Source organism: Tamandua tetradactyla, chromosome 22 (genome assembly GCF_023851605.1).
Source record: "Tamandua tetradactyla isolate mTamTet1 chromosome 22, mTamTet1.pri, whole genome shotgun sequence".
Lineage (NCBI taxonomy): Eukaryota > Metazoa > Chordata > Mammalia > Pilosa > Myrmecophagidae > Tamandua > Tamandua tetradactyla.
This window is the reverse complement of record NC_135348.1, coordinates 3533604-3669076: the sequence shown is the minus strand read 5'-3', so window position 1 is coordinate 3669076 and position 135473 is coordinate 3533604. Positions and strand designations below refer to the sequence as shown.

The 135473-nt window shown below is 36.3% G+C and overlaps 1 long non-coding RNA gene across 8 annotated transcripts; it reads right to left on the bottom strand.

Annotated features, from left to right (window-relative positions):
• Nucleotides 1-19035: 19035 nt before the first annotated feature.
• LOC143666019 (uncharacterized) lies at nucleotides 19036-93131 on the bottom strand. Of its 8 annotated transcripts, none has more exons than XR_013167306.1 (4): nucleotides 93020-93131; nucleotides 91124-91417; nucleotides 50190-50283; nucleotides 19036-19192 (listed from the first exon to the last, which is right to left on the bottom strand). It is a non-coding gene; the product is annotated as an uncharacterized LOC143666019 (long non-coding RNA). The 8 variants fall into 8 exon arrangements; XR_013167307.1 differs by lacking the exons at nucleotides 19036-19192; nucleotides 50190-50283 and adding exons at nucleotides 81963-82133; nucleotides 90165-90284; XR_013167308.1 differs by lacking the exons at nucleotides 19036-19192; nucleotides 50190-50283 and adding exons at nucleotides 84406-85145; nucleotides 90165-90284.
• Nucleotides 93132-135473: the final 42342 nt, after the last annotated feature.

Below are 135473 nucleotides of genomic sequence, written 5' to 3'. Positions count from 1 at the left end.
ACCAATAAAATAACAGAAGAGAATATATCACAAGTGAATAGAGGGAAAATGGTAGTAATAAAATATGTTAATGTATTCAAAAGCAATTTAAAGAGCAAAAAGAACATTAAAAGAGAGTTTAAGTGGAAAATAAATAGTAAAATGTTATACATACACCCAGTATTATTAATTTCATTAAATGTAAATGAGCCAACTAAAAAGATAACATTGAACCAACTAGAAAGATAACATTCTCAGATTGCATAAAGAATCTAGGTACAAAAAGGAATACTTAAATATGGTAAAGACATCAACCCAACAGAACATATCATAATTGTCCAGCTGCATAAAAACAATAATAAAGTTTCAAAATATGAACACCACATGTCATGATATAGTAAACTTTTTTGTTGTTGTTTGTTTATTTATTTTTGGATTTTTTTTGCCTGTGCAGGCATGGGGAATCGAACCCGGGTCTCTGGCTGTATTAACCTTTTTATATAGTGTGGATTCAGTTTGCTATGTTTCGTTTAAAACAATTGTTCATAGGGAACAATGGTCTGTTATTTTCTTCCATTGTTATAATGACTTTCTCAGTTTTGGTTTTAGAATTAGTCTAGCTACATAAAGTGTTCACTCCTCTTGAATTTTCTGAGTTTGTGTAATATTTGTATTATACCTTTTTGAATGTTGGATAGAATTCTCCAGTGAAATCATCTGTGCCCTCAGTTTTCTAAAGGAAGGTTTTTGAAAGTGAATACAATTTTTATTAGCTACATAGCTACGTCGATTTGTTTCATGTAGTATAAAATATGTGCTTTATTCTTCAGGTTATCCATTTCATCTAAATTGTCAAATTATAGATAGATATAAAGTTTTCTAGAATATTATCTGCCATTTAACATCTATTTTAAGATATGCATTATTTCGTTTTTCTTGATCATTCTACTTAAGTTTTAACAATTTTGCAAACTTTTTCAAATTGTTATATTTTAGATTTGATAAATATTTTCAAAATAAAACAGATTCTTTGTTTTCTATTTTACTGATGTTCTAGTTTGCTAGCTGCCAGAATGCAACACGCCAGAGACAGATTGGCTGTTAATAAAAGGAGATTTATTTTGTTAGTTCTTAAAAGACAGCCAGCTTTCCACTGAGGTTCTTTCTTACGTGGGAAGGCACAGGATGGTCTCTGCTGGCCTTCTCTCCAGGTCTCTGGGTTCCAACAACTTTCCCTGGGGTGATTTCTTTCTACATCTCCAAAGGCCTGGACTGAGCTGCGAGTGCTGAGATGAGGTATGCTGAGCTGCTTGGGCTGTGCTACGTTGCGCTTTCTCATTTAAGCACCAGCCCATTAAGTCAAGCATCATTCATTGCAGCAGGCACGCCTCCTAGCTGACTGCAGATGTAATCAGCAACAGATGAGGTTCACGCACCATTGGTTCATGTCCACAGCAACAGAACTAGGTGCCTTCACATGGCCAAGTTGACAACTGAATCTAACTACCACAGCTGATTTCCGCTCTGTTCAGCTTTCTTTTATGTAATATTTCCAAGACACATCTTTTATCCATACATTTAATTTTGACCTATGTATCCTTATACTAAGGTATATTTATTATTACAGTATTATAATATTATTATATATTATCTTATGTAGGAAGTATATATTTAGGTCTTGTTTATACAGTCTGGAAATCTCTTACCGTTTTTTTAAATCTCTTACTTTTATTTCAATTGTTTAGTCCATTATTACTTAGTGAGCTTAATATTCTACAATATTTTTGATATTGTAGAATTAAACTCTTTTTTTAAAATCTGTTTTCTATTTTCCTTTTATGTTTTTGTTTTCTTGTTGTATTTTCTTGCCTTCTTAAGGATTGTTTGAATGTTTTTTTGAATTTTATTTTATATATTTAACTGTATCTCTTTTCAATAATTTAACTGATTGCACTCACAATTAAAGTACACGTCTGTAATTTTTCAGTGTCATTTTTGAATTCCATAAAAGGCAAAAAGTCCTTACAAACATATTGGTTCATGTACCCTACCCACCACTTTTTTGTTTTAATTAAAAATGTATTATTCTTACCTGCCATGCTGGAGAACTGGTGTCTGCCCATGCAAAAAAAAAGAAAACAATAATATATATATACACACACACAAACACACACATTGTAAACCCCATAGTAGACATATGACTTTTGCCTTAACTGACCATATATATTTTTAAATAATTGAGAGACAGAATACACACACACACACACACATAAATAAATACATTTACCCAGATATTTACAATGTATAATATGCTTTGTTCATTCTTAAAGATCAGAATTTCCTTCTGGAATGATTAACGCCCCTTCAGTATGAAGAATTTTATTCAATGTTATGATGTGGAGATGATGGCCAGAGATTCTCATAGGTTTTATTTACTAGACTATTTCACATTTATTATTTCTTTTCAGTGCTTTCAATATGCTTTCTTGGGGAGGGGTGCTAAGAAATTACTTTATTTGAAGACATAAATGAAAGAACTTCGTGGATGTTTCGATACAACTTATAGAAAAAGTAAGCCTGTGTGCACTGCATGATGACGTGGAAATCACCGCTGTTCCCAAAGGGAAACCAGCCTAAGGCTGAGCTTTTATCCTCAGTGTTCACCAGGATGTGCTTTTTAAGGAGATATTCTGCCAACACAGATTCCAGGGTCTTGCCTTGTGCAAGTTGGTTACATGGTCACTCAATTCTTTGGTAGATTTCTCCTGCTCGTTCAGGTGAATTTCCATGAAGTTGTACAAGTATGGGTCATTTATTTCACTTGCCAGTTTGTGCAGTTCCAGCAGTGACAGCTGTACTACTGTCCAGTAGTAACATTAGGAAGAAAGCATGACCCCTATTCCCAGCGTTATGCACACTTCATTGCATACAGCCTGTTCTCCCTGTTGCAGGAGGGCACTTCCCAAATCTGGGTTCATCACCCGGTGTGGCTAACAGAGGTCACGCACAATGGGCGCTGAGAGGGAAAAAGAGATTTATTTATACCAGGAGAAGAACTGGGGAGATTTCCCAAATCAGCCTCCCAAAAGGGACTGTTCATTTGGCTTTTATACCCACCAGAGATGAAGAGAGTAATCATCTTAGGTAACAAGTAACAGAGTTCTGGAGAATTTCAGCTGTTTAACTTCGTTGTGTCCTATTTCCTTCAGGCTTGACATGCTGTGACACCTGGGAAAGGTGCCTCCCAGTTTAGGGAGACAGATGAAAGGCTTGTTCATTATTGGGAGGTCTGGGGCAATAAAGCTCACTCAGGTCTGGGTTCAGACTTTCCATTCACATATAGCTGCTTGGTGAGACTAAGATCTCCCGTTGTCAACAGCTCACTTCCAGCCTTCACCTTATACGCTGTTTTAAAGGTTACATCTTAAGGCTACTTTACAATTTCCAGCTAACTCACAGTTTTGAGATTATATTTAAAATCTACTGTTACACTGTCATCTCCTTCTAGTTTTGAAATGAAGAAAGAGTTGGCCACCGCGTTGACTCTGCAGCTTCATAAGGTTCTCACCATGGTCCAACGTCTGATGAAATTGTTAAAAGAAATACTTGGCAAAGTTCTTCAAAGCCACATCATCACAATCAAAGCGGTAAGAGATGGACAGTTAGATATGAGGCATGGAGCTCCAGGGGGGGATCTGGCATTTGTGGCAGCCTCTAAGTCCTGGTGGTGGCTCTGGAGAACCTGCAAGGGAGTCTGCCCCCGAGGAGAGCCAGCGGATGCTGCCCAGCGCTGGAGCAGCAGATGGGGCCTGGGGATCATCCGAGGGCACTGCGAGGAGTTGGGGAGGGTTGGCCCTACAAGGCTGGATGGTGGTGGGGGGGGGGTGAGCCGGGGCTCCCTTCAAGCCCTGTTGAAGCAGGAATCTCTGCAATGACTATTTATGTAAACTCCAACATGTTTTCCCGTTCTTCTGCCCCCCAGCATTTCTGCAGAAAAGTCAGAAATTCCTAGAATCTTTCTTCCTTTATATTAAATGTGTGTTTTTTTCTCTGGCTGATTTCAAGACTTGCTCTTAATGTTGATGTTTAGTTGTTTGATTTTCATGTGCTTTGTGTGTGTGTGCATGGGTGCATGCGTGTGTGTTTCTAATTTATCTTGTTTGGAGTTTATAGAGCTCCTTGAATCTATAAATTATGCTTTCTCCAAATTTGCGGAAATTCAGACATAATTTGTGCAAATAATTTATTTTCTCCATTCTCCCACTTCTTTTCTTTTGGGACATCAATCACTTATATGTCAAAGAAGGAATGAAAACAATGTTCAAGGTCTAAGGGGAAAAAAATCCCACAGGTACCAGGAGCTCTTTCCATTTATTCAGTTATTTGCTTTCTTCTTGAGATTGGATAATATCTACTGAAACATCTTCAAAAATCACTGAAACTTTTCCTTTGGCATCTCCTTTCCACACCACCATATATTTTATTTCATATACCATGTTTTCCCATTCTAAATTTTCCATTTAAAAAATTCTTATTAATTAAAATTTGTTATATTTAATTCACTTGTTTCCAAAAGCAAATTATAAACTCTGTTTTAAAGTTCTTCTCTGTTCATACCAACATCTGAACATCATTTTGGTGATTGAGAATGATTTCCTTGAAAATGCTTCCATTTACCTGATGTTTTATGTTAAATAGTTTTGGATTTTATCTTGGACATTGTTAATGTTGGCTTGTGAAGGCACTGACTTATTTTATATTGTCCGAAGGGGTGGTGATGTGCAAAGCCTACCGTGCATGTGCAAAGAACCTGGGCAAACTCATACACAGAATTTGGAGAGTCTCTCTCTGGTTCTCTCTTTTACATGTTCTCTGGTCACTTTTGAATGGCTGAATCCCCTAGGTTTATAATTGTAATATTTTAAAATGTCAGAGTCATACACAAGCATTTTGGACAATATAGTTAAAGCATAAAATGTCATAAATAATCATTAACTTCTTAACAACCAGAAAGAAACTTTATTTCAAAATCAGTGTCCTTGTTTAATAAGTCCTAAGAAATGTTGGCAGTGACAAAATACTAGCTATGAAATTCCCACCTTCATATGTCTCAATTAAATAAAGCCTGATTCTTGTGTGCATGTTTTATTTATTTTTTCACTCAAAAGTCACACAGACTATCATCTCCCTTCAGAGTTTTAGACTACCTTGCATTTTGTGGTCTAAATGTATTTTTTGTTGAAATAGCAAAGCCATTTATTAGTGATCCTTAGAATTTATTATGGGGTACATATTAGATTATGCAAATTAACTATATGAATTCCACTGAATACAATTAACAATTCAGTTGTAAATTAAATGTGCATCTACTTTATTTTGAGATTTCTAAATCAGCATCAAAATAATGTCTTAGTAGAAAATATATAATATATATCAAATGGTATAAGTACGTCATTTTTATTTTTAAGACTTTATTTTGAAAGCAAATAATAATATGAACTTGCCCCATTTATTGTACTTTAGGTTAATTTAGAGAGAGGCCTTTACTTTTGCTATTGATATTGCTTCTAAATGGTGCCCTCATTTCCATAGCCTGTGATATTTTCTTGTAGCTTTTAAATATATAACTATTGTGAAATATCAAACTGTTAACCACCTCTTCAGTGGTTACAGTAAAACTCTTTTCCTAATTCCTTAAGCTGTTGCTGCATATCCTTATCTTGCTTCTCTGCATCTAGTGGTAATTTCCAAACATACAAATATCAGGTGGTTGGATTTACTAGCTGGGAGGGCTTTTCATCTTACTGTGGGTGGTATTTTGTCCATTACTAGGTATGCTTCTTTTTATGGGCAAGTTAATGCTATTCATTGGAAACTGTTAGAGAACCAGGCTGCACATTGCAGCAAATCTGCATCACAATGCACACTGCCCTCTTTTCTAACAATGTGAGATAGGAGTACAGCTTTAAGGGCATTTTTTATGACCTTCACTGTGTAGTTCACATAGAAAATTGGTTTGGGATCTGATTATTTAGGAGGATATCTCACAAGAATATTGATCAAGTAATAGCATGCAGAATCTATAATATGCTTTTTTTTATTTCTTCTCAACTCTACATCTTCTTTTCTTCTTTTTAAACAAAATATTTCCATTTCAAAAGTTAAATAGAAGACATGGATCGGATATGGAATGATAATTTTGTCAGAGACATATTTAGATAAAGGGGGCAAAGCAGTGATTTTAGAAAGAAGAAATGGGAGAGGAAAGAGAAAAGCATTTGATTATATTCTGACCGAGTGAAATCCTGGATTAGTAATCTAATCATGATCATCATTTTGGTTCTCTGGGACTCCAATCCCACAATTTCAGAACGACAGTCGTGAATTTTATGGATACCATGTTATATGAGTAGTTTGAATGGGAACCAAACCAAGGGGACTTTCAGAGACATTTTTTAGGCAACATTTTTACTTTGAGTGACCCTGTACTTATTGATTTCCAGGCAATACAGTGTTGAGAAAAACATATATGATTCTGAGCCAAATGAAACTTAGAACCACGTGTGGTGAACACACAGCAATTAAATAATGCCAAGTTGTAAACTGTAAACTGTGGTAATTACACAGAGGGTCTGCTTTAATTCTAGGCTTAATAAAGACTTCATTGAGCAAGTAGCACTTCAGCTGTGAACTACAAGTCAAGTAGTCACAGGCATCCAGAGAGAAGATCGTTTTAGATGGCTGTGATGTAGGGTAGGCTACAGGCTTTTTGAGAAACTTATAAAATAAATAACTAAAAAACTAAAATAAATAGAGCACTTATTTTAGTGCTCTAAAATAAGGAGAGCACTTGGAAAATAACCCCCAAAATGATCAAGTGATATAGGACTTAAAAGCCTTATTAAGGTCTGAATCTTTATTCTATGAGGCATGAAAACATTTGAAGGATTAAAAATAATGACATATTGAGATTAGAATTTTTATGCGATCCCTGTGACATGAATGCTATAAAAATATTAGATGGGACAGATATAGATACGGGAAAACTAATTAGGCTATTAGCATTAGGAGAAGATCTGCCTTGAAGAAAGCTTGGGGGTTAGTGTAGTGGTGCTATAGATGGAAAGAATTTGATTAGTTTGAGAGATATTTAGTAGGTTAAAATAGAGTGGACTTGATGATGGACTGCTCATTCTAAAAGCAGTCTATCCTGAAGATGATAAGGTTGGAACAACAGATGTTCAAAGATACCTTCATTGAGATGAGAAATACTGTCTCCACATTTCTAATTCTTTTGCATATTTTTGGCTATGGTGAATGTGAGGTGGCATTTTGATATTGCAGATATGAGGGAGAGGATTCCATGGATTCTGTGATTCTGGAACTCAGAAGAAAAATCCCGGGTGGATTATAAATGTGAGAGTCGTTGATGTATAATGTATAGTTTAGTAAATGAAGCCATGAATATGAATGCAATCTGTTTTAAATGTCTCAGCTTCTAAATTAACCAAAGGTTGAAAGGAATTTAAAGACACAGATCAGTGGAGAGTAATACATCCCATAATACATGTCATGGTGAGGTTCATGTTTGTCTGGTTGGGCACGTGCTGGCCTGTCTGTTGGGATGAGGACATTTCATAGAATTAAATCATGATCATGTCAGCTGCATCCACAGCTGATTCCATTTGTAATCAGCCAAAGGAGAGTGTCTTCTGCAATGAGTGATGCTTAATCTAATCAAGGGAAGCCTTTTAAGGAGAATTCAGAAGAGACAGGCTCTCTTCCTGCTTCGGCTGGTGAGTGTCTCCTGTGGAGTTCTTCCAGACCCTCCATCGGAATCATTGACTTCACAGTCTGCCCTGCGGATTTTGGACTCTGCATTCCCACGGTTAAGTGAGACACTTTCATAAATTTTAGATTTGCTAGTGTTCCCTGTTGATTCTGTTTCTCTAAAGAACCCTAACTAATACAATACATAATAATTACTTTTATTTTTTTACAACTCTATACAATGCCTGCATAAGCCGGTATTTGGAATTTAAACCTCAGTAACAATTCTTCCCCTCAAAAACATTTCAATCTAGTGTATTATATATACAGTTATGTGTATAAATGATTTTTCAGAGTTATCTCTTCCATTTTTACACATTTGCTTTTGAAATGTTGCACATATTTAAAAATTTGTAAACCTATTTTATGACTGAGAAATTAGAATATAAGGAATGATTTTGATTACTGAATCATTATAAAGATATTCTTTTTTGCTTTCTGGTATATTGGAGCAGACAGAAGGAAATACCTGAAATCTCTAAATTGCAATCCACCTGCCTTGATCTCTGATGATTATCTTCTGCCCCTGTTATTGTAAAAACCTTATGACTAACTTTTATTTGAGTCTTGTAATCACTAAAGACAGCCCTGAATGTTTAGTAATGAAGGGTCTTGGGTTAGCCCAGAACTAACCCACCTCGAGTCCAAAGATATCTGATAACTAAGACTGAGTCTAACCAAAGTGGGCCCTCTAAAAATGCACAGTAGCTTAAACTTTAACCTACAAGTCACCTGTACCTCATTATAAAACTAAAAATCACACCCATCATCATATTAAGTCTGCCGTTTTCTTACATATGTTCTGTGACTAAGCATGTCATCCATCTGTGCATGCTCAATAACTAGATCCCCTCTAATGACATCATCTGGGGGCATTTTACTCATTATCCTAAACCCTGCCCATCTTCTTCTCTAATAAAGCTATCAGAATTACTGCCGTTTGGGGAGACAGATTATGAGCCGACAGGTCATGTGCTCTCCTATTACACTCCTGTTTTTGAAACCCGTGTATCAGGAATTTGTAATTGAGCTCACCAGGCAGAAGAATCCATTGCCCTTGTCTGGTAACAATTTCATCCTGAGATCTTTTTCAAAGGATATGTTTACAGCAACAACAAAATGTGAATCTTCTTAGAGCCATTTGTTAGAGGTTTAATAAGTTACTTATACATATCCTTAAAGAAGATTTAGGTATAAACTATACTTTTTCTAAATAATCACAAATTTCCAAAAGGAAAATAGCTGATATTTTCTAGAAATCCAGGAAACACCTAAAATAGAGCAGTGTCAAGTCGATATGTGAACCAGGCTACATTATGCATTGCATTTGGTGTCTTATCCGTGACCTCTATACTTGCAAATTATGGTTGTCTCTGATGTCAGAAATATGTATGTTACTGGGTCACCATAAAGGTTTATAAATCTTAAAAATCCAAAATTAACACTTCAAGTGAATGCCAAGCCGGAATTTAAGCTGTTGTATACATTTCATGAGAAAAAAAAAGAAAACAATTTGTCAAAATAAAATCAGTTGACAGTTTTTGGGATTGTGCACCACACTGTTAAGAACAAACAAACAAATATGACATTCTTGTGAATACAATGGATAAGATTTTAATCAAGTTAGCTTCTTCCTCAGGGAGGAATAAAATATGCAGCTCAAATGGTCTTTAGAGCTCACACCACAAAATAACACCAACTAGAGAATAAGGGACAGTGTCTTCCCCTAGGCACAAATAAATAAATAGATAAAATGTTGATGTACCTAGCCCTTCCAGAATAATTGTAAGATTATTTGAATTGAAGGGCTGAATCCCTGTGATGCCTTGATATATTCAGTGGGCTGTTAAACACGGGATGGCTATTTGTAAATTAAAATGCATAACTTTGTAGTTGGCAAAAATAATTTTCCCTTTTACTCAAAGTTTTCATTAGCTCATTACTTTGTATTTCTTTTTGGCTTAGAAATGACTAGGATCCTTAAAAAATGAGAAAAGAATTGGATGATAAATGAGTAAATCAATACTTGGGCATTAAATTCTCTTGACATTCATTTTATTTGCCAAAGAAATGCCCTACTATTCCCACTATATGAGAATTAGTAAACATCAACTCTGATAAGTATTTTAAAAATTCAGTATGGCCTAGATAGATCATCTAGGTTAAGTTTTTAAATAGATCTGTGGTTTGCCACATAAAATCAAGGGAAAAGTACAATTTGATTATTTTCTTAAGGTTATTTAATTAACTTCAGGAATAAGGCAAACTTACTTCTAGGTTGTGAACATAAATACTTTAAGACTATGTTTAAAGATTCAGAAATGTTTGCCATAAATATTTGACTTGATTACAAGGAAAGAACAATGGTCAAGCTGGCCAAATAGTTCACATTTGCCAAGTTGTCAAATGTTTATCATCCAAAAGCATCACTGTCTTCTTTGGCCATCCAAAATCAGATACAGGGTCATTTCCTTTATTAATCTAAAATTGCTTTCTCAATTTGGCATTTTTTCCAAGTACAGGTAAATGCCTTAATGTCAATAATGTGCTCCTGAGAACAAAATGTCCTGTACAAAACAATAATCCAAAACCATTTGCCATTATTTTAAGTTGGGGAGATCATAACGAGTTATAGGTCAGTTTAAAACTCTCAGGCAATTTACAAAAACCTGAGTAAAACTCAGGAAAGGCATACACTTCACATGCTTTATTCCTAGGATGCAAAACACTTCAGAAGGATTTCTGTACACCCACCATTTGGTGTGGTTGTTAACAAAAAAATTGCTTCTTATGCAGGAACACTCCAATGCTTTCCTTAGAGCCAATAATGCCAGGCAATAAGCAAGCAAATTATACAAAGTACATAAGGAGTAAAAGTCCTATTAGAGTTCAGAATTGGTCCGTGAATGAAGAAAAATTAAGACACAACTGAAATACTAGGAGAGAAGTTGCAATTTAATCAGTACACTTTAGGCCTTTAATCAGAAATACCCTCTAAGCTTTGCAGAATAGCTTTACACATGTTATCTTATTTAGGTTACAAAACATTAGGTGAAAGAACATTTTTTAACAGGTGAGAACATTGAGGCATGGAGATATTATGAGGCAGTAGTAGAAGGGAAATGTGGAGTTCTCTCTGATCTCAAAAGACAAGTTTATTGTGGATAAGATATTGAAATTTCTGACAGGAAACAATAATGGCCAGAGTATAACTTTTGGACCTTTTCAACCAAAGGAGGTTGGAAATAAAAATTTTTAACATTGAAAAAGATCAGTACATACTATATGGGTTTCAAGGGATTATCCCATATATTCTAAAATTTATTTTATTATGGCATGAGTTTCTTTTAAGAAGAAGGTAGTGAAAAATACAACTAAATATTAAATAAATATTGGAAATAAAAAAAGTCATAGGACAAGGGAAGAAAATACATCGGCTAATTATCATAAGTGTGGGCTCTTGATTCATATCTTGAATTCATCAACTATTCATTTGACCATATTACTTGATGTATACCTCAGCTTCTTCATGCCTGAAATGGAGACAATAGTCATAATATTTCCAAGGATTAAGTGAATTAGTATGTGCTAAACGCTTAGTATTTTACCTAGATTCACATTAGGTACAAAATATTATTATGATTATTACTTTTCTGGTTTGCTAGCTGCCAGAATGCAATATTTCAGAAACGGAATGGCTTCTAAAAAAGGGGAATTTAATGAGTTGCTAGTACAGTTCTAAGGCCGAGAAAATGTCCCAATTAAAACAAGTCTATAGAAATGTCCAATCAAAGGCATTTAGGGAGATACCGTGGCTCAAGAAGGCTGATGAAGTTCAGGGTTTCTCTCTCATCTGGAAGGGCACATGGCAAACACGGTGTCATCTGTTAGCTTTCTCTCTTGGCTTCTGATTTCATGAAGCTCCCGGGAGGCATTTTCCTTCTTCATCTCCAAAGGTTACTGGCTCGTGGACTCTCTGCCTCTTGGTGCTAGAGCATTCTCTGCTCTCTCCAAATCTCCCATTCTCCAAAATATTTCCTCTTTTATAGGATTCCAATAAACCACTCAAGACCCACCCAAATGGGTGGAGACGTTATCACCTAATCCAGTTTAACAACCACTCTTGACTAAATCACATCATCCAGGGAGACGATCTGATTACAGTTTCAAACATACAGTATTGAATAGGGATTATTTTACCTTCATGAAATGGGCTATTGATTAAAGTATGGCTTTTCTAGAGGGCACACATCCTTTCAAACCAGTGCAATTACCATCGCTACTACTACATTGGCAAAGTTGGATCGGTTCCAGGAGATGGGCTTTCAATTGCTTATAAGATATGTGCTTGGAAGGCAAGTTGGAAATACAGATGAATGAAAATTTTTCTCCTGGCTCCATAGCATCTGAAAAACGTAAGAATGAATAAAGCCTCCTACTGCCATATGCTTAAGGGGAAGTGGGTTCTCCAAGCACCAGCTAGGAATGCTCAAATCTCTTAAGAAACTATTGAGAACATATTTCAGTCAATGCTTTAAATGACAGCAGAACATATAAAGAAGTAAGTGGAATTCCCAGGGGACAAAAACAAAGAGGATGCTGAAATGTATAGTGCTGAGTCCCTGCCGAATACTTCAGCTGCCTCTTGGGGATTTTCTGATTGTTTTAAAGGCTATGCAGGCATACAGGACAATACTGTGAAACCACTTGAACCAGATCTGTTATCCTGAGCAGCTGTACTACAGGTGAATGGGGAACTAGAAGTTAAACCTGTCTACAGGAAAAGGAAGATCAAATTAAAGCAAGTATATCTTGACTGAGATGCAAGTGAGAAAATAAGGTTTTCCCTAAGAATTAAAAATCACAGGCCTAGGGCCACGGTGGCTCAGCGGCAGAGTTCTTGCATGCCATGAAGGAGACACGGGTTCAGTTCCTGGTGTCTGCCCATGCGAAAAATAAAATCACAGCCCTGTTAGGCTGCTGTTTGACCACACATATAAGAAGTTAGGAAATTAGCCTCAAAATGTGGTATCCAGTTGGTTAATCCCTAGGTTACCTAGGAGAAGCAAGCATGCATCTAGCTTGCCAAAATATACCCTTCAAACTGAATCTCACAGCACTTATATAGATTTCAGCAACAAATGCTAGAAAACAATTTTTTTTAAAACATAGCAACATACAAACATGAACATTCTTACCGTATGATCATTCCATTCTTGGTATATAATCAATAACTCACAATATCATCACATAGTTGTATGTTCATCACCACGATTACCTCTCAGAACATTTGCATCAATTCAGAAAAAGAAATTTTAAAAAAAGGGAGAAAATGTGTATATACCATCCCCCTCCCCCAAACCATCACCAGCATTTCAATCTACTAAATTTATTTTAACATTTGTTCCCCTATTGTTTATTTATTTTTAATCCATATATTTTACTCATCTGTCAGTAAGGTAGATAAAAGGAGCATCAGACAGAAGGTTTTCACAAAAACACAGTCACATTGTGAAAACTGTACTATACCATCATCTTCAAGAAACATGGCTACTGGAACACAGCTCTACAGTTTCAGGCAGTTCCCTCCAGCCTCCCCAATATACCATAACTAAAAAGCTGATATCTATATAATGCATAAGAATAATCTCCAGGGTAATCTCTCGATTCTTTCTGAAGTCTCTCAGCCATTGACACTTTATTTTGTTTCATTTCTCTCTTACCCCTTTTGGTCGAGAAGGTTTTCTCAATCCCTTGATGCTGAGTCAAGGATTTCTGTCCCATGTTGCCAGGAAGATCCACACCCCTGGGAGTCATGCCCCACATAGAGAGGGGGAGGGTAGTGAGTTTGATTGTTGTGCTGGCTGAGAGAGAGAGACCACATGTGAGCAACAGAGGAGGTTCTCCTGGGGGTAACTCTTAGGGCTAATTTTAAGTACGCTTAGCCTATCCTTTCTGGGGTTAAGTTTCATATGAACAAACCCCAAGATTGAGGGCTCAGCCTATTACTTTGGTTGTTCACACTGCTTGTGAGAAGAAAACAATTCTTAATTACAAAATGCATAATAAGATAAACCACCAAGAGAAAGAACCAGGGGAAATAGCAAATAGATGGATTAGAACCATGTTGAAGTCCAGAAAATAATGGACTATAGATGATAGATAAAAATGTAAAAATTAATGTCAAAATATTAAAGAACATTTAAAATATAATAAAGTAACTACCATAATTGATGGAATTTAAAATAAGTAAGATTTCTAGAAATGAAGCATAATCATTGAAATTTAAAGAACTGAAACACCTCTTTGGATCTAATTGTGGAGAAAATTTATTCTTTTGAAAACGTTTCCAGAAAAACGTTTAAAAATAGATCATAGAGAAAAAAGAATTGGAAAATATGTAAGGGAGCTTAAAACGAAAGTAAAGTCAAATGGGAGAAATAGAAAGTTCAGAAGAAAAGGAGTAAAACAATGGGCAGGACAAATATTTAAGAGACAATGACACATCACTAATTCCAAGCACAACAAATTCCAAGTATGTAAAACTAAAAAAAAAAAAAAAAAAAAAAAGCTATATATAAACACATTGAAATTAAATTGATGAACACCAGAGCAAAGAAATGATTTAAAATAAATTTAGAGGCTAGGATAAAAATAATTGTGATTATAATGGGCAAAAGAATTTAAAGAGGAAAACATCAAAGCTAGAGTCAACTTGAGAAAAATTTTCAAAATTCTAAGTTGAGGTGCCAACTTAGAACTTTGAATTTGATAAAATATTATTCAAGAGCAATAGATTCACTGAAATAAGTATTTCAGACAAATAAGACTTAAAGAGTTTGTCACCAATTGATTTTCAGTGACATAACTTCTAAAGAATGTTCTCCTAGAAAGAGGAAAGTACGTATAGTCAAAATGAAATATAATAATGATGATTAAATCAGAAAAGTTAAAAAGTGTGGAATTAAAATACTAGAAAACAAGAACGCTTAAAATGACAGCCAGTTTAAATTATTCAAAGATATCTTTGCTATGTTATATAGATTGAAGAAAGACATTGTGATTAACTTTGGATTATGTTATTAAAGAAATTCTATTTATGTTTTAATGTTAACATTTGAGAGAGAGGGAGGGAGGAAGAATGCACCATTTTACAAAAAGCTGAAGCAGGTAAATAAAAAGCATAAAATAAATCCAGGCATTAACATGAGTGACACAATATAGAAATGGTCTAAACTCATGTCTTGCAAACAAAAAATCATCAGCATTGGATAAATAAAGAGAGAGGAAATATTAGCTATATGCATTTACTAAGCATTCACCCAAGACAAAAGGAAGTTATAGCAGGCAAAAATCAACCAAGGAAGGGCAAAAAGAGCTATATTAGGCAAAAATAGACGTTAAGGAAAAGTGAACATGATTAGACATAGCACGCTTCATATGATGATCAATTGAATTAAGCAATATTTGTAGTTCAAAGTATATAAAGGAACAGTGGAAGGATTATCATGGGAAAAAAGTAACAAATTCTCCTTCACAATTGGGCATATTAACACACTATTTTCTTTAAGTGGTAGTTCAAATAAACCATAATGTAAACTGAATAAAGAAATAGTTAAACAAAATCAAGCAAACTTGATGGATCTTTGAAAGGTTAAATTACACTTCCAAATTAGAGAATACAGAGGCTTTTCAAACAGAGGTGACTTTAACAAATATTGATCATATTACTAGGCAGTGAAAATATTAAAGAATAGATTTTAAGACTAAGTTTTTATATAATATTATGCAGTTAAATTAAGTAGAAATTAAATGTAGTTCATATCACTCATTCTGTTCAATGTTGTACTGGCTATGTAAGGAAAACAGAAAGAAAATTGGAAAGGAATAAGCAAAAAAGATTATAATATGCATCTGATTTGATTGTTTATAAAAAAAGCCCAGGAAAATATAGGTAGAAGATATTACGGTTGCTTTATTTACTATTTATTGTAATATATATCATAGAGAAACTTAATTGTGGGAGTAAAGAGACTATGTTTATTGCATCAATGTTTTTATTAAAGGGAAACTTTGGAAACATTCTATACAACCTATACGCTTGTTAGAAGGAGAATAGATGATGTGTATCCATACAGTGAAATACAGCAATTAAATAGACTGAACTCCTCATAGAGACAACCAGATGGGAAAAATCTCAAAATTATGACTGGGAAGAGACCCAATTTGCAAGGACATTCAAAACAGTGCTCCAAATTGTGTTTAGTCAGCATGCACAGACATTGTAAGTGCGAAGTATGCGGAGGAAAGGTTACGTCTTGTTGGAAGCTGACTGGCGCATGTAGAGGGATGATGGAATGCTGTGGGGAGAACGGAATACATCTGAAAGGGCACGTCTCAGGATGTGAGTTTTCCACGTGCAGATCTGGCAAAAATGGGAGAGAAGTCCCTTGAGTAATACAGGCTCGGCAGGGGCTCTTCTGCAGCTGAACTTAATCATAAGAACATATTCCTGTTCATTCCTGAAGTAGGAGGAATGCAGGTCCTCAGAAGAGTTAGGAGTTTTTCTACCAATTGAATAATTGTGCGCTAAAAATGTTATATACTTTACATATCTCCAGAGTATCTAACCAAATTTAGAATAAGTTACATATTCCCTTTGATCACCATTCATCTGTTTTCTAGTGCTACTTCTTGTCATGTTTTCAGTCTATAATATTTTTACTGTTTTGATTTTCATACAAATAGAAAAAGAAAGCATGTTGGGTATACTATTCAACGAAAGTTTCCTATTACCTTGATAACACGCTGTCTAACACAGAAGGTATATTTTTAGCAGCAGACAAGATTTATAGCAGGAATTTATATTTGGTAGAAATAAGACAGACATATAATAATCAGAGCATCAAAGAAAATAGCCCGGTTTTACTGCAAATATTATTATGGCCCAACTCTCCTGGATCATTCAGTCATGTGTCATTCCCTAAAATGCACCCCCAAAACAAACATAAAATCTCACTCCTGGGTTCATGCAGCACATCTAAGTTAGACTTCCTTTGAAATATTTAAACTCAAAGCACAGCACATCAGTTGTACAAGTTTAGATTCACCATAAATTGTATCTAAGACTTAGACTATGTTCTAGCACTTGAAAACCAACTTATTTTGCATCTATTTTAGGCTGAAAATTGGCTGAGATCTGTTGTTTGCAATGTGACAATGATAAATTCAAAAGTACACAATTCAAATCTTTCCACATTATATAAGGTATAAATTAACTTATTTTTATCAATAAAGACAAAATATTACATATATTGAATTTATCTGAGAAATTTAAACTTCATTTTAATTGCCCAATTTATAATTATATCCATAAACTTTAGCTTTTTGGAAGTGTATGGTTGGGCTTTTACTGCAAAATCAAAATCAATGTTACACAAACTGATTTTAAATATTTAAAATATTGTAAATAATTAGGGTTTGATAAAGCTATTAATCCTTTACATTAACATTTTCCAAACAATAGCTTCTTTAAAATAACTCACTAGAAAAGAAACAAACAACTATGTGCTTTGGGTTTGGGATGGGGGTACTAAGTAAAGAAGTACTTATCATCAATACTGAAAAAATATTTATAATTTAGTGACTTTTTTCCTTGAAAATATCAGTACATTGTTTGGAGAAGCAGCAAAGCCAAACAGTTAGGAAATGGGGTCTTCCAGTCCTGACATTATATATATTAATACTGTTATCTGTGAAATATAGATAATAATAGTATCTACCTGAGCAGTCCTTACAAGGATTGAAAGTGTTAGTATTTGAAAAGCACTAACGTGGTCTCTAAAAAGTGGTAAATACCTATGGGAATGTCAAATGTAATGCAAAGATTATTGTTCTGTTTGTGTCAATTAATTCATCTTTAAAATATAGCCTCCCCCTATAAAGAGATAACACCAAGGGGTTCTCATGTAGTGCTTGAATAGTTCTGTACCCTGATTGTGTTGTGGTGACATGAATCTTGGGTGGCAAAATTGCCTAGAACTACACACACACACATACACAATTGAGTGGATGTAAAAATTGGTGAAATCTGAATAAGCTTTGTTAATTGTACCAAGGTCAGTTTTTGTTTTAATACCACATTACAGTTATGTAAGATGTTAAAATTGGGGGCAGCTGGATGAAGAGTACACACAGGACTTCTCTGTTCGATTTTTGCAATCTCCTGTGAGTCTATATTCCAAAATAAGAAGTTAAAAACATACTGGCTCTAAAAAAATTAAAAGTGCTCTTCTATGACCAGTTCCATAAATTCATTTTCATTGTCTGGATCGTCACAAGTGGCATTTTGAAGGTGTGACCAGGATCAGTAGCATAATTTGGAAGACCCAGTGAAAAAAAAAATGCAGGGCCCCTTGCTCAAAACTGTTAAGAAATCATTTATTATCTTGAGAGTAATACACTGAAACAAGGGTGGGGTCTTTCAAACTCGGAGTCCTGTGAGATTGCCTGCACAAGTCGCATGTTTTTGAAGCTGCCACTGAGAATGAGGGACGTTTCAATTCCCAAATCAGTTTTGTTAAACAGGAATATCAAAAAGCAAGTTCATCTGGATTCGCGGATGAAATGAAAATGAAATGGACAATGATGTTTTGTCAACAGTCAACCAGAGGGACCCACAGCCGTGCCACTGCAGCTCGGGGCATGTAAAAGATAAGGAGACATGATAGTTGCAGCTCCTTTGAACATTTTGAATAGCTTAATTTAGAGCAGATACAGGTAGCAAACATTCGATAATATCAAAATATTAGTAATTAAATAATTTTTCCTATACTTGTAGTTTTCACTGGGCCTTTTCCCTCTCTTTGCTTTTTCTTCAGTCATGAAAAAGGCAAGTCTCAGATGGTTCTGATCTTACATCTCTTTTATACTTGACAAGTCCTCTTATAAAGCTTGCTTGGTTATCTGATATGACAACCAAATTTAGATGTTGTGAGATGATAATAACATAAAACCTTTTACTGATAATTACTAGATATGTAAAACTAGGCCAGATTCTGTCTGATTCTGAGGCACACAAGCAAAGTAATACGATGGATAAATATTTTCAAGTGTCAGTAATAGCAAAAGAAGACTGAAGCAAGGTGAGAAACAACTCCCATTTATTTAATTTTTTGCTAAGTAGCAATTAATTATTAAAAAAAAAACAGAAAACCTCTTCTTAAAGTCATAAAATTTACTCCAACTTAACGGATCCAATGAAATGTCAGAAGGCATACAAATGGGCATATAATCACTTAATTAATTTACACAAGTTCAACTCACTGTGAAATTTACTAGAATGCTAACTCATCTTGAATTTCATCCAACAGACAAGCAGTTTCTGAAACAACAGAAAAAGCTTGTTTTGAGGCAAGTTCAAAAACAACTTTTAATAGGCTAATGTTTATGAAGGTTAGTACCTAAAAGTGCACATCTAGGCAATACATAATGCGTATTAGAAAATAGTCAATATTTTAAAAATCTTCATTTTGTTTAATTGACTGACAATGGGTCCAAATTATAAATGTTTTATTAAATCACATAAATTTAAATAAATAACTTGTTTCTTCATATCATGTATTAATTCCTTTAAAAATGACCTATCATAACCATTTCTATGATCATTGCTAATTTGTGTCATTACATAGAAACATTTTAAGCCACTTACATTACTTGTTAAAAAAAAGACAGAAGACCTATGTTTCTATTTTTGTACATGTATTTTTATACATAGCCACATATATGTATGTATAATCACTAATGGATTAATGCATATCCACATATATGTATATATAATCACTAATAGATTTCTCTGAAAGTGTTACTTACAACAATATTACTTAAGGGAAAATAAGTGGATCTGGATTTAAGCTCACTAAAAGTACAGATAACAAATTACATTTTAAAAGTAAAAATGAAAAATATATTGTACGCATCTTTGCCTATCAATGGATATACAGATTCATCGTAATCCTTTTGGTCAATAGATCTTCCCTTTTAATACTAAACCATGATTAATTATCTAGTCTCCTATCAAAGACATTTACATTGCATCCAATTTTTCACTAACAATGCATCAATACATTCCCTCAATCACACCTTTACACACACTTGCCTGTTATTAGCTCACAATACATTTTTGGAAGTAGATTGCTGGACAAAGGCCATGAACTTTAAAAGACTTTTATGATAAATGAGCCGAAAGAAAGACAATGGTTTTCCAGCTTAATCTGGGATGATACAGGATAGTATCACACATCATTTATAATCAGGATTTTGCAGCTAAAATTACATTGCATGCTTTCCTTTAATTTGTATTTCTTTATTTACAAGCGTAACCAAGTATGTTTGCATCTGTTTATCCGTCTTTTATAAATTTCTTTTGTAATTCGTCTTTTTAATTTCTATGATATTTTTCTCTTATTCATATAAACTTTTCATATTGATTTACATAATCTCATTACATGTTAAAGATACTAAACTAATTCTTCATATGTGATACTGGCTACCAGTTGTTTTCTTTAGTTTCTGCTTTTTTAGCATTTTGATGATAGTGCTGTTTTCAGTCAAATCTATATACCAAATTTTTTTTTCTTTTGTGTGTGTGTGTGTGTGTGTGTGTGTGTGTGTGTGTGTTTTGTCAAGGAAATAATTCTACACTACACTGCTAATAATAGAAATACTGCAGACATTTTTCTGATGATCATAAAAATTATTTTGTATTTCATAAATATTCTGATTTGACTTCGATTCATATTGAAGTCATTTATGCCACTTTTTATAAAAAACAACAAACACCATTTTTTATTCAAGTGTCTAATGACCTTCCCTGCTTGCAATTTATAAGTATTTAATTATTTTCCCACTAATATTAGACTTGTTTTGATTTGTAGGCTCTCACTTTTGTTTCTTTTATATCAGTTTTTATTCAAGGGCCAATATCATACTGGTTTAATCACTAATAATGTGTGTTAGGGCAAACTCTGTCCCATTGCTGTACTCATATCCAATATGCTGGGCTTCTCCCATCCATTTATTCTTCCAAACCACATTGGCAGAAAGTTTTTACCTGTTTAACATAGCTTGTAAGAGGTGAAGATATCAGTTTCTAAGAGACACGTTTTGCCAATGTAATTTTAGACTCCATTCATATAGGACTCAATGTATAATGAAATAAATTATTCTTAAGTTAATTTCTAATTTTAAACACACTTCAAATCATATCACATAGACAAATTTACAAATAAACAATAAGTCAAATATTCATATGAAAAATTATATGAGTGTTTATGACATATTCTACCAAAACATGTTGAATTTTGTGCAGGGTAAAAAAAAAAAAGTTAATTGTAGGGGACACGACATTTAGAAAAATGCTTTGAATTCTAATCGCATATGACAGTAAATTATCTCAAGTAGTTCAGACTCTAATTATGAAAACCTCAGTGGTAAACTTAGCCAACAGTAAGGATTTAATTTGTGATTTTTATCTAACTTCAGCTATATCACTTGGAATCAGCATTACATCTATTGAGGCTTTTATTCCCTCTAAGGATAAATTAAAAATCTTTAGAGCTGAAATTACTATTAGAGATAAATTATCAGATGAGGACTCAGAGGTCGAGAGAATTTAAGTGACTTTCCCAAGGGTGCAACATTATTTAAGTGCTCAATGGGGAGTAGAAACCAATCCTCTAAACCCAGGTGCAATTACTATTGCACTTCCCAGGCCCTTTCCACTTGATCTTTTATATTGCCTTCTTTTCACTAGTTTTACGGCAACCCTGCTGAGAATAACTATTTTTTTTCTCACCAAGATAATTCAGATAGAGTTGGGCAAAAAGCAAGAGAACCACGTGTGATAAAGTGCCTCAGGTTCTATGATAGTGTTATTATAATTGCTAGCTAGATGTTAAGACATTTCCAAGTGAGAAATAGAACCTTGGGGAGCTAGAAGGCCAATCTTGAAGAAATCTGATGAATTCTCTTGAGGACTATATTAGCAAGACATCCCGTTACACTCATATATCAACATCACGAATTCTTTAAAATATTTTCTCAGTGGGTTCAATATGATTCATTTTCATCAACTATACTTTCAACAATAGGAAAATAATTAAATAAAGTCTAATGTGCCCATTTTTGAGAATACTGTATGATTTTTTAATTATATTTTAAATGATACAGGGAAATTTTTAAAATTAACAAACAAAGTGGAATAACCATACAGTGTGTTCATATATATTCGTGTGTGTGTGTTTACATACTTATGGATACATCCAGAAACATATAGAAGATTGTTAAACTTGGTAATATATAGGTATTTTCCTGATGAACCCTTCTTTTAGGTTTTCTGAACTCTATAATGAACATATAGTTTCTAATTATAAGAAAAATATTGTCACATTTTGTGTCACAGCAGGTCTGGAGTAACATCTTGTTGAGGTTTAATATTTGAATAATATTTTATTTTAAAGTTTGTGAAAATTTTCATATGTGCTATCTATTCTAAAACTGAAGAAAGACAAATCTTTTTACCAATGGCACTGGTGTTGCTTTAGGTAAATCAGCTGAGGTTTATTCAAGGAATTGAAAATCGTAGGAAACACAAGTCTATATATGGAAAATTAAATCTGAACTAAGAGAGATGCGTTAATAACACAGTTTTTAAAAAGCTAGAAAAGTATTTTCTCCCTTTATTATATAATTTTTTCATAATTATTTTATTTTTAACCTCCTGAAATGTGGAAAATCAGTTTTAAAGAGGCATGAGAGACTTAGTGAATGCAAAAAGTTACATAAAACTTAATAATAACAATCAGTAGACTTTGAATGTTTAAACAGTGTTTTGACAAGTAAATAGAAAATAGTTAGAAAACTCAGTGTTTGCATAAAATTCAGGGGAATTGGATTCATCAAAGTGTATTAACATAGTCCAGAAAGGAATTCTCCTAAGGAAAATAATGACTACCTTGCTGCATCAACCTTATGTGATCATGGGGATAATTAAATAAGATAATGCCTATAAATTTGTTATTAGAGTTCCTAGAACATATGTAGGAAACTCAATACATTAGGCTACATCTAGTATTGTCATATTTGTTATTATTATCCTTCTGTATTGGTGCTCCTGGTATTCTTTTTGCTCAAACCATGATAATCTTTACTGTTTCACTGTTCATATGTAACTTGTGGGAGACGTGCATCATGTAAGATAGATCCTATGAAAAATACATTATTTATTCCAACAGACTTCGCTTATTTTTTTTTGCTTTGGTTTTTAAACATAATTTTCTCTGTGTTTTATAAAAGTAAAACTCCACAAAACCATTACTCTCTTATTCATGAAGTGGCTGAGCATAAAGAAGTATCTAAGAAAAAGAAAATTTATGCTTTGCACCACATGGAGTTGAATATTTCCCCAAAGAAGAAAGCTAAAATGATCTCAGGGTTTTGAAATCCTTTTAAGGACTTAAATTTTTTAAAAAACAATAAATTTTCATTTTATCATGTCCAATTTAAATGCATTCCACAGAACTGGCTGATGTTTCCAAGGTTCTATATATAAATATGTCACCTCCTGATCTAAGTAAAGTCTTATCTATATGGTTATCTTAACATACCCAGTTATATTGCTGACATTCTGTCAGGGCACTTAATTTGTTCACTAAATATGAAAAACTACATCTTGTGCCTCTTGGGTGTCTTCAGTTTTGTTCACAAATTATTTGGCACTCCCCCCTTTAAGAGGTATAGCTTAAATTCCCTCCATGAGTGTGGACTGGACTCTGAGACTTGCTTTCTAATGAATAAAACATAGGGGAAGCCATCGTGTGTCACTCCTGAGTTTGAGGCATGGAGACCATGGACGTTTCTTTCACCCTGTCTCTTGGATCACTTACTCTGTGGGAAGCTGGCTTCCATGTCGTGAGAGAACCAGTCAGTCCTGGAGAAAGGCCTGCGAGATGAGGAAATGAGGGTCTGGCAAGCAACCCACAAGGAACTGGGGTGCATTGCTAACAACCTTTGAATGAGATTGGAAGAGGATTCTTCAGACCAAGTCAAGCTTTCACAGGATTGCAGCTCTGCTAACAGTTTACTTACAACCAGATAAATCCTGAACCAAAATGACTCAGCCTGAGTGCTTGTGAATTATTGACCTATAGAAAATATTAATTAATGAATGCTTTCGTTTTAAGACACAGGTTTTGGGGTACTGGAGTAGGTTGCTGCCATAACAATAACCTGAAATGTTGCAATGGTTTTAGAAGCTGAAAGGATTTTGAGACAGTATCAAAAGCCTGGAATAGACTGTTTATAAAATTTGATAAACTTTGAGGATGGTGTAGGTTAGGGTTATAAAGAAAGTATGTAAAATGTTACTGGAGACTGGAGGAAGGGGATCTTTGGTAAGATGTAACAAAATCTTAGCAACACTGTCAACTGCAATAATGTGGAAAGTAGAAAACTTACCTACTGGACTGCATGACCTAGCTAAGGAGATTTCTAGGCAAGATGTTGATGGTGCCAGTCGTGTGTATGTTTTTTTAATTGCTGCTTATTATAAAATGTGAAAGACAGTTCAACTGAAGAACAGGAATCAAATATAGACTTCAGTAATACAATCACACATGCATGGTGCCTTGATTTTTGAAAAATGTGCCAAAGCAATTTGGTGATAAAGGAAAAAAATTTCTAAAAATGTTGCTGAAAAAAGTGGACATCCATATAAAAAATAGTGAAACTCCACCATACCATACATTTGCTCCAAAAGTTAAATGGATCACTGTCCTAAATGTAAAACCCCCCCCCCACATATATATATATATTCATATATATATGAATAATTTTGCAACTTCTGGCCAGGCAAAAAGTTCTTAGATAGTACACTAAAATATGAATCATAAAAGAAAAACTGCAGGTGGCAGCCAATAGCTGCCATTCAGAGAGAACGATTTACTGTTTTTACCCTAATTTATCATCCTCTTTTTCTCTCTCTTCCCTGGATGCTGCTGGCATCTGCAGTTTCAAAAGAGTTGTTTCAGACAGTTTCCTGCCTGTTTAATGGTCTTTCTGGTGGAAGGACTGAGTCCTGGAGCTCCATACTCCGCCCTCTTCCCACAATCTAGCTCTTTCTTCATTTCTTTAAGGTCTAATGATATGCCAGGTTATGTCACAGACTGATTGTTCCACATAAATGTTCCATGATATACTCTAGGTGTGCACAATTAGGAGTTTCAGTCTTTTGTAGAAATTTTCTCGGATCATAATTTTAAATGTTAGTATTTAGCATTATTTTGTCTTCCTTTTTCTGGGATTGTAAAAATGCCCATGGCAGAATTTATTATGTTCCATCTCTATATCTTCTGATTATTTCACTTCATTATTTCTGTTTTCTTGGCTGTTTTCAATCCTCTTCTTAATGTCTCTTACCATAATACAGCCAATTCCTTTCTCCTTTGGTCATTCTAATTTAATCACAATTTTAAAACATCATCTTTCACTTATCACTGTTTACTAAGCTCAGTCAATTTTTATTTCCATCTTTCATTTCCTGTCCATTTTCATACCAAGATTTTGACTTAAGGGATTATTTGATTTATGCAAATGCTGCTCGATGATGTTTAATTCATATTGAGTACACTAAATTACACACTGTTCTTCTCTGCTTCATGCTTGATTTATTGTGAGCATTTAATTAGACATAACATTTTGATTCCATGCTTCTATTCCGTTTTTATAGAAGATATTTTTGGATATTTCCTGATGTTTCTGTGTGTTTTAAGATTGTTTGAATTTTCCTGGACTGATGATGACATATGCATCTCTGCTGCAGGAGGCGTGAAGAATCTGAGTGGCTTTCTAGACTTCTTTATTCAAAAGGACCATCTATTGTTAGCAGAGTGAAATGAAGTTTCATTAAGAGAAGGTGCCTTTGTTTGAAAAGGAAGGGTGATTTCTGACTCTGTTGCTCTTTCTTATTTCTGAATGACCCATTTCCTCTGCTTGCTTTCTCCTTTCCTTGTAGGTAGCAGCTTCAAGGGATTTCTCCCATTCCAAATGCTTTCCTGCTCCTAGAAGCCATGTCTTCCAAAGGTGTTTGCCTCTTGTCATGCACCATTTCAAACCTCTTTCTATAGCACTCCCCTGGCTCTAAAAATTTGGACCCCTGTTTGGGAATTTTATTTACATGAAAATTAAAATTTGCATATTCTCTATATCCTGGTTACCTTTCAGCCATGACTTATTTTGTTTTTTCTCCATCTCCCTCCCTTGTTTATCAATATGAGTTTTGGAAAACACGTACATATTCTTTTATCTAGTTTGCCCTTCATTTTCCTGTTTCTTTAGATTTAATTGGTTAGATTTCCTAATTACTTTAATACTAATTTAATTTCACTCTTTACACCATGAGAATTTTTATGTCCATAACATTCTCCCAGAGCATTTTTTTTTTTCTGAGAAATATAAACTAGGGTATTTGGCTGATTTGAAAGAATTTATGTATCCTAGAAAATCTATGTTTTAATCCTAATCAACCCTGTGGGAGCAACGATTTCTTCTAATCCCTATTCAGCACTATAGGCTGGAAGCTTGATTGGGTTATCTCCGTGGACATGTGACTCAATCAATTATGGATATTAAACTTGATTAGATGGAGATGTGTCTCCACCCATTCTACATGGATCCTGACTCGTTTACTGGAATCTTATAAAAGGGGAGACATTTCTGAGAGAGTTCCCTTTTGAGAATGACAAGAAAGCCACAGCAGCCACGAGGCCGAGAGAAACACAGAGTCCACCAGCCAGCAATTTTTGGAGATTCTGAGAGAGCAGAGAAGAATGACAGAATTGGGCAGGCCACGGTGGCTCAGCGGGCAGGAACGCTTGTCTGCCATGCCAGAGGACCTGGGTTCAATTCCCAGTGCCTACCCATGTAAAAAAAAAGAATGGCAGAATTCCAAGAGCCACAAAGACCAGACCACCAGCCAGTGACCTTTGGAGATGAGGATAATGACCCTGGGGGAGCTTCATGAAGCAAGAAACCTGGAGAGGAAGCTAGCAGATGACCCCGTGTTCACCATGTGCCCTTCCAGATGAGAGAGGAACCCTGACTGTGTACACCATGTGCCCTTCCACTTGGGAGAGAAACCCTGAACTTCATCAGCCTTCTTGAATCAAAGCATTTTTTCCTGGATGCCTTAGATTGGACATTTCTATAGACTTGCTTTAATTGGGACATTTTCATGGCTTTAGAACCATAAACATGTAACTTATTAAATTCCCCTTTTTAAAAAGCCATTCCATTTCTGGTATATTGGATTCCAGCAACTAGCAAACTGAACAGGTATAATCTGCTGTGCTTTTTTTTCCTTTAATTTTCATTCATAAGGGGATGGTTTAAAAATATTCAATCAATTTTTCTACTTACTGTCAGTTGAAGAATTGACTTGAGTTGTCTAGGAAATGAACTATGGAAACAAAATCTTAAGCTAAAAGTTCTCTTAATGCTTTATTGTAGAATTTTTAATATGACCAGAACAATATTGTAACTATATTATATGCAGCTTGCCATGTTTTATTCGTTCTATTTATTGTCTTCAAAAAGTGGTGATTTTATACAAACATCTTAAGGTGAGATGCTTTAAATAGGAGTACATTGCTTACTTTCTCCTTTAACTTTTTATTTGGAAATAACTTCTAACTTACAGGACAGTTGCAAAAATAACACAAAACCCATTCAGAGAATTTCAATATACACCCTAGACACCCACAGCCACCCAAGTTGCCACATTTGCTATAGTGCTCTATCTATCCATCTACCTGTCCATCTGTCTGTCTGTCTGTCTATCTATCTATATTAGTTTGTTAAAGCTGCCAGAATGCAATAGACCAGAAACGGAACAGCTTTTAAAATATAAAAATATTAAGCTGCAAGTTCACATTTCTAAGGCTGTGAAAATGTCCAAATTAAGGCACCAATAAGAGGTTACCTTCACTTGAGAAAGACTGATGCCATCCGGAACAGTTCTCTCACTTGGGAAGGCACATGGCTGTCATCTACAGGAGCCTTTGGCTTCTGGATACCTTTTTCAGCTGGGAAAGCACATGGCGATGCCTGCCAGCTTTCTCTCCCTACTTCTCATTTCATAAGCCTTCCTCAGGGGTGTTTTCCTTCTGCATTTTCAAAGGTCTCTAGCTATGTAGGCTCTGCCCATGTCTAGGCATCTGCACTCTGGGTTGGCACTCCAGGCATCTCCAAACATCTACCTCTCTGTCAGCACTGAAGTAGCTGTTCTCCAGGTGCCCGCATCTATGTCAGCTCTGACCTCTCTCCAAAACGCTTCCTCTTTTAAAAGATTCCAGTAAACTAATCAAGTTCCACCTGGGATGGATGAAGTCACATATTCATCTAATAAAAAGTCACACCCGAAATTGGGAATGCCACATATTCTTGGAGATAATCTAATCAAACATTTCCACCTTAAAGTACTGAATGAGGATTAAAAGAACCGACTGCCCCACAAGATTGGATAAGGATTAATATATGGCTTTTCTGGGTCTATTATAGCTTCAAACTGGCACGCTATCTATTTTCTAAATATTTTAGAGTATGTGGTATTCATCATGCTCTGTAAACACATAATACTTCCTTGTACATTTCCTAAACATAAGAACATTTACTTATATAAGCACCTTAAGAATAGTTATCAAGTTCAAGAAAATAAACATTGATATAAACTATGCAGACTATATTCCAATTTTTCATACGTCCCATTAATTTGTTTTGAGCCTTTTTTCCTCCATTATTAGATCAAGCCCTGAACCTTGCATTTCATTTAATTGGCATTGTCTCTTTAGTTATTTTTTTTTCATTAGTGGAAACATATATGCAAGATAAATTTCCTGATCTCAAGCACTCCCAAGCATACCATTTGGTGGGCTTGATCAGATTCACAATATTGCACCATATTCACCCACATCCATTACCAGAAATTTCCCATCATCCCAAATGGAAATCCTATACCCATTATGTAGTAGCTCTCTATTTCCCTTCTACCCGCTCCTGGTTACCTGTACTCCACTTTCCATATCTATGAGCTTGCAAATTCTAGCTATTTCATATAAGTGGAATCTACAATATCCATCCCTGCCTGATTTATTTCACTCAACATGATATGTTTAAGGTCCATTTATTTAGTGGTATTTATTAGCACTTAATTCCTTTTTTGAGATTGAGTAATATACCATTGTATGCATATACTTATTTTATTTATCCATTCATCTTCTAATGGACATTTGGGTTGCTTCCAAATTTTAGTTATTGTGAAAAATGTCACTATAAATATTGATGTACAAACTTGCCTACATTTATGTTCAAAATATCTAGCCTACAGTTCATTACTCAAAAGAAGTATACACTAGTGCTGTATTTCCCAATATGAATTCTGTGTAGTCAAAGCATCAGAATAAGGAATGTTTAGCTGTACATTCATAGCATCTCCCTTATTCTGGGTCATAATATCTAGGGTGAAGTATAGGCATTATATTGACATTTATATGGAAATATCATGTGTATTAGAAGTGAAAGACCAAAGTGTACCACTTTATGGAAGAGAAATAAGATAACATGAAAAAAAAGTGCAAAATAGGCGGTAGACAGATTAATATTCTTCTCTTTTATCCTATCTCTCAACAATATCTGTTCCAACCTCTGTATAAGCTTCCTCCAAGGCACCATGTCCAGACATGCATCAGAAAACTCTCCCATTATCACTTCTTCATCTATGTGCCATCAAATAAAGATGTGTTTGGCACACATCAGATCTAAATTGTGTTGTAGGCAAACCTAGACCTCAAATAGCGTTTTGACGTTGTTCAGCATGCATACTTGTATATTATTTAGGCAACTCTCCATTAGGAACTATACTGGAGAACTTTAATGCAAACTTTGAAAGTAGCAGAGCAACAATTCAAACCCTTGATGTACTTTTAGTCTTGATGGTGGCATTGGCAAAATTTACATCTTTGGAACTATACTGCTATAGTGCCATGGTCAGCAAGTCAAATATTTGCTGTAGCAAAGGTTGGAAATTATTGCCTGGTTTGTTGGCCCAAAGCAGTGTTTGTGGTCTGTAGTCTGGAGTCTGTGCTGCACTTAACTGCTCATTATAGGTTTCTTAAGCAGATATGACCAGAAATTATAAGGCCACAGGGAAATGCTACAATGATAAGGCATCAGGTTAGTCTGGAATACTCTCAGATTAATATTCAAGGAAACTTCTTGCTCTTGATGCATTAAAATTAGTGTAGACTGGATGGTACATATGGGAAGATGGCCCTATTTTCTACAAAGAAGAAAAGTCCAATTTCTCCAGGGTAGTGTGAGAAGTGAATATTGAATTGTAAATTGGAACCCTGGAGTGCTGGTTTGTAACTGTTGTGTACCCCAGAAAAGCCATGCTCTCTATTCCTATTTCAATATTGCTGGGAGGGATCTTTTTATTAAGACGTTTCTATGGATATGTGACCCACCCAATTATAGGTGGGACCTTTTGATGGAGTGGTTTCCATGGAGTTGCGTCTCCACCCATTCAAGGTGTGGCTATTTACTGGAGTGCTTTAAGAGAGAACCGTTTTGGAAAAAGCTTCAGAGCCCACACAGCTAAAGACCTCTGGAGATGCTAAAGGAAAATGTTTCCGTGGAAGTCCTTTGAAAAGAGAAGCCAGGTGAAAAGGCTAGCACACATTGCCAGGTGCCTTCCCAGAAAACAGATGTTCTGGACCCATCAGCCTTTCTTGAGTCAATTATCTTTCTCTAGATGACTTAGTTGTTTGGAGAGTATAAAAGCCTTAGAACTATAAACTTCCAACTTAATAAGTTCCCTTTTTAAAAGTTATTCCATTTCTGGTATATTGCATTCCAGAAGCATTAGTAAACCAAAATACTTGGGAAGCTGGATAATAAAAATATTTAGCTTGGGGATCTTGCCATAATCAAAAGTGCTATCATTCTACCAACAGAGAAGCAAAGTTTGAATCATTTTCCCCATCAAAGGTATTTAAAACCAAGAAGCCCTGAAAGCCTGATCATTGATTCAACAGATAGGGATTTTTTTCCAAGAGTAAGTCAAAGTTTTCACTGCCAATGGTGTGATTCCTAAGGGGAAATAATAAATGGTTCAATTCAATAGGAAGACATGATCATCCTAAATAGGTATGCATTTAGGATGCATATCCTCAACAGAGCCTCAAACTACATAAAGCAAAAACTGATAGATAACTTATAATCAGGAACTTTGTAACACTTACCTTGCAGCAACTGACAGGAGTGCTAGGCAGAAATTCAGAAAGGATATAGAAAGATCTAAACATTACAATCATCCAACAAGATCTAATTGGAAAGTAAAAAAAAAAAAAAAAAAAAAAACCCACAATAACAGAATACATTTGTTTCAAGTGCTCATGAAATATTCCTCAAGATATACTATATCTTTGGCCACAAAAAAATCTTAACACATTTAAAAGAGCTTAAACCACAGAATGTAATCTTTGAACATAAAGGAATAAAATTAAAAATCAGTGATGAAAGACAGTAGGAAAATCTCTAAGCACTTGAATATTGAACAACAGACATAAATAATTCAAGGGTCAAAGAGAAAGCATTGAAAGAAATAAATTAAGGTGGGCCACGGTGGCTTGGCAGGCAGAGTCTTGCCTGCCATGCCAGAAACCTGGGTTCAATTCCTGGTGCCTGCCCATGCAAAAAAAAAAAAGATATATATAATATATATATGTGTGTGTGTGTGTGTGTGTGTGTGTGTGTGTGTGTGTGTGTGATGCTAAAGTGGGCTTCAGAGGGAAATTTGTAGCACTAAATACTTCCATTAGAAACAAGGGAAGAAATAACCTAATCTGTCACCTTAAGACACTGGAGAAACAAAAGCAAAATAGTCTGGAACTACAAGTAAAATGAAGGCAAAGAAACTGAGAATAGGAAAATAATAGCGAAAATGCAATGAAATAAATGCTGATTTAAAAAAAATCAATAATTTATTTTTATTTTTTTCTCTATATTATCATTTTATTTCTTTTTCTGTTGTCTTACTATTTCTTTTTCTAAATCGATGCAAATGTACTAAGAAATGATGATCATACATCTATGTGATGATATTAAGAATTACTGATTGCATATGTAGAATGGAATGATTTCTAAATGTTGTGTTAGTTAATTTTTTTATTAATAAAAAAAGAAAAAAAATCAATAAAATTCATCATTCTCTTAAACTAACAAAAATAAAGGAAGAAGACTCAAATCACAATGCCATAGTATATGGGTCATAATAGATGCTGCAGCCATTAAATAAAAATCAATAATATAAGGGAATACTATGAACAACCTTATGCCCATCAATTTGACAACTTAGAAGAAATGGACCTATTCCCTGAAATAACAAAGTAAAAAAAATCCAAATAAGATGAAATATATTATCCAAATAGCTCTATAACCATTAAATAAATTAAATTCATTATTTAAAGCTCTTGACAAAATCTTAAAAGCCCAGATTATTACACTGGGGAATTCTAATCAACCTCTGTGGAAGAATTTGTACTAATCATATACAATCTCTTCCAGAAAATTAAAGAAGTAGGAGCCATTTTCTACCTATTATATGACACCAGTAATATCCTGATACTCTTATTTACCAGTTTTGGAATTTTGAGCTACTGCAATAATGCCAGAAATAGAAAGAAAAGGCACAGAGATTGGAAGGGGACAAAAAACTGTCTATATATGCAGATGAATAAATGTCTATGTAGAAAAACCCAAAGAATCTACTAATACTTCACACACACACACACACACACACACACGCACACACACACACACAAACTCCTATGAGTAATAAACAAATTCATCAAGGTCACAGGATTCAAGATTGACAAATAGGAATCAATCATGTTCCTATACACTAACAACGGGTATGCAGAAACTAAAATTAAAAACACAATACCATTTACAATCGATCCAAAGAAAATGAAGAATTTAGGAATGCACTTAGTAAAACATATACCAAATCAATATGCTGATAAATGTGAAATGCCTATACAATGTTAGAAGACCTAAATAAATGGGGAGACATGCAGTGTTCATGAATTGGGAGACTCAACATGGTAAAAATGTCAATTTGATCTATTGTTTGGATGTGATTCTTAGCAATATCCCCACAAGGTTTTTTATAGACATAAACAAGCTTATTCTAAAATTGATATGTAAAGCCACAGGTTCTAAAGTAGTTTTAAAAATCTATTTGAAAAAAATAGATTGGGAGATATCACTTTACCTGACATATTGTCTTAACTATATAGCAGCACTGAAAATGACTTTATGGTCTTTATAGATTGTAAGTTTTCATTTTCATCTTCAATTTCAAGTTTTTCATTTATAGATCAATGAAACAGAATAGAGAACCCAGAAATAAGCTCAAATAAATATACTCAACTGATTTTTGACAAATGTGCAGAAACAATTAGATGGAGAAAAGACAGCTTTTCAATGAATGGAGCTAGAGCAAAAGCAAAAAATATACCTCAAATTAAATCTCATACTTTATATAAAATTAATCTAAAATGGATCTTGAACTGAAATGTAAAATATAAATCTATAAAACTTTTAGGAAAAAACACAGGAAAATATCTTCAAGATCTAGAGGTCTCCAAGTGTTCTCACACTTGATAAGAAAAGTATGATTCATAAAAGGAAAAACTGATGATGGATCTAAAGTAAAACTGGGGAAATCTGAATAAGATCAGCTGAGTTTATCAGTGTCAATAACCTACACAATGATATTGCAAACTATTTTATCACTTAAAAAGTGTACATGGTTTTTGTGCACAGCTTGCAAGTTTGCAAGTTTGTACAATTTCCTACAACTGCAGGTGGATCTACAATTATCTGAATAGAGATTTCTATTAAATTGCATATATTATTTCCTTAATATATCAAAAAGATTCAATGAAACTAATCATTTGTCCAAAAAATCGACACCTATTAATAAAAGTCCAGAACTGATTAATTTCTTTCCAGAGTTACCTAAGCAAACCACTTTTTCATAGACAAGGAAAAGGTAGAAGCAGATATTTATGTTAATGGAAAAATACAGCTACTTTGAGCATTCAACCTAGGGAAAATCTTCTCCCATTATAGTTCCATAAGTAAATGAAATTTGACTATTAGGGCTACAAAAGAGGAAGCTCATGACTGGTCTTTGCTACAGTCTGTTTTAGTAGTGGGAAAATATCCTAACAACTGTTTCTATTAAACCACTTCTCCTTACCTATGCAATAAGTTAGAGAAACTCCTTTAAGAGAAGGAACTCAGTCTGGATTGAAAGGCAAGGAATCTGATTTCTAGTTTTTCATCCAAATTAAGCTGTGTGATCATGTTGCTTTTGTCATATGCTTTTGGACATTTCCTCAACCGCCCTTTGTTATTTTTCTTGCTTGCCCCATAACCGATAACCAACCCTTACTGCCTCAGACAGGATCTATGTGTTGACCTGGTTATTTCCAATGCACTTGAAAGCATAAAGAAAGAAAACAAAGACTTCAAAGTGGAAGGAGGAGGTGCCTTTAACTTCTCTAAAAGTTAATTTTTTCTCCTACCGGCTCAGGACGCTTATAGTCAAATATCAAATAATCCAGTTCTACAGTTCACTAAATTTAAAAACTCTGCCCTGTGAATAATGGAGTGAATATTCTGATTAGTAAATTAGGGGGTAAGGAATACTATACAATCAGATCACTTTCTAATAAAATTCCTTTTAGAGTGAAACTACTTTCACAGAATAAGAGTTCATTTTTCTCCTCAAGGCAAGGCTCCTAAAGTGGGGAGACTGGTTGTCTGTCACACTAACAATAAGAGCCAATATTTGCAATCCTAATTGGCTCAAATTTAGTCTTTCACAGTTAAAAAAGAAGCATTTTGCTCCTGTGTAACTTATTCACTATTTTAATTCACAAGAGGTTCAAAATTCAAGAAAAGAGGAAGCATTCTATTTATTCGCCAAACTACCAAAAAACAACAAAAGATGGCAAGGTGTTTCCTCTCTCTATATATGAAGAATATGTGAAGAATATAATTGGGGGTGCATTCTGAGAGTATTAGACATGCCATACTAGTGGAAATAAACAGCCAAAAAATAAATCTTGGATTCTTAAATGTTCTGATATTTACTTGGTTGGACTAGAACTTGTACTTAATGATAGCTTATGGTAAAGTTGAAGTTTGGTTACCAAAAATTAATTAATTAGAATTAAAGGGCATGGAAGTATTAGTCGAGCTGTACCATGTGACTCTTAGTCACATGGATCATTATACCTATGGGGTCATTATGATTGAATAAGGTTCATGACACCTGAATCTTATTGAACCATAATCTACCAAGTCCCGTGAGAATCTTTTAAGATATTACTTTGAGTACTACATTGATGAGTGAATAGTAATATCCACTAAACATGTCTCTAGTAACTGCTATGTATATTCTGAGGTTGTAGAAAGGAAATCACGGCACTGAAAAGGGCTTCCTGATTTCAATGAAAATGGCAAGATTCTCAGGCGGCAGAAACATTTCACAAGAGGAAATGTCAATAAGAATAATTTGACCATGGGAAACTACTAGTAAATTGTGAATAGTATCCCTAGGACAATTACCACTAGATTTTAAACTAGATAACGATAGCTCTGTGGACCAGAGCTTGACTTGGGCCACTACGATTGTTGAGTCTGTTATTCTTTTGCCAAATATGAACCACAGTGTTCTCTGAGGCAAGTGGAGTCTGCATACCCTTGAGGAAGGAGCCTGCCAGTGTCCTATGTACAGGCTCTGGTATGTTAATAAATGGACTTAGTGTCTGAATATCTCCAAACAATACAATGGGATCCTAACTTCATAAAATTCTTAATTGTCAGTGTCTTAGCATAGAGCTGGAATAGATATTTCCAGCAAATGCAGAATCTATACATCGGTTCTTAATCTATGGTGTAAAGACACTTTTTTTTTCCACAAAGGGCTGGGTGGATGTGCTTAGAGACCCTTTCCCATACCGAAATAACAAAATGCTATTCCAATAACCTGGAGCAACCACAGTGTAAGAACCACATCAAAAAATGGAAAATTTTAGAGATATTTATATATGTAGATATCACCATTTAACCTGTGTATTTGGATTCTGAAGAATACTGATGGGTATTAAAAAGTAAAAGTGGATTATAAGAATTTTAATAAAGTGGTATGTCCAATTGCAAATCCTGTGGTGTGGTTTCTTTTTTGGACCATTGAACACATGCCCCATTGCATGATATACAGTTATTTATGTGCCATCCCTAAGCAACAAACAAAAGAAGCAGTTTACTTTCTCCTAGAAGGAACAGCAGTACACTCTTGATAACTTGCCTCAGGACTAAATCGATTCTCTATTTGTACCATAATTCAATCTAGGAGAGATACCAATATCATCCTCCCACAGAATATCTCACTGACTCCATAAAGGGCTCAGCAAAACACTGTTGGAGATACTGACATACTGTATCATAGGATGAAAGTGGTAGAAAAAAGAATGATCTCCAAGTCAGTTTTAAAGAAACATGTAAGTTACATATATTGCTGGTAAGCCTCATTCCTACCACAACAATAGACCTCCTTCCTTTCACTTCAAGGTCTTGTGAAGAAATTACTTATGATCAGATGACTGAAGGAGAATAACACAGATAATGATTTACAAGTGGCTCTGCACAATATTTTGGCAGCAGCCAGAGGGGGCTACTGGAGCCTCTTAACCCCATTCAAAGATGGCTTGATGAGAAATGGAAAAAAATGAATTCTTGCAAGGACTTTAGTTGCATTTCAGGAGCACCTGAAGTAGTTTAGACACTTAACCACTTTCCTATAAAGGATTTTCCTAAAAAATGTTGATATGACCATCTCATCTACAAAAAAGTGTAAGTGAAAATCATACTAAATGTGGTTCGTTTAAGTATTGTGTGGACACTATAAATCAAATTAGAGACAATGCACACTTGTAATACCTGATTTTATTTACTCTTTATGGATCCAGAGGCTATTTAATTATAATATTTACTACAATATCAAATTAGGTTTAAACTTAACAATTTTGGAAGCTATTTAATTATAATATTTACTATATCAAATTAGATTTAAACTTAGCAATTTCTTCTAGCACATGTGAATGTAATGGCATTTTAAAATATTTTCCTGAACCAACAACATTAAAGGAACATAAAACATACTAAATACATTCATATGTTCATTTTCATGTTTGATATTAGTTATAGCATGAAGTACAAGAAACAGATAATGAGGGTTGACAAGAGTACAATTGTATCTGAAAAAAATACTGTACATTTAAAAGAGAATAATTTTTTAAAAGGTGATTCAACATTATAATCATTAAATATATCAATTTATTCCTTCAGATTTACTACTATTTGCTCTTGTTCAATATTAAGGACCATTTTTAGAACATTATACTAAAGATCATTCTCTCAGTTTCTCAATATGAGAAATAACAATTTGTTCTTACTAAACTCTGGCTGTTAAGTCAGAATTATTCAGAGAACATTATCACGAGGCATCTTGGGGCATCTCTGACATACAAGCAATAGGATAAACTTATTTTGATTGCTTCTAGCTTCTCTGTTTAATTCCCATAAAAGCAAGTAAAAAGGTTTTGAATTTTTTTTTCAGAATTTATTCGGCCTACTTTCATAAGCTGCATGTAAGAGGCTAGATATTTTTAAACCTATAAAGCAAAATCCTTTCATAGGCTTGTATAGAGACCAATAGGAAGCCACTCTATTTATGCCCTCTGCAAACAATTGTTTTATGCTTTTTACATAACTTTACTTTTACACTCATGGCAAGCAATAAGTTATAGAGCTATGTATAAGTTTCGGTTACTGACACACCTAACAATGGCCTCATATACAAGTTCTACTTTTGGTCAAGGCATACCCTTAATTTAAAACATTTTCCTGAACAAACAACATTAAGGGAACATAAAACATACTAAATGCATTCATATGTTGGTTTTCATGTTTGATATTACTTATAGCATGAAGTACAAGAACCAAATAATGAGGATTAATTTAAGAAATGAATAGAGGAAATCCCTGGGAAACAGTAGTATATCATAGTTTTTACATGAATTCCTGATGTTCATTCTGTCATCTTTATCAACTAGCATCATTAACTAAGGCAAGTTATTTATCATTTCAGCCTTAAACTGCTCATCTGTAAAGTGGGAAAATTAATAGCCTCTACCTTAAGGGGTTGTTGGGAGGATTAAACAAGATAATGTATATCAAGAAATTGAAACAGAGGTCAATAAATACTAGAAATCTGTTTGGCTTTCCCTTACGTTTTGTAAAATAAGATAAAAAGAAGAAACTGCATTATCATTTTTAAAAATCAGTAAATATGCCAGTGTGTTTATTGAGGATCTTGATGTAAATATAATAAATGCCTGTTCTCTTAATCATGAAATTTTCTGCAAAAGCTAATATTTAAAGCCCTTGTACTATTTGTGAATGTGGTTATTTAAAATGTTGGCTTATTCATGATAATTGAAATTGATATTTTGCTAAAATTCTAATACATCATAAGTTTAAAATAATAAATAGTTGTGTTACTTATAAATCAGACTGTAAATGACAACATTTCAGCCTGATTTAGCACCCAGGAGTAAGAACATTGACTCTTAAAGTACACATATGCTTAATTTCACTAAATAGTGTCAGTTTTTTGTGTTTTTTTTGTTTGTTTGTTTTTTAACATGCACTCTCCGAGAATTGAACTTGGGTCTCTGGCATGGCAGGAGAGAACGCTATCACCGAGCCACCGTCGCACCGCCCCCGGATTGTTTTGATAATAATAGTTCATGTTCCAAGAAGGAATGTTCAAGGGTCCACTTTCCTCATGGATTTTTCACCACTGTGACCATACTGTCCATACTGAATACAAGAGCAATAGAGCAAATTGAAAATAAGAAATAAAATAATAAAAACAGGTGTAAAACTAATGATAGAGAAAATGAGGCCATATAAATAAGACTTAGAAACTGATGTCAGGTTTTTGAAAAAATCAACAAGAAAGTCAAACTTCTGGTAATGCTGACCAAGAAGAAAAGAAACAGGGAATATATTAATGAAAAGTGTTAAATATGTTTTAACGTATTAAGGATGTAAGATAATTGCAGAATATGATGAATGCGTACATGCTAATTAATTTCATAACACAGCAAAATAGATAAATTTCTAGGAAAAATGTACTAAATTTGGGAAATGAAGTAGTAGGATACTTGAATAGACAATGTCTGCTAAAGAAATTGAAGTGAAATAAAAGATCCTTCTCTTTATGTTCGTTAAACACATTTGACATGTTACTTGTGGTGGGCTGAAAAATGCCCCCTGAAGATGTCCAAGTACTTTGAGCATGTCACCTTACATAGCAAAATGGAATTAAGGTTGCATTCACAATTAATGTTGTTAATCAGCAGACCTGAAGAAAAGAGAGTACCCTGGATTAGGTAGGAGCAGTGTAATTTTCAGAGCTGGACGGAGCAGAAGAGGCAGAAAAGTCAATCAGAGAGATGTGCCAACGGTAGAGGCAGAAGCAATTCCAACCATGATTTGACCCGTGATTGTTGGGATTGAAGATGGAACAAGAGGGTCATGAGCCAGGGAATGTGCCAACCTGTTTTAGCTGGGAACAGTTCTCAGCTGACAGCCAGCAGTGAAGACACGATCTCAGTCCTACAACTGTAAGGAACTAACTTCTGACTACAATCCAAATGAGCAAGGGACTGGATTCTTTGCCTAGAGCCTCCATAAAGGAACAGTCCTGTCAACACCTTGAATTTAGCCCATTAAAACCTATGCCTGACTTTTGAGCTACAGAATACTGAGATAATACATCAGTGTTTCAAGAGATAAATTTGTGATAATACGTTAAAATAAAAAAACTATTACATATTTATTTCCTGACTTCCCCTCAAAATCCTTTGCTCCAACCATATAATTTACTCACATTTTCATAGATATTTCATAGACCATGAATTTTCAAGCTTGGAAACTTTTTTTCCCTAGAATTGGCTTCCCTTTCTATTTCTAATTAATCCTTCTTATTTATCAAGAGTGGAAATTAAAAAAAAAAAACTGACTCTCTTCTGTAAAGAATCCCCTTTAAGTTTACTCTCTCCTCTCTTCAATCTTTGGTAAACATAGTAAGAATATGAGTTCCATAAGGATAAGGGCTTCCTTTTACTTCACTGCGAATTCCTGGCCCAGCACTCACACAAAGGAAGAAATGTCAAATACTTGTTTTATGAATGAATAGCACATTGGCAGGGAATCATCTGACTTCATAAAATTTAGAGTCAATCTACAAACAAAATAGTAAATGAATTCCAGAGTACACAGAGACAGAAAGAAATAGAGAAATAAAGCTTAGGAAACATAGTCTCATTATCCAGAACTGGGGGGAAAAAGCAGGAAAGAAGGATAATGATTGGATGTGCTTTTTCCCATACGAAATTTGTTTTTCTGTTGATCTATGCTTCAGTCAGTTTACTTTGACTAATAGCCTACTATATCAATAGTGACATATCACTAAACTCTGGTGCACGTTTTGAGCCAGAGGAAACATCTTTGAAATTATTTCCAGGATTGCCTGACTGCCTACATGTCCTCATTTTTTAAATATTTCATTTTTGGTGTCTGCACAAAGGTTATGTATCTTATAAAGGAAAATTTTCAAGGGTAAAGACCAGGTCTATATTTGATTTACCTCTTGACACTTCTTTTCCTTATAGCATATAGTGGTGCATTGTGCAGCATGTATACAATCAAATCATCTAAATCTCTAAAAAAATCTGGAAAGTGAAATAAATATGATTTCACTCTTCACTAGGTATTCCATGATCAGCTGAGTGGGTCAACCTGCTTTCCCCCGTGCTGTGCTCCTGTACATGGACGAGCAGTGATTGTTCAGTGCTCAGCACGCTCCAAGTGGCTCTCCTATTCCAGAAGATAGTGTTGAGCTTATCTCTGAGTTTCATTTGGTTCTGGGCTTTTGAGATAATCAAGTGCTTCCTGTTGTACAAATGTACCTCCATACAGAGCCTGTGCTTCCTTTTAGATAATTCTGTACTGTTTGTTGAAAATAAATCCTTGATGGCAATACAATGGAATTAGTATTAAGTTGAAAATGGTCTTAATTTGTTCCTCCAAGAATTTTTTCCTGGTCACTAAAAAAGACTGCAAGAAATGGTGGTTTGCCTGAATTTGATAAATCACTAAATAATGAATTGACAAATATGAAAATCTATATTTTGACTCTGTCAAATATGCCACAGTGAATTGAAATAAAAAGTTACTGATTTCAAGCAAAACTGGCTATCTTAAGCAATTTCTTACATTAAAAAATAATCATTATATTTGGGTGCCTTACAAAATAAGACCAGATACAAACTCAGAATTCGGCTCAATACTGATTAATCTTTGATAGCTTCCTAAGTATATAAAAATCAAGAACCTAAAAAAATACCACCATTTGCATATCATGCAAATCTCTATTTTGAGTATGTAGAACAGTATTATGAAGAAGTTGTAGTATTTTCGCTAAATCCCTTGCTTAATAGAAATTTCAGGAGTCCACAGAGACATCTGACAAATTTAACAGTTCTACAGGAAAATTTATGAGTATGAAGATCCACTTTTAGGAAAGCTTTACAGTTGACACTCATGAAGGATAGTTTTAAAAACTGTAATAGCTTGTTCAAAAAGATTATAAAGAATACATTAGTGGGCCCTATATTTATTATGACAAATATGTAAATGTGTTATCTCATTTCATTCATTATACATTTTAACTAGATGATATTATTAGTTTTCATTTGGAAGCAGGAAAACTGTACAGAGGTTAAATGTTTTAAAATAAACTATTTCAGAGTAAGGATTCAAATCCATGTCCACTTACTCCAAAGCCAGACAAAGTTGCCAGTATTTTGTACTTCTCTCTCCTCAAATGAAATAAAATAAACGTGGCTGTGTTTTATTTAGCCGTTTAAGTATCACACTGTAGCAAATATTTTGGATATAAAATTTTCTTCATTCTCACAACCCTGTAAGTAATTATCACCTACAGAAAATAGATAGTGATTAAGGAGATTTGAAGCAGATTGACCCATTTTGCAAACAATGAAAAATCTAGTGAGGAGTGAAATCACATTCGTTTCACTTTCCAGATTACAATTAACTCTCAATTTTAGCATCTCTCACTACTGGTATTTTTGTTACTGTTGTTAGTATCTTTGTTTTAGAGATTTAAAAAAATAATTGGCCTTAAAGAGTTGAGTAGTTTCCCCAAGGTCACTCAGCTTCTGGCTGAATTAGAAATAGAAAGCAAGTCAGCTTCTTGCTGAAGTGTGCGAGTCCAGAAGGAGTGCATCCTGAAACATTCTTGTTTGTCAGACCTTCAGCATCCTGATAGAGACACGGGAAGTCATTCTAAAAATATTTTAACCTCCCTCTTAAAAGAGGAAATCTCCTTGATATGATTTAAAAGAGGCCTCCCTCTTTTTCTTATTAGGTTGTACAATTAATCCATTAACTTCATCAACTTTGTTCCTGGATGTATGATTTTTACCTTTGTGTCATGTCACCAAGTATAAACAGCATTAAAATGATAGTATTAATTTCCATTATTACAAAACACCTGTTTGTCTTTCAAAATATGTCGATGCATTCACAGAAATTCTCATTAGACGTGTACAGCAATGATGTGGAAAATCCTGCAAGACAAGACACTATTTTATTTTAATTCTTTTTGTCAATTGAATAAAAAAGTTTAGAGAAGGTGGATTATATGCAAAATCACATGGCTAGGAAGTACCAAAGCAGCAGTTAGAATACCAGGCCTTCCACCTGCGATTCCCCTGGGCTTCTTAAATCACCACATTCTCCTATTCCTCATTAATTCCATTTCACTCCTTGCACTTAGGTTAGAGCTTTCAGAGGCAATAAATGTACCCCAAGTCATCAAACACTGATAGTGGAGCTCTAATGAAATTTAATATTGTACTCATATTTCATTGTTTTTTTCATAGGAGACCTCGTAAAACATAGGGGAGAGAAAATAAGAAATTTTCAAGATTTCTTTTTGCTGTTAGTCATTTCCTATTCATCACAGAATGAAAAGTTGGTAAAACGTGTTTACATTTTGATGGGGAAAATCTGTTTTATGAAGTAATATTTGCAACTATATATACTGTTACATTTTTTATGTATATCTTTTTTATGTATATCCTTTTTTATTTTTAACGTATATCCTTTTCCACTTAAATGTCAAATATGGGACCACAAAGTACTGTTCATTTCAAAGTTGTATTAAAAGTGAAGGAACTAACAAAAATGCATCTAATTGTCAAGTTCTAACTGTGGTCTATAATTTCTTTCCCACCATCATTCAATGTAATACTCTGACTTTCAGAAGTACTGACATTTTACCTCACTTTAAATAGATTGGCAGTCTTATCTTCAAATAAAGAACATACAGTTTCAATTTGGTACAATGCCATTGGACTTTTATACTGATCCTCAAACGGCATTTGTGTGGAGATGGAAAGAAGTAGTGCATGTATCAATGGCTACTGTTTTATTAATATCCACTCATTTAAAATGTCAAAAGCAAAAGAAGTAATTAATCTAAAGCATGGAATTAAATTTAAAAACCTAATGACATGTAATACACTATTATTTAGAAAAAAATTATTTTATATATATATATATATAATATATATATATATATTATATATATATATATGTATGTATGTATATAAAAGTTTCTGCCATAATTCCAGAAACTATAAGCTCCAGTTGGGTCCCAGACCAGATAAGTCCTGAAACCTAAAGGACCTAGCCTCTCCAGAACATCAGATAGTTCCATCTCCCTACCCCGTATTAGTGACAGCCCCTTCCAACATGAAAAAGTTAGTATGGGCATAGCCCAAATACCCCCAAAGAGAAGGGTGGAAAGATCAAAGGTGATGGTGGAGTTATACAGTGAAGACAGGGTTTATCAAATGAATACAAATGCTGAATCATTAAATTGATATCTCTTTTAGTCTCCAGCATCTTAGAGCAGCTAGAAGTAAACACCTAAAATTGTGGAATTGAAACTCACACCAAACCCTGAAATATGTTCTACAACTAATTGTGAAATTTATTGAAATGTATTGCTTTTTTTGTATATATGTTATTTTTCACAAAAAGAAAGAAAAAAGTTGATTGTGGTGATAAAAAATATTTAAGCCTTCTAGCCTCCTATGTTCTGGAGCAGCTAGAAGGAAAAATATGAGAGGATGGTATGGTAGCCCATGACAAACTCTGGGATCTGTCCTGTGATCACTTGTTGAAGAGTGCTTTGAAAACTATTGCTTTTTTATTTCTTTGCTTTGTAAATATGTTATACTATATAATAAAAAAGGTTTTTAAAAAGTTTCTGCCATATATTAGAACATTTATTTTAAAATTTATAATGCTTTAATTTCATTAATTCATGGGTAATAAATATAAAAAGGAACCAAATAATTTCTAATAATAGTAAAAGGATTTTCTATTTTGCTTCAATATTTTCTTTTGCCCCACTCTATAAGATAAACTCTCTAAGAATGTAGATAAGCTCATATAGATTGACTGCATGCTCTTTACCTTTTGGAATATCTGTTTATTCAGAACTTGTTATAATTTCTCTAGGTCTGAGCACGTATTTGATTCCTCAGTTCCTCATTACTTTTGATTCAAGATTAAGTAAAATTTTTGTGGGATGCTGATTGGGGCATACCATTTTTGGGGGGCGGTATACCATTTTTAAAAGAATTTTTACTGTGATGGTGGTAGTTTATTTCTCTTTATATATATATATATGTGTGTGTGTGTATCTTAAGGTTTATATACATATAATTATTTTTTGTCATGGGTAGGCACTGGGAATTAAACCCGGGTCTCCGGCATGGCAGGCAAGAATTCTGCCACTGAGCCACTGTTGCACCGCCCTTCCCTTCAAATATTTTAAAATTTATTTGACCCATGCATAAAATGAAATAGTATAATAAAGCCCCATGTACTAATATTCAGGTTTATTGAATGTTAACATTTTCCATATTTCCCCAGAAATTTTTTTAAGAATAAAATATTACAGACACAATTGAAATCTTATGTGGTACTCCACAATGATTTCATTTTCATTAAAATTCATTTCCAGTAATGAATTCTACCAAGAAGATGGTCTGTTTTCTTCCTTCCAATGTATTTAACAATTATTCTGTAAATGCGTTCTTCTGTTCCTCTTTGATCTCAAGCATTGTTTGAGATTTATTCACTTGGTATATTTAGCACTAGTGAATTCTTAGTCAATTTTCTATATATTTAATCATGTAAATATTTATGGTCAAATATTCTCATTCTTCTATTATAGTTGTTTCCAATTTTTCACTCTTGCAAATAATTCTGGAATGAACAGCTAGAGTAGTTGCTGATATAAAGAATATGTCTATCTTCCTTGTTCGCAGATATTTTTAAAATGTTCTCTGAAGTATTTATACCACATTACACTCTCACCAACAGGGAAGATTTCTTTAGCTACTTCTTAACCAACACTTGATATTGGCAGATTTTACATTTTCCACAATCTGTTGTATGTTAAATTACATCTTCCTGTTATTTAATGTTCATTTCCCTGCTTACTCAAAAGGCTAAACGTGGTTTCTTACGTTAGCCACTCTGTGAATTGCTTGTTAATTTTTTGCATATTTTCTATTTAATTGACACTTTCTTATAGATTTGTTAGAGATTTTATGAAAACATGTTTGGGACAATTATCTTTTGTCAAATATGTTCATCATAAGTTTATTTTTGCAAGCTGTGATTTGACTTTGCAGATGGTATATGTCTTTGGGTAGATGTTTTGTATTTTTAATCTCGTCAAGTTTATTATTCCCAAATGTTTGGTCGTTTTATCAGACTATGCTAGTCAAAGACTTCTATCCTTAATTCTAAATTACAAAAAAATTTATTTTGGTTTTTTTCAAATATAGACGGATTCAATACACCCTCAATGGGTATTACTATATAGAGTGAAGCAATGATCCAATTTCATATATATTTTACATAAGAGTATGAAATTTCCCAAGCATCATCTCTTCTTTCTCTGCGTGTATCAATTTCATTGACCTCATTATCTTTCCCTGAAATATATATTTATAAAGTGCTTGAGATTTCTCCAATCAGTCATCCCCAATGACAACCACTATTCTGATTTTTGTTACCATAGATTAGATTTATATATTCTTGGATATCACACAAAAGGAATAAAATAATATAGACACAACCTTTGGAGATGCAATAATGTCATTCAGTGTAGGTCAAGGTGGATTTGATCACGTCGACTTAGCAAAGCCAGAACTATGGTTTCAAGAAGTTTTCAAACCATCCACTGCAGGTTTCTACAAGATGTGTACCAAAGACACATTTTGGCTAACATTTAGAAGGAGTTATTTCCCACCTCTGGCTTACATGTGTCGCTCCAAAGCTTTCATTATTAATCATTGTTACAAAACTACCTCTTTGTTAATGTAAGCAAAGGCATGGATCCCAGGTGATTGTTACCATAGTCAAATGACATTCTCATTTCTCGTTTCAAATATTACTTTGCTATTGATGTTTGGTTGTAAACACACTGCATATTAATGGGATTAACTGAATATTGCTTACCATCAATCCTTCTTAAAGTGTAAATTTTAATTCATCTCTCAACTGTTGTGTGTGCTGATATATGTCTATATACAATTTGCTTGCCTTTTTTTAAAAATAAGTTTAAGCATATTTGATAAATTATGTGGATCATTACTTATCTGCATACATATTTATACATTAAAAATGAAAAAACTTAAAAACTTTTGTTTGATGTAAAATTCTCTGACCCAAATTTCTTTTTTCTAAAATTCTGTATTGAATTTTTTTTTTTTTTAACATGGACAAGAGCTGGGAATTGAACCCGGGTCTCCAGCATGGTAGGCGAGAACTCTGCTGTTGAACCACCGCTGCCTGCCCTCTGTGTTGATTTTTGATCACTTATGGAAAAGACTTTATATGTTTGCGTTTCTTAGTGTTTGTTCTTCTGAAGGCTTAGTGATTGCATATTTTTTTTATGATTATTTATTTATATTTATTTAGTTAGTTAGTTACCTACTTACTTATTTATTTGATTGGGCAAGCACCGAGAACTGAACCCAGGTCTCTGGCATGGAAAGCAAGAATTCTGCCACTGAGCCATCATCGCACTGCCCACCATCACATCACAATACACAAGTATTGATTTTTTCACAAAATTTTTCTGTGTGGTTAAATGGCAATTTTATACCTTGTTTAAGGTCAAGGAACTTTGGCACATCCTTGTTCTTTCTTCTAAACTCATACTCCATATCCAATAATCAACAAATTCTGACAAGTTTATTTTTAAAATATATACAGGGTGTGTTAGTCAGGATTCCCTATAGAAACAGAATCAACAGGAAATATCCATAAATATAAAATTTATAAAAGTGTTTCACTTAACTGTGGGAACGTAGACCCCAAAATCCGCAGGGCTGGCTGTGAAGCTGAGGACTCCAAAGGAGGTTCTGGATGAACTCCACAGGAGAGACTCGCAGTCCAAAGCAGAAAGAGAGCTTGTCTCTTCCAAATCCTCCTTAAAAGGCTTCCCATGATTAGATTGGCATCACTCATTGCAGAAGACACTCCCCTTGGCTGATTACAAATGGAATCAGCTGTGGATGTAGCCAACATGATCATGATTTAAGTCAATGAAATGTCTATGTTGAAATGGCCTCATTGCAACAAACAGGCCAGAACTTGCCCAACCAAATGGGCACCATCCCCTGCCCAAGTTGACATATGAACCTGACCGTGACACAGGGCCTTCCATTACTCTTTATTTTCAGTGCAACTGCTTTCTGCCCAGTCACCATCATCTTTCACATAAATTAATGTACTAATCTCCTAATCAGTCCCCCTTACAGACGTGGAGTTTCCTCACCATCAGGAAGCCTGAGACATAGAGATGTGTGTTGTTTTTTTTAATGAGAACCATAACACATCATTTCTTTGATGATGCTGTCCAATTATTTTCCATCTCATTCAATATAAAATATAAAGTCCATGTCATGAGCTAAGAGTCATATGAACTGGCACCGCTAAGACCTCTAACATCATCTCTTAACTATTTTCCTCTCATTTACTCTTTACTGTCCTGAAAGACTTCTTTGCAATTGCTTAAGCACACAAAGCATGCTCCAGTTTGGGGGTCTTTGAATCATTGTTTCTTCTTCCTTGAGATGACTTCCTCATAGAGCTTCAGAAATTGCTCCCACATTTTTTAAAATCATCGCCTTATCAGATAGGCCATTATGGTGACTCAGTATAAAAATACCTATCCTTGTTAATCCCATTTCCTTTGCCATGTTTTATTTTTCTCATACCACATCATCTTTTTATATAATGTATAATTATTAATCATATATTTTTGTCCTACTAGAATGTAGATTCCATAAGGGAAGGGACTTGGCCTGCTTTGGTTCTTAATATATCAGAAACATTTAGAACAGTACTTGGCATGTAGTAGGTGTTAAATTAATATTAATTGAATGATTCATAAATTCACATTAGAGTCAATGTTTTGAATTTTTGGCTTTTTTTGTTGTCTTCCTGGTTATTTCAAATTTCAAGGTAGATTAAACAACTACGTATTTAAATATGCCAAATCTTATAGTGTGTGCACCTTCTCTTCTTTGGTCAAGTAAAATTTCTAAATATTATAGCTTATGCTACCCTTATATTTTCTTATTTAAAAATTCTGACTTTGGAAGCTCACTGCTGTAATTTGAAGCTGTATGTGCCCCATAAAAGCATGTCCTTAAATCTAATCCACACTTGTGGGTATGAGCCCATTTACGTAGGAACTTCTGATGACGTTACTGCAGTTGAGGCATGGCCTAGGATGGGTTTTCATTCTATTGTTGGAACCCGTGGTAAGAGAAAGCCGTAGGGGTCATGAAGCTGAAATGGAAAACAGAAGAGAAGAAAGAAACCAGGAGATAGCACCATGTGAAAGAGAAGTCAAGTGTCGCTGGCAACAGGTCTTTGGGAAGGAAGCATCACCTTGATGATGCCTTAATTTGCATATTTTCTTGGTCTCAAAACCATAAGCTAATAAATTCTCATTGTTCAAACCAAATCATTTCATGGTATTTGCCGGCACAGCCTAGGAAACCAAAGCACTAAGAATATTTTCTAATGTGTTCTGTTATAAAGTCTGCACACATATTTATGTAACTCATGATCTAAATTTCATTTAATTACTTTTTATGTTTATAATATTTTGCTATTTAACAATGTTTTAGACCTATATCTAAATTTCTTGCTTTCATAAAGTTTCTGGATCTCTCCACTTCTGAGAAATGTTTTATGTGGGTACAAGTATAGGCATAAATAATTTTTGAACTTTAAATTTCTCTTTAACTTGAGGATAAGATATTTTAAATAATCTTAGTATCTGGATTACTGATTAAGGAAATATGTTCTCTTATTAAAATAGATTAGATCACCCCCCAAAATAATAGATTAGATAAAAGGAAAGAAATGCTTACATGAAAAAGTAGTCAGTGACCATCATTTCTAAAAAGATCCCACAATGAAAAAATTCCTTAGAGAGTGATGTCATCAATATAGCAACCTGAGACATCCTCTGAAAAAACCTTCCCAGAGATTCTTCAGATAAAAGAACTCCTAGAACTGCTGAGGGGGGTAGAGACAAGGAAAAACACTACAAATTCTGAATCCAAGAAGGAGAAAAATTTTAAGTAGGAAACTTCCATGCCAGATCTACTGGTCCACTCCAGTTGTTCTCACCATCATTTGGTCCCATGAAGCTTGGGAGTTTCTCAGAGACAGCAGCCTAAAACCGTCCCACCTCCCCCTGGGGACAGAGACAAAAAACACCCACTCACTGAGGTGAATTAGAGCTCTATGCATACCAAGGCAACAGAGACTCAGGGCAGAAAAAAGCTGCAAAGGAGTACTACATACAAAAAGGCCCATAAGGAAAAAAAAAGTGGGGGGGGGGGGGGGAGAGAGAGAGAAAAAGAGAGAGACAGAGAGAGAGAGGCCATGATAAAATGGCACAGGCCAAGTGGTGCACTCACTCATTCAATCCAATTACCGTCAGCTAGCCCATCGAAATGTCTGGAATGACCCATCCTTCTCTATCGAACCCATCTGGCTCCCCAGGGCAAGATCCTAATGGTAAAAAAGAAGATCAAAGTTGAAAAAATCACACTTGCTGACATATTAAAAAGCTACAGTCATCAAAACTGCAAGGTATTGGCATAAGGATAGATTTATTGATAAATGGAATCAAATTGAGAGTTCAGAAACAGACCCTCACATCTATGGCTAACTGATTTTTGACAAGGCTGCCAAGTTCAATAAACTGGGAAAGAATAGTCTCAACAAATGTTGCTGGAATAATTGGCTATCGATATGCAAAAGAAGGAAGAAGGACAACTGTTTTAGTTTGTGAAAGTTCTTGAAATGCAATATATGAGAAATGGGCTGACTTTAAACAATGAGGATTTATTATGTTACAAGCTTATAGTTCTGAGACTCTGAAAATGTCCAAATCAAGGCATCATCAAAATGATACTGAACTCTGAAGACAGGCTACTGGTGATTCTCAGCTCTTCTGTCACATGACAAGTCACATGGCGGGTCTGCCGGTGTCTCCCTTCTCTACTGGGTTTTGCTGGTTTCAGCTTCTGGCTTCTCTGTCTCTGACTTTATTCCTCAGATTCTGTTTCCTTTTCTGGCTCAGCTTCTGTGTTCTTCTTCTATGGAGGACTCCGGTAAGAGGATTAAAATCCACCCAGGGCATGCCACAACTGAAACACGGTAATAAAAAAGTTCTGCACACTATAGGCTACACCCACAGGAAAGCATTAACCTTAAGAAATGATCTTTCCAGGGAACATACAGCTTCAACCAATTACTAACCCCATCTCATATTATATATAAAAATTAATTTAAAATGGATCAAATGCCTATATATGAAAACATAAAAATAAAACTCCCAGAAGAAAACATAGAGAAGCAACTTTAGGATATTGTGTTAGGAAATGCTTTTTTAGATGTTATACCCAAAGCATAAGCTTTAAAAGAAAAAATAGATAAATGGGACCCTGTGATGTTTTAGGTTCTATTGATAACTTGTCCAGATTATGGTGCCCAATTGCCTGATCAGGCAAGCACTGGCCTAACCATTACTTAGGAAGAATATTTCATAGCTGGTTTATTCTTCTAAATAAAACAGGCTTCTGGTTTATTAAATCATCAGCATGTTGATGCAGCAGTGGCTGATTACGTCTATGATCAACTAAGGGTATGTCCCCTTCAAATAAGAAATCCAGTCAGATGCATCTGATCCAATCATTTGAAGATTTTAAAGGAGTAGAGAGAATTTTCACTGTTTATTCAGCCAGTGAGCCTCTCCTGTGGAGTTCATCAATATCCATCAATGAAATCATCAGCCTTGCAGTCTGCCTAAGGATTTGGGAATCTTGCATTCCCATGATTGCATGAGACACTTTTATAAATCCTATATTTACAGATACCTCTTTTGGATCTATTCCTCTAGAGAACCCCAAGATAGCTACAGCTTGGTACCAGGAATGGTTCTGGAGAAACAGAATTTTAAAAATGGGCTTTTACAATTGGTTTAAGACTCAAAGGCATTAATGACTATGTTTCCAATAATCAAGAACAAACTTACAGTCCATGGCATGAATTTGCAATGCAGATTCGCAAAATATCACCATTTGATCCTGCTAATTGTATGCTTACTTGAGGCAAGGCTCTGGGTGACCGTGTTTTTGATAGTTTAATGGAGTTTTGTTGAGTTAAGAGGTATAATCTTGTTGACTGGTTGTTCTTTTTCTTAGGTATGCTGGATACAGTTATGAAGGAAAGGGATGAGCTTAAGGCCTCAAATTTGTAGGTTTCTTTACATAGAAAGATGCAAAAAATTTTACATGTGCTCTGAAAGAAAATCTTATTTCCTGTGGTCATAGGCATGAGATCTCTGAAAACCAAATACAGAGTCTCGTTGTATGAGTAGCAGATTTATAGCATAAAGTAAATTCTCACCCTTGCAAGGTGTCTGCTGCTAAAGGAAGGACCTTGGTTGGAAAAATATGGGATCTGAAATCTTGGGACGGGAACATCTGGGTTGATAATAATGGCAGTGGGGAAATGAAAACCCTGTATACTTCTGGGTCTTTGCTAGATGGACCTGTGGTGGTCTGTCCTGGCAAAACAACCACTGAACACCAGCCTGCCCTGAGGGAAGAGCTTCTAGACCTCCAGACTGCCTTAGGAAAACAGCCTCCTAGCCTCCAGTCTACCTGAGGAGTCAGCCACCCAATCCCCACCTAAAGAGACTAACCCTTCAGTGCCTGCCAAACCTGTAACCACCTCCTCTGGGGAAACAGACTTCATTCCTCTTTCTGGAGCAATTAATCCTGTTCACCAGAAGTAACTGCAATGGAATGCTCCCAAGTAATTGACTTGAAAGACACTTCTATATATTTTTTCATGACCCACTCCTACTACCCTGCTTTACTTCAAGACCTATAATGAGACTGAAATCCCAACAGGCTCTTAAAGGTGAGGTACAAAGTGTGACCCACAAGGAGGTGTGCTATACTCCCAAAGAAATGAATGAGTTTTCCAATCTATACAGACAGAAATCAGAGGAATATGCGTGAGGATGTATATTAAGGATGTGGGATAATGGTGGAAGGAATATAAAGTTTGATCAAGTTGAATTCATTGATATGGGCCCGCTAAACAGAGATTCTGTATTCATTGTTGTACCTTAAGGGGTTAGAAAGGAAATGAAAAGCTTGTTTAGGTGGTTGGTTGAAACATGGATCAAAAGGTGGCCAACATTATCTGAGGTCAAAATTCCAGAACTGCCCTGGTATAATATAGATGAGGGGATCCAAAGGCTTAGAAAGATTTGAGCATTAGAGCGAATTTATCATGGGAGACCTGCTCATACACCCCAGGAATGTCTGGAGGACACATCTTTTACCAGAACTTTGAGAAATAAATTTGTGACATTATCTTCATAGTCCCTGAAGAGCTTTAAGGTTGCCCTTCTCTGTAGGTCAGATATTACTATTGGAACTGCTATCATTGAGCAGGAATCCTTCAGCACTTCAGCACTGACAGAAGCCATGTGGCAACAATTAATCATCATAGAGAAGGTGGGCATCCCCACCATAATGGGTAACAAACTCAAAGCAGCAGTCAAAATAATCTGATTTGCTGAGACTTATGGCGTTGGCCGGTAGATCATGGGGTAGCTAGAAGTAAAATAGATAGGCAGTCTGCTAAATTCTTGTTTGAGCTGTGTTAGCAAAAGAATTATAGGTCAAGTGAACAGAAGTCTAACTTGAGTTACAAAAATAGAGAGTCATGGCCCCTTAATCAATTCCCAGACTTGAGACAGTTTACAGACCCAGAGCCCTATCAATGAGGGGAGAGGTGGTTACCCTTTGGGAAGAACCTTTTTACACTGCCCAAAATTTACACTGTTTGCCTTCTTTCCAACCTTCCCCAAGACCTATGACCTTTTCCAGAATAACTGTGCATTGGGCCAAAGGAAATGATCAGATATTTTGTGTATTATTAGACACTGTCTCAGAAGCGACTTTAATTCCAGGAGACAAAAAATGGCATTCTGGTCCATCAGTCAGAGTAGGGGCTTATGGAAATCAGGTATTCGATGGGGTTTTAGCTGAAGTCTGTCTCACAGTGGGTCCAGTGGGTCCCCAGAACCCCTCTGTGGTTATTCACCCAGTTCCAGAATGAAAAATTAGGATCAACATACTCAGCAAATGGCAGAATCCTCACACTGGCTCTCTAACTCATGGATTGAGGGATATTATGGTAAGAAAACCCAAGTGGAAACCATTAGAATGCCACTACCCAGCAAAACAGTGGATCAGAAGCAATACTATATTTCTGGAGGAATTGCAGAGATAAGTGCAACTCTTAAAGACTTGAAGGATGCAGGGGTCCCCAACATATCCCTATTCAACACTCCCATTTGGTCTGTGCAGAAAACAGATGGGTCTTGGAGCATGATAGTGGTCTCTAACTTAACCAGGTGGTTACGTTAATTGCAGCTGCTGTTCCAGATGTGATATCACTACTTGAACAAATCAACACATCCTCTGGTACCTGTTGTGAAGCTATTGACTTAGCAAATGCTTTCTTCTCAATAGCTGTCAGAGAGGACAACCAGAAACAGTTTGTATTCAGCTGGCTGTATATCTTCACTGTCTTACCTCAGGGCTGTATCAACTCTGCAGTCCTATGTCATAATTTTGTCTGCAGGGAACTTGATCATTTTTCCCTCCCACAAGACATCACATTGATCTATTATATTCATGATATCATGTTGATTGGACCTAGTAAACAGGAAATAGTAACTACTCTAGACTTATTGGTAAGGCATTTGTGTATCTGGGGATGGGAGATAAATTCAATAAAAATACAGGGGCCTTGCACCTCAGTGAAATTTCTAGGTGTCCAATAGTGTGGTATATGTCTAGATATTCCTTCTAAGGTGAAGGATAAGCTGTTGCATCTAGCTTTTCTGACCATGCTACTCTGACTCATTTACCAAGTCACCACAAAGCTGCTGGTTTTGAGTGAGGACCAGAGCAAGAGGAGGCTCTGTGACAGATCCAGGCCACTGTGTAAGCTGTTCTGCCACTTGAACCACAGGATCCAGCAGATCTGATGGTACTGGCAGTGTCAGTGACAAATAGAGTTCCTGTCTGGAGCCTTTGGCAGGCTCCTATAGGGGTATCATAACACAGACCCTTAGGGTTTTGGAGTAAAGCCTTACCATCTGCTGCAGGTGAACACTCTCTCTTTGAGAAATAGCTTTTAGCCAGCTAATGGGCTTTAGTAGAGACTGAATGCTTAACAGAGGGCCACCAAAATACTGTGAGATTTGAGTTGCCTATCCTGAGATGGGTGTTGTCAGACCCACCAATCCATAAACTTGAACATGCACAGCAGCACTCCATCATAAAATGAAAATGGTATATAAAAGATAGGGCTCGAACAGATCCTGAAGGCACAAGTAAGTTACATGAGGAAGTGTCCCAAATATCTGTTGCCCCCATTCCTGCCACATTAATTTCTCTTCCCCAGACTAGAGCCATGTTTTCTCGGGAAGCTCCTTGTAATCAGTTGACTGAGGACGAGAAAACTCGGGCCTGGTTTACAGATGGTTGTGCATAGTATTCAGGTACCACCCGAAAGTGGACAGTTGCATCACCATTGTTCCTTTCTAGGATGTCCCTGAAGGGCAGTAGTCAGGAGACATCCTCGCAGTGAGTGGAACTTTGAGCAGTGTCCCTGCTTGTTCATTTTGCCTTGGAGGAGAACTGGCCAGACCTGCATTTGTATACTGACTCATGGTCTTTTGCTAATGATTTGGCTGGCTAGTCAAGGACTTGGAAGGAGCATGATTGGGAAATTAACAACAAAGAGGTTTGGAGAAGAGGAATGTGGATAGACCTTTCTGAATGGGAAAAAAACATGAAGATATGTGTGCCCCGTGTGAATACTCACCAGGGGGTGACTTCAGCAGAGGAAGATTTTAATATTCATACGATAAGATGACCTGTCCTGTGGATACAAGTCATCCTCTTTCTTCAGCCACTCCTGCCATTGCCCAAGTGATCATGGTGGTAGGATGGAGGCTATGCATGTGCTCAGAATCTTGGATTCTGCTCACCAAGGCTGACCTGGCTATGGCCTGCTGAGTGTCCAGTCTGCCTGCGGCAGAGACCCCCACTCAGTCCCCAGTATGGCACCATTCCCTGAGGTGATCTGCCCGCTACCAGGAAGCAGGTTGATTGCACAGGACCACCTCCATTATGGAAGGGCAGCAATTTGTCTGACTGGAATAGATGCATAATCCAGATGTGGGTTTGTCTTCCCCATGGACTTCTGGAATGCCTTGTCTGCTGTCATGGTATTCCACAAAGCATTGCTTCTTGTCAAGGAACACACTTGATGGCACTTAAAGTTTGGGAATGGGTATATGCTTATGGAATTCTCTGGTCTTACCGTGCTCCCCATTATCCAGTACTGATAGATGGGTGAAATGACTTTTCAAAGACCCAATTACAGCACCCACCAGCTGGTAATACTTTGCAAGGCTGAGGTAAAGTTCTCCAGGAGGCTGTGTATGCTCTGAATCAGTGTCCAATCTATGTGGCTATTTCTCCCATATCCAGGATTCAGGGTTCCAGCGACAAGGGGTAGAAACAAGAGTGGCATCACTCACTGTCACACCTATTCATCCACTAGGAAAAATGTTTACTTCCTGTCCCTGAAACCTTAAGCTCTATGGGTCTACAGATCTTAGTTCCGAAAGGAGAGATGCTCTTAACAGGAGACAAAGCAATGATTCTACTGAGCTGGAAATTAAGACTGCCACTTGGCCACTTTGGCCTTCTCATGCCTCTGACTCAACAGGCAGGGAAGGGATTACTGTACTGACTGGGGTGATTGATCCTGATTATCAAGAGGAAATAGGACTGCAACTACGCAATGAAGATGAAGTTTTCCTACAATACAGGAGATCCCCTAGTGTCTCTACTAACATGGCTGTGATTAAATTCAATGCAAAACTGCAACAAACTAGTCCAGGCAGAAATGCCAATGGCTCAGAAACTTCAGGAATGAAGATTTTAGAAACCCCATCAGGCAAAGAACCATGGACAGCTGAAGGGCTTGCTTTGGGTAAACGGACCATGGAATGGGTAGTGGAAGTAGTAGCGGTAAATATGAACCGACCATGTGATCAGTTACAGAAATGTGGACTGTGATAGTATGAATATTTCTTCCTTGATTTGTTATGAGTATGCTTGTATTAGTACAAAAGCAGATATCTTGTATATAAGAAAATTAAGGTTAGCTTTCACAGAAGATGGAGCAGGAAAGGGCTGCAGATTAACTGAAATTGGTTTTGCAGGCACGGAAGGAGAGCATCTCTGACGTAAGCTTAGAATTGGCACCAAACAGGTAGAAACAAGTGCAAATAAGTAACAGCCAGGGTCATTGAAATAGAAAGCATAATTAAAAGTGGGAACCATCTGCTGGCAATTTGAATTGGTTATATTGTCCAAATAGGCTGTAACTTCTGGACTATCCAATCAGTAGAGAAGCAGAGGTGAGCCTGTGAGGGAGGCGCAGGTATAATCATTTAGGTGTTCTATCATTTGGTGTGATTTAATAAACCAGCCACCATTTTTCAGTTAGACACCCGTTCTTGCAAGATCGTGAATAAATTATTTTCTCCTCCACAATCAGATAAGCATTTGCTCTCCTTCAGGTACTGCGTTCTTTCTATCATTGTTTTCTTCTTATCATGTGAAATGTTTACTGTTCATGTCATAGTATTTAAACTACAGGGTATCAAGTTAAGAGAAAATATTACCTAAGGACTTGTACCTTATTCTGGAGAGATGTAGTGCATTTCCGGTTGTACACAGCACAGATAAGTATTGTTAGGCAAAGCATATGTCTGCTAGTGTGTTCTATTTGGAAATTAAGCATGCTTCAAAGTGATGTGTATAGCTGCCAAGTAAGAGGTAGACTCTGATGGTTGGGTTCTGGTGTCAGTGTGGCCAGGTAATGATGCCCAGTTTTCTGGTCAGGCAAGCACTTGCTTAAGAGTTACTGCAAGGCTATTTTGTGACTGGTTTATTAAATTGTGAGTAAGATAATTGCAGCACTGGCTGATTACATCTATGATTAACTATGAGTGTGTCTCCTGCAAATGAGATAATACAGTTTCTTGCATTTGATCCAATGAGCTGAAGATTTTTAAGAGGTGAGAGAGAACTTTTACTGTTTCTTCAGCCTGTGGAAGTCATCAAGACCCTTCTTTGGAGTTGCCAGCCTCGCAGGCTGCCCCAGTGATTTGGGACTCTTTCATTCCCACAATTGTGTGAGACATTTTTTATGTCTTATATTTACTTATCACCTGTTGGTTCTGTTTATCTGGAGAACCTTGACTAATCCGGCCCCCCTCAAAATTAAAAACTTTTATGTATAAAAAAAAGTCAAGTAAGTGAACAAACAACCTCCTTAATGGGAGAATATATTTGAAAATCACATATCAGATAATGGTTGAATATCCAGAATATATAAAGAATACTTACAACTCAACAATAAAAAGGCAAAGAAAAATATTTTAAAATGGACAAAAGACTCGAATTGACATCTCTCCAAAGAGTTACAAATGGCTAAAAAGCACATGAGAAGATGTTTAACTAGAATTGGTGTGTGTCTACTTTTCTTTTCAACTCTGTCAGTTTGGCATGAAATAGTTTTCACTCTTTTTATGTGAGATGAATTTACGATTGCTATGTCTTCCTGACATATTGATTTTTATCACTTTGAAACATCCACTTTGTCTCTAGTTTATTACTTGTCTGGTTCTCTTACGTGTGGCATAATTTTTTTTCTGCTTACTTTCAATCTATTTGCATTTTGGAATCTAAAGTTTGCCGTGTCTTTTGTATGATGGATATTATTGGATCTTGCCTTATTTTTCCTAGACTGACATTCCCTGCCTTTTCATATGAGTATTCAGTTCATTCATAATTTCATATAACATCTCTGGATATATATGTCATTTTTCTATTTGTTTTCTTTATGGCATTCATTTCTCTGTTCTTGTCTTACTGCTGCCTTCTTCTGGTTTAACAAATCATTTTAGGGTACATTTTAATTCCTGTGCTTCCTATTTTGGGGAAGAGATGATGTAAAAGAGATGCTGATTATTCAAATATTTGGTAAAAGTCTCCTACTATCTGGTTCTGGAGATTTCTTTTTTAGGGGCCTTTTATTTATGAATTCAATTTCTGCAATAGTTATAGGGTTATTGTAATTATCTATTTCATGTTTGTTGACTTTCCATAGTTTGTGGCTTTTGTAGAATTGGCCCATGTCTTCCAAGGCGTCACCCGGTGGACAACATAAAGTGGTTCATCATATTCCTTTATTATCTTTCTAATGCCCGCAGGATCTGAAGTGATAAACCTTATCACATTGCTGATATTGGCAATATCTCTCTTCTGTCTTTTAATTTTTGCTAGTTTAAGAGGTTTATCAATTTTATTTTCTTTTAAGGACAAGCTTATTATTTCACTGATTTTCTCTATTATTTTCCTCCGTCTTCCTTATCTTTGCTTTGGGTATATTTTGCTCTTTCTTCTCTAATTTCTAGATGTAGGAACTTAGATTATTGCTTTTATGCATTTCTTCTTTACTTATGTAAGCATTTAGTACTATACGTTTCCTTGTTAGCATTGCTTTCATTTTTCTCCCCACATTATGATATACTGTGATTTCAATTTCTTTCAGGTTTCTAAATTTTTGTTTCTAACTCCCTTTGAGATTTCCTCTGGGAACCTTGAATTCTTTAGAAATGTGTTATTTAATTTCCAAGCGTTTGGAGATTTTCTTGTTGTCTTCTTGTTCTTGAGCTCTAATTTGACTACGTTACAGTCAGATTGTTATTGAGCTCTAATTTGACCATGTTATAGTCAGAGAACACATTGTATACAGTCTCAATTTTCTTAAAAATGTGTGGAGCTTTCTTTCATGGTTTATGGTCTGTGTCATGGTCAAGTTCATGTGTCAACTTGGCCAAGTGGTGGTACCTGTTTGTCTGGTTGGGCAAGTGCTGGCCTGTCTGTTGCAATGAGGACATTTCATAGAATTAAATCATGATCACATCAGCTGCATCCACAGCTGATTCCATTTGTAATCAGCCAAGGGAAGTGTCTTCTGCAATGAATGATGCTTAATCTGATTACTGGAAGCCTTTTAAGGAGGATTCAGAAGAGACAGGCTCTATTCCTGCTTCAGCTGGTGGGTTTCTCCTGTGGAGTTCATCCAGACCCTCCATCAGAATCGTCACCTTCACATCCTGCCCTGCAGATTTTGAGCTCTGCGTTCCCACGGTCACATAAGACACGTTTATAAATTTTATATTTGTGAGTGTTCCCTGTTGATTTTGTTTCTCTAGAGAACCCTAATTAATACAATCTGTCATATTGTCTATCTTGGTGAATGTTCCATAGCACTTAAAAATTTGTTTAGTAGAGTCTTCTATATATGTCTATTAAATCTCATTGGTTCATTTTATTGTTCCAGTCATCTACATCCTAGTTGATAGCTGTTCTCTCAGTTGATGAGAATAGGGTGCTGATGTTTCCACCTATAACCATGACTGTTTCCATTTCTTTTTCTGTTTTATTAGTTTTTGGTTCAAGTACTTTGAGGGTCTCTTGTTTGCTGTGTATACTTTACACAGCAATACTTTACACACAAATAAAACATTATTTTCAATTAATGTTTGCATAGTATATCTTTTTTCCATTTTTTATTTTTAATGTACATATGATATTTCTTATAAGGGACAAAGAGTGGAGTTCTGCTTTTATTTACTCTTCTAATGTCTATTTTTCGATTGATGTATTTAGAGCATTTATATTTAAGATAATTATGATAACTTTGAGCTTATGTCTGTAGTTTTAATTTTTTGGTTCGTTTCTTCTGACTTTTATTATTCTCTTGCTTTTCTTGTGTTAATGTGGTTATTTGAACATTGATTAAAGTTCAATTATAATAAATGAATTGGCTTATTGGGTAACTTCCTTGATGTAGCTTTTGTAGTCAGTGCTCTGAATATTATAACATACATATGTGGCTTATCATCATCTACTGGAACCAGCATTTCAACATTGATCGAAGCAGGAAACAGCACTTCCAGTTAGGTCTCTAAACCTTCTGTAATTTTAAGTGTCATTATCTCAAAGACTAGATAGGATTATAATTTTTATTTCAGTAATCAAATGCGATTTATAAATCACATATTTATAAATAATCATATATAACACATAATCAGTATTTATATAAGCATTCATATGACTACTCATAAGGAAAAAAAAAAGTAGTCTGTTGTATGCTTTGCCTTCTCCATTGTTCATTCTTCTTCAAACTCCAGATTTCTTCTTTCATCATTTCTTTTCTGTTTGAGGAACTTCCTACAGCTGCTTTTTAAGGATAGGTCCACCGCTGACTAATTCCTTTAATTTTCCTTTGTATGGGAATGTTTTTCTTTTGCCTTTATTCCTGAAAGATAATTTCACTGAATATAGAATTTGTGGTTAGCAGTTCTTTGATTATTTACAAAATGTCATGCCACATCCTTCTGGCTCCTCTGGTTTCAGGCAGCTATTGGGTCAGTTCACTCTGACTGCTTTCAACTTGTTTTCTTTGGTTTTAGTCTACAAAAGTGTAATTATCATGTATTTTGGTATTGATTTCTTATATTTATCCTCTTGGTTTTTTATATGATGAAGATGCTACCTGCCCGGGAACTATCAGGTAGATAGCAATAGAGTAAAGTACAGATAATCTAGAACAGGTAATAGATTCACAAAAAGGATCTATTAGAGATAGCTTCATAGTAGGACAATTTAATAAATTGCACATGAATTAGATAATTTATCACAGAGCAGACATCCTTCAGAATTGCTGAGAAAAAGAAAAGTTTGGGAAAGAAAGGCTAAATAAAAGAAATAGGTGACAATAACACGTTTCTAACAAATACTTTGGACAATGCTATTTTTGCCACTGTTATTAGAACAAGTTCTGAGATTAGATTTTTCCATATGCTTTTTCAGAAGATGAAGAATGATTTCTCAATACATAATCATTTTTAGTTTATTTCACATTTACAGCATAGTGGTTCTTTTTTCTGTTTTTAAGGTATAGTGATTTGGAGCTGAATTGACCCCCAGAAAAATGTGTTTTCAAATTCACTCCATTACTGTAGTGTGAGCCCATTATAAGGAGGACCTTTTGCTACTGTACTTGAGAAGGTGTGGCATATCTCAGTCAGGATGGTGCTTAATCCTATTACTGGAGTCCTTTACTAGTGGAGTGAAATTCAGAGAGAGAAAGTCGCAGGTAGCAAAAGGCTAGGTATTGATGAAACTCAGAAGAGAGGGGAGAGACAAGAAGACACTGTCATGTACCTTGCCATGTGACAGAGTCAAGAATATATGGTGGCCAGTCCCAAAAAATGTACCAGTCTCCTGGAAGAGCATATCACCTTGATGGCACCTTGATTTGAACTTTCTTTTAGTCTCAAAGCCATAAGCAAATAAACTGCCATTGTTTAAACGACCATTGCATTGGTATTTGCTTGAGTAGCCGAGGAAACAAAAACATACAGTAATTTGTAGAACTTAGAGATACTGATTCTGAGTATAGCAATCAATGAATAAACTGTAGAATGTTGAGATCATTGCAACTCATTTTGTAATTTGTATACTGTATAATTTTCTATTTTCAAATAAACCAAGCATTTATAGTAGGGTCAAAATTACTGTGTTGGAAGGTATACAAACATTTGTTTTTATCATGTACCATGTTTCATAGTATATATAATATTTTGTCCTAATTTTTTTCTTTATAACTATAGCCTCTTGGGATATGTCATGATTCAAGAAATAGTATCATTCATGAACAAGTTAGGCTCCAAGCTAAGTGACCTTATATGAGTAAATGAAGAATATTCATAAGCAAAGTCCTTTACCAGGAAATGTTTCACTTTACTTGAACATGAAGCAATCAACAGGATTTAGGTGGGTGAAAAGAAGGCAAGCTCATTTTAGATTGAGGATAAAAGGCCAAATAGAACAAGCATGTTGAAAAACTGTAAAATTTTCAGTATGCCTGAAGGAATGAGCTGAGCGAGATACTTACAAGTACAACTGAAAAACAGAATGGAATTTGAACAGGAAGTGTCCTTCTGGGAAATTCTGCTAAATTTACAGTTATGGGCTGTTTAGTTTGCTAAAACTGCTTAAATGCAAAATACCAGAAATAGGCTATTTTTTAATAGTGGCAATTTATTAGTTTATACACTTACAGTTCTGAGGCCACAAATATGTCCATATGTCCAAATCTAGGCGTCATCAAGATGATACCTTCTTCCTGAAGAAAGGTTGATGGTGATCCAGTGCTCTTCTTTCACATAGCCAGGCACATGGCAATTTCTGCTGGTCTCTCCTTTCTCTTCCAGTTTTCCATGGTTCCAGTTTACAGCTTCAGTGGCTTCCTCTTCTTCTCTGCGTGTGCTCAGCTTCTTCTCTCTCAGCTTCTTTTTCTTTGTCTTCTGTGTGTTTCTCTTTGTACTTCATCCTCTTTGAAAGGACTCCCCTAAGAGGATTAAGACCCACTGGGGCAGGCCTCAACTGAAATAACCTAATAAGAAAGTCCCACCCATAATGGGAATGGACACACACAGGAATGGATAGCTTTAAGAATTTTATCAAATCATCACATGGGTTATTATTGAACTTACTGAGTAGTTTCAACACAATATTGGGGTAAAAGACATTGCAAAAATTGAGGAGTTAATGGAGATGAGATAGTAGAAAGAAAAAACACAACTGTCTCAAGAATCCTTAATGCGAATGGAGGAAGAGAAGTGGAGTTCTAGGTTTACATGATGCACATGGAAAAATGAAAATATATGTTGGAAATACAGGAAATAGGACATTTTGGAATGATTTCTCCAGATTAGAAGAGATAAAAATCCAGTATTTTTGTGCCAGAATTTGAAATAAAATAGAGCTTTCTAAAATTTTATTCTTTCTGTGAATTCATGGCCATTGGGGTGGGGATAGAATGCAAGCACTGATTGAATAAAAGTAGGATTTGTATATTTGGTATCGTCTAGTAGCGCTGTGCTGGTTTGAAAGGAAGTACGTCCCCTAGAAAAGCCATGTTTTAATCTAAATCCCATTTCATAAAGGCAAAATAATCCCTATTCAATACTATATGTTTGAAACTGTAATCAGATCATCTCCCTGGAGATGTGATTTAATCAAAAGTGGTTGTTAAACTGAATTAGGGGACGACATGTCTCCACCCATTTGGGCAGATCTTGATAAGTTTCTGGAGTCTTATAAAAGAGGAAACATTTTGGAGAATAAAAGGGATTCGGAGAGAGCAGAGAATGCTGCAGCACCACAAAGCAGAGAGTCCATGAGCCAGCGACCTTTGGAGATGAAGAAGGAAAACGTCTCCCGGGGAGCTTCATGAAACCGGAAACCAAGAGAGAAAGCTAGCAGATGACACCATGTTCGCTGTGTGCCTTTCCAGATGAAAAAGGAACCCTGAACTTCATCGGCTTTCTTAAACCAAGGTATCTTTCCCTGGATTCCTTTGATTGGACATTTCTACAAACTTGTTTTAATTGGGACATTTTCTCAGCCTTAGAACTGTAAATTAGCAACTTATTAAAAGCCATTCCATTTCTGGTATATTGCATTCTAGTAGCTAGCAAACTAAAACAAGCACCAAAAGCTTTTTACATTTAGAGCACAAGAAAAACATTCATTATTTGTCAGAAAAGCTGGGATTTACATCATAGGACAATTCCTAATAGATTCATGCTTGAAAACTATGGAAAATAGTTAGATAAAATAAAAATTTTAAATACAGGCAAAAAAAAAAAAATCACCTAAAACTGTGCTATGCAAAATTCAGCAGTACTTCTTATGAATCCTTCTAAGTCAAGGCACTTCTGCCTGTGTGGAGGGGGTATAACAGCTGCAGCAGCATGTGAGACACCAGGTACTAATTACAATGATGATAACTCCTGTCAAAATCTACACTACTTATGTACCATCAATAATACTTAACAGCACAGTGGAGATGTTGATTAGGACAAAAACACTTGAGAGGGCCCCAGTTTTGCCAAGTAAAACAATGCAGTGTCTGTTGAGGGGCAGTGAAACTGCCAGAGACCTGGCAGAATAGCAACTAGCAGGGTGTATTCAACCTGTAAAAAAACTAGTGGGACACCTCTTGGAGCCAAAATATCCTTGATCAAGAAAAGTAAAGAAATATTGGGAGGGAGCTATAAAAGTTCCCAATGACCTTTATGATAAGATGCAGGTAAAAACACATGGATTTCATGTTAAAATTGATAATGTGAGCCACAGGAATCTGAGGTCTGGAAAAATTCAGGTTAAGTGTAGGTGACAAATTTTTAATTACATTTTAACCACTATATAGTAAACTTATCATTGCAAAAGAATAGATGGTTTAATGCACAATATATATTTAAGTAGTTCAATAATTCTCTGGGTAGATGTTATTGCTGGCTCATAAATGCTGAAGCAAATTAAAAAATACATAGGTGGAAATATTTTTTTTAATTATGTTATGGAAATAAAGCAAAACCTTAGCCATTACCTTATAATCTTCGCATTGCCCAGTAAATGTGATGAATAATTTTATTGCTGGAGTAAATCCAACAATTTTCTGTGATGTATATAAAGCAGTATTTTATGAAAATATCCTTTGAAAGAGAAGATATTTTCTTTGCTTTTTATTGAAAGACAGATGGGTTTGAGATATAAATACCGAAAAATATTGTCAAAGGAGTTGCCTCTGACATACGCAGTCCTCAGTTTGTGAATGAGTTGTAGAGCAAAAGATCTTGTGTATTCAATATGCCTGAGCCACGAAGTGCATGCTACTATGAATCAGTATCATAAAATGTGTTAATGTCCTCAGCACAGATCAACTCTCCTGCCCTGCCCGTGTTTCACAATCCTCTAATAGGAGACCACAACTAATTAATGGTAATATATCAGCGGCAAGGTCAAGGGGAAGAAGAAATGAGAATAATTACCACTTTATTATCTTCCTTCATTAACGCTATGGACTTACCATATTGCTTATCATTTGTACTCCATGATATTCACTACATTTAGCCTCTTTCTTTAAGTCTCTCATGCCCTTCCAGAGGAGCACATGAGCCCTGTTTCAGGGTCCAGGAATCTACGGTTCTGTGACTTGGAACTTTGGAAAGATTCTCTACTACTTCTTGGCAAGTAAGGAGGAAAGTGATGAAAAGAGATTCCTTGGCCTTCCTTTCAGAGCTGGAATGAAGCCCTGATGTGGGAGTAGGTGCATCTTTCATCTCAAGGTGGAACTTAATAGGTGATGTGTTTATTCAATAAAAATGTGTTGATTGCCACTATATGGAAGTGTTGGGAATAAAGTGATAAACCCATCCCTGACCACATAGAATTAACAGTCTAATAATACTGGTGTGTTAATTGGGAAAGGTGCATGTACTATGAGAGCTACGTTGGGACCATAGAAATGGCTTGCTTCTGTGTGTGACAATTGAACTAAGACCTTAGAGTAAATAGCAGCTAATTAGAAGTGGTGGTTGGCAGACAGCATTGTAAATAGAGAGACTGGCAGAAACAAAATCCTGTGGAAAGTACCAGGCCTAAGTTCTGCGTAAAACCCTTGAAATTATTTGAATGTGAAAGAATTTGGGAACGACGGTGGGGAACTCACAGAACTGCATTTATATTTCAAAAATAACATTTGTTTACTAATGGGTGGATGCAGGTTAAAGTTGGTACAGGAAAACAACTTGTTTAAAGGGCTACTGAAAAAGATAATCATAGCTTGGGCTAAGATGTCGACATGAAGGGTGGAAGGAAGAGGGTGAATTCTGGAGATTTCAGAAGATATATGAATCAGTCTTGTGGTCAATCAGAGAGAATGAGAAAGTTGTGAAAAGTTACTAGCGTTTTTAAAACTGTCAAGGTCTGCAAAGGACCATTGACACATATGGGAAAGGGCAGAGAAAACTTTCTTGAATTTCTGATGACTCACTTGTGGCACGGAACTTATCAAAATGACACCACATCCCCCATAGAAAAGAAGAAATTCCATGAAGGTTGAACGAGAGTGCCTGTCAATTGCTCAAAAGCCACAGAGTGCAGTACACATGCAGTCAAAGTCTAGGACAATGAAAAGACACAGATGAAATATCAGGAGATTTACAACACCACAGGGTAGGTTGAGACCAAGAATGTAGAGCTTCTGGTAAGCTAGTCCATTATCAAATATGCTTAGTGACTTCAACTGTGAGTCAGACATAATTAACATAACTAACCCAGAGGCATGGAACACTCAGGTTGCGTATCCTGGTGAACAACTTGTAAGTATTATTCAACTCTATTATGCTTCTGAATTTCCAAAATAGAAACTTCAATTTGCCTAAGTTGTTTTTAACTTCTTTTTAGTTTATCAAATACATTTAATTACCCTGGGAAATGTTGACTCAAGCAAACAGAACTGTTAAATATTGGTTAGGTTTTTAAGAAAATCTGTGTAGGTTAGGGCATGTAATTTTTTAAAAACATATAGTATATTGGGAAATCTAATAAATTAACTTAATATATTTGTTTGGAAATTCATAATTGGCGTTCTGTTTGTTTTAACCTAAAATATGTCTAGTTTTCAAATCACTATTATGTAAGAGAATTAAAAGTTCATTATATTTTATTTTTATTTTCAAGAATTTGAAACTTCTGACTATGAACGTTAAACTTCTAACTCTCCAGTGGCCAGGGTAAGACCTTAAGCAAGGAGATGTGGAATTTAAGGTAGAAAGTAATGTGTATTGGAGCTGTCCTCCAAAGCTTCATTTGACTCGAAAGTAGACTGAGGAGATGTGGCTTGCTCACCAACAGCATCTACTACAGTCCATGCTTTGCACAACTCAGATCTATTCCTGGCCCAAGTTAGGTTCAATCTGTCCTTTCATAAGAAGCCCAAAATGACCAGTGGAAGGTCATAGCTTTACAATAAGTGGAAATTTCATTGTTTCCAGTACATTTATAGCAATTTTTACTGTACATTTCCAGTAAATTTTACTGCTTTACAATAGTGGAAATTTTGCTTACTGTAGTAAGAAAAATTGTGCAGAATTACAGCAACATGGAATGATCCTCTGCAATGCAGATCTTCCTATTATCACACAAGTTTTCATCTATCGCGACCATTCTGGTATAGAACCATATGTCAGTAGGGGTTAGGCAGTCACCAGGGAAGATATTGTCTACACAGGACCTGATCTTCACAAGCAGAACAGAAATGTGATCTCACGAAAGAATCAGCAGCATTATCTACTGAAGCACTCATGACTTTTCCTTTCACAGTCTTCCACATAGCACTGCTCTGATTAATTTAACAATGAAAACAAGTAATGAACCATAGGGCCTCTTGGACCTAGTATGTGCTACATCTTCCAGAATTTAGTGTTGTAGAACAGTAGAATGACATATCAAAGACTCAGTTATGAGTCAACTCTGTGATATTTTTTGAAGTTAGAACATATTCTTACAGAATGAAATACACAATCTCACAAAAATCTCTCTTATGCTCAAAATACGGATTCAGAGACCAAAAAGTAGAAGTGAAAATGGCATACCTCACTGTCATACTGATTGACTCATCCCAACTGGATTTCATTCAAGTCCTTTCAAGAACTGCACTCAGGTATTAACTTAGCATCCTAGAGATAAATGCTATACCGGGGAACGTAAAATGGTTCAATTAAATAGGAAGTGGATTCTGCTTTTCGGACACTTCAGGGTTATCAAAAATGCCTGTTGGCTCAGCTAACTGGTGCTAACTATCACAGTGAAACCTAATTGATGCTTCACAGTGTTCCTACAGCTGAAGCTATCCTCTGAACATCTCCTAGTATTGCCATGTTCACTAATAAAAGTTAAAAGATTAATACTGGAAACCTATAGATGGAAGTTGGCCAAAAATTCAGATCTCTCAGTGAGACAATTTACTTTTGCTGACTTTAGAAAAGATGTCTGTTTAAGGACTTTTCCATGCATTCATTGCCTAAAAAGCTTATCACTTAACCAACTCTAGCTCTAAGACAGGCTGTAATTCAAATCTTTGATTTTGTAACCCTCTAATAGAAGCAGTCAAGGGAAAAAATGTTGGAAAATGAAGAATGGGTGAGTCAACCTAAAGAGTCTGCCACAGTTGGTCAGGAAAGATACAAAATACAAAACTGAACCAAAAGTAATATTTTATAAAGATGCTCTTTGTTTTATAATATAATTTAGACAACCGAACAGATTTCATTCACTATCAGCTACTTCTTAAATATTATCATTAGGTCAAGCCTATTTAAAATTTAGGCCTAAGAGTCACCCCCAAGAGAGCCCAAGCAAACTCATCACCCTCCCCCTGTCTACGTGGGACATGACACCCAAGGGTGTGGACCTTCCTGGTAACATGGAACAGAAATCCTAGAATGAGCTGTAAGACTCAACATTAAGGGACTGAGAAAAACCCTAGAATGAGCTAAGACTCATCATCAAGGGATTGAGAAAACCTTCTCAACCAAAAGGGGGAAGAGTGAAATGAGACAAAGTGTCAATGGCTGAGAGATTCCAAACAGAGTTGAGAGGTTATCCTGGAGGTTATTCTTACCCATTAAGTAGATATCACCTTGTTATTCAAGATGTAATGGAGAGGCTGGAGGGAACTGCCTGAAAATGTAGAGCTGTGTTCCAGTAACCATGTTTCTTGATAATTGTATAATGATATAGCTTTCACAATGTGACTGTGTGATTGTGAAAACCTTGTGTCTGATGTTCCTTTTATCTACCTTGTCAACAGACAAGTAGCACATATAGAATAAAAATAAATAATGGGGGAACAAATCTTAAAATAAATTTGGTTTGAAATGCTAGTGACCAATGAAAGGGAAGGGTAAGAGGTGTGGTATGTAGAATCTCTTTTTTTCCTGTTTTCGTTTTGTTTCTTTTTCTGTTGTCTTTTTATTTCTGTTTCTGAATTAATGCAAATGTTCTAAGAAATGATCATGATGATGAATATGCAACTATGTGATGAAACTGTGAATTATTGATTATATATGTAGAACAGAATGATCATATGTTAAGAGGGTTTTTGCTCATTTGTTGTTAATTCTTTTCAATTTAATAAATAAATAATTAAAATTAAATATTATCATTATATGTTGTTTGAATAAGTGTGATTTTAAAATATTTAACCATCATTACAGCAGAGACACTAAACCACCAGCATGGATGCAAGCTGTAGACAACAGGTAAAGCCACACGGGCGCCTTGACTCAACATCAACTTTATGTATGAATACGTACTACATTAAGTAACACCCGCATCAAGAAAGAACAGTTTGAGAAATCAACTTATTCATAACAAGTAATATATGATTATTATATAATTTTGTAGATATATATGCCATACACTAGACATTGTATTAAACAGAAAAGCCAATATATCTATGCAAGCCTGTCAGCCTGTGAGGTTCACATTTTTTTTTCACCATAGGTATCGTATGCCAAAATATCTTTCATTTGAATACAGACTATTTATTTATTAAGAATTGGTAAAAGTTATGCCGTTCACTTCTTGGGACTTTATTAATGTATTATAATTTGCTGATAAAACATTTTTGTCTTAATTTGTGTTAAATGGATTTTAATGTAAAAATTCTCACATAGTCATTAATTTCCTTTTGACTCAGGAATCTTAGTTACCTGCTACAGCAAACCATCTTTCCAGGATCATGGAAGAAATAGTTGTAAAAGTAGATTTGGTTGGTTCACATGAGGTTGGGGCTACACAGACAGGAACCACACACACAAATTTGTTCCGTGATTAGTCAGGAGGACATAACTGTCACTGCTGATGCTGTGATGGTCAGGCCTATGTGTTAACTTGTTGGGGACAAGAGGCTAACCTAAGATGGCGACTGGGCTAACATGGCCACCCTGGCTGATGCAGCAGCACCTACCTATTACAACAGGGTTCTTCACGGAAATAGGTCCCCTCCGGGACCTTCCCGCCGGCACGAACTCCCCACCAATTATCTAACCAGTCTTTCCCGCCGGCTCGAACTCCCTCCTATCATAATGCTCCACATACCCTACTCCCTCCCCAAGCCGGTATATATACACCCGGCTTGCTTAATAAAATTTGCAGCTTGATCAGAATCCTGTCTTGCTGTCCTTCTTGCGTCTCTCTGTCCCATAGCCATTCTTCCCTCAGCAGGTGGCGGACCCTGTTGACTCTCCTGCGGGTCAGGACAATTGGCACCCAGCATGAGGCTCAACCGCTGGCTGAGAGGTGGAAGCGTCGCGCGCCGAAAAATGAGGAGGGCCCTCCCATAACCCCGGACTGCCACAGAAGTAACTCACCTGTGAACGCAGCCCCGGCGACACTGCCTCGCGCCGACGGACGAACGAAGAGAAGAGCGAAGGATCACGCAGTAAGTCACTTTCATTTTCATTTAAAAAATTCACTATGGGACAGGAATCTAGTACACATGAGCTTTACGTGAGACAATTAAAAGAAACCCTCAAGACGCAAGGAGCGAGAGTTAAGAAAAAGGACCTTAGAAATTTCTTTCAGTTTGTCTATCAAACCTGCCCGTAGTTCCCTGCCGACGGGACCATAAACCAGAAATGCTGGTCAAGAGTAGGAGATTGTTTACAAGACTATTATAAAACGTTTGGGCCAGAAAAAGTACCAGTTACAGCGTTCAGCTATTGGAACTTAATCAATGAGGCCATAAAAACTTCCCCTTCAGACCCCGAAATACTAGAGCTTTGCAAAGATGGAGAAAATGCTTTAAAAAATACAGACCCTGAATTACTAAAATTTTATACAGAGGGAGACAGTACTTTAAAAAATGTACATCCCCCCTCCCGATCTCATTCAGAATGCAGTTCTGTCGCTATAGATATACCAGATGACCCTGACCTCCAGCCAGATAAAGGGTCTCAGGCCAAAAAACCCCTCTCAGGTTTTAATGACCTCCCGGCCTTTCGACCCCCCCCCCCATGTGCCTTGTGCACCACAACCTCCTCACCATTACCATCCCATAATGCCCCAGTTACCGCAATTTACAGCCTTAGAGGAAGCGGCCATCACGCTCAAAAACAGTGCCCATGCTTTTAGTGAACTCCTTACCCAAGAACAGACCAAAGTTAACCAACAACTGCAAAGTAATCCCCTCCTTAACTCCCTGCAAGCCGCCAGCCAAGCTCTCTCCTCTCTCTCTCTAATGACTAACCAAAATAAACCCTCTAAACCCCGCCGTGCTCGCTACGGTTTTCCAGTCCTCCGTAGTCAGCACACAACTCAGCCAAAAACTCCCGATCCCCAGTCTGAGCAGGAAAGTAGTGAGGAAGAAAGGGGGGGGAGCGAGAATGCTGATGATGAGGACGAAGTAAAATCAGAATGTAGCCGCAAGGGCGGCCGCGAGCCGAATGAAGTTCCCCAACCCAATAAATACAAAAGGATTAATCTAAAATATTTAAAGGAGCTAAAAAAAGCCGTGCATGATTATGGAGCAACTGCCCCCTTCACCCTAGCTTTGCTAGATAGTATTAGTGAAAGGGAACTCACTCCAAATGATTGGTCTCAGCTCGCAAGAGCCACCCTATCGGGTGGCGATTTCCTGTTGTGGAAATCAGATTATGAAGAACGGTGTAAGAAATATGCTGAAAGTAACATTTCAAAAAACAGCACGAAATCTTGGTCATTAAGGAAACTTCTGGGGTCGAGTCCCTATCATCTTAATTCTACTCAGGCACAATACCCCCGAGGACTCAGTCTCCAAGTACAGTCTGCTGCCATTAAAGCCTGGCGGCTCCTTCCCCAAAAGGGGGCTCTCACTTCCTCTTTATCAAAAATAGTCCAGGGCCCCAATGAGCCATATACTGATTTCCTCAGTCGGCTACAGACCGCGGCTCAATGCATTTTGGGTGATCAAGAAAGCGAAAGCGATTTTATCAAGCACCTCGCTTATGAAAATGCTAACCCCACCTGCCAGGCAGCAATCCGCCCCTTTCGTTCCACTGACCTCTCCAATTATATTAAACTTTGTAACGGGATAAATCCTAATACTCAGGCAATATTAGCAGTGTTACAAAATTGTTCTCAAAACAACAGCCCTGTCTGTTTTAACTGTAACGGATCTGGTCATTTTTCAAAAAATTGTCCTCTGCGCTCAGGTCCTCCTCCCACGCATCCGCTGGCATCTAACTTCCCCAATCCGAGACCTCCCCCTCGCACCATCTGTCCTCGGTGCAAAAAAGGGTTTCACTGGTCCTCTGATTGTCACTCTAAAACTGACATCACGGGTCAGCCTTTAATGCCTAAGCAGCAGGGAAACTCCTATCGGGGCCGGCCCCAGGCCCCTCAGAGGACAAACACCGGGGCAGTACGGTTTGTCCCCCAGCAGCAACCCCTCCCTTCCATTCCGACGCTACCCACCATTCAAAATGCCTCCGTGTCTCAGAACTCTGGAGGGCCACAGCAGGGAGTGCGGGAATGGACCTCTGTGCCTCCTCCAACTCGGTATTAACCCCAGAAACATCACCTTTACTTATTCCTACGGGAGTCTATGGGCCATTGCCTCCTAACACTTTTGGGCTAGTACTAGGAAGAGCTAGCGCCGCCCTGCAAGGCCTCCAAATCACCCCGGGAATAATTGACAGTGATTATACAGGGGAAATTCATATTATTGCTGCCACTAACTATGACCTCGCTCCCATCCATGTTGGTGATAGGATAGCACAGCTCATCTTGCTCCCCCTTCAACATATCAATACCAACTTTAAAAAGCCCTATCGCTCAAAAAACTGTTTTGGGTCATCAAATGTTTATTGGACCCAACCTATTACTAAAGAGAAACCAACCTTATGTTTAAAACTTAATGGGAAATCCTTTACAGGCCTTATTGATACTGGGGCTGACGCTACTGTCATCTCCTCAAAACACTGGCCTAAAGTTTGGCCCCTCACTTCCACTCATACTGTAATCGAAGGTATAGGTGGCCAAAATGAACCCCTCGTGAGCGCTCAGCTATTGAAATGGGAAGATCAGGAGGGCAACACAGGAAATGTCTTACCATATGTCGTGCCCGATTTACCAATAAACTTGTGGGGCCGAGACATTTTAAGCCAAATGAGAATTATCATGCATAGCCCAAACGATGCTGTCACTGCACAAATGCTAAACATGCAGCATCTCCCTGGGCAAGGGCTAGGAAAAAATAATCAGGGCTTGAAGCAACCCATAATGACATCCCCACGAAGTGACCGGACAGGACTTGGTTATAACCCAAATTTACCCTAATGGTCGTTGACATTCCTGTACCCCACGCAACAAAAATTTCGTGGAAAACCACTGAACCTGTGTGGGTTGATCAATGGCCATTAACCTTAGATAAAACCCTGGCAGCCATACAGTTAGTACAGGAACAACTTCATGCCGGGCATATTGAACCTACCCACTCGCCCTGGAACACCCCGATTTTCGTTGTTAAGAAAAAATCTGGCAAATGGCGACTAATACAAGACTTACGTGCCATTAATAAAGTAATGGTCCCCATGGGGGCGCTTCAACCTGGCCTTCCCTCGCCAGTTGCTATCCCTGCAAATTGGCATAAAATAATTATTGACCTCAAAGACTGTTTCTTTTCTATACCCCTCCATCCGGAGGACAGACAGTACTTTGCTTTTAGCGTCCCTCAAACTAATTTTCAAGCCCCCATGCCTCGCTTCCAATGGAAAGTTCTTCCGCAAGGCATGGCTAACAGCCCAACACTGTGCCAAAAATTTGTCTCCAATGCCATCCATCCTGTTAGAACTCAGTGGCCATGCAATTATATCCTCCATTACATGGATGATATCCTAATTGCCAGCGAAACAGTTACTAACTTACATGCCTGCTTTCTAATGCTCTTAAAACATCTGAAGGCAATGGGCCTCTCAATAGCCCCAGACAAAATACAAGTTTCAAATCCGTTCTCGTATTTAGGTTTTGAGCTCCACCAAGAGCGAGTCCTAACACCAAGAATCCGTCTACAAACTAGTCACTTAACAACCCTAAATGACTTTCAAAAACTCTTAGGTGATATCCAGTGGCTCCGCCCTTACTTGAAATTAACAACTGAGCAACTAGCACCCCTTATAGACTTACTAAAAGGTGACCCCAGTCCCTCCTCCCCTCGAACTATGACAGAGGAGGCCGCTCGAACACTAACCATTGTAGAATCGGCTATCCAACATCAAACCTGTCATCAAATACATTATGACCAACCATTATATTTTATCATTCTTCCCACGCCTCGTGCGCCCACAGGTGTTTTTTGGCAACTTAATCCAAAGTCTCCCACAAATAAAGGCTCACCTTTATACTGGGTACACCTTCCCTCCACACCGAGTAAAGTTCTCTTCCCCTATCCATCTTTAACTGTCTCCCTCCTAATAAAAGGTCGAGGAACGAGCCTCCAGTTATTCGGAAGGGACCCTGATACCATCATTCTCCCATATACGCTAGAACAAATACAATGGTTATCTCAAACAAATGACGAATGGGGAATCGCTCTCATTTCCTTCTCAGGCAATTTAGAAAATCATTATCCAAGTGATCCCATAATCCAGTTTGCAAAAACTCATCAGTTTGTTTTCCCTCGGGTCACATCACAAACACCTATTGCCCCAGCGCTCACAGTTTTCACCGATGGCTCTGCCAATGGCACCGCCGCCTATGTAATTCAGGGCAAAGCCACTCCCCTTCCATCCCCTTTTACATCGGCTCAACTTGTTGAGCTTTTTGCAGTCTTACACGTCTTTCAAACACTCCAGACCCAGCCATTTAATCTATACACTGATAGTGCCTACATTGCACAGTCCATCCCCCTCTTAGAAACAACACCTTTTATCAAACCCTCCACCAGCACTACTCAGTTATTCTCGACATTACAAAGGCTTATCCACCAGCGCCACCTTCCTTTCTACATTGGACACCTCAGAGCACACTCGAACCTACCTAGCCCACTTACCGAGGGCAATGCTCTAGCAGATGCAGCCACTCGCTCAGTTCATTTCGCCGTCCTCAACCCACTCGAAGCAGCCACAAAAGCCCATGCTCAACACCATTTAAATGCAACCACCCTTCGTCACAAATATCACCTCTCTAGGGAACAGGCAAGATCCATAGTTAAGGCCTGCAAAAACTGTGTCACTGAATTGCCGGTCCCACACTTGGGAGTTAACCCCAGAGGACTAATCCCTAATGAACTGTGGCAAATGGATGTCACGCACTTACCAGAGTTTGGCAGGTTAAAATATGTGCATGTTAGTATAGATACCTTCAGTGGATTCGTTGTGGCCAGTCTCCATACTGGAGAAGCCTCAAAGGATGTTCAATCCCATCTACTACACTGTTTTTCCATTTTGGGTCAGCCAAAAACCATCAAAACAGATAATGGGCCTGGCTATACGGGAAAAAACTTCCAAAACTTTTGCCTGCAACTTAATATTAAACATGTTACAGGAATCCCTTATAATCCTCAGGGACAGGGAATAATTGAGCGAGCACATCGTACCCTGAAAAATACCCTGAGACGCCTGAAAGATAGCACCCTCTCGCTCATGAGGCAGCGCCCTCGTGACCTTCTTCGCCATGCGCTTTTTGTTCTTAATTTTCTATCAGTTGACACCAATGGGCGTTCCGCAGCTGATCGACATTGGCACCCAGAGACCTCCACAAATCAAGCCACTGTTATGTGGCGTGACCCCTTAACATCGAAATGGAACGGACCTGACCCCGTGATAATTTGGGGCCGAGGCTCTGCTTGCATATATGATCAGGAAAAAGAGGGCCCTCGCTGGCTCCCAGAAAGACTGATAAAACATGTTGATTCACCCCTACCAAAATTCACCTCTGAGGCGCCTTCTCTTGAGCCAAAAGAAAGTCCCCAAGAAGCTGGGAAATGTTAAAATCAGCCTCCAGGGTTTTGCGCCCTGAGAAAATTTCATTTTATGTTTTGCAGGAGACGTATGGACCGTGTGAAGAAAGCACAGCTCTGCCGTTGGATTTTCCTTGCCGTTTTTCTCCTCCTGTTTACCTTTGTCCTGCACCTTGCCATTTTGGCCTTGGCAGAAGAGGTTCGCCTCCACTATTTTTGTAACACAAACTATTCCTTTATTTGGTGGCATTCCGGTACATGGAACACCACGTGTAGGACAAAACAGTCTTTATTAGAATGGCTTTATTAATATCTCCCTCTAGACTTGTCATCTTATGCTCGCTCCTAAAATATACTTCTGGTGGCTGGGGTGACCCACAAGCCATCCAAAAACTAAGGGAACACCTCCGTGCTGGTGCATGTGGTTGTGGAGAGTTAATTACCAGCCCCCCCATGAAAGGGACATACTCATTGCAGCAGAGTTGTGGGAAAAGGACAGCCTACCTACTAAATGGCCAGTCCGCTGGAGTAGGAACCCAAAGATGGGTCTGTCTTACAATCCCTGATCTAGCACGCCCCATTAATGGGGTATTGCCAAAGTGTAATTGCACCACGATATATTCCTCTCTTCATGCCCAGTGTTATACGGCGTATTCGCAGTGCATGTTTGAGAACAAAAATTACTATTTTACAAAATTATCTCGTACAGATTTAGCGTTTAAGCCGCCTGAAGGAATAAGCAACTCTAAGCTCCAACTCAGTAACTGTGGCGGAAGTGACGCCAAGATAGGGAAGGAGGTGTGCTGGTCACCTACACCCCCAATACACATGTCAGATGGAGGGGGACCCCAAGATCAAGCTAGAGAGCTCGTAGCTAAAAAACAAATACAAGCAATCATTGATCATTTGTATCCTCAACTCCATTATCACCCCCTAGCGAAAATAAAAGTCCAAGATTTGGATCTGGACCCCCAAACATTTGATATTTTGACTGCCACCTGGAAATTTCTCAATATATCCAAGCCAGGTCTGGCATCTGATTGCTGGCTTTGCCTGCGGATGGGAGGCCCCCTGCCCCTTGCCTTGGCACCATCCAATAATACCTATAGCAACTCTTCTAGTTCTTGCACTGTCTCCATACCTTTCCGAGTGCTGATAGAGTTCGAAAACAGCACTCTTTGCTTCTCCTCGCCATCCACTAATGATAGTTATGAAATAGATCTCGGTGTAATCACCGTTAGTTGTCTGGAAACAATCAATGTCTCTTACCCCCTCTGTCCCACTAACGGCACTGTATTTGTATGTGGAGGTAGCCTTGCTTATACTGCACTCCCACAAAATTGGACTGGATTATGTGTCCTAAGTATACTCCTTCCTAATATCGATATCATCGATGGGAATGAGCCAGTACCTATTCCTAGTTTAGACCTTATTGCTGGCCGCCAAAAAAGGGCCGTACAAATGCTCCCCCTCCTGGCTACAATGGGTATTGTAGGAGCTTTAGGTACGGGAACTGCTGGTATAGGAGTTTCACTCACACAATATACTAAATTATCTAAACAATTAATTGGGGATGTACAAGCTTTATCAAGTACTATTCAGGACGTTCAAGACCAGTTAGATTCTCTTGCCGAAGTAGTCCTACAAAATCGTAGAGGGCTAGATTTATTAACCGCAGAAAAAGGGGGGATATGTTTGGCTTTACAGGAACACTGCTGCTTCTATGCGAATAAATCCGGCATCGTCAGAGACAAAATTAAGAAGCTGCAGGAAGAATTGGAGAAAAGAAGACGAGACCTGGCTGACTCTCCTCTATGGAGCGCCTTTAATGGACTATTGCCTTACCTCCTCCCTATATTAGGCCCTCTACTCACTCTGCTCCTTGTAATATCTGTTGCACCCGCTGTTATTAGGAAAACACTTCAACTTGTAAGGGATCAAGTTAACTCAGCCCTAGGGAGACCCATTCAGGTGCATTACCAAAGGCTTGCTCTCCAGGACCAGGGCGTTACCCTGGGAGGCTACAAAACCGCCCACCCTCTGTAAGTTCCCCCTCCTACGGGAGCAGCATACCACTCGAAAGTATGCTTCTAGCTTATGCTATGATTGGTACCGCTGGGTGCAAGGCGAAGCACTGCAAAGGAGGGCCAAAACAATCGAAGGCCGCTTTCGAGCTCCTTGAGAAGTATGCCTCATTTGCATAGAGGTTTGCTCTGTGAAAACTCCTCTCCCTAGAAAAACAGAGCCACCAACAACTTGGGGAATGAGGCCTCTACTTCCCCCAGTAAAGGTTAATGCCAAGAGAGTGCTTGATCAGCATTCTTCCTCCGTCCTTTTGAAAAACAAAGGGAGGAGATGTTGGGGACAAGAGGCTAACCTAAGATGGCGACTGGGTTAACATGGCCACCCTGGCTGATGCAGCAGCACCTACCTATTACAACAGGGTTCTTCACGGAAATAGGTCCCCTCCGGGACCTTCCCGCCGGCACGAATTCCCCACCAATTATCTAACCAGTCTTTCCCGCCGGCTCGAACTCCCTCCTATCATAATGCTCCACATACCCTACTCCCTCCCCAAGCCGGTATATATACACCCGGCTTGCTTAATAAAATTTGCAGCTTGATCAGAATCCTGTCTTGCTGTCCTTCTTGCGTCTCTCTGTCCCATCGCCATTCTTCCCTCAGCAGGTGGCGGACCCCCGTTGACTGTCCTGCGGGTCGGGACATTAACTTGGCCAGGTGGTAGTGCCCGGTTGTCTAGTGAGGCAAGCAGTGACCTATCTGTTGCTATGAGGACATTTCATGGACTTAAATCATGACCAAGTTGGCTGCATCCCAAAGCAATCAGCTTAAGGGAGTGTCTTCTGCAATGAGTGATCTTTAATCTAATCACATGAAAGCTCATAAGGAGGATTCAGAAGAGGCAACCACTCTTCCTGCCAGCCAGCCTCTCCTGAGAGTTCATTAAGGACCTTCGTTGGAGCTGCCAGATCGCAGCCTGCCCTACAGACCTTGGATTCTATATCCCCACGGTTGTGTGAGACACTTTTATACATTTTATATTCACAAATTTCTCCTGCAGCTTCTGTTTTTCTAGAGAACCCTAGCTAATACAGCTTGGTAACGGGAATGGTTCTTGAGAAACAGAATCTTAAAAATGAGTTTTTACAATTGGTTTTCTACTCCAACTATACTCAAAGGCACTAATGATTCTGTTTCCCGTGATCAGGATGGCGCCGATAGTCTATGGGGTGAGCTAGCAAAAGAGACAGTCAAAGTATCACCATTCAATTCTGGTAATTGTACACTTATATGAGGCAAGGCTCTGATAAAGTTTTTGACATCTTTATGGAATTATATGGAATTAAGAGGTATAAAGATGATGGCTAGTTGTTGTTAAATATGTTGGATACATTGATGAGGGAACGGGATGAGCTGAAGGCTTCAAATGAGAAGCCGAGCTAATACAGGTGCTTAATTAGATAAACTGGCATGGCCAGTTATTCTACCATCAGTGGAAACCAATGCTGCCTCTGATGCCCAGGAAAGTTTACTCTCTAGAGAGGTTACCCATGTCCAAGTATGTGTGTACAACTTGAGTCCCACTTTAATTCTGGATGAATGAGTTTCCCTGTCACAGCTGAGACTGTCTCCTCGTGTCTTATTTGTAAAAAAAAGGTTGGGAAAATGAGCTTCATATCATTCTCAACTTCTCTAGTAACCATCAAGATCTGTCAAACATATGGCGGGGAATGCCCCAAATGTCAGAAAAAAGTTCAGATAATTTACCCCCAAAAAGTATGACAAAAAGCACCACAGCTATGTTATTTACATATTAAATAATATCTGGCCTTTCCAAATTTTTGTACATTTTTTCTTCAACAACTTTATTATGGGAAACTGTAACTAGTTTGGTTTAAATGTCATTTGTAAATGAGTTTCTTGTTCTTTTCATGTATTTGTAAGATGCATTTTTAACATGATAAAAGCTCTTCCTTGTGTTAAAAATAGAATATTTTCTTTCTTTTCAAATTTTTTTTCAAGCTATAGAAGCCTGAAAAAGCATTTAACTGTAAGAATGCTATTCTCACAAATACACTGTTAGTAACAGAGAACTGAGTCCTGTTTTGCTTCAAAAATTCTGGGAACTTAATCCTATACTGTTGGCTGCTTTTGTATTTTCACATTTGGCAAAGCAACATCAAGTCGAATGGACCACACTGCTAATTAGATTATTTTGGATTTATAGAAGATAGTAAGTGACTAGTTGTAGTTGCTTTAGAGGAAAGCACATTGTAATCAACTTAATTAAAAAAAATAAACTACTTCATATTTATGAAGCACCTCTGATTCAGCTAGACAAAACATTAAGGTTTGTATCTCATGAACTCTTGTAGTACTCCTTAAGTTCCTTAAGGAACACCCTGTTCCTTTTACAACTGACAAATGTGAAATATAGAAAAGGTAAGTTTAAAAAGTTTGTTTTTACCCCATAAATATCAATCTGGGGGTGGGGTCGGCTGACAGTGTGATCCGATTTTCACTGGATTTTCTTTCATTGAAATGGTTTTGGAGAATGATTTGCCCCACATTAGTTAATAAAATAAAACCCAAAGAAATGTCATGAACTTATAAATTCTAATTTTTTTGTAGCATAGCATCAGAGCTATAGCTGAGGCACAGCCATTCTTTACAGGATGTATAATTTTTAATTTTAAACTTTTTTTTTTTTTTAACATGGGCAGGCACCAGGAATCGAACCGGGTCCTCTGGCATGGCAGGCAATCATTCTTGCCTGCTGAGCCACTGTGGCCTGCCCTATAGGATGTATAATTTAATGAGTCGTTACATGTTAAGGAGAAAACCATTTCCTAGTATTGGGAAAGACTCAAATCATGGAAATGTAATTGGTGAGGCGTCACCAATCCCTGTCTTCATCCAAAATACAAGAGGTGGAAACAGGTGTGTTCGTTCATGCACATCTGGTGATCCAAATTAGCAATGGTCAAAGTTGAGGTACCAAACTCAAATGCCTAAAAGGAGTGGGAAGTAAATCAATGGGAAAAGGCCAACTGACATAGCAACCATAGTCCTATAACATGGAAAAGCATAACAGTTTCTGTTTTTTTTTGTTTGGGTTTTTTTGTTTATTTGTTTTTTACTTTTAATGTAGGCAAATAAAGTATTTTCATAGGTTAAAAGGACATCATTTTTAATCTCCAGATGTGAATCCACTACCATGTGGACAGTAAGCTGTGACAAAATGCTTCGGATGATTACCGGAGATAATCTTATGTTCATTTCCTTTGTTTCTGTAACAGAAAGAATATTTATATTTTCTTCCCCTATGCTACAGAAAGAATATTTACATTTTCCCCATACATGAAAATTCATTTTTAAATAATTGCTAAAATTACAAATATAAATACAACACATAGATAAGGGATTATGCTCATTGTGATCATTCTTTCAAACTTTAATAGTGGTGCATAAGTTTAAATAATGCTTAATAGTTACATTGCTTTACTCTAGAGAGCTTAGATATTTCAAGATGAATCGCTGTTCTCAAAAAATAAGTAAATTTATTAATTTTAATTGTGAGGGTAAAAATTCCTCATAGAAAATTTTGACTGATATGTACTTGAGAATGAAGTAGAACAAATGATGACAGATCCAAATTTCAAACAAATAATAATAATTCCAGTACTATTCAACCTTTTCATAGAGGAATTTTGCATTTCATCCAACAGTTTTATTTTTCCTTTTGTCCATGCCATGGTTCTGATGCTATTGATTAGTAAGATGGCCAAGAGGCAGCCAGAAAAAGGGAGGAGCGGGGAGGGTATGACAAATCATAAAATGGATATTTAGCCCTTGAATTAATCGAAACTTGACAGCTGTGAATAAATAATAGTACCTTGTTACAGTCAGAGACCCTAAACACTTCAAATGTTCAATAAATAATTTAGATTCATTTTTCTTGCATAATATTTCAGGAATAATTTCAAGCACAATGTAGGTGGTATTTGATGCAAGTAAAATATTCATATCTATTCAATGGTGACTTAATAATTGCACACACTTTAATATTGTAATTAGAAAAGAAGCAATTCACCTTCTATACTTAAAAGACTAATTCTGCTACCAGACACACAGCATGCATTTGATTTGCCCATTCTCAAGGAAATTTTTCATTTATTTAAATTGTAAGATTGGCATTCTGCCCACTAGAATGTCAAGGGGAAATTCAGAAAGGAATGTAATTTCCTTTGATAAAAATTGCACAAAGATAGATGGTGAAAAAAATGGAATGAAATCGTGCCGTGGTGCTCACATATTTTAAATTCAAAAAGTATAAAATTATCCTCTCTAACCATGGTATATTTCATTATATATATTTTGTATGCATAGTAGTGTAGTTTATAGGGAATTCCCAAGCTGGGAAATTATCTTTATTGAATGCCTTATATCAATTAAGTTGAGGTGGTTAAAGTACAATGTTTTACCTTCTAAGTGACTCAACTGTGACAGGCTAAGCAAAATTGAAGAAACATAGATTTCAAAATAGAATATGACAGTACAGCAATAGATGGAGTCATTACGCAATGTAGATTATAGAAAATTAATGATCATGTGGTGAAATAATACTTTAAGGACACTGGTAAGGTGGTCTTCTCCCCAGAGTCTCTTCCTATTCAGATTATTAGAGACAAGTCAGTAGATGCACTCTACAGGGAGTTATCAGAGAAAACATAAAACTCAGATGCCAAATTATTTGTTTCCAAGTTAAAAAAACACAAAAACCAAACATTTGACATATCACTGACATGAGATACAAACTGCAGAATGATTTTTCTCCACCTCCTCTTATATCCCTTGAAGTGGTTTGGAAATGTATGCACTCCAGAAAATCACATTCTGAAAGTTAATCCATTCTTGTGGGCATTAATCTATTGTAAGTAGGATATTTTGATGAGGTTACTTTAGTTAAGGTGTGGCTCATGGTGAGTTTCAATGCTTTTACTGGAGTCCTTTATAAATGGTATGAAGTGAGAGAGAAAGAGTGAGAGTGAGAGAGAGAGAACCATGAAAGCCAGAGGCTGAAAGGATGGAAATCTGGAAGACAAGGGAGAGGTAAGCAGACATCACCATGTGCTTTGCAATGTGGCAGGGGAGCCAAGGATCACTGGCAGCAGGAAAAAAAGCACTGCCTTGTTGATTCCTTGCTTTGGACATTTTTCTCAGCTTCAAAACTGTAAGCTAATAAATTCCCATTGTTAAAAGCCAACCCATTTTATGGTATCTGCTTTCAGGAAGCTAACAAACTAAAACATACCCTACCCCTAATTAAAAAAATATGTACCTACTGAAAAATTTTCATAGGCAGAGAAGACCTGATGGAACACTGTAACATTAAGGGAAATCTGGAAGCATGTAATTAGGTTTTCAGGGGAGGTAAGTTATCTCGAAGATTTCCCTGCCTCTCATGTGGGATTCTCATGTGGGAGCACGGAAGGAAACATCCAAAACTATTATGAGAAGAACATAATAATCTATTTACATTTTTATTAAGGTTCTTTCAAAGTTCTCAACTTCTCTTGTATCTTAAATGTATGGATGGTCAATTCAGAACAAAGAGTATGATTTTCAGCCATACTTGGATGTTGTAAGAGACATGCCTATCCAGAAAAAAGCAGAAGTAGCCATTTTTCCACTACTGATGGCAGGATGAAGGAATAGTAACAAAATGAGTTGAGATGACAGATTCTTGATTTCACTGTCAGGTTCAACATCCTAATAGACATGGAGGAAAGTTGAGAAAGGAGGAACTCTTCCTTGCATCTTGCTTGGGATTCTTGGAGGAAACTGCTGTCCAAGTCCCACACATACCAATACGAGGTATCAGCAGCCACCGAAGAAATGGCAAGGTGAGCCAGGTTGGGGGTAGGTCCCCTTGAATCCAGTAATGGTGATACAGTAAGAGAACAGGACAAGACACAATGCGCAGGTGTGAATCTAGGGTAGACCCCAGAAAAGCCAAGTTTTTAAATCCTCAGTCAATACTGCTGTGTGGGAGCTTTATGATTGTTTCCATGAAGATGTGACCTACCCAATTGTGGATGGTAACTTTTGATGAGATGATTTCCATGGAGATATGTCTCTCTTCCTGTTCAAGGTGGGGCTGCTTACTGGAGTTCTTTTTGGAAAGAGCCAACAGAGTCCATGCAGCCAGAGACCTTTGGAGGTACAGAGAGGAAATGTCCCCGGGGGAGCCTTGTGAAATGAGCAGAGGAACTAGCAGTCATCTCTATGTGCCTTTCTGCCTGAGAGAGAAATCCTGAATGTCATGGTTTTTTCCTTGGAGTTAAACTATCTTTCTCTGGATGCCTTGATTTGGACATTTTCATGGCTTTAGAGCTGTAAACTTGCAACTTAATAAATTCCTTTTTCAAAAGCCATTCTGTTTCTGATAAATTGCATTCTGGCATCTTACAAATTAAAACACGGTTTTACTTGCTTCACATTAAAGCAGCCTTTGTATGCCCAGGTAGATAAAATGGAATCACCAATGCTTAGCTAGGCCCAGAGAATATAACAGAACAGAGCAAATACTAACCACATGGACCCTCACCCCCAGCTGCTCCCTCCAATTGTCTTCTGAAATAAGAGCAACAAGAGAGAAATTCTATCAGACAGCATTTTTCCAAAAGAGGCTAAGCTGTACTGAAATGAGATTAATTATGTTAAACTTGTTAGGTTTAACCTTTGTTTTGTTCAGTCCCGGTTCCACTCTCCTCCAAATGCTCCCTAAAATAAATAACACGGTAAAGCATTACAATGAATAAAATAATGGGATCTGGGGTTTCCTACTATACGTGGAAGATGATCCATGTGTATTTACCTTTCTCCTTCCAAGACTTCAATAAAATTACAACATAGAAATTAAAAGTTATAAATCTACAAGTTCAAATGAAATGGGAGAAGTAACTTCAGTGGACAAGAGTTGTTAGGTGTATTTTGGAAGAAAAGAAGGAGGCTGAGTATGGTGAGAAGGTATGCAGAGGCTAGGGGCCCTGGGAGAGCAAGGCCTCCACTGCCCCATGGGAGCCCCAGCCTGGATTTCACCACTTTCCCCAACCTGGAGGTAAAGACCAGAGGCAACAAGACCTGGCCAAGGGAGATGCTGGGGAGTATGGAAAGGTGGGGAGTGGGGACCACCTGCAAACGGCAGCTGCAAAGAGAAGTGGTGCAGGTACTGGGCTCTCACCAACAGACCACCTGGGGGCCACTCACCCACCCCCTGCCTCAAAAGTTGTACCTTGGAGTTCAAGTTTCCACATGGATGACTGGTGATTGGCTGAGAAACTGTGAAGAGAGCTAATGTTTATTGCACCACAGGTGACAGGATAGCAGTCTAGAAGCAGTAATGGGAAAGAAAAAAATAACAACCCCATCTCTGTTAAAGGTTATTTTTCAAAGTAAATAAATTTATATATATATATATATATATATATATATATATATATATATATATATAATTATATACATAAATTGAAATCTAGCATTTTCCCCCAACCCCCTAATAGACCATCATGCATACCCTGGATGTCCCATCCCATCTCACTCTGGGGACCACTGCATTAGAAGATGGAGTAGCTTGGGACCATTCACACTTCACTACTGAGGTGATTATAGAAGTAGGCAATGGCCATGCCCTATGTGACTACAGAACTTTAACCCACAACTTTTTCAACAACCAACCTGGGCAGCCAAACCACAGCCTCTGCAGCACATCCAGCCCAGAAAGGTTTGTGCTTGTCCAATGAGTGCCAGCTCCACTATTTCTTTGTCCCCCGTTACAGAACTGGCCCAACCAGAGAATACCAAACCAATCACAGAAGAAGCTCTTCTAGTTAGCTCACATCCAGTTTCCCCATGTCACTGATCTCCAATCAGAGCCTGCCTGAAACCTTCCCCTTTTCACTGTAAAACTTTCCCACTCCCCTGCTTGCCTTTGAGTCTCTGCCAGACACCAAATGATGATGGCTGACTCTTTATTAAAAACTAGAACAGCTCCTAACACATAGATTCTGTTGAAAGAGAAAAAAAAAAGATATGCAGAGAAGGAAAGCAAGCACCTAAGGTTTTTAAACTATTTACCAAATGAGATTTCCAAATTGCAAGTGATAGGGCACTGTAGGAATCTGGGCTAAAGTGCCCCACCTCTCAGCATGAAACTAGTAGTTTATTCCCCAGAGAAACTGAACAATAGAGGCTCCCCTTTTTGGCACATAAGACAGGGCTGATAGAACTAGTGGGCTATGGAGTAAAAAACAGGGAGATAAATGAAACATGTGCATTTTACTTTTGGAACCCCAGGCTTCTCCTTTCTGCCTTGTGACTATTTACAACAAAATATTGGCTCCTGGAAGAGAATGGAAAATTATTCCTCACAAAGCAGAATTCACAGGAAGGATCTCTAGATATGGGCATTTAAGAATCTTTTAAAAATTGGTCAACGTTTCGAGCAACTATAGTCAAATACATCCATTCATCTGTGTCAGCAACGCAACCTCCACCGAACCACATAGTAATTCACGGTTAAATAGATCACCAAGCTTTTGTGGAATGCCTCTAATACTATAAACATGAAAACAATATAAAATAGGAAAAAAATGTAAAGCTGGGAACAGAATGTAGGTGCAAATAAAAACTACAACTATTAAAATTCCTGGGAAAACATTAGCACTCATACAAAAAGGACAGGAAGCGATGAAGTAAAGCAATCTGAGATCAGGAAATCGCTATTAGAAATGAAACATGGTCATTAAAATAAAGAATAAATTTAAAAAATCTTCCTAAAAATATAATCAAAACGTAAAGAACTGGAAAAAAATCCAGAAAATAAAATAAAGAGTATCAGTATAAAAGTTCCGTTACTGAAAAATCAGAAATTTCAGAAAGTGTTGTTATGAAGAAAAAAAGAAGACGAAATCATCAAGGAAATAACTTACAGTAGATACATCTAGCAGGTTAATTTGAGGAAAGAGAATCTCAGTTTTCCAAATAAGAAAGCTATTGATACAAAGAATAGTATTATGCACAACTGTTGAACAGGCTGGAGGAAGAAATGTGCAGGCAATGGCTAAAAGGAGGTATGCCGTAGCCATTCTCTTTTTCTTTTTTGCTGGCTCCCCAGACAGGAACCATTTTTAGGCTTCCACCTGCTTTCTCTCTTTCGTGCTCCCACCTACCTTCTCCCTGCTCCCTCACCTTCAATAAACCTGTTAAGCTTTGAAGGAAAAAAGGAAAAAAAAGGAGGTGATGCCAGAAGCTCTCCGGGACCTATAAGTCTCAGGAGTCTCATGGGCTCATGGGCACAACCGATTTTGGGAATCCATTATCTGAAGCAGGGAGGCTGGAGATTTAGGGAGAACATCCAGCATCTGAAAGGCTCAAGAGAGTCCATGGTTTGGATGGTGCAACGGAGGCACAGTCGCAGAATTCTTGCCTGCCATGCCAGAGATCCGGGTTTGATTCCTGGTTCCTGCCCATGTGAAAAAAAAAAATGAGAGAGAGTCCATGGCTCACAATCCCAGGTGACAAAGTGGGTAGTTCTCAGAAGCTCTGTCCGGCAGGCATTCTAAATCAAGAATCTTGGGAGAGGGATCAGGGGACATCACTGCTGTGGTTTTTAGCAACTTGCCATCCTGCACAGATAGTCCCCTTACCACCTGCATGAGCATATACAACTGGCTCTGAAGTCTCTCATTGACAGATTCTAACTCACAACTGTATGGAAAGGGGATTTTTAGAAATGGGCTGCAGATTGAAAGAGACCAAACACTTTCTTGGTACCATAAGGAAAAAGGCCAACACCAAAACATACCAATATAAGGTATCAGAATTTCTACATCAAAAGAGGGTACAAAAATGTCTAAAACAGGGAAAGAATAAATGGTAAGCCAAATAAACAAGAGTCAGAGTGATATTAGAGCAACAAGATATGTCGAAGGACAATGGAACGCCTTTACAATTCTGGAGAAGCTCATTTAACTTAGAATTTTATTCTCACCCAATGTGTCATCAAGGAGAAAAGCTAAATTTAAGACATTTTCAATATGCAAAGACCTAAAATATTATTAAAATATTACTTTAATAAAAAATCCTGGTAATGTCTTGGGTAACAATCCTGAAAAAAATGAAAAAAAAAATCCATAAAGAGAAAGATATGATAAACATAAGGGAGAAATACAATACAGGAAAGTCTGAGGATACCAGTCAAATAATAGTGTGTGAATCTAAGCAGTCCAGATTACAGGAGAAGGACACAAATATGAGGTAGTCTGGAAAGAAGATTTCAGGGAAAATAAGTTTAGGCACCCAGATCACAAAACAAGCAAAATATTGTAAACGCTTACATAGTTTTAAAGACAGAGAAGATAATCACAGTATATTACTTGGTCTACAATGAACAGTATTTACATAATCATAACAATTCTAACATTTAACACAAGAACACTACCTAGAGTTTCTATCTACTAGGCAGATTGGGCAGGGAAAAGTGGGAGGCTGAGATAAGAGAACTGAATCCCCATGTATCATAATGAACCATAACAGGAAGTAAAAAAGAGATAATGTCTTAAATTTATAGATCAAGAAATAACAACATAAGCATATAATTTTTCATTGGATACACACAGAGCTAAGAGAGTTGAAAATAATTGTCTTAATATGAGACTGAGAGAGTGAACTATAAATATGTCATGAATGCATGGGAGGAGAAATGCAAGGAGAAAAAGCTCAACCTGTATTCTCACTCTCTCTCAGTAACCAGCTATATATTCTAATTTGAGAAATTTGTCTCTATTATCTTGCCATTCCAACTGAGTTTCCCGAGGATGTTAGTTGTGGGGCAAGGCAGAGATACATCATATAAAATAATCCCTCATGGGAATTGATAAAGCAGAATAGTTGTTACAATGAAAAGAATATTTGATGCTATATATATTGCATACATATTTGACACTATAAAATGAGAGCAATTTAAATATTAAGAAAAATTTTTGCAAATTAAGAAAGGTAAATAATGTTACTACTTTTTTATTTCCAATTTTTTATTGATCCCAGAAAGAGGCTGTCAATTACATAACATAACTGAATGCCAATCATCCCTATAAAGTAAAAACAATTATCATCATTGTTATAGCTGAACTCATTTATTTCTTAAAAGAGCATGAAAAGGTGATGCTATCATTATTTTATTTTTTGGCTAACAAGAAACAGAGGCACAGACTTTAAGAGACCTGTCCATGATTGCATATAGAGTAAGTGGTTCAGACCTGTGCGGTTTGGATGAAGTCACAACATGCATGAAACTAGACCTCTTTTCCCTGAAACTTGTTTTTCTTCCTGTGCTCTTCACCTGTGCTGTTGTGCTGGTTTGAAAGGAAGTATGCCCCCTAAGAAAAGCCATGTATTAATATAAATCCCATTTTATAAAGGTAGAATAATCCCTATTCAATACTGTATGTTTGAAACTGTAATCAGATCATCCCCCTGGATGATGTGATTTAGTCAAGAGTGGTTGTTAAACTGGATTAGGTGATGACATATCTCCACCCATTTGGGTGGGTCTTGATTGGTTTATTGGAGTCCTATAAAAGGAAATATTTTGGAGAATGAGAAATTCAGAGAGAGCAACACTACAAAGCAGAGAGACCACCAGCCAGCGATCTTTGGAGATGAAGAAGGGAAACGCCTCCCGGGGAGCTTCATGAAACAGGAAGCCAGGAGAGAAAGTAGCAGATGATGCCGTGTTCATCATGTGCCCTTCCACTTGAGAGAGAAACCCTGAACTTCATTGGCCTTCTAGAACCAAGGTATCTTTTCCCGGATGCCTTTGATTGGACATTTCTATAGACTTGTTTTAATTGGGACATGTTCTCGGCCTTAGAACTGTAAACTAGCAACTCATTAAATTCCCCTTCTTTAAAGCCATTTCGTTTCTGGTATATTGCATTCTGGCAGCTAGCAACCTAGAACAACTGTCCTGAAAGGCAGGAGTCCTGAACAATTTCAAATTCACTGTTCTCCTTCCTTTTTCTTGTACCTTCCTACACTGGCAATGGTCAAGCTCTTTTTACCCTCTCTGCCATAGCTTTCAACTCTTTTCTGCATTTCAGAGTTTCCTTATACTTCCTCCTCATTATCTCCATTTTCTATCACACCCGCTGTGTATTAAGACTGGAAATAGCTGTATTACCCAATTCTTTCCATTTATCATAAATATTTTCTTTACCTGCAGGATGCTTCCTCCTCAATCTGTTGTAACCTACTTCCCACGTCTTCTCTGTCAGAATCATCAAAATATTGGATTTCCCACACACTTGGTCTAAACTTCAATGTTTCCAATTATCAACTTGGCTAGCTATGGTATCCAGTTGTTTGATGCAACACATCAATGTGGCTGTGAAGTTACTTTCTGGATGTGACTGGCAACTACAATCAGTTGAATTTAAGTAAAGGAGAATACCTCAAGTATGTGTATGGCCTTCACCCAATCAGTTGACTAAAGAGCAAAAATTCAAGCTTCCTGGAAAAGAAGAAATTCTGCTTCAAGACAACAGCATAAAATCCCAACTAATTTCCAGCCTGCACACCTTTTTTTATTGATTTTTATTGATTTCAAGATTGCAGAATCAACTTTTGCCTGAGTTTCCCACATACCAGCCTGCTCTACAGATTTTGGTCTTGCCAGCCCCCACAATTGTGTAAATCAATTCTTTAAAATACATCAATCCATCCATACATGTACATACTTTCATTCATCCATATATACACTATGGTTTCTATTTCTCTGAAGAATACTGACTGACACACTGCGCTTTAACTATTTCTTTTGCCTGAAAAGCCCTTCTTCCACTGCTTTTGATATGGAAATCCTACTCATCCTTCAGAGGCAAGGTCAAATGTGGCTTTTTCTTTGAAGCTTTCCATAAACTCTGTCTAAGTTCTAACAAATACTACACACTGGTTTGCTGAAACAACTGGGCTTTATTGTCTCATAGTTTTGGAGGATAAAGTTTCAAAAATCAAGATCTCGGTAGGTTATGCTTTCTCACAGAGCCTATAGCATTCTGTTGGGTGCTGGCTGCCATCCTTGGGGTTCCTTGGCTGGCATGTCTGCCGTCATCACTTCTCTCTCCTTGCTCTGCTCCTGTTGCTTCCTGCCTGACTGCACCAACTCTCCTCTGCCTCATCAGAACTCCAGTCATATGAAACAAGGCCTCATTGAATGAATGTAGACTCATCTAAATAGGATCCTCAAAGATCCTATTCACAAATGAGTCCCCATTAAGCAATAATCTCCAAAGGTTCTATGTATAAATGGGTTCACACCACAGGAATGCAGATCAAGATTTGAACTTGTTTTTTATGGGATCCATGATTCAATCCCCAACAATTCCCTAATGAGACTTAATCTTCCAAATATGATTTGAATATAATTTCAGCTTTGTTTCTGTGTGTATGCATGTGTTATGTGCCCATACCATGTTTTCACAACTTTACCAATATATCTTTCCTTCTAGCGTGTGCAGGTTTGAATCTGTCATGTATCCCAGGAAAACCAAATTCTTTAATCCACATTCAGTATTGCTGGGTGGGAGCTTTTGGATTGTTTCCATGGAGATATGACCCACCCAATGTGGGTGGTAACTTTTGATTAGATCATTTCCATGGAGATGTATCTCCACCCATTTAAGGTAGGGTTGCTTACTGGAACTCTTTAAGAGGGAACATTTTGGAAAAAGCTTTACAACTCACACAGCCAGAGACCTTTGGAAATGAAGAAGGAAAATGTCCCTGGGAGAGTTTCATGAAACAAGTAGCCAGGAGAGAAAACTAGCTGATGTCACCATGTGCCTTTCCAGCTGAGAGAGAAATCCTGAACTTCATCAGCCTTCTTGAGCCAAGGTATCTTTTCCTGGATGCCTTAACTTGGACATTTTTATAGCCTTGGTTTAATTTGGATGTTTTCATGGCCTTAGAACTGTAAACTTGCAACTTAATACATTCCCTTTTTTAAAAGCTGTTCCATTTCTGCTGTATCACATTCTGGCAGCTTGCAAACTAGAACATAGCTCATTATTATTAGTTTTATTTGTATCTACCTACAGGAACTATGAAAATGTACCTGCCAGATCTCCTGCCATGGGGAACATAGTTGGCTGGTGTCTCCTGCCCAGGCCCTCTGAATTCATGCTGAAGTGAGCCAGGCTGGAGGTGGTTACAGTCAATGACTGAGCTGATGGGGTAATAATACAGGGTGGGGTAATAATACAGAGTGGGGTAATAATACAGAGTAGAGTAAAAATACAGAATGGGGTAATAATACAGGATGGAGTAATAATGCATTCCCATTCTCTGAAATGTGGGACTCTCTTAATATGTCCCTTTGGTCAACCCAGTCTTCATCTCTTCTTAACCATTCTCTGTTCCTTCCCCCCTCAAACTCACAGGGACAAGACCTGCTTTGCCCTTCTTCTTTGACTTCCATTCCCTTTCCCTTCACAGGTTTCCCCAAAAATACTCTTTTCATTGCTTAATCCCCTTATAGAATCAGTTCCTTGGGGAACTCAAATAACACAAACTGACTTTGTGAGGGAAAGGTCTGATTTGTGTCTAAATTTGAACGCCCTAGAAACAATATGGTAGTTTGCATTTAATGCGCTCATAACAAATATTGTCAATTGTGGTCTCCTTTAGTAACTGACCCTAATGTAACTGTTGCTGGAATTTAGGTACATTTAAGTGGATGTGAACCAAAATATTTGCTCTTCTCTTAGAAGCATTTTGTTTTATGTGAACAGAAGTCACCATAGCGCATAAGTTGTTGTCTGATGGCATTCAGTCATAGTTTCACTGAAGTTGTCTTTCTGATATAAGAGAAAGAAAACCCAATTCAAACTGATTCCTGCAAAAGTGTAAAGCAAATGTACTAACCCACACATCTAAAAAATCTAGAAGTGCTTGTAATTAGGCATTGTTGGACTCTCATATAAATTCTAGTCTCTTATTAGTTCAGATGTTTTCTCTGATCCATGGCATGTTTTTCTACCCATTGCTGACAGAAGCCACCAAAAGTATATGGCTTACATTCTATCTTCTTAACAATTATGTTAGGTGTGATACTTAGGTTCTGGTATCAACTTAGCCAGGTGATGATGCCCAGTTGTCTGGTCAGGCAAGCGCTGGCCTAACAGTTACTGTAAGGATATTTCCTGGCTGATTGATAAATCAGAAGGCTGATTTATTAAATCTTCAGTCAGTTGATTACAGCTGTAGCAGGTTACATTTATGATCAAGTATAAGCACAAATGAGATAATCCAGTCAGTTGAGTTTGAGCTGATCATTTGAAGCCTTTTAAGGGAGAAAGAGAATTTTCACTTCTTCAGCTAGTGCGCCTCTCCTATAGAGTTCTTCAAGACCCTTCATCGGAGTTGCCAGTTTCTCAGCCTGCCCTACAGATTTAGAATTCTTGCTTGCTCATGGTTATGTGAGACACTTTTAAAAATCCTATATTTACAGATATCTTCTGTTGGGATCAAGGGGTTGGGAAGGTAAGGAGGATGAGAGAGAAAAAAGATAAAGACCAGGCAAACTTTCTTAGAATGACCAATAATTACCTTTGATTGGACTAACTTGGGGAACCTATCTAGATATATACCAGTCACTGTGGTTGGGAGGTTAAGCTTTCTTTTTGTCTGGGTCTGAGTTACAAGCTGGCTCCTGGATCTGCCATTTGACTGATCTTACAAAGGTATATGTAGATTTTATGGTAGGAAAAATAAATACTGACAAAACAAAATTTGTATATCAAAGTTGTCACTATAAGTGCATCATCTGCATTTTATAAATTAAAAAAAGATACATGTGTGAGCTTTAGTACTTATAGTCATTACAATAGAAACCTTGTACATTAGATGAATTATCTGCATTTTATAAATAAAAAATAAATATATGTGTGAGCTTAACACATATAGCCATTACAATAGAAACCTTATACATTAGATGAATAAAATATTAAGGTGAAATAATTTCAAATAAATTACTTATTTATAGTCCCTCACACAAATTAGCTGATTGTTAATATTTGTTGAGCAAATGTACATGTGAATGAAAACCAAATCTTTTTTCTAGACATAGAAGAGTTAATCCCGTCCATATTAGAATAATGAATAATGACACCCAGCTGAAGAAGTGGTCATTCTAATCACTGTAAAATATACCAATGACATGGAAATAAAAGGTGTAGAATCATAATGTCAAATTTCCAGGTTATTCAAAGAAGAATCTTTTAAAATGAATGGATAGACAAGCTAATCAACAATTTACATCTAAAAAGAGTCATTTATAAGACTAAACAGCTACTTCTAAAGCCAGAAAAGTCTTCTAATTTCAAGGGTTAGAGTGATTATGCATTAGGAATATTTGGAGAAATTCATTCACAGGGCATAAAATAGGGATCATCCGTAAGAAGCTACAGTGAGCATGTTATATTAGACTTGTGTGCTGTATTATAGCTTTATTTATTAAATATTTCGTGGATGGTAAGTTTTAGCATGTCAGCAGGAGGTTCCTTGGTTCTGGGGTCTCCTATGACACATACTGGTTGGGGACTCACTGAAGACCTGGCAGAATACACTGAAATTCCATCTCCCTCTTCCATACAGTTGGATTCTCTGAGAAACTGCCAGCATAATAGTCTAGTACACCCTTCTGCTTTTGTACTCGTAGCCCTCTCATCTACATTTTTGCTTATATCATAATTTAATGACGAATATCTTAGTGCTATAGATCTGACATAGCTTGATGGTTTAGCCACCTGGTATGTAACTATGAGTTGGTTTGAAATTGACTGAAGATTGCTGTGAAGAACTTCTTCAAAACTTGCAATATCCCTAACTATGAAGGTCACTCACTCACAATTATTCACGCTCTTCCAGATCAAAGTATGTGTTGCTTTTCAGGGTCCAAATGGATGTTGTGATTTCACTCCATTCAGCTACACTTACCCGTCATTCTCAGACCTCTTCAACATTTTGAGGAGACTGGCATGTCATCAGCTTTGCTTTTTTAAATGAAGGTAAAGGTGAAAAAAAAAAACAACCTCAACAACTCCTATGTTTAATTTATATCAGGAAGGAAGGAAGGAAGGAAGGAAGGAAGGAAGGAAGGAAGGAAGGAAGGAAGGAAGGAAGGAAGGAAGGAAGGAAGGAAAGACAGAAAGAATAGAAAGTTAAAAAGAAAGAAGAAAAAAACAGTCTTTAGGAGGTCAGCTAGTTTGAGATCTTTTTTTTTTGACACTTTCTTTAAAGAGTCCCCAATGCAACATGGACATTAACTTTTAGGACCACTATGTCAAATGTTGAAGAAAGAATCAAACAAAACATAAATAAACAAAAAAAGCCTAAATGAGTGTAAATTAAAGAAAATCACCTACAAAGTCTAAGTGTCAAGGAAGGAAAAAGAATAAGTTTTATACTGAGGACAATTCATTGTTTTCAAAAGTTGCAATTAATTTAATTGAGTGGAATGATCTATAGGCTGGTGCATTCAATATGACTAAGGTTTCACATCCAGGAAAATTGAGTTTAAAAACCACCATCAGCATATAAACTTCATGTAATTTTTCATTGTGAATTTTGGGTGTTATTGAGGGCAGTACTTTGCAGGTTAATATTATTTTGCCTGAGATTTTAAAAATAAATATTGGATATATTAAAGTTACCTAGTTCTTTCCTAAATTAAAAAAAAATAATTTATAAATGTATTCTATTTTAAAATTTAGCAAATTTTTAAAAATAACTTTTAGGCATATCTTTGATTAATGTTTGGTTTTTGTGATCCTTAATATTATGTATTAACTTGGTTAGATTATGGTAGCCAGTTGCTTGGTCAAACACTGGCCCAGATGCTGCTATGGAAGCATCTGCAGATGTGATTAGTATCTCCAATCAGTTGACTTTAAGTACGAAGATTACCCTTGATAATGTAGGTGAGACTTACCCAACAATCAGTGGAAGACATGAAGGGCAACTGAAGTTTCCAGATAGAAAAAAAATTCTGCATTTCTGAATTTTTAGCCTGCCCTGTGAATTTCAAACTTATCAGACAACACAATCCCATAGACCAATTTCTTAAAATAAATTTCTTCATATATTTATATCCTGTTGGCTCTGTTTCTCTGGAGATTCATGACTAATATAGTTTATTTTAAAACATAGTTAAGTATCGTGAGAGAGTAAAAACCAATCTGGGACTAAAACAGTAAAAAAAAAAAAAAAAAAAACGAAACAAAAAATGAAAAGAGCTTGGTAAAATTCATCCCTGCCACTAATCAAACTGGGATTAAGGACACCAGTAAGTCAGCTTGAAGTGACATGATTGTCCTCTTCTGAATTACTGCTTCCTTACCAATGACATATGCAGTCCCAAATCCCTAATCCTGGTTCTAGAATAGCCCCATTTTTTTGGCTAAGAGGTCCTCACTTACAGGCAACAATCAATTCAGCACCGACCCCTGCCTCCTTCAGTCTTGCCTCAGAAGGACCGAACAATCCAGGGCTGACCCTTTCTTCCCGTGGGTCATTTAGTACAAATCTTCCATCTTCCCAAAAATCCCCTCCCTATTCCCTGTTTTAGTTTGTAAAAGCTGCCAGAATACAATATACCAGAAACGGAATGGTTTTTTAAAAAGGGAATTTATTAAGTTGCAAGTTTACTGTTCTAAGGCCATGAAAATATCCAAACTAAGGCAAGGCTATAAAAATGTCCAATTAAGGCATCCAGAGAAAGATACCTTGGCTCAAGGAAGCTCGTGACATTTGGGGTTTCTCTCTCAGCTGGAAAGGCACATGGGGATGTCTGTTAGATTTCTCTCCAGGCATCTTCAGTGACTTCCCTGGAGGCATTTTCTTCATGTATCTCCAAAGGTCTCTGGCTGTGATGGTTCTCTGACTTACATGGTTCTGTGTTTTTTACAAAATGGTTCCCTTTTAAAGGGCTCCAGTAAGCAACCCCACCTTAAATGGATGGAGACACATCTCCATGGAAACCACCTAATCAAGAGTTACTACCCACAGTTGGGTGCGTCACATCTCCATGGAAACAATTAAAAAGATCCCACCCAGCTTACTGAATGAAGATTAGAGGACATGGCTTTTTTGGGGTACATAATAGCTTCAAACTGACACATTATCTCTGAGAGGTACCCCACAATTAATTTAGAGTTCCCTGGCTTGTTGGATAAACTAACGAACCCACATTTTTGGACTGCATACTGGTTCAGTCGTTGGTTGTTTTTGACTCTTGGATTTTAATAGTTAAATACTATGTTTATAAATTTAATGTATTTGACTTCATTTATAAGGTACTTAAAATTTATTAGTATTTTTTTAGAACGTATATTTTATATAATACCAGTAAATTGTTTTTTACCCCCCTATAGTGACTGTCAGGCTTCTAAAATGTTCATAAATCCAGCATAAATAGTTATTAGGATTACATTAAAAAAATCAAATCCTAAATAACTTTCCCAATTAAGTATACTAAATTAAAATCACAATGTTAACTTCATACTTTTTTAAGTAAATTTTTTTATATATTCCAAATATTTAAAATAGAAAAGAAAAATTCTGTAACACAATTATTCCTACCATTGATTTGTTTATTCATTTTTAAATTTACATTTAATTTTTCATGCTATAATGTTTATACAAGAAGCAATTATATTATAATAGGAATAACTTGGAGTGAATGACTAAAGGTAGCCTGATGATAAGTCTGTGGCTATCATTCAAAACAATTATTCCCTTTCCTTTTTTATTGCTATATATCCTACATTAAGACAATTATACCAACCCTAAGTCCAGCTCAATACACTTTCACAAAGTGAATGTGCCCATGTCACCAGCATACAACAAACATATTATTATCAGTACCTGCAAGCCCCTCATTTCCCTTCCCAGACAAGATCACTTCTATTATCATAGGTTTATTTTCTGTTTTGAACTTTGAATTTATGGACTCAAGCATTTTGAAGTTTCCTTCCCTGTTGGTTTAGATTTTCACTGACCGAAGAGTTTTCCCAGAATTTAGAATGAGATACTTGTCTCCAATACTTATTAGGCCCACTTTACAAATATAATAGCAGGAATTCCATATTTTTAAAATGAGAATCGGTTTTTCTCACAAAACTCATATGCCTAATATTTACGTCATATGCTTTTCTTCTCTAGAGAAGTATATAATCTTGAAGATTATAAATAAGTTTCTATGCAACTTTAGCTGTCCATAGTTGAACGAGTTTTTAAAATCTCATTTTATTGTATCTGAATATTTTCTAATTAGTTTGTCTGTACTTCTCAAAGCATTGCTGGTTCTATGGCCATAGTTCTGAGATTAGTATGGTGAGAATTTGTTGAGAAATTTTCCTCTCTAATACTCAATATCTTTTGCTGTACATATGAGGAAGTAGTACATAGTTACAGTTTTGCTGTTTGATTAATACGGAAGGAATTCAGGTATGTAAAGCGCTTATTATAGAACTTAGCTCACAAGAAGTATGCAATAAACGGTTTTGTTATTGAAGATGATATCACCCCTTCACTCACTGAAGCACTAAGAATTTATTATAGGATGGAAAGGAAATTGTGCATTCCCAAACATCATCTTAATTATCGCAATAGTTTTTTCCTAATTGCTTTAATTAAGCCTGCCTGAGCAATTACACATAATTTACATATTTCTTGAAATTTCGATGACATAGGAGCTATATAAAAATTGTAATTTCTTTAATTGTTAATGGAAAATTATCATGAAAAATAGAGGTAATTTTTGCATGTATTGCTTAATTTAATTAACGTTAGAACAGGTGTCATCATTGTAATTTTTTAACGTTCTTTGTATCACAGTTTTGAACATATTTCTTTGCCCCATAAAGAAAATTAAACCCAAAGACACAAACAAAGAATTTACTAAAATGAATGATGAACAGAAAAGGAAACATAATTATACATATTATTGGAAATATCTGAAACTTTCTTTTCAGAACAGAAGAGATTCGTTTATTTGGAGGTTGGCCAGGGAGCTCATGTTCAGCCAGGTCCTTCTTTGTATTCTTTGTAGGGGATTATGCTGGTTTGAAAGGGAGTATGTCTCCTAGAAAATCCATGTTTCAATCAAAATCCCATTTCATAAAGGTAGAATAATCCCTATTCAATACTGTATATTTGAAACTGTAATCAGATCATCTTCCTGGATGGATTAGGTGACGACATGTCTCTACCCATTTGGCTGGGTCGTGATTGGTTTACTAGAGTCCTATAAAAGAGGAAACATTTGGGAGAATGGAAGATTCGGAGAGAGCAGAGAGTTCTGCAGCACCACAAAGCAGAGAGTCCACCAGCCAGCAACCTTTGGAGATGAAGAAGGAAAACGCCTCCCTGACTGTGTTCACCATGTGCCCTTCCACTTGAGAGAGAAACCCTGAACTTCACTGGCCTTCTTGAACCAAGGTATCTCTCCCTGGATGCCTTTCACTGGATGTTTCTATAGACTTGCTTTAACTGGGACATTTTCTCAGCCTGAGAACTGTAAACTAGCAACTTATTAAATTCCCCTTTTAAAAAGCCATTCTGATTCTGGTATATTGCATTCCAGCAGCTAGCAAACCAGAACAGGGATCCTTCTCTATTCTGGTGCATGGCGAATCTCTTTGTAGTATGTGAGTATGTAGGTCATATGACACCCGTCCAACCCCACCAGTATTTACATTCCTGAGGGGAAGTTTAGTTTTAGCTTTCTCCTTGCTAAAGCAAATGCCATGCAATGGATTGGCCTAAACAAAGGGAATGTATTGGCTCACGGTTTGAGGCTAAAAGTCCAAAATTAAAGAGTTGGTAAGGTGATGCTTTCTGCCCAAAGACTGGCATTCTAATACTGGTTGTTGATGATCCTCGGTCCTTGACTTTTCACATATGACCGTCATATACCAATGTAGATGGCGGCACCTTGTCCGTTCTCTTCTAGGTCTTGCTGACATTCTACTTCTCGCTTCTGCTTCTCTTTTTGACTTTCCTTATAAGGCCTTCAGTAACAGGATTAAAACACATCCTTGTCCACACCTTAACTGAAGTAACCTCATAAAAGTCCTATTTACAAGGGCTCATACCCACGGGGATGGATGAAGATTAAGAACATATTTTCAGGAGTGCAGAGTTCTAAGCCACCACAGGGAGAGTGGTGGGGTCTCTCACATTGAGGCTCAAGAGGGGTGTAAGTAAACCATCACCCTGGTCAGTCACTGGGGGGACCCACTGGCCATGTGGGATCTAGGTCCACTGCTGAAGCAATCTTGCTCTGTTGTCTTCTTTGTGAGTAAAGCTTTGTCTCAAACAGAGCTTCTGCCTACTGTGTCCTCCTTGGTGGCTGCAGAACTTTGGTACCATTGACGGGCAGAAGTTTCTGGACTCCTACTCTTGGTGACTGGTGCATCTTTGCCAGTCCTGGAAACCTCAGTTCAACAGAAAACTCCATAAATTATGTTTCTTCCAGACAAGACTCAAAAACAGCATCAGGAAAGTGAAAGGATATATATAAAAAAATTGGAAGTCCATGGAAATTTCTTTAACATTCCATAAAATGTATGTTGAGTTCTTTAGGATGACACACTGGGGCACTTGCCAAGACCAGAAGGAATTCATGGTGCCCTCTCTTCAGTATAGTCTCTCATTGAGTTGCCAGCACTCCCAGCCTCAGTCCATTCCTCTATACTCTATAGGAGCCTTGGCAGCAGTTTCTGCTAATTTGAATAGCATACCATTGCTTGTACCATTTGTGCTATCTCAGGAAGGAGAAAGACATCTAATTCTAAACCATTTATGGCAGCTTGAACATATCATTTTAACATTTCTATTTCTAACTAATTAAGATAGTCTTTTCATATCCTATGGAAGAAACTCAATAATTACATACAATTACTACATATATATGTGCAGGAGGAGGGTTTGAGATAACATTCTTATTAATTTTTAATTACGTGAAATATAATTTAAAATTTTAAGTGCTACTATAATTTTAGGAATACCCAAATGTTGACCAAAAATAATAATGCTGCTGGAGCAGGGAACTTTGGATTGGAATGACACATAACTTAGAGGCATTTCTTTCCACTAACTCACTATCTGAACTTGTACAAGTTATAAATTTACTAAACCTGAGATTTCTCTTTCATTACAATTAAGGGTCAAGGTCAGTTCATACATGTATTTGACAACGTTTATTGAATATTGGTCACTGTCTTAGCAGGTAAGAAATACAAGTTCAATAAGTTAAAGACAAGAACAAAATAACTGATTACCACATGATAGATGCTTTTTAGATAGAGATATCTAAAATCCCGGGGAACACAAGAAGGGACGGACCAGTTCTGTTGGGGTCTGCTAACCAAGGGGTGTTATCATGAAATTAGAGACTTATGGCTCAGAAAAACATTTACTCCACCCAAATATAAACTAGAAAAAAAATTATCTGGCAACATTTAAAATGCAGAAGATTTAATGCAAAAAATTGGTCTGTCTAGACTTTGATGAATCAACACATGACCAAATTCAGTCCCTATTGTCGCATGACTACACACTGCTGCATTAGCTGATGGATGCTCGTGTTGGAAGGGAGTAAAAGAAATCCAGACAGAAGCATCAGAGTGAACAGAAATAGCATGGAATATTCAGGTGATCAAATATGTTAAGGGATAAGGAGATGGGGGCAGATGCACCTGAAGACATGGGCATATAGCAAGGTTATTTATGAATGGTCTCATAACCGGTGTTCCGGAAGCTAAATTTATTCCTCAGGAAACGAAGAATCAATAATAGAATTTTAAAGGGTTATTTCTTGTATTCTAACAGCCCGTGACAACGAAGAAAAAAAAAGTGACTATGGCTTTGCTTTTCAAAATAAATGTGTAAGTGAAAGAAGAATCCATTAATTAAAAATTACACTTACTCGTTAAACAAATTTAGTTTGAAATGCTAGTGGTAAATGAAAGCGAGGGGTAAGGGGTATGGTATGTATAACTTTTTTTTCTCTATTATGGTTTTATTTCTTTTTCTGTTGTCTTTTTATTTCTTTTTCTAAATCGATGCAAATGTTTTAAAAAATGATGAATATGCAACTATGTGATGACATTAAGAATTACTGATTATATACGTAGAAAGGAATGATATCTGATTGTTTTGTTTGTTTGTTGTTAATTTTTTTAATTTATAAAAAAAGTTCAATAAAAAAAAGAAAACAAAAAAAAATTTACACTTACTCGTTACCCATCTATGACGGGAATAACTATCAGTCATTCACATGTCTATAACTTTAAAAACCAATACTGTAGTGCATCTTAGCCCTTAAAGAGTTTCTTTTTATCTTAGTTTCCCAGAGTTTCTGTGACTAATAATACAAATGAGTTGGCTTAATCAACAGGATTTACTGTTTCAGTTTCAGAGGCCAGTGCCAAAAAATCAGTGAGTCGGTAGAACCATGCTTTCTCTGAAGCCTCGCTCAGGTAGTAGCTTGATGGCAGTAACTCTGGTCCTGCCTGTCTCCCATGCCTCCTGTCCTTCTTTCAACTCCAGTGATATTGGATCCAGGCCCACTCTGATTCAGCTTAGCCTCATCTTAACTAATAAGATTTTGAAAGATCCTATTTACAAATGAATTCACATCCGCAGAACCCAGGTTTAGGGCTTCAACACGTCTTCGTGGGGCGTGATTCTACCCATAGCATGTGAACAATTATAAAGACACTACTCTATATTTATTCTATATTTTCTTGTTTTTAGACATAATACAGAGCCTAAATTATATATGGCACAAGGTAATAAGTAACATGCTAAATGAAGGCCAAACACGTCTCTGAAAAAATTATAATCTCATTCCTTTTTAAACATATGTAAAAGATTAAGCAGGGTTAAATTTAACAGAAAACCAAAGCAAAAATACACAAATAATTGCAGATATATGAGTATCTGCCCTAACGGCAAAAGCATAGTGCCTTCTGTAAAGTATGAAGGATTTTTCTCTCAATGATAGTGTGGAAGTTTTATTATAATTAACTTTCTCTGCCTCCTAAATGGTTAGTACTGTAATAGACCGAGTGAAATCTTCCTGAACTTATTTTAGCAACTGATGAAGAGCATTCAATATAATTAAGCTGGATGTTGCTGAGCTTAATTTCTCAGGGAATTTAAAATGTAATTGAAAGATAAAAGTTCAATAACAAATAGTAGTTATCTTTTTAAGGAAATGAACACTAAGTCCTACAATACATGCAGTGCATACTTTTCCTTAGAAACAAACACAGATTTTTAAATTTCATATATAAATCCTTTATTCATATATGCTAATTAATTAATCAAAATGTATCGCAAATTATTTCCCTTTTAAATCTTTAGGTGATTGCCTAAAAGCCATCCTTTCTAATCTACTTCAAATTAGAGAGACTTTTAGGCAGTAGTCTGAGGATTTACACCAAATGTAAACATAGTGATGGATTTAAATTTAAAAAAGAAAATATGTACTGTGCCCTAAAGGATTTATTTTTCCCCTAAATACTTTTTAAAGAATATCTCTGGGGATTTTCTTTTCTCCAAGTAGTGTGCTGTTATATATAATTTTTCTGCGTGTGCTTCCTTTGACAACTAAAGTGAGAACCTCTTTCTCATTAGGTGTAAATCATATTTCCATAGTCCAAAGACTGAAAACCTAGAACCACAACTTTGTCATAATTCTCAACCAAAGGTAAGATGTCAGTGGGGATTTATGTTGAGATCTTCAGGAAAACCACTAAATTTTCTAGTGCATATGATGTCTCAATAAGTATTGGAATGAGGGAGGATTAGAAATATGGCGCCAGGCGTGTTTCAGATGGCGTGTCCTTTATAGGGAGGTGCACTCATGACAGGCTCGAGTTTCATAATAACCTTTGAGGGCTATAACAGTTATCGCTACAAAGATGACTGAAGAATCTACTATATAAATTTAAGCTAAGTAGAGTTTTAAAATGTGGTATGTGTTTTAGTTTGCTGGCCATGCAATGGGCTGGCTTAATTGATTGGCTCATGGTTTGGATGCTAGGCAAAGTAAAAAAGAATAAATAAATAAGATATCCATAAAATAATGCTCTTTCAGTGAATACTGTGGGCTTCAGAGGCTGGCTGCTGGTGATCCTTGGGGTTCCTTGTCTTTTTAGTCACATGACAATGCACATGGTGGCGTCTTTCCTTTCTCTTCCCAGTTCTACTGATTTCTGGCTGCTCACCATGGCTTCTCTCCCCATGTGACTTTCCTTCTGCATAGAAAGGACCCCAGTAATCTGGATTAAACCCAAGTGATTGAGTGGGCCCACACTGTAGTGGCAGTAACATGTTGAAGAGACCTTATTTACAATGGATCTACATCTACCACATAGCAAACCAGGACTGGAACCTGTCCAAACGGCACACACAGCTCAATCCACCCGTGTCTAGCTGTTTAAAAGGGAGATGTTCTTCGCATTCTTAAAAGAAATTCATGGTTAATAATGGTAGCTACAAAGATTCTGATGGGTTTAATAATTTACATTGGTTTTGCTCAAATTTAGAATACTACTCTCTATTCAACCTTCCTATTACTTCCCAAATCTACTTCAGATGGAACAGCTGCAATTAGAAATGATAGGATTAAATCAGGATGCTCAACTTTTGGTTTTTGCTTTGGTAAATCTCAGTCAAAAGGTCATTGGGACCCTTTTTTTTTCTTTGTCTTTTATTTCAATTCAAGCTCTCAGAGGCTATTGATGATCTAAAAGGACTCAGGGTATGTAATATGTAATTGGATCTGCAGGGGAGAGCAGAATTTATAGATCTGTAAAAATTCACATATTGAGAAATGGGGAGAAGGAGGTTTCTAAGATGGCTGCAAAACTGGAAAAATATTGTGGAAGGATAATATTACTTTGAGAGAAAAATGGAATAAAAGTAATTGTGTGATTATGAAGAATATGATAAAGTTTGTTTCAGTAAGTTTCAGTATCATTCAAAAATCTTCTGGTAACCTATGATGAAATGATAAAAAGATTAAGATGGAAATCAGACTCTCAAAAACATAACAAAAGTTAACTGATTGTCTTTCAAGAATATTTCATGATACAGTAGATTTTCTCAATTTTATTCTAAGGTCTAAAACATAGATCAGAGTCGCCCACGGTGATGCTGTTTTTCCTCTCTTTTGATGTTTTTGATGTCTTTTCACGTGGTGCTGCGAAAGGGTGAAGGCCATGTATAATACGAATTTAAAATTCTCTTAAACATTATTAGTCTCTGAGTGAATTGCTTTATATCATATTATGAATCTTATTTTTAAGGAGGATTTTTTCTTCTTCTCTGTGAAATATTAGCCTGATTTTCCCCTTTTCTAAGATCTAGTCTGAATTTAATTTGAATGCAAATAAGTTAGGTTTCTGCGTTTTAATGCAAATTTAAGTCCCTGGACTTAACTGCCCTCTTTCCTTCTCTTCATTTATCTCCTCTGACTTGATTTCACAGTTACCCTTCTGTGCTTGATTTCTAACTCTGTATGTCTGACATCTAACCCCAGTTCTTCCACCTCTGCTTCTCTCCTTCCTAAAGCTTTCTATACATGTTTGCAAAGGGTTTCTCACAGCATTCAAAGTCATCATTGGCTAAATAAAACCTCATAGGGAATGCAAACCTGGGTTAGCAAACTCTGGCTGTTGGCCAAGCCATTTTGGCTGGCTGCTTTCAATGGGGCCCGTGAACTAATAATGTTCCTTTTCATTTTCAAATGGTCGAGAAAAACAATCAACAGAATAGTATTTTGTAACACTTTCAGGAAAATACAAAATTCAAATTTCATTTCCATATAGAACACTGTATTTAGAAATTTCCAGGTTAATTTGTTTAAATAACATGCTCAGCTGATTTAGTACTACGGGGAAGTGCCCTTATGGTCAACAAGACCTAAATATTTGCTATCTGACCCTTTACAGAAAATATCTGATAATCTTTGATGTAGAGTGTAAGGTGCATATAACTACCGGGAATTCTTTGCCTTAGCATTGTATACCTGGTAAGACAAAAACTTGTCTCTACTCAAATCTATTACTTCAAAGAAGCAAATAGGCATTCTAAATCTGATTTTCTGTGCAATACACCAAATTTTTATTGTTACTGCTTTAAAAATAGGAGAATAATACAATATCTCTCTTTTTAAACTTCACTTTTTGTTAACTTTAGACCTGTATGCTGTCTCTAAGTTTACCCTTCAACTTTCCAGTTCCATTGCCCTTGAATCATCACACCTGTCACATAAACACTAAATATTACTGCATCTACTTTCTATTAATATCTAATCCCCTCTTTATATTTTGCTGTCTAATATTTGTTTCCTACCTACAACACATGTCACTGAATTCAGAAAGCATAAGAAGATTAAAGAGAGTGGGAAGGGGAAAAAGGGGGGAGGGACTTGGGAGGAGGGATTGAGAGCTAGAGATCTGCCATTCCTTGGGCCCTTACTGAGTGCTGATCATTAGCTCTAATCTTCAAAAAACCCTTCCTGGTAGATACGTGTCAAAGAAAAAAACTGCACCAGAGACTATTAAACAGGCAAGGATGACTCTATTCAGAAGGCTTCGGTAGCATGGGTGAGATAATAGAACTCAACTCCCTGGAAGCAAAAGGTAACAAGCTTTCTAAGGGCTGGAAGTGGAGGGAAACCAGTGGAGGATAGTAAGGGCAATTGATCACTAAGATAGGTGCACGATTTACGAAGGTTGCACAGAGGGAAGTTTGGGTTCACCAAGATGGGTTCACCTTTACTGAGGTTTTGATTACGACCAGCTGGGTTGGAATGTTTTTCTTTTGGTAACAAGGCTGCCTGTGCCCTGTGAGGATGGGAGAGAGGAGGGGAGAGATAAGGAATTGCCTAGTTAGGAGTTCGCAGGTGTCTGGGTAGCATAAGGTCCTAGGGTCAGAGGGAGAAGGAAGAGGCATGGGGGATGGGGATGAGGTTGGTGTTTAGAATAATTAGGGTCTGAAGTAGTCTTCTTTTTAACATTTTCCTTCCTGCAGTCCCAGTTGCTTTTTCAGCAGTCCCCCAGTGCGTGAATAGTTTCGATATACTCAATACAAAGGAGGGAGCTGTAGGGGTGCGTGAGAAGTAAGGCTGGCAACTTGGTCAAGAGACATAAAAACAGTCCTACTCATACTCTTAGCCTTGGATTTCAGGCAAAAAAATAAAAGGTAATCAGAAAAATTACCATTTGCCAAATATTGTTTATCATATAAACAGATGTGTTTGCATTTCATAATTAATTTTCACTGATTCCAAAGTGTTTGCTTACTTTTAGCTTCTAAACAGAGAGGAATTAATGGCAACATGCTACTTACAATGAAAGATGCCACATTATTGGAAGAGTCGTGGCACCAAAGCACGGGATTAACTGCCACAGTCAGGAAGAAAAACCTGGAGAGACATTGAGAGCTGACCTCCAGGAGGGGTGGATTAGAACACGCTTTGCTCAACCTAGAGACCTTCAAATCAACGGTCACAGACCCTGACACCAAAGGGCCATTGGTGTATTTTTTAAGGACATTATGAGTGGGAAGAAGGAATGTGATTACACACAAGCCATAGGAAAGCCTGAGCTGGTGGGGGGAAGCCTGTGTCAAATATGTAAACTACTTTACACCACTGCCAATAATCTACAAGGCAAGTGAATGGAAATGGCAAATAATCACAACGATTCCATCCTTGATTTTTTTCCTGTTCCAACTCACATTACATGCCGTGCATTTTCTAACATATAGGAGTAGTTGCTATTAAACTGCCATTTAGTTGTTTGGCCAACTTTCTTACCATTCTTATACAATTTTCCACAACTATAAATGCTGGCCCTTAATTGACTCATCTATTTTCATAACTCCTAATCTTTCCTTAAAAGACTTTTGTGGATTTTAAGTACTGAGATTAAAGTATATTTTTGTAATGTAAAGAAAACAATTGATATGGATATGGTAACCTTAGAAATAAGTGTGTATGAAGATCACAAATAGCTTGTGATATGTATGTACACACACATATATATATGCAAATATTTAGTGTATACTTTATTTACCAAAATATCATGTAATTAGGAAACAAACATTGTATCATCATAGGCGATTTTAATTTTCAAATAAGCACCCTAATACTATTTGCAGCATTCATTATGTATTAATTCTGGCCCCTAGATTACAATTTGGTAAACTGTAATTTTACCTCCGTATACTTAAGAAATACACGTAATAAAATTATTTGGTTTTTATAATCTGAGCAATTTTGTTTCTCCTAAACATTATTACTATGGCTCCTATGGTGGTTTGAAGCTGTACGTATCCCAGAAAGAAGTGTTGTTAAATTTAATCCATTCCTGTAAGTGTGAACCCATTGTAAGGAGGACCTTAGCTGAGGTGACATCACTTAAGAAGATGTGGCTCTCCTCCATCAGGATGGGTCTTAACTTTATTAATGGAGCCCTTTATATGTGGAGTGAAATTCAGACAGGCAGAGAAAGCCACAGGAAGAAAGCTGGACATGGAGAGAACCTGGAAAATAAGGGAGAGACCCGGAGACTCTGTCTCGTGTCTTGCCATGTGACAGAGCGGTCACAGCAAGAGCAGCAGCCCCAGAATGCCAGAGTCTTCAGAGAAAAAGTCCTGCCTTCATGATGCTTCCTTCAGTACTTTCTTCTGGCCTTCAAGCTCTGAGCTAATAAATTCCCATTGTTTAAGCCAACTCATTTCATGCTTTTATTTGAGCAACGTAGGAAATGGAAATAGCCTCAAACAAAGTAATACTAGATATGATTGCAAAGACATAATTTTATCCCCAGCATCCTGATGGTTAAGTATTTAGATTAGGTATGTGGTAGTTAGATTCAGTTGTCAACTTGGCCAGGTGAGCATACCTAGTTCTGTTGCTGCGGACATGAGCCAATGTTACGTGAACCTCATCTGTTGCTGATTTACATCTGCAGTCGGCTAGGAGGCGTGTCTGCTGCAATGAGTGACGTTTGACTTAATTGGTTGGTGCTTAAATGAGAGGGTGCAATGTAGCACAGCCCAAGCAGCTCAGCAAACCTCATTTCAGCACTCGCAGCTCAGTCCAGGCCTTTGGAGATGCAGAAAGAAATCACCCCGGGGAAAGTTGTTGGAACCCAGGGGCCTGGAGAGAAGGCCAGCAGAGACCATCCTGTGCCTTCCATGTAATAAAGAACCTCAGTGGAAAGTTAGCTGCCTTTCCTCTGAAGAACTAACAAAATAAATCCCCTTTTATTAAAAGCCAATCCATTTTTGGTGTGATGCATTCCAGCAGCTTGCAAACTAGAACAAGGTATAAGGTATTTCATTTATACTTTTGCAGTTGGGAGGGGAGTCATTTATCTGAGTCTATGTCTTATTTAATTCTGGTGAGGGTATTAAAGTGGCAGACTATGTCTTTGTTAGATATTTTTTGAGATACATCCTGAAACTGCTTATTTCTATTCCTGGCCCTGAAGTGAACATGCATTTTCAAAATCATGCATATATATATATATATATGTGTGTGTGTGTGTGTACATATTTTCAGGCCAATTAGAAAAGGGTACAGAAAATAAAAGTCAATACTTACAAAATATTGATTCACAAAAGCTCGTATACTGTTTGATTGATGTACAGAAAAACAACACTATTATTTTTTTACTAAGTTTAGCAAATGATTTACTTTAATAGTTGTAAAGCATGCCAACAAGAGTATCTACATTAAATGAATTCCCTTACCTCCTCAAACCTAAATGACTCCTCTTAACACATAGAAGGTAAACATTTTCAAATGTTTGTCAACTATAAATGATGTTTGTCAACTTTCCGTTCTTCAGAAGTAAATACTTCAAAACAAAGAATTTCATGAAGTGTATTTTAGGTCTGTGTAGTTTATTTATGGATTCTTTTTTTTTTCCTGCTGGAGGCAGTATGGCTTCTTGTCCTTGAGACACTTGCAGCTTAGTCTATGAGACAGGCTTATAACATCAAAGCAATATTTTGGTGCTGTAATAAAGACAGTGCTACAGAGATACATTGAGACATGTCAAAGTCAGTCAATGGAAAAGCTGTTTGTTTTTAAAGATTCTAAATTACAGAGGTATAATTTTGGCTTAAACTAGCCAGTTTAGACCCGTATTCTCATCCAGGAGGCTGTGTGAACAAGAAGTGGGTGTCAGAATAATCGGAAAACATTTTACTCTACAAACAAATGACCTCTTCCCAGAGGTCTAATCTCTGTCATTACAATTCATTCCAAGGATGTGCAACTTTCTATGTGTTTTTTTTTTTTTATTTTTTTTTATTAATTAAAAAAAATTAACTAACACAACATTAGAAATCAATCCATTCTACATATGCAATCAGTAATTCTTAATATCATCACATAGCTGTATGGTCATCATTTCTCAGTACATATGCATCGATTTAGAGAAAGAAATAGCACGACAACAGAAAAAGAAATAAAGTGATAACACAGAGAAAACACAAATAAAAATAAAAAGTACAAAAATATATAAGAGAAAAAAAAAAAAAACTATAGATCAGATGCAGCTTCATTCAGCGTTCCAACATAATTACATTACAATTAGGCAGTATTGTGCTGACCATTTTTTTTTTTTTTTAGACATCATACCATTCTACATATGCAATCAGTAATTCTTAACATCATCACATAGATGCATGATCATCGTTTCTTAGTACATTTGCATCGGTTTAGAAGAACTAGCAGTATAACAGAAAAAAATATAGAATGTTAATATAGAGAAAAAAAATAAAAGTAATAATAATAAGAACCAAACCAAACAAAACAAAACAAGAACCTATCGCTCGGATGCAGCTTCGTTCAGTATTTTAACATGATTACTTTACAATTAGGTATTATTGTGCTGTCCATTTTTGAGTTTTTGTATCTAGTCCTATTGCACAGTCTGTATTCCATCAGCTCCAATTACCCATTATCTTACCCTGTTTCTAACTCCTGCTGAACTCTGTTACCAATGACATATTCCAAGTTTATTCTCGAGTGTCGATTCACATCATTGGGACCATACAGTATTTGTCTTTTAGTTTTTGGCTAGACTCACTCAGCATAATGTTCTCTAGGTCCATCCATGTTATTACATGCTTCATAAGTTTATCCTGCCTTAAAGCTGCATAATATTCCATCGTATGTATATACCACAGTTTGTTTAGCCACTCGTCTGTTGATGGACATTTTGGCTGTTTCCATCTCTTTGCAATTGTAAATAACGCTGCTATAAACATTGGTGTGCAAATGTCTGTTTGAGTTTTTGCCCTTAATTCCTTTGAGTAGATTCCCAGCAATGGTATTGCTGGGTCGTATGGCAATTCTATATTCAGCTTTTTGAGGAACCGCCAAACTGTTTTCCACAGTGGTTGCACCATTTGGCATTCCCACCAACAGTGGATAAGTGTGCCTCTTTCACCGCATCCTCTCCAGCACTTGTCATTTTCTGTTTTGTTGATAATGGCCATTCTGGTGGGTGTGAGATGATATCTCATTGTGGTTTTGATTTGCATTTCTCTAATGGCCAGGGACATTGAGCATCTCTTCATGTGTCTTTTGGCCATTTGTATTTCCTCCTCTGAGAGGTGTCTATTCAAGTCTTTTTCCCATTTTGTAATTGGGTTGGCTATCTTTTTGTTGTTGAGTTGAACAATCTCATTATAAATTCTGGATACTAGACCTTTATCTGATATGTCGTTTCCAAATATTGATTCCCATTGTGTAGGCTGTCTTTCTACTTTCTTGATGAAGTTCTTTGATGCACAAAAGTGTTTAATTTTGAGGAGTTCCCATTTATTTATTTCCTTCTTCAGTGCTCTTGCTTTAGGTGTAAGGTCCATAAAACCGCCTCCAATTGTAAGATTCATAAGATATCTCCCGACATTTTCCTCTAACTGTTCTATGGTCTTAGACCTAATGTTTAGATCTTTGATCCATTTTGAGTTAACTTTTGTGTAGGGTGTGAGATATGGGTCTTCTTTCATTCTTTTGCATATGGATATCCAGTTCTCTAGGCACCATTTATTGAAGAGACTGTTCTGTCCCAGGTGAGTTAGCTTGACTGCCTTATCAAAGATCAAATGTCCATAGATGAGAGGGTCTATATCTGAGCACTCTATTCGATTCCATTGGTCGATATATCTATCTTTATGCCAATACCATGCTGTTTTGACCACTGTGGCTTCATAATATGCCTTAAAGTCAGGCAGTGCAAGACCTCCAGCTTCGTTTTTTTTCCTCAAGATGTTTTTAGCAATTCGGGGCACCCTGCCCTTCCAGATAAATTTGCTTATTGGTTTTTCTATTTCTGAAAAATACGTTGTTGGGATTTTGATTGGTATTGCATTGAATCTGTAAATCAATTTAGGTAGGATTGACATCTTAACTATATTTAGTCTTCCAATCCATGAACACAGTATGCCCTTCCATCTATTTAGGTCTTCTGTGATTTCTTTTAGCAGTTTTTTGTAGTTTTCTTTATATAGGTTTTTTGTCTCTTTAGTTAAATTTATTCCTAGGTATTTTATTCTTTTAGTTGCAATTGTAAATGGGATTCGTTTCTTGTTCCTATGTGTTTTTGATAATGTGGACCCTAACTGAGCGCGATTAACTTACTTTTTTTTTTTTTTTTTTTTTTTTTTACATGAGCAGTCACCTGGAATCGAACCCAGGTCCTGAGCCACCATGTCCGGCCCGATTAACTTACTTTTGAAATATGGAAAGAAAATATATTGAACCTGAAAGATAGAAAGTTATTTGAAAAATAGAATGATGTATCTATTCATTTAACCATTTATTTAATATACTATATAGTTGAAACAATGTTCTGGCTTCATATTGTAGTGTCTTACACTGCACTTATAGAGAAATGAAAATAGAATTTTTGTCCACTCCTTTATTCAGGTTCCTTTTTTTTTCTTACCCTTCTAAATTATAAATATAAGATAATCTTAACACTATTTTATAAGGGTTGGACTCCTAACCCAGCTAGTTACTATTTACCAAAATGAATACCTGATCTAGAGTTCATGTTATTATTGAAATTGCTTAAAATTCGCAAAAAAATAGTACATACTCAATGTTTTTGTGTTGAAATGTGAGAAGTTTTATATCATTGCTCAGTGGATTCTGTTCTGCTTATAGTCGTCATTTGCGTGTGTGCGTGCATGAACGTAGATTCTTATTTTTCTTGGAGAAGTATCTAAGAGGAGATTATGTTTAACTTAACTTAAAAAGAACTTCCAGAACATTTTCCAAAGTAGATGTACTATTTTACATTTCCACCAACAATGTACAAAAGATCCTGTTGCTTTACAAACTCACCAACATTGGTAGTCTTTTTTTTCATTTTTGTTCAATTCTGGTGGGAATGTAGTAGTGACTCACTGTATTTTTACTTTACATTTCCCCAATGACCTATGATGTTGAATATTTTTTCATGTGCTTATTGGCTATTCAAATATGTTTTTTAGAGACATTGTAGGTTTACAGAAAAATCAAGCATAAAATACAGACTTCACATATTCCACCTTATTATTAACACCTTGCATCAATATGATACATTTGTTGCATTCCATGAAAGAATATTTTTAGAATTGTACTATAAACCAGGTTACTTTTTTTGGATTCATCTGAAATTTCTCCAATATTTGTACATTTCCTGCTTAAATTTTACTTATGGACTGTTTCAGCTTGCTAAAGTTGCTACAATGCAATATACCAGAAATGGACTGGCTTGTACAAAGGGGATTTCTTAAGTTACAAGATAGAATTCTAAGGTCATGAAAATGTCCCAACTAAGGCACCAACAAGAGGATACCTCTGTTCAAGAAAGACCAATCTAGTCCAGAGTTTCTCCGTCACACATGAAGGCACGCAGCAACGTCTGCTGTCCCTCTCTCAGGGCTTCTGGGTTTCAAACAGTTCTCTCAGCATCTCCAAGTATCTATGTCTGAGTTTTCTCCAAAATGTTCTCCTCTGAAAGAACTCCAGTAAGCTAATGAAGACCCACCTTGAATTAGCATGGTCATATTTCCATGGAAACAACTTAATGAAAAGATCCCACCCACAATAGTTCTGCCCCCACTATTCATTCCAAGGACATGCAAATTCCTACGTGTTTTTGATAATATGGACCCTAACTGAGAGCAATTAACTTACTTTTGAAATACAGAAAGAAAATCTGGATTAGGATTAAAAGAACATTGCATTTCTGGGGTACGTAATGTTTCCAACCAGCATATGTACTTAGTATATTTCCATGTCCAAGCAAAAACAAACACACTTTCAAAGGTGAGATTATGTAGATGGTTATAAGGTCCTCATAAATCCAGTTGTATTGTGGATAGAAGCAGTAACCAGGCAAAAGCCTGGCTGACAAAAGAGTGCTGAGTCTTATAGAAATATGTGCATGCCACCTACTCTCTCCATTCAGAAAGCAGATTCCAGTCCCATAGCCACCTTGGCAGTCTGAGGGAGCAGCAAAATTGGTCCTCAAAGATGTCATATCGAGGTACCCACCTTTAATTATTCAGTGAATTTATTTTTGCCATCAAAAAAGAAAAAAAACCATACCTCCCCTCACTGTCCTTTACCACTCCCAGTCAAGAACTTCAGTTCCTCTGCTCAAAGAGTGTGTACAGAGGGTATTTGTAAGAGGTGGGTGTATTAGCCTTTGCTTGATGACCTGACTATACCGTTAAGACACTAACAGCCTTACAAAGATTCTAATGCAAGCTTTCCTTTCTAAGCACTTGTTTGCTGCCAGAGACAGAAGAGAAAATATCTCTTAGCACCTTAGGAAGGAAAAACAGATTCGCACTTTCTGGACCTACGTTATTCTGCTAATGATATATTTGCTATCTGCTAACGACAGTTTCATAAAATTTTCATTCGATTATAGGAAACACATCTGTGTAATATGATTACTAGAAATATCTCTGCCTTAAATGCAAGAGAAACATATTAGATCATATCGCTAACCAATTTTTCTTGCCAACAAGGATGATTTTTCAGAAACAACAGCACATATGGAACAGCAACGTAATGGAGGGATAGACCAGATGCTAAAATTTAGTCAGACATAAATCTCTTTCCCTTTATCTCCATTACAATACTGAGAAGACAAGAAGAAAAACAAATAGCTCAGAGAGCAAACATAAATGATGGGTGTTTCAAGGACAGTTAATGTCCCAATACTGAGATCATATACATGTTGTCGGGTTGACATCTGGAAAGTAAACCTTGTTTAATTTATTAAGATGACAATAATTAAATGTCTGGAATCATTTCCAAACATCAACATACAATAGGCACAGGAATGAATGGAAACCTTTTCATTGTTATTAATCTTTCTAGGCATGATATGATTCAACTTCTTATCTATATATTTTTACTCATGTAATTTATACACTCAAAAATATTTTAATTTGTTATATCAATGAAAATGTATCATTTACTACACTGCTTAACCCAGAATTCTATCTTCTACAAGTCCTAATATCATCCCTTTGTGGAGATTCTAATAGTCAGCACTTTATCTTACATTTTTAGAGTTATATTGTGTCCTAAGATCAAGAGTTGCCAGATAAGTCCTACTTCCTGCATGAATCCCTGTTCCAATACTCTGTACCTACTTATTTTTCAATTTTCTCTGATTAAATTTATAATCCCTAATCATACAACTGAGCACAAATTAATTTCAACTTTAGTCCAATGTAGCTATCATTCCTTTAGTCACCAAGGATATTTAACATTCAAATCTGCTGGAGATGGGTAGCCATTTCATATATTTTTCTTTTATTTTATACTTCTCCAAATATCTGAAACAATGGAGAACACATGAAAAGATTGTGTTTGTTGAAAAAGAATTTTATTTCAGTTGTAAAAATCATACCTATTTCCTTTGAAAACAAAACAAAGTGATAAATAGCGACGCTTACTTAAAAATCACCTGAAATTCTGCTACCAAACCACTATTACTATTTTAATAAGCACTATTCTACTTGTTTAGCTTTATCTCTCTCTCTCTTTCTATGTATTTCTGTTTCTAATTTTATATAAACAGGAAGAGATAATGCATAACCAATAATGATGAATTGGTCATATCTATTTATTTCCTTAAGTATTGCCAAAAATATAAAATCACATGACCCTTGTTTTTGCATATCACCTGCTATATGATTAAAAATATTTTCTGTACAGGGAAAAAATAGTTAATATCTAGGGCTAGATTATCAAACAAGGCTAAACTCTGATGCAATAGCTAGTTTCTCCCCTTGTTTTGAAAGGCATGAATCCAAATTCCAGCTTCTGTAGATTATGTCCCCCTCGAAAGTTTTCCTTCTCTTCTCCCTTAGTCATCACTCCTGACCTCCCTTTCATTCCCCATCTCCTTCTCTCTCTTCCAAATTTTGTTATAAAACAGCAGGAGCTTGGATAATCAAATCTCTGAAATGTTTTCTCATGCAGGTGCTGGTCCATGAATAGGTATTGACTCTTACAAAACCTGTTATGATGATTACATGCCCGGGATAACCCCCAATACATAAGAATATATTTGAATAGGATTTTTCTATGTCAGATGACTGAAAAAAAAATCACCACCAGTGCTGGCTTGAAAGGAAGTATGCCCCCTAAGAAAAGCCATGTTTTAATATAAATCACATTTCATAAAGGTAGAATGATCTCTATTCAATACCATATGTTTGAAACTGAAATGAGGTCATCTCCCTAGTTGATGTGGTTTAGTCAAGAGTGTTTGTTAAACTGGATTAAGGGACGACATGTCTCCAGCCATTTGAGTGGGTCTTGATTAGTTTCTGAAGTCCTATAAAAGAGGAAATATTTTGGAGAATGAGAGACTCAGAGAGAGCAACACTACAAAGCAGAGAGTCCACCAGCCAGCGACCTTGGAGATGAAGAAGGAAAATGCCTCCTGGGGAGCCTCATGAAACTGGAAGCCAGGAGAGAAAGCTAGCAGATGATGCCGTGTTCGCCAAGTGCCCTTCCAGCCGAGAGAGAAGCCCTGACTGTGTTCACCATGTGCCCTTCCACTTGAGAGAGAAACCCTGAACTTCATCGGCATTCTTGAACCAAGGTATCTTTCTCTGAATGCCTTTGATTGGACATTTCTATAGACTTGTTGTAATTGGAACATTTTCTCGGCCTTAGAACTATAAACTAGCAACTCATTAAATTCCCCTTGTTAAAAGCCATTCCGTTTCTGGTATATTACATTCCGGCAGCTAGCAAACCAGAACACCACCTGATATTGGATTAAATACTCAGGGAGGCTCATTTTCTCAATAAATGAAGAGTTAATCACAGCCTGATCAGGATACTTGCTCATTTCTCCATGGAGTCTGGTTTTCCTCCATTTGCTAATTTCATCATTTGGTTGTACTTTTTTGGACTTATGCTAAATAGTTGCAATAGAACCGCACTTCATTAAACACCAAACACATTACCCAGAAAGTGACTCTCTGTGTGTCAGAAGTCCGAGCCAGGAGTCTGAGCTTCATCCTGAAATAGTCATTATTGCCTGGTAAATGCTGAGAGTTGATTGACTTAAGCCTGCGTTAACTGAAGCAATCACTGTGGAAGAGTAAGGAGACATGCTTTGGTATCTTAGACTAATTAAGACTTAACCACTGTAGCTGGGTGTGAAGCTAATGACTGTAAACAATGGGGAAGGGGAGCATCTGAGAGCAAACAACCATAAAGCCCATTATGGGTTATTCCAAGCCACAATATTTGCGAGGTCGATAGCATAAAGTCTGACAGCAAAAATAGTGACACACACACAAAAAAAGAGCCTAAGAATGGAAGCAGGATCACAATTAAGAGATGCAGCCAAGAATAAGAAATTGTATCTGAATCTATTTAATAAGGAGTAAAATAGGAACAAGCCTAAAAGGAATGCTCCAACTTCACTAAAACTTCCTCTGATCGACATCATGAGCAGGATACTTGAGCAAAAACATGAAGAAAGCATTCAAGGCAGAGGTAAGATCAAGTACAAAATTACTATCATGGGAACTGGCTCAACATATTCAAGGATCAGCAAAGGGATAGTAAAGCTGGAACAGATTGGACGAAGGTGAGAACAATAAGACACGGTTCAAAGAGGCAGCACAGGCTACACCTCATGGAGACTTCTAAGCCACTTTAAAGACGTTGGTTTTAACAGTCTGGGTGGCATGTGTAGACTCCGAATATGTTTAAGCAAAGGAGCAACTTGATCTGATTTATGTTTGAAAGAATCTTTCTAGCGTATTGGTAAGAGAGAAACTCTAAAGCCAAAAATGTCGGGAAGGAAATTAAGTATCCAGATGAACGATAAAGACAGGTTGAAGAAAGGGAGTAACCAGTAGAAGGATGAGGAAAATGTTGGATTTTGCATTCTGATGTAAGAAAATGAAGACTTTTCTTTAGATTTTGATGTGGAATATGAGAGAAAAAAAGGGAATAAAGGGCAATTTCAAGGTGGTTTGAGCATCTAAAGGAAATAATTCATTTTGGGAGTTAAGTTTATGACTATTAGACATCCATATGGAGATATCAAATAGGCTATTTGAGTAAAAACATTTTATTTTCACAGATAAATCTAGGAGATAGAAATTTTGAGGACAAAGATATATAGTTGTATATGGAGCCTCTAGACTAAAAGATATTATTTTAGGTGTTACTACAGGAAAAAAAAGGTGATTAAAGTCCTGAGCCCTGAGACTCTCAAATATGTAGAGGTCAGGGAGATGAACAGTAATTAGCAGAGGCAGAGTCACAGGGTGATGGAAGTGGAACAAGGAGAGAGGGGAAAATATCTCCATAAGGAGAGAGTGATCATCTGTGGCAAATATTGATAGGTTAGGAGTGACATCATCAAGATAGCAACATAAGACATCTCCTGAAAAATCTGCCCCAGAGACTCAATGAGTAAAAGGAAAAACACTACCTACTTAAAAATCTGGAGGACAGCAAACACTGGAGAAGGACTCCACAAGCACAGAAGTGAAGAGAAAGAAAAATACCAGGTAAGAAATTGCCATCCCAGAATGCTAGTCCTTCTTCTTCTCCTCGCCGTCACACGCAGCTCAGGAACAAAGGAAAGGAAGCTTTCTCAAAGGTGAAACAATTATGCAAAAAATGCAACCTTAAAACCGCTTCTACTAGGAAAGCATCAGGTGTAGAAGAGCTATTCTAAATTTGGGCTATTCTAAAAGTCCAAAATAAATTGGACAAATGTCAAAGAAGAGCCTAACACAAAGGCAATAAACAATAAACCATTACACTAGAGGGAGAAAGTGAATTTCATGGCTAACTTATAAAGACAATTGGATGTCTAGACAACAGTAAAAAACATTACAAACTATACTAAAAGAAAGGAAGATATAGAATTCGTCAGAGAACAAATTAAAACTTCACTGGAGACTCAGAAGTTGGAAGAACTAAATCAAAGAAGTTCAATCAATTCAATTCAAGTAGATGAAAGAAAATATGCATACAGAGATAAAGGATATTAAGAAGACAATGTGTTAGCATAAAGAAAGAACTGAAAGTATAAACAAACCATAATAGATATTATGGAGATGAAACTCACAATAGTAGAAATTAAAAACACAATAAAGGACATAACAGCAGATTTAACAGGCAGAGAAAGGAATCACTGAACTAAAGGATACCATCCAAATCAGACAGTCAGAATATTAAACAGAGAAAAGAATAAGAAAAAATTCAGCAGTGTTAGGGATTTGAGTGACAACATGAAGTACACAAACATATATGGCATGGGAGTCACAGAAGGAGAAGAGAAGGAAAAAGGAGCAGAAAGAATACTTGAAGAAATAATGGCCAAAAATTTTCCTACTCTTATCAAAGATATAAATATACTAAATACAGATGACCAAGAAGCAAAACATACTCCGAACAGAAGAAATCCTAATAGACATACTCTGAGGCACATACTAATCAAAATGTCAGATGCCAAAGATAAAGAAAAAAACCCAGAGAGCAGCAAGAGAAAAGCGATCTGTTACATACAAGTTATCCTCAAGAAGACTAAATGCTGGTTTCTCATCAGAAACCATGGAGGTGAGAGGTCAGTGGATGACATATTATGTAGTACTGAGAGAGAAAAACTGCTAACCAAAACTTCTTTATCTAAAGATAGGCTTGACATTCCTGATGGCTCCACAAAAATAAAAAGAATCAAAAGATGATACTATGTACAAAAGTCTGCCAAAAGATTAGAAAACTTAACTGAAATGGACAAATTCCTATAAACATACAGACAGCCTGTACTGACTCTAGGAGGAATAAAAGACCTCAGCAGACCAATTACAGGTAATGAGATTGAAGCAGTCTTAAAAGTGTCCCAGCAAAAAACACAGGATGGATGGCTTCACAGGTTAATTCTACCAATCACTACAAGAAGAATTAATACCAATCCTGCCCAAACTCTTGCAAAAATTTGAAGAGAGAGGAGCACTACCTACTCATTCCATGAAGCCAACATCACCCTAATACCAGTCAGAAAAAGACACTACAAGAAAATTACAGACCCATTTCTTCTATGAATATATATGTAAAAATCTTCAACAATGTGACTGCGATTAAAACTGCAGTGGTCTCTTAAAAGAATAATACACCACGATTAAGTGGGTTTTATCCCAGGTTATACAAAGATGGTTCAACGCAAGAAAATCAATTAATGCAATACACTACATTAACAAAACGAAGGTAAAATCACACGATCACCTCAAATGATGCAGAAAATGCATTTGACAAATCCAGCATCCTTTCTTGATAAACACACTTTGTAAAATAGGAATGAAAAGAAACTTCACCGAGATGATACATGGTATATATGAGAAATCCACAGCTAACATCATGCTCAATGGTGAAAGACTGAAAGCTTTCCCTCTAATATCTAGAATAAGACAAGGATGCCCACTGTCATCATTGTTACTCAACATTGTACTGAAAGATTTAACCAGAGCATTTAGGCAATAAAAAGAATTAAAAGGCATCCAAATTGGAAAGGAAGAAATAAAACTTTCACTTTTGCAAATGACATGATACTACATATAAAATGTCCTGAAAAATCAATAACAGAGCTACTAGAGAGCTATGAGTTCAGGAAAGTGGCGGGATACAAGATCAACAAATATCAGGAATATTTCTATACACTAGTAAGAAGCAATCTGAGGAGGTAATTAAGAAAAACTCCATTTAAAATAGCAACTAAAAGAATCAAATATCTAGGAATAAATTTATTCAAGGAGGTAAAGGACTTAAAGCAGAAAACTACAAAATATTGCTAAAAAAGTTTTTAAAGGCCTAAATATGTGGACAAATGTTCCGTGTTCATGATTGGAAGATGAACTATCATTAAGATGTCAATTCTACCCAAAGTGATTTACAGATTCAATGCAATCTCAATCGAACATCCAATAGGCTACTTTGCAGAAAAGGAAAAACCAATTATCAAATTTAGTTGGGAGGGCAAGGGACCCCATATAACCAAAATATCTTGACAAAAAAGAGCCAAGTTCACTCCTGCTGATTTTTAAGAATATCACAATGCTTCAGTGGTCAAAACAGCTTGGTAGAGGCATTAGAATACATATATTGATCAATGTAATCTAGTTGAAAGTTCAAGATTGACCTTCAGATCTATGGCTAACTGATTTTTAAAAGAGAATGCCAAGTCCACATACCTGGGAAAGAATTGTCTCTTCAAGAGATGGTGTTGGGAGAGCTGGACATCCATATTCAAAAGAAAGAAACTGACCCCACTTTCACAATGTATGCAAAATTAATTCAAAATGAATTAAAGTCCTAAATTTAAGAAGCAGAACAATAAAACTCCTAGGTGAAAATGTAAGGAAACATCTTCAGGATCTTCTGGTAGGTAATGGTTTCTTACATTTTACACTCAAAGCACAAAAGCCACAAAATAAAAAATAGATGAATGGATCCTCTTCAAAATTAAAAACTTTTTGTGCATTAAAAGTCTTTGCCACAAATGTAAAAAGACAACCTATCATATGGAAGAAAGTATTTGGAAATGAGATACCTGATTAGGGATTAATATCCAGATTACTTGAAGAAATCCTACAATTCAGCAGTAAAAAGAAAACCCAATTTAAAAATGAGCAAAAGATTTGAATAGCTATTTCTCCAAAGAGGAAATAGAATGTCTAAAAAAGTACATGAAAGGATGCTCAATATCATTAGCTGTTAAGGAAATGCAAATCAAAACCACAATGAGATTTTCCATACCTACTAGAATAGAAACAACAGAAAAGTACAAGTGTTGGAGAAGATGTGGAGAAACAGTAACACTCTTTCATTGCTGGTGAGAATGTGAAGTGGCGCAGTGATTGTGGAAGACAGTTTGGCAGTTCCTCAGGAAGCACAAGCAGATCCGGCAATCCCGCAACTATGTATATGTCTGGAAGAAGTGAAAACTTCGAGGCAAGAAGATATTGTCACATATGTTCATGGTAACATTATTCAAAATTGCCAAAGATCGAAGCAACTGAAGTGTCTATAAGCTGATGAGTGGATAAGCAAAATGTGGTATATATATATATATATATTTACATACACACACAATGCAATATTATTCAGCTGTTGAAGAGAATGAAGTCCTGGGGCACTGCAATAACATGGATGAAATTTGAGGATGTTATTTTTAGTGAAATAAGCCAGGCACAAAAGGAAAACTATTGTATGGTCACACTATGATGAACTAATTATAAGCAAACTCATAGAGTTATAATCTGGAATGTAGTTTACCAGGAGCATAGATTGGGTTTAGAGAATGAGGAGAGGATGCTGAACTTGCACAGAATTTCTGTTTAGGTTTGTGGTTGTTTTATTTTGTTAACAGTGCTGGAAATACAATACACTAGAAATGAATTGGCTTAGAACACGTTGGCTTAGAACAAGTTTGCAGTTTTAAGGCCATAAGCATTGTTCAAACTAAGGCACCCAGGGAAAGATACTTTGACTCAAGAAAGGCCGATGAGTTTGAAACATCTCTGTCAGCTGGAAGGCATGTGGCTGGCAGCAGCTGGTTCTTAAACTTCTCGTTTAAAACAGCTTTCCCAGGGGTATTTTCTTTCTGCATCTCCAAATGTCTCTGTCTGTGTCAGCTCTGTGTTTTCTCCAAAATGTCTCTGCCTTTAAAGGACTCCAGTATACTAATCAAGACCCACCTTGAATGATCAATCTCACCTTCATCTAATCAAAAGACCACACCCACAAGTGAGTGAGTCAATCTCCATGGAAACAATCTAAGCAAAGCTTCCACTCTAAAAAATAGGTTTGACCTCATAAGATTGGATCAGGATTAAAACTTGGCTTTTCTGGGGTACATAACAATTTCAAACCAGAAAAATGGTAAAGGTTTGGAAACGAATGATGGTGATGACAGCACATTATTGTGAGAATGTAATCAATAGCACTGAACTATAGAGGTGAATGTAGTTAAGAGGGGAAACTTTAAGATGTATGTATTAGAGAAAAATCAGAAGGTAAAACATAGGCCTATACAACACAGAGAGCTCTAATGTAGATGATGAACTATAGTTAATAGTATAAATATAAGAATGCTCTTCCATTAATTATGATAAATGGATGATACCTATACAAGGTGTTAATAATAGGGCAATATAGGGGAAAAAGTACAAAGTGTTAAAAACGTGTTATGAAAAAACACGTTAGCGGTGGGATGGTGTATAAAAGTCCTTCATTTTATGCATGATTGTTTCGTAAATCCACAACTTTTCTGAAATGAGGCTTGACACTTAGCTAATGGATTTAGCCATGTTGAGGTCATTTTAAGAACGGTTTCAGTGGAGTAGTGGTAGCAAAAATATGATTTGGATGAGTTTCAAAAGAGAAATATGAGAAAACAAGTTGGAAATGGTATTGACAATAAACAAGAGGATTTTTGCACTTAAGAACAAAAACAGATGAAATATGACACGTTATGAATAGAGTATTTTGCTTGTTTTTATGTGTGACATAAATAGGAATTTGTACACTTATCCAGTTGTGAAGGGAGAAAATATGAGAGAGAGAAACAGTTGCTGAAGGAATGTCCTTTGGTACTTGGATTACAAAAGAAAATGTTCAAAGAACATAGGATCATTCGTATTAAATGTCAGAATGAAGAGATGACTTGCTTTACAAAAGATTTCATGATTCCTAATTTCATAGATTCAATTAAAGTAAATTCCATAATTTAATTTATTAAATAAAAATGGAAAATCTGCCATGTGTAAAAGGCTATTTTTGCGGGAGTAAAATTAAATATTAGAATAACAGAGACTCATTTGATATTGAAAGAATAAAATGTAAAACGGCTAATTAATAAAAACAAATCCAACAGGAATTGAACAAGGTTAACCTGACTTTTAAACGTTCAAACAAAAAATGAAATGAGGTTACTTTATTCAAGTGAGAGAATCTTCATGAATCAAGTGAAGGATTTTGTAAATTACACAAAAACATAATCGTACATATAAAAACTATTAAACTCAATTTATTTCCCACTTGGCCTTTTAATCTACTTGAAAGAAAATATATAGCTTTTACCTCTGCTGCATGTTCTTGAATCAGGGCATGGCAAAACGAAAACACTGCAAAAATCCCTTCAGTTATCCAGGGCTTCTGTCATCAGTCATTCTTTGACTTGCAGCTACCATCCATGCCTACAAAGTAGAATGAAATATGCAACTAAATATAAGTTGTTTACAGTACAAATTCAGTAGAAAAAAATTAGAATGGACTGAGAATAATGTAGCCATGTTTTAAGTGTATAGCACAGAGCTGCATGAATTCATGATAGATTATAGGCTAGATAGTAAATCTAATAACAAATTCATTTAAAATAATTCCAGTCAAATTGTTGTTAATTGTTGAATCATAAAATACAGGGGACGGGCGGGCCGCGGTGGCTCAGCGGGCAAAGTGCTTGCCTGCTATGCCGGAGGACCTCGGTTCGATTCCCGGCCCCAGCCCATGTAACGAAAACGGAGAAACAAAATACAATAAAACAAGAAAATGTTTAAAAAAGATGTTTCCCTTTCTTCCTCTCTTCCTTCCTTCTATCCTTCCTTCCTTCTCTCTGTCTTTCCTTTAAAAAAAAAAAAAAAAAAAAAAAAAAAAAAATACAGGGGACCTTTAATTCAGAAAAGCACCTACTATGGAAAATATCACCTCTTCCAAATGTTACTATGACAGGACACACAGAATGATTATTAAAATAAATACTAGGGAAGAAATAAAGGAACTAACATTCCTTGGGTCGCTATGCTGTAAATCCTCTCATTCATTTCTAGAATTAAATATAGCATTTGATAGAAAAGGAAATGGGCCTCAGAGTGGCTTAATGATCGCTGCTCACTACAAATGTGACCTGCCCAAAAAGTGTATGGCTCAGTCATTTGAACTCCTGCTGTGCCAGCCATCTCTCAATAGTGAAAGCAGTGATGTAAGGATGAGCGATGACAGCATCGAATTGCTTACATTTGTGGTTGTTAATCTTTACTAAGGAATGGTCAGAGACTGATTTGAGAATTTAATAAAATATACACAAAAACACACAGTACTGCATAAAATTTCATGAACTCCTTGAGGTTCCCAATTGCATGTTAACTTAGGCATTCCAGTCTTAGAGATTGCCCTTTCTAAGTCTGTGATTTCTTTTATTCTTCTCTACAACCCTGTGAGGAATAGAGCATTGTGCTCATTTACCAATCAGGAAACTCAGGCAAAAGTTAAGTGTTTGGCTAAACTTCACACACTAGAAAGTGGCGTAGCCAAGACCTGAACACAAGTAGTGAAACTATACATCCTTTGCTCTTTCATGGATACAGGTTATCTGGTATCCATGAAAACATTTTATTAGTAATTATTTTTTACTGTGAGAAAATTATCTAGATGTTGTTTCACTAGATTTCCTAAAAGTGTCTTACGAGTTTTAAAGGAACTCTCTCCAAAGGCTTTTTTTGTTCTTTTGTTACCCATTTCTGCCTGGGTGGTGAAACATTTTCTAAATGACTCAATTGTCTGCAGATAGCTAAATCAGGCAGTTGGCATCTAAATGCATACAGAGCAATGCACGCTCTATTTCCATCCGACAAGAGAAAAATTGCATGGGCCATGAAGTGGTAAATGTTGCAGTAAAATAAAAAAAGAAAGTGATGACAAGAAAAGGAGTGACAAAATTTCCTAGCAAAACATTTATTATTTTCAGAAGAACAGTTTTAAGGGTATAGGACAGTTTCATCAATTAAGTAGAATACATTTCCTTTGAATGAAATACTCAGCTTCTGATATGAAGTATCCATTATGTCAGTCATACACAAAAAGATGCAATATGATGGATTTCAGGAGAATTTGAACGTGTACAAAGAAAAAGACAACAGAATTTAATTGTCAAGAAATAGTTTGAAACAAATATTATTGTTATTATCATAAGCAAAATAATGTAATTTTAATTTGATTCAATGAAAAAAGCTGCAATTCTGTTTCAGTATTGTGATTGATAGAGATGTTCTTTAAATAATGGCAGAAAGTGCATTTATACGAAAAGTTCAAATTATTACCATTTTAAAATACCAGTGTGCTAAAGAGACTATTTGGAAGAGTTTTAATGGAATTCAGAATGTTAGTTTTTATTGACATATCTCAAATTGTCCAATTATTTCCATCACTTCTTTTAACACGAAGGTCCCAGTTACTATCATTTTTTTGGCCCTGAACTAGTGTAACAGCCTTCTAATTAGTCCCCTGATATCCAACTTTGCCCTCCCTCAGTCTATAATGAGTCAGTTATCTTTTCCAAATGCAGATGCAATAATGTCTGTTCTTTCTGAAAATCTGCACTGGTTTCCAATTCTTCTTGGGAAAAGAGACCAAAATCCTAAGCATGACCTATCAGAGTCTGCAGCCTACCTCTTTTTAAATCTCCGTTCTCATTCCCAATGCAGCTTATCTGTATTCCAGCTAGAACTGCCTTTCTCAAACGCCTGAAGTGCCCGTGGCCTTCCCATCAGGCCTTCCCAGGTGTGTCCTTTGCTGACATACTGTTCTGTGATCTCCCTCTGTCCACCTATACACAGTCAGGTCTTGTTTATCCTTCAGATCTCATGAAACCTATCTTTCTCAGGGATGCTTTTATTATTCTGTCAGTCAAATCCTTTTCTTGTTGCTAGTATCATCTACCCTGACAGATTAATGTCCCGCTCCCTCAAAGTATGTGTCTCAGTTTGTAATTACACATTCATTCGCCTGATGATTTTATTAATGTCTATCCTTTGTCCCCAAACTAAATGTAAAGCCCCTTAAGACAGTAAGACCCATGACTATGTCTCTATTCACCATCACATCTACAGCTTTGATTACACTGCTGAGCACACAGTAGGCATTCAATATATATATTTGTTTGACAAAGACAGAAAACTTCACTGAAAATCTATATAAAAATATAATATAAATGGGATTTTTGTCTTTTAAATTTTGACTTATATTCAAGTAAATTATGGTGTCTCTATGCATTATTCTACTGTTATAGCCTAAGAAATGTGTGATTTCTGTTCAGTCCTTCTCTTAAACAGATGTCGACAACAGGCTGAGATGCCTGAATACAGAGAATGAGACTGAGATTGCAGCTATCACAGGCAAGGTGAAGAGTGGATTCAATCTTGAATTTGTACCTCATAAGGAATGAATATTCACCAGCTGAGTGAGACCCCCTCCTTGACCATTAAATCCAATGCCCACCTCCTTACAGAAATAGCTAAAACTAAACCCAATATGCGACTCATCACTGTTTTTAATACTGAGCACTTAGAATTCAGGCTTCCTGATACCCCATACTTTATGTCTCTATTATTCCGAAATGGCTTTGTATGTTCTTGAATCCAGTCTATCACCCCTTTCTATTCTATGAAATTCATTAACTCTGCCTTCCAAAGGTGTGTCTCTCCATCATGCGCCAACTTCATCACATCAGAATTTCTTTCCTCTACTTCCATTCATTAACTGGAGACAGATTTTATTTTAAAAATTGCCTTTTTATTCTATGTCTCTCAGATTTTAGGCTTCTCATGAATGCTTAGTTATACGTTATGCATGCTTAGTAACCAGGTACCTGGGTTCTGCCTCATTCTGCTCAAAGTTAGAAACTAAACACCTCACACTTACCTGCATTGCCTTGAGATCCTAAGTGAGGGTTTAGCATAGTTTCTAGAATATAGAATCAACATCCAAGCAGTGTAAAAAGAACTATGATTCCAGACCACTACTCTCCTACCCTCATTATTAAGGAAAAAATAATTTAGCCTGATCCACTGAGATTCATATAATTTGAATATATTATATTGCCTGTTTTTTCTTTGCTTTCAGGCACAGATGTGGTTATTACCTGAAATTACTGAAGCTTTGACCTCTATCTCAGTTTATCTTCCACCTTTAGTCCTGCCATCTTCCTGAGTGACATCAATAACCTATTAGTTGAACCAATAATTTAGCTTCTCACTTTTTTGGTATCTTCCATTCTAGTGATTTCTTCTTCCATGAAGTATACTTTATTAGTGTTTCCATATAGGAATCATTTCTGGAATTTCTCAGAGAATTAATATTTTGTCAAATTCTGAATCCCAAGATAACCAGCCAATAAAACAGAAAAATAGGAACCATATTATAATTCTCTTGAAAGAATTAAAGCTTAACAGTCAACCTATAATATTTGTTTGGAGATACCCCCTGATGTAAACTCCAAAGGAAGAGAAAGTGGCACATAGAGTCAAGTTTTAAGCTTAAATATTTCCAGGAACTAGGATAAGAGCATGCATAAGAGAAATAGCTGTGATTAACTTATTGGTCCAGTTTGTAACTTCTGCAGTCTTCTATGCATATTTATTGGCCCTGTCTACTGCTAACAGGAAGTCATCCTTGCAAACAAAATGCATTATTAGTGGATTTTTGGCTTTTGCTTAAGATGTAGAAAGCTGAAAAGAGCATTTTGTCTACTCTAACAAGAAATGCATGGAATAACTCCTCTTGAATTCATCTGATAGCTGAGGTTGCAGTGCCACTAAAATGCAACTAGAATAATCCTTGATAAACTCGTTAATGGCTTCTATATTTGTCAAGTCAAGGAATCCCTTGAAAATCCTTCCTTGAAACACACCTTGCTCTTGGTTTCATTATGATAAGCTCTCGTGTTAGTTCCTTCTACCTCAGAGACACTCCTTCTCAAGTCACATGCAGTGGCATCCTCCTTTACCCATGCCAAAAAATATGAGATTTTCTCAAAGTTTGCTCCAAGGCCTTTTACCTTCTGTTGCACTCTTCTCACCCTGTCTCATTTTACTCACAGATGACTTCTCATCTCCTTAGTCCTTTGCTGATAGTACAATGCTTTATATTGCATTTTTACTTGACACGTCCACAAGGATGGCCTCATAATATATCCTATTTAATATACTCAAAATCAAAGTCTTGATCTTTTACTAAATTTCTGACTTTCCCACAAAATTTGCTCATCTTTAATTGTTACCACTACCCATTCAATACTGCATGATAGAAACCTGAGGTTTCTTCTTGATCTGAACTATCGCATAACCAGTGATTTTTATCTCTAGTATATATTTCTATATGCACTGTCAGCACCATTGTTCAAGCTACAGTTGTCCCTATCTTGATTGCACAGTATGGAATTTCAAACACAAATTCATCCTTCTCCCATCATCTGGTATCATGTAGGTTTAAGGCATCCCAAAACATATGAACTTTATGTTGGAAGCATATAAAAGAAGTTATTGAGGACTGGAGTGTATTAAATAAAGATGTTTTTAAGAAGTCCATAACAGTAATCATGCAAATTTAACTTGAAGCAACTTTCTTTAAATAAGTGAAGAAAACATTTAAACAGTTGATGGTATTTTCCTGATATGTGCTGAGTCATAGGATAGGTTATATTTACCTTTATAAGAAACTGCTAAAATATATTCTAAAGTGTTTCTAACATTTCATATTCTTATAAACACTATATGATAGTTCCCATAGTGCCATATTCTTGCATACCCCTTGCTATTGTCTTTTAAAAACTTTTAGCCACTGCTGGGTTGTATAGTAAGTTACATGTCATCTTAGGTGATGTGTCTGTTGAAATCTTTAGATAGTTTAAATTTTGAGTTGACCGTCTTTGTTATTATTGAGTTCAAGTTTTCTTTATATATTATTGATAAATAAAGAATATATATTTTGTCCAAAGTAACTGTTGCAAATATTTTTTCCCAGTGTGTGCCTTCCTTTTCCCATTTTTCTAAAGTACCATTTGGTATTCAGAATCTTTATTTTTGATTTTCAAAAGCATCATTTAAAATTTTTTCTTTTATTCTCACCATTCTTTGTGTTTTAAGAAAATTTGCCTAGCCAGTAGGTGATATATTATGCTTCTTTCTTAAAATTTTAATGTTTTAGCCTTTGCTGTCAGGTTATGATCATCTAACATAAACCCTTTGTTTCCCTTGTGGTTTGAGGTAGGGATTGAGTTACATGTTTTCTCTCTCATAAGACAATCCAGGTGTTTTAGGCCTTACATTGAAAAGATTTTCTTCCTTCCATTATATTTAATTAGTACCGTAGTTGAAAATAAATTGAGTGTGTATATGTTGATCTATTTCTGAATACTGTATTTTGTTCCATTGAGTTACTTTTTAGCCCTTGTTTAACATGGTCCTGTCTTGCTTATTGTAACTTTACAATAATTCTTAAAATACAGTAATGAATATTCCTTAAAGCTATTTTACTATTTCAAGATTTTTTTTATTCTAAGTACATTTTTAAAACTGTATTTACACAGTTTTTATACAGAAAACCTACCTCTCCTCCCTCATCCACTGGCAACCTCTTAATTAACTTTTTGTTTCTGTTAATTTGCTATTTCTAGAAATCTCTTATAAGTGATGCCATGCATTGTCTGCTTTATGTGTCTTGCTTATTTCATTGAGCATTATGTTTTCAAGATTTTTCCATGCTGCAGCATGTCTCAGAACTTCCTTCTTTCCTAGGGCTGAATAATATTCCATTGTGTGTAAATACCAAATTTTGTTTTGTTATTCATTAGTTGATGGACACTTGGATTATTTCTGCCTTTTGGTTTTTGTGAGTAATTCTGCTATAAATGTTAGTGTACAAATATCTGTTTGAGATCCTATTTTCACTTTCTTTAGGTATAAGTCTAGTAGTGGAATTGCCAGATCATATGGTAATTCTGTATTTAACTTCGTGTGGGATTGCTGTATTGCTTTCCATGGTGGCTGCACCATTTTACATGCCCACCAGAAATACTCTAGTGTTCCAACGTATCTGAATCCTCTCCAGATCTTGCTATAGCCACATTTTTTTCTTCTAATACAGTCATCCTTGTAGATGTGGAGTGGATTCTCACTGCGGTTTTGATTTCCCTTTCCCTGATGACTAATGATATTGAGCACCATTTTATATTGGTTATTTGTATATTTTCTTTGGAAAAATATATGGCCAAGCCATTTGCTCATGTTTTAATTGAGTTTATCTTTTTGTTGTCATGGGATAAAAGTTCCTAATATTCTAGGTAACAAACCCTTATCTGAAATATGGTTTGCAACTATTTTCTCCCATTCTGTAAGTTGTCTCTTCGTTTTCTTAATATCTTTTGATGCACAGAAAATTTTTAATTTTGATGAGATCATATTTATCTATTGTTTCTTCTGTTACTTGTGCTTTGGGAGTCATATCTAAAAACTATTATGAAATCCCAGCTCACAAATATTTGCCACCATATTATCTAAAGAGAGTTTTATGGTTTTAGTGTTTATATGTAGGCCCCTGATCCATTTTGAGATAATTTTTGTATCTGGTGTGAGGTAGATGTTTAACTTCAGTCTTTTTCCCAATACCATTTGTTAAAAAATCTATACTTTCATCACTGTAAGTACTTTGCACTCTTATTGACAATCAATTGGTCACAGATGTGTAGGTCTATTTCTATTCTTTCAATTCTGCCTGTATTCTAAAGTTATGCCAGTGATACTGTGGATTTGCAGTGCAATTTTGAAATTGGGACATGGAAGAGCTCCAGCTTTTTCTTCTTCGATATCATTTTTGGCTATTTTGGGACCTAGAAGTTCTACATAAATTTGAGGATTGGCCTTTCCCATTCTACAGAATGCTACTGGGATTTTAACAGGGATTGTATTGAATGTGTAGTTTCGTTGGGTAATATTATAATCTTCAGATTATTTAGTCTTCCAATCCATGAACACGGACTGAATCTCAATTTATTTAGATCTTTTTTTTCAGCAGTTTTGTAGTTTTCAGCATGTGAGCCTTTTATATCCTCTGTTCAATTTATTCCTAGATATTTTACTCTTTTAGATGCTATTGTAAATAAGATTGCTTTCTGAATAACCCTTCAGATTGTTCATTGTCAATGTATGGAAGTACAGATGATTTTTGCATATTGATCTTATACCCTGTCACTTTGCTGAAATTGTTTATTAACTCTAGTAGTTCTTATGCGGATTCATTTGGGTTATATATATACATATATATATAAATACAGAACATGTATTCTGCAAATAGAAATAGTTTTTCTTCCTTTCCAATTTGGATGACCTATATTTCTTTTCTTGCCTAATTTCTCTGGCTAGAATTTTGCTATATTATTAAATAGCAGTGGTAAAAGTAGGCATTCTTATCTTGTTCCTGATCATACTGAATATTTTTATACCCATTTAAATTCTGATTCAACTTGTCAAATTCTACTAAAATCAAAACATGCTGGAATTTTAGCTAGGCTATTAATGATCATTCTTAATATCTCCATTTATTTAGATCTTCATTTTCTCCCTTACACTGATGGTGGGTCTGAAAATTGTTAATGCCACCATGGGAAAAAGTGGCAGAATATAATAAGTTAAATCTATGCATACCCTATGAACTAGTAAAACTCTCCTTGTAGTATACCTAACAAAAATGCATAATATATTTCCCAAAAGTTATGTCCTAGGACTTTTTCCATATTATCTATAATAACTACAAAAGTAAACATCCTAATTTACAACAATATTAAAGGATACATTTTACTTGTGGTATATTCTTACAATTAAATACTATATAGTCATAAAATGGATGAACTACCAGTCTATGCAAGAACATCGTTGAATCTTTCAAACATAATGGTGAAGGAATCATAAAGGGATATATATTATACAATATCTTTTTTTAATTAAAAATAGGCAAAAAAGTACAATTTTTGGTTTTGAAAGTCAAGATCATTTTACTTTTTGGGAGAATCAAGGATGTAGTGATGAGAAGAGAAAATAATTGTTTCTGGTGTTGACAAATTTTATTTTTTGTGTTGGGTAGTGGTTAGAAAAATTTGTTAACTTTTGATAAATCCATCACAATCTCCAGTTAGGTTTTGTGACTTTTAGTTATGGTCTTAATAAAAATAACAACTTAAAAAAAAAAAGAAGTAAGCTATGAAAAACTGTCCATTATGAACACTAGTACAATCTTTCTGGAGAACAGCATTGCTTCTTCACCCTTTCACCCCTCGCACCCATAGCCCAGCCCATACGAGTGCAGGGACTCATTCATACATATTCGCTTTATCCTATGTCCTCTTTTCTACCATCTTTCCTCAACCCATAAAATATTTAGAACTCAGAAAAGTATTTACACAGGTTAGTGTGTTTTCATTCCTTTGTGGTAATAAGATTGGATATCGTCTATATGAAGTGTTCTTAGAATAAAATAGGCTGTATAGATTATTCACAAGACATAGCTTATTTGAATTGTTAGAGCCCCACTGTTTTCTAGCTCTTCTGTTTCTTTTTAGGAACGCATGCATATTTCATACACTTTTTTTTCTATTTTTTCTTCCCACAGACTTTCCTCAGCCTCTATTGTATTTCTCTCTCTACCTTCCACTTTCACCAACTTTAGGATTTTCTTTCTTTGTTATTACTGTACTATTTTTCCCCTTTGCATACAAAGATCCAATTTCTTCTCAAATCTATTATTTTTATTTTAGCTCTGGCATTAACACTTCTAATGTAATTCATCTACTTCCTCCATCCTCCTTGTCATTCAAAAAATTCATTTTCTCTTTATTAGGTACTGATTTATCTGCTAATTAATCTCATGACGCATGAATTCATTTTTAACAATTCTAACTTCCTTACGCTTGGTAAGGCCTGGGACAGAGCCAAGATGCTGCTTTCCTAGGTCCTCCAATTATGCATGAAAATCTGCTGTCACACACACATTGCATCAAGCTGTGCTGATAATATGGCTGCATTTACCTTACTTCTTTTAATTATCCCAATATTCCATCCTGAGTTATTATAACCTAAAAGTCTAC